At 37.0% G+C, this 144,179-nt stretch overlaps 4 protein-coding genes and 2 long non-coding RNA genes across 6 annotated transcripts in view; all 6 read right to left on the reverse strand.

Annotated features, from left to right (window-relative positions):
- Positions 1-5,650, reverse strand: part of LOC139709610 (caveolin-3-like) — a 13,422-nt gene extending 7,772 nt beyond the window's left edge. The window contains exon 1 of the mRNA XM_071621570.1: positions 5,556-5,650. Coding sequence (XP_071477671.1) covers positions 5,556-5,650 — 95 coding nt within the window. The remainder of the gene's footprint in view (positions 1-5,555) is intronic.
- Positions 5,651-33,092: 27,442 nt separating this feature from the next.
- On the reverse strand, positions 33,093-47,653 carry LOC139709601 (uncharacterized). The gene is made up of 12 exons (XM_071621561.1): positions 47,534-47,653; positions 45,887-46,097; positions 44,773-45,168; positions 43,595-43,725; positions 42,441-42,654; positions 41,212-41,295; positions 39,530-39,660; positions 38,296-38,509; positions 37,276-37,432; positions 36,134-36,326; positions 33,905-33,967; positions 33,093-33,146 (listed from the first exon to the last, which is right to left on the reverse strand). Exons 1-12 carry the CDS (start codon positions 47,618-47,620, stop codon positions 33,093-33,095), a joined length of 1,935 nt encoding a protein of 644 aa, XP_071477662.1. The 5' UTR covers positions 47,621-47,653.
- Positions 47,654-49,515: 1,862 nt separating this feature from the next.
- LOC139709602 (uncharacterized) lies at positions 49,516-98,964 on the reverse strand. Its single transcript, XM_071621562.1, has 32 exons — positions 98,571-98,964; positions 96,897-97,118; positions 94,419-94,538; positions 93,410-93,618; positions 89,637-89,721; positions 88,086-88,322; positions 87,028-87,141; positions 86,244-86,495; positions 85,004-85,192; positions 83,083-83,264; positions 81,173-81,353; positions 78,920-79,045; positions 78,213-78,344; positions 77,262-77,387; positions 74,984-75,229; positions 74,131-74,259; positions 72,524-72,640; positions 70,530-70,649; positions 67,426-67,566; positions 66,816-66,941; positions 66,079-66,210; positions 63,777-63,902; positions 61,720-61,836; positions 60,302-60,556; positions 58,928-59,056; positions 57,930-58,055; positions 56,355-56,483; positions 55,375-55,487; positions 53,224-53,442; positions 52,580-52,702; positions 50,103-50,219; positions 49,516-49,644 (listed from the first exon to the last, which is right to left on the reverse strand). Exons 1-29 carry the CDS (start codon positions 98,932-98,934, stop codon positions 53,347-53,349), a joined length of 4,641 nt encoding a protein of 1,546 aa, XP_071477663.1. The 5' UTR covers positions 98,935-98,964; the 3' UTR covers positions 49,516-49,644; positions 50,103-50,219; positions 52,580-52,702; positions 53,224-53,346.
- Positions 98,965-98,977: 13 nt separating this feature from the next.
- On the reverse strand, positions 98,978-104,500 carry LOC139709599 (uncharacterized). Its single transcript, XR_011709409.1, has 4 exons — positions 104,377-104,500; positions 103,995-104,165; positions 100,982-101,173; positions 98,978-99,008 (listed from the first exon to the last, which is right to left on the reverse strand). It is a non-coding gene; the product is annotated as an uncharacterized lncRNA (long non-coding RNA).
- Positions 104,501-107,935: 3,435 nt separating this feature from the next.
- LOC139709603 (uncharacterized) lies at positions 107,936-115,876 on the reverse strand. Its single transcript, XM_071621563.1, has 4 exons — positions 112,768-115,876; positions 112,090-112,191; positions 111,278-111,397; positions 107,936-108,195 (listed from the first exon to the last, which is right to left on the reverse strand). Exons 1-4 carry the CDS (start codon positions 115,592-115,594, stop codon positions 107,936-107,938), a joined length of 3,309 nt encoding a protein of 1,102 aa, XP_071477664.1. The 5' UTR covers positions 115,595-115,876.
- Positions 115,877-116,017: 141 nt separating this feature from the next.
- LOC139709611 (uncharacterized) lies at positions 116,018-135,887 on the reverse strand. The gene is made up of 3 exons (XR_011709410.1): positions 135,680-135,887; positions 119,092-119,226; positions 116,018-116,436 (listed from the first exon to the last, which is right to left on the reverse strand). It is a non-coding gene; the product is annotated as an uncharacterized lncRNA (long non-coding RNA).
- Positions 135,888-144,179: the final 8,292 nt, after the last annotated feature.

The following is a 144,179-nucleotide window of genomic DNA, read 5'->3' on the forward strand; positions in this document are numbered from 1 at the left end:
ACCGAATGCACATTATGTTTACCCCGACTTTGTACTTAGGCGTGGGTCTGCCGCCTTTGACGGCCCCTCTCTAGTTACTGTCTGTTCTTAAAATAAATCCGAGAAACGAGAAAGAGCTTCCGCCTCATGCCTCAACAAGGTTCTTAACCCGCAGGCATTATGCAATCAACGAGTTATTTTCATGCGTGAAAGATTGAAATACTCTCTAAATTGTTCGGGGAGGGGGGGGGGGAGGGGGGGGGGGGATGGGGCGAGGTTGGAGGATCATTCATATCAGCAAGGATAGATTGACGCTAACTTTATCTACGATATCGCGAATTGGCTGCGTATGCAGATGGCATTGTCTTTCGTCGTCAAAAATAGCAAGATCCTGAAATCTTGATGCTATTACAGCCGGGATTATAGATCCATGCGTGAGATCCTTGAATTATTTTACATAACAATCGGAAAATGGAGGGGGGGGGGGTGCATTGTAGGGGCAAGTATGTATGTATGTATGTATGTAGATATGTATGTATGTGTATTTGTGTGTGAGGATGTTCTACGTGTGTGTTATGGGAGTATGTATAGGTGTATATTAGATGTACACGTATACGCATGTACAAATTATGCGATACAGAAATAAATTCCTAGAAATTAATGACAAAAATATCAAGACTTAATACATCACTCATTTTTCTGTAAATCTAAAGCTGGTGACGCACACACAAACTTGCAATGATAATTACATGTATGTCTAAATACAATTATGCTTTTCGATACGTTTGTACAGTTCGAGCATATAATTTCCCTCTATACTGTTCAGGGATTTTGATTTTACGTACAACATTGAAAAAAAAAACCCTCCTTTATCGGTGAACAAAACAGAATATGAAGAGTTTGTTCGCAAAAACCGATAAGTCCATGTTTGCCAAATGGAGATATTTGCGATTAAAGGTCAAGAAAAATAAAGAGAATGATAAGAAATTTTGTGCTTCGTTTGATCATAACTTAAAAAATGTACCTTTATGTAGTGACCAATATGTCATTTAAAAGGTATTATTTTGTACTTTTTGACAGAGATCGTACTTCAAAATATTCAAAAATGGACTTATTGGTTTTTGCAAACAAACTCTTCATATATTTCTCCCTAATTACAAGTCTTTATGCTCTGATATTCCCCAGACTAAACATCCGCATAATAGTCGTTTCTGTCGAAACGTTGAAATTCACCCTGCTGTTCAAAAGGCAACAATAAGGGAGACAAATTGTTCTGCCAAAGGAAAAGAATAGTAAATTATAGACATTGCCGAAGACACATGAGTCTCGAACCCACAACTTTCAATCGAAATTAAACAAACATAATAAAACAAAACGACAGAAAAAACCCTTGACGCGTCACTGCCATATTTTTTAACATAAATTACGATGAATACCAAATGCCTAGTTATGAGATTAACACTGAGACCAAACATGTACTGAATAAACTAATAAAACTGATCATATTCATCTTTGTAGCTATACGCATACCAAAGACGACGTTTAATCTTTGTTTTTATCAAAAAATTATCAGTGTTTCCATGGAAACGTGCTTTTCATGAAAAAATTGACAAAGTACTAGGAAAGGGCAAAAATGATAATTTCAATGGCGCAATTAAGCTGTGTAAACGGATGTCAGTACCCACTTCTCACGCTTGTGAAATGATTAAAAGGTCAACTTTCATTTTTTTTTTCTTTTTCTTTTTTTTTGGGGGGGGGGGAGGATGGGGTGGAGGGGCAAAATTTTCTCTGTCAATTTCCACCGAATCAAGATCATCTTGATCAATTTTCATCGTAATTAAGGCTCGTATTCCCGACAGAAGGTCAAAGAAAAAGGAACACATCTGGATGGATGTGACGATTACGTAACATGGCGACTGTCTGGCACTCAAGATTTTCCAGATTAAATCTCATCTCTGCTTTGCTAATTGACGGCTTACAAAATGATTGCACATGACCTTTTCGCAATGTCATGTCTCGAAATCAATTACATGTAAGAAAAGAAATAAAATTTGCACACCCACTACTGATATGATTATTAACCTCCTTCTGCCTATGAGATCAAAATGTCATTGACAGTGTCTTCAAGCAGTTTCCCGATGGTAATGACAGTGTTAAACACCAGAAACGGATGACACCTCAGAAATGTCAACCAGGCATCGTTTCAGACACTAATCGATATTAATTCGATGTGATGTAACTCTTGATGATACATGGAGTCTGATCTACTTGAGCGATAACTTCTTCCAATGACATGTCCAGCCATCATTAGGCCTACAGTAACTATCTGACCCTTGCCAGGCAATAACTAAGAAATTAATTACGTGGGTCAAGTGGGACATTACGGGTAAAGTATCTGATTTTAGGAAGTTACGCAGCGAGAAGGGATTCGAACTGAGGTTCACCTGTTTAGAGGCGTGTCAATAATTCCAGAGAGCTGTTAGAAAACAGAAATTAAAACAGAAACAAAAATCACTACAGATACTTAATGGCGTGGGAAGTAACATAATAATAATAATAATAGTAATAATAATAATAATAATAATGATAATAATAATAATAATAATGTCAATGATGATAATGATATGAATAATGATAATAATAATAATAATAATAATGATAATGATAATACTACTACTACTACTAATAGTAGTACAGTGTAGTAGTAGTAGTAATAATGATAATAATAACAATAATAATAATGATATTAATAATTAACATTTTTACAGCGCTTAATACGAACGAGCTTATGACAAGAGAGAAAAGATATCTTGCGTATCCTTTCTGCGAAATAAAAAAGTGACAATCATATTTCTCTCATACTCAACAACTTCAATGGCTCAAAAATATATAACCAAAGCAAACATAGCAATGTACGCATTCCAGCAGCAGACTGGAAGACCAACAGAGAGACAATCACACTGATATTTTCAAAAATGCACACACACACACACACACACACACACACACACACACACACACATACACACACACACACATACACACACACACACAAAGGCAAATGCAACTTTAAGGTGATGTATATAAGGATCATGCAACTTAAAAAAGCCGATGAAACAATAGATTACATCGCATGAATTGCAAAGCCTTTCAAATAAAAGTAATGACACTGCCACGTCCTTCTGCGCACGATCCAAAGCGAAGCTTGCTCCTTATACGATGGCATTGCAGGCTAAGCGGCAGCTGTTGCTGTAAGGTTTCATCATGCTTATATATATATATCAAAAATTAATGAGTGAGAGAATGAATATGATTAGTATTTAAAAACAAATGTCATAGATATGCACTAATAAAATTAATGAGCAAGTGCACTAACTTGTCAAACCAAGAAATGGATGAATGAACGAATGGAAATAGTATAACAGTTAAAAAAGAATGCAATCGTGGCGTTTAAGAAAGTGAAAATGTACTAGGAAGTTTGAATGGGTTATAATTACCATAAGGAACATAGTTTACAAAGAAAGAAAGAAAATTACGTGTATATATATGATGTCATTTCGATGCAGTTCGATGAGGCATTTTCCACCAATCAAACCCAAAGTCATCGTGCTTAGGAGAACCAGGGAGGTGAACACCTCCCTGGGAGAACAAGACAGTGCTCTTCAGTGTTCTAGATGAATTAAATTTTATCATTCTTTTTATCAACATTATTATTATCATCATTATTATTATAATTATCAATGTAATCATTGTTATTATTATTATTATTATTATTATTATTATTATCATTATTATCATTCTTTTTATCATTACCATTCAATCCGATTGAAACACACATGGAATTCAGCAAAAAAAAAAATACCATTAGAATTACGGTATCGATGAGTCTTGAACAGACTTTCCGTCTTTCCCCAAAATTTCAGGGGGTTCATTGCAATCTTTTTGCAGTCGTCGAAAACACATGTTTCCGGACACTTTCCCTTTAAAGCAAGTGTTTTGTAACAGTAAGCGAATTTATTTACTAGTTACTCCGTCCCACTCGTACTTGCCAGGTGAACTAATTTTTAATGCTATATATACCACATGCAATATAAAGTTTGGCAACCTGGTTGCTTTTCATGAAAAAAAGGAGAGAAAATAATTATTATAAACACTGCAGGTGCTTATAAACGATGTTCTTGTGCGCTATGGAAAACGAGAACGAAGAAATAGAAAGATGGGAAGGACATTCGAGGTTTGATGTTACTGTTGGCGCAATTAACATGATTCCACTTCAGGGCAGAGGTGGAAGCACAACCTGACTAAAAATAGTGAAAGAAAAATAGACAAGAAATGGGCATATAGGTAGGTAGATAAGTAGGTAGATAGATAGACATATAGATAGATAGATAGATAGATACAGGTGTAGATAGATAGATAGATAGATAGATAGATAGATAGATAGATAGATAGATAGAAATATATGGTTGGTGGATTGAGATAGAAAGATAGCTAGCTTTTGAATGTTAATGGTTAGTAGATAAAAATAAACAGATAGATTGGGATAGATAGACGAATATAGAAAGATGGCGGAAGAACTCGAGAGCGATGGCGATGATGAAGACGTTTGATGGAAGAAAGCGCCACCACACGGGAGGATCGAAGTCTACGTACTTTCTTCTCCTCTTCCTCCTCTTCCTCTTTTCTTTGAGCCTTCCCCGTCCCACGATCACCGCGACCCTCCTCCGGGTCGGGATCGTTTCCGCCCATAGCGCGTTGTTGTTGTTGTTGTTGTTGTTGTTGTTGTTGCTGTTGTTGAAGTAGTTGTAGTTGAAGTCGCTGTTGTTGTTGTTGCTGTTGTTGCTGGTGAAGGCGGTCTTCGTTGATGGACGACGCCGACATCGTTTTTTTCATGCTGCCGAAAAATCGGGTGCCATGGCAACCATCCGCGCTGCCTCCATCCTGTGACGATTTGGAGGTTTTGGGCTTGCAAAACGTCCACACCTGGAAGGCATGATGAAGGTTAATAGGAGAAAGAGAGAGGGTAGGGGTGGGGGAAGGGAGAGGGGAGAGGGAGACTGATAACTAAAACTAGCGGACAGAGTCGGGGAGGGCGGGCGGGGATGGACGTCGGCGAGCGGCGAAATAGCTTTTTCTTCACGTGATGATGCGCCAAGTCGGTATCTCGCATAACAGGAAGCAAAAATTATTAGATCAAATCAAAATTCACAGATCAGATCCAATTCTGCTTTTAACATAAAGCAGCTGTCACCACATTGAATTTATGTTGCTGTTATGAGGTAAGCATTGCCGGATTTAAAGTCAGACACTATTGGATGAGGGATATTCATATTCTTGTCTTTTTTTCAAGTATTAAATGGTTCGTCAGCAGAGGCTGAAATCAACGAATAGTCTACCACAGAAATATTACCACACAGATTCGCTTTTTTGTTTCTATATGCAATCATTGCAATCCGCTATTCCCCCACTCGCAAACGTCTCCGTAGATACTACAAAAATAAAAGTCTGCATGCATTGTACTTACCGTTAATTCGTATGCATTCTACATATCAATTATTATGTACCCACTCACCGGGTTTCCGTTTTTGTGAAAATTCATGTAGATGTCCATTTTGTCCGGTTCGCGGTAAGGTCCAGTCGGCATAGTCCCAGGCGCTCTCTCTGCCGTCATGTTCCTTTGAGATACATAGGAGGGCGTCGACGGGGGCAAAGCGAGCACCTCTCTGTCGGCCCCCTCCTTCCAATACGGCCGATTAGTGGTAACTTTCACGCCCTCAGACAGACAACGCACTCGCTCTCACGATTAACTAAAAAACCTCTACCCCCACGAAGCCCGCGCCAATGAATGGATGAATGAGTGAATGAAGCGAGTGGTGCGGCAGTCGTATCGCTCAGTGACAGTCGCCCCCGGATCCCGTTCTCATTAGCACCGTCGACTGTGTCTAAACTCGATGGGAGGGAGCATCAGCCTGTTGGCCCAGGTGAATGAATAAGAGCAACAGCACCAACAAATATGACAAACATGAATGGGTTTCCTCTCCATGGAATGACGTCACATCTTCTCCAAGAAGTGGGCGATGGTCAGCGAGCCAAACTCGTTCATCTTCACAAAGCACTCTCCTTCTCCTCATTTCACTCGATCCTAAGTCAGCGGACTGCGTAACCTTGAGCACTTAATTCTCTATTTCTACGAATATCATGTCCCTTACAGACCCCACAGTGCATCAGGCACGAAACTATAATTTGGTTATAGCAATTGATGTTAGTCATCATTTTTATTAACAACTGACAGGCATTTCAAATATTTTTTTTTTCTATCGCACTTCCCAAACATAATACGTGCCAGCCAGAGTGTCAGTGTATTTTCATATGAATGTCGAATCGTCGTCACCTCAGATCAAAATATTTTCTTTATACTTTATTGAGGTTCATTTCGGAAATTTGATTCGTTGCCAAGCCCCCTCAAGCACCCCTATAAACATCACGAATGCTGTAATTCTTCATGGTCCCCATATTCACACAATGATGCGTTCTGGGGCCTCGACGGCACGTTTAAGTCTCACAACCCCGAGGACTCCGTCAACGAATTCCACAGAAGGTGGGAAGAAGAACGGAAAGCCTGGCAAAGGTCCTTCTGTACAGATCTTAACTGCCCTCTCTCTTTTACACGCACATAAAGCGCGCAGAAAAACAAACAACAACAATCAATGAGTCCCTAATTCCTGCTGTAAACTGAGCACATAAAAGACCTGAACCATCATTAGCTTTTATAACTCTTCTAGAAAGTCTTATTTCATGAATTGTAAGAAGTTAGGCTCTTCTAGAATGTCTTATTTCATGAATTGTATAAAGAAGTAAGATTAAATGATCTTAAATGGATATTAAGTTATAACTTGATGCCCTTATATCTAATTCTCTTTCTGTTTTAGTTATCAAACTTTACATGCTTTACAAAATAATGTGAATATTCCATTATGGATTTCTTTCAAAAACACAACAACCAAAAAACAACTTTATTCATTTGATTGAAATCGTGATTTACTATCCATTTATAGGCCTAAGGCTTGAAAATGATAAAGATACTATTTGAGCTGTTTTTGTCGATCACTTCGAATTTCCTTTTACTTCTCAACACTCTGACCCTAAACCAAAGTTTTCAAGCGCCTCTTGCATGGTCTGATTGGACCTGCTATAAAACAGGAAACAAAGAAAGACAAATCATTTTAAATCTCTGACAGTTCTTCTGTCTTTGGAGATTGCTTCCGTGTGTTTTAACACTTAACTCCTTATGAAATGCAATTCACCTTTATAGACACGTGGGTTGAGTGAATGCAGCAATATTAGTAGAACACATCAGTGAGAGTTTGAGCAAAATCGGACAATCCCTTAAAAAGTTATGAATTTTTGAAGTTTCTGCTCAGTCACGGATGAATGAAAAGACTACTATAGCTTGTGATGTCACATGAGTACAACGATATTAACAAAGACTAAAGAAAATTCAACATATTTCCATTTTTCTCGCATAACAAAAGAACACTCGACTTCTCTCTTTCAGAAGGCAGGGGGAAAATATTACCCTTAACATACGTCAGTAGCAAGTCGAAGAAATGTGCACTTTATTCAAAAAGTACAGTTTTGTGAAATTCTCTTTTTATTTTCCTGATATAGTTGTACGCATGTGACATCATACACTGTAGTAGTCTTCTCTTCCAGCGGTGACTGCGCAGATACTTAAAATATTCGTAACTTTTGAACAGATTGTCCAATTTTCCTCAAACTTTCACTGATGTGTTCCACTAATATTGCTGCATTCTCTCAAACCTTATGTATATGAAGGTGGACTTGTCCTTTAATTCCCTCATCCTTTTCTCAGAAAAGCAACTGATCACATGATTAAGAGTGTACAAGTAGGCCTACATCGACAAAATCCAGGGCATTAAATGCTCTTTCACCTCAAATCTCGCAAACAACGCACGTACATATCATGTTCAGATTAAAATAAAATACCTAATTGGGCAAGACGCTTTATAAAAGTTGAATTCGTTTTTTTTTTTGTTAAAACTTGCTGTCATCGTGAATATCTCTTTATAATCAGTATACTGGTCCCTCTTGTTAATTTCACAGTCATCAAGTATTCATGTGGAGACTTGGCTCATAAATGTGTCATGAATATCCTCCTATACATCAAACTAATTTATGCTTCTCAAGTCAGTCAATCTGACAAGAAATATGACAATAGTATCACTCAAAAAAATCCCACTTTGGCTTCTTTCATTCTTTTCCACATGGATTTTTTTTTTTTAAATAAAGGATGGAGGGGGGGGGGGGGGGAGATGGAAGTTGCCACTTAACTTAACTCCACCTGATCCCGTGGGCTCGCTATCGTGCCGCGGTACAAACGAGAGAGCTACGCAAACTCCCCCCGACTGAGAGTAGATCATGCACGTTTCCGGCTCCTCTTTCTACGGATTTCCCCTCCCCTTCCCCGCCCCCTGCCCCCCCCCCCCTCCACAATCTTCTGACATAATGGGGACGAGGTACTTAAATTCAAGTGATAATACTGAAGTCACGTGGTCACAGGAGCATTGCCATCACTAGCATACACCTTAGTATACTGTACTAATTGGGCGACGACAACCCTTTTTACTTAATTTCTTTCTAAACCTTTTTTTAACGGATTTACTTGGGGATTTACGCCAGGAGGATCAATGCTTTTCCTCACCTTTCCATTTTAGTCGGAAAATAAGGCGGTCTTTTAAAGCCAAGTTGTTTCAGCGCTAATCCCTCTACATGGGTTTGATCTCATACACCTGTCCTCCAAATAAAAACGAGTGATGATTTTCAGATATTCTATTTCTGCATTAGACAAACAAGACTTCTTTTCTAACCACATTGCGCTAGAGAAACAAGTTGTTAGCTATTAATTCCACTGATTATTCGAAGAAGACCGTTTTTCCACACGTCCATTCATTGTCATCTCTATACCATAATAATATGGGTTACTTTGTCATATCATAGGTGCTGTTATCATTACTGTGATTGTTGCAGTGATTGTAACTGTTTTCATTTCATGTTCATCATCGTTATCATCTTTAATACTATTATCATCCTTATACTTTTACTAGAGACATTTTCCATTGTCAGCGTTATTCCATTTTTCTCGTTACGATTGTAAACTACAAACAATTTTACAGCTGTTGCTTATTCCAGTTGCTCTCTCTCTCTTTTTTTTTTTGAGGGGGGGGGGAGAGGGGAAGAGAAAACCATTTCCGTCATATCTATCTTTTGTTCTTTTATTGTTTTGATCATCAGAATCAGAATGTTGTTATCATTGCTTTCTAAATCCTTATTTCTTTTTCTTGTTTTAGTGTCTACTCTCCCTACCCCTTAGTATACTCGTTGCTACAGGTTAAAGGAATATCAAAGTCTGCTGAATACTTCCACCATCATGTTGATTTTTTTTTTCGTTTTTATTCATTGACTTATAGATCATGACAGTCATGTTAGTTGATAATGAAGTAATGATCATTTGATAATGGTAATTGTATTCTGTACGGGGATTGTTCCAGCTTTTAGCTGACTATTTTGAAGAACGGAGGCTTCTAAGATAAAGATAAAATCATACCGTTTAATGATAAAGATGTCTCAATCAGGGGTACAACTAGGACGTAATGGAAGGCCGATACTATTAATCTGAAGATGATTTTAGCAAGTAGCAACTGGGGAATGGGAAGGGCTGGTGTGATGTTGCAAAACATCTCGCCACTGAAATTAAGAGACACATAAATCTGTCTCGTCTATAACAGATGACACAATTCGATAGAAAACGGAAGGCGATCATTATTCATTCCGCCTTGATGCCAAAGTTTTGACTTTTGGAACAGTGTTAAAGTTTATACTGCAGTTGCCAGAGGATTGTCTCTAGCGATCGTGAATTAAAAGAACAAAGAATATTAATGTGTTTCTCGTACGATATAGCTGAATTTATAAACATCTGGCACTGCTTTCCAAGAATGACCTTTCCATAGCCGTTGAATATAGTTGGCAGGAAAGACAACTGTTATAATCAATGCAACTTTTTTTTTTTTTTTTTTTTTTTTGCAGTTGCACTTCAAAAGAAAATGGAAGAGGATACGAAGAAGAAGAACACAAGAAGAAGTGTTGAATGTCGTAGGTCTTGATAACCAGCCAACTAATGCTCAATATCATCAGGGGGAATCCGGACTTCAGACTTGTTAAATGGTTAGTCTGGTTTGCAAGAGTGAAATTTTATAGGCACAATCAACAGTGAAAATTTGATTAAAATTAGATAGAAATTAAGGAAGTTTCGGTAATATTCACAAAATCCTTTTCTATTGGTCAATATTAATATGCAAATGAGTGAGCTGATGCTTTCATCCCCTCACAACTTGCCACGTAGTTTGTACACAAAACCTTGATAGTTCCAATTATTTTTCGCTGAAAAGCATGTATACCTCAGTCTCAAAATCCTAACATGCCTGACTGATCAACATTCTGAAGTTATTCATGCTGGAAAAAATATCATGTTTTACACTTCATTTACACGCGATGACATCATCAGCTCACTCATATGTATATTCATATATCAACTATTATGGAACGGTTTACAAAAAAAAAAGTAGCGAAATTTCATAATGTCATAACTTCCCTAGTCTGCTAGTTTTTCTCCAATTTTGATTACATTTTCACTGTGATTTTGCTTTTAAAATTTAACTTTTTTTCCCGACTAAGTTTGAACTGGTGCGGAATTCCACTTTCGTAGCCACTTATGCAAATTAGATTACGGGCGCTAATATCACCGCATTGCAATATTTATATGCAAGTGGGTTTTTTTCACATATAAATTCATGTTTTTGGTCTAACATTTCGAGATATCAGTGCCTTTAATCAGTTATACATGTAGTTGCTTATGCAGTACAACTGTACAATAACTTCATTTCGAAGAAATTAATTACTTTCTCCGATTTTAAAGGACAAGTTCACCTTCATAAACATAAGGATTGAGAAAATGCAACAATATTAGTAGAACACATCAGTGACAGTTTGAGGAAAATTGGACAATTGATGCAGAAGTTATGAATTTTTAAAATTTTTGTGTTGGAACCGCTGGATGAGGAGACTACTACAGCTTGTGAGTCATATGCGTACAACAGTATAAAGAAAATGTAAAAGAAAATTCAACATATTTTCACTTTTTTTCGCATAATAAAAGAGCACTTGACTTGCCTCTTTCTAAAGGCAGGGGGAATAATATTACCCATAACATTTGTCGGTAACGAGTCAGGGGAATGTGTACTTTTTTCAAAAGATGGAATTTTATGAAATTCTCTTTATATTTTCCTTATATTGTTGTACGCATGTGACATCTAAGTTATTCATACACTGCAGTAGTCTTCTCATCCAGCGGGTACTGCACAAAAACTTCAAAAATTCATAACTTTTGAACGGATTGTCTGATTTTCCTCAAACTTTCAATGATGTGTTCTACTAATATTGCTACATTCTCTCAATCCTTATGTTTATGAAGGTGAACTTGTCCTTTAAGAGAAAATCGTGTCAAGAGTGATGACAATTCATATAAACACAACCTTAAATTTGTACAATCTCAGTTTCTTTTCAGTCCTATCTGCGAAACGTCCACCCCTATTTTTATTCATGTATTTATTTGTTTATTTATATATTTGGATTTATTCATTTATCTATTTTTTATTCATGGTTTATTCATTTACTTATATATCTATTAATCTATTACTTAATTTTAGGGGGATAGTATATTCTCTTAAAGTGAAAGTTGAAGATGGGATGAAATATCGCTTTAAGTCCCCCGCAGGATACAGTCTCAATTTCTTTTCAGTCCTATCCGTAAACGGTCTTCCCTTATTTTTATTCATGTATTTGCCTATTTATCTATATGTTTATTTACTCAAGACATTCATTTGTTTATATATCTATCTATTTATCACTTAATTTTAGGGGGATAGCTATATTCTTAAAGTGGAGGATGAACATGGGATTGAATATCGCTTTAAACACCGTCCCCCGCAGGATGTTCTTTTAGCACACGTCTTCATGGAGTTCCGGAAAGCAGTCAAACAGGAGTTGATAGCTTCTTCTCCCTTGTGGGAGTCCTTCCTCTTTGTCATGACTTTCGCAAGTGAATTTTAAAACTTAGAAAAAATAGAGAAGATTCTTCTAAAGTCGGTAAAATTCAAGAGAGACCTGAAACATACTCTCAAGTATACGTGCATGCTCTCAAGTATATTATAAATAGCTTGATCGCAGAAAAAAAAAACAACAACAGTTAAGCGCCATTTCAAAAAAAAATTGTTAAGTACTTGCATCATCGTGAGTATACAGAGCAAACTAAAACATTTTGAGTGATACCTCACCTGTGACATAACAAAGAATGATTCCAAAATGTTATGATTGCAATGTTAATGTCCAACTTTTGTATTTTCTTTGATTTTTAGTACCTTTGTTTTTAGCCGCTGATAGCAAATACATAATTTAAAAAGAAAGGACTTTACTCGTTTTGAGATTAAACTCTTCCGATATAATGCATATACAAAATTATAAATAAACGTATATATACACACACACACTCATGTATATATATATATATATATATATATATATATACATATATATGTATATATATATATACATATATATGTATATATATATATATATATATATATTTGTGTGTGTGTGTGTGTGTGTGTGTGTGTGTGTGATATGATTATGTAAATTACAATATTACATTGTATTTGCTTCTTTGTGAACATGATATCTACATTATTGAAGAAAATTCTGAAAAAGAAGAATACGAAAAAACTGGCCAAGACTATGGGACAGGGTATTTCCATGCATCATTGCCAGTATGTGAACACAAACGGTGTAACTATTTAACGAGAAGGTAACGCAATCGAAAAAAGAATGTCATAAATCGAAAGGTGTTTCTATTTTTCTGTGGCTGCCACCGGGGTCAGGGACGCTTGATAAGAATCGGTATATTATATTTCCATCACAATTTCAATTCAGCAAGATATCAATGATATGATATTTCACATGTTTGGCAGCCGCATAGTGCATTCTTAGTGTTTCTGATTTCTTGAAGCATTTTTCATTCCTACCTGTGTTCAGAAATATTTAAGGTGAATGACCCAAGTTGGCAGAGATGCCTTTGAATACAAGTGCAGTTTTTGTGAATTTCTAAATAATACGAAGGAAACATGAACATAATATGAATGGATGATATAAAGTGGTCGAACGTGCAGTTCCGAAAACAAAACAAAACAAAGCTATATCGTAATAAAGCTTGCAATATACAAAATGATTGTAGTCACGATACCTCAGAATCAGGTATGATATTGAAATATTTTACCATGACTGAAAAAGAATAAAAAAATAATGAGATGTTGAAAAGCGTCTTTAGGAACATAGCGTTGTTTAAGGTCGCTGTTGTACAGGATTATCATCATCATTATTATGAGTAATACCATTGATTCTATTATTATTAATACGTTATTACTCTTAATAGCAATATCATTACTGTTGCTGTTGTTATAATAGTCATCATATATATCACTGGTCTTATTGATATCGTGTTTATCATCAGCAGCGTTATCATTCCTTGTCTTTAAAGATGCTCTTTAAAGCATGATAGTTCTCTCATACAGTATTAATAAAAGAAAACAACGACTACGTTAAAGTCATCCGTCTCATGTACGTTGTACTACTATCATGACAAGTTTAAAAGCACGGAGTGGGCGGAGCTATCTATATTTATCAAACGATTCAGCTGGTTAAGCAGGGAGGTGGGAAGAGACTAGATTATGACAATACTACGACATAGTGTATATACATGAAACTCTCTCCTCACATCAGAGATAGACTCAGTCGTTTTCCTCTATACTACATTAATTTCAAGATGCTAAATGGATATTGGACCGACATGTGCGTGGGGGGGGGGGGGGGCGGTTAAAGGCATTATTTACCATTAGATTTATGCAGATGAAACAAAAACCAAGCTTTATTGCTTCAAAATAATTCTAAAATGTGAGTCAGGGATAGAAACAACCAATGTTAAAATGTCAATCAGTATAATGAATGTTAAGTATTGTTGAATATAAAGAATTTGAACAATAGTTGTAATAAAATTGTTTCTTTAATAAACCCGGTACAGTTATGGTTTATTGAGAAATATAGTGATATATCCCCTAATATTTTAGGCTGTATTGCGATTTTTTTTTGATATGGTAGGATGTTTTGTTACACAACTGACCTACGCATATATGCATCAAATGGGATAACTTTAAAGGGAGGAGGACATAACATCGGACATGGTGTTTGGGACCAGCTGTAACCTATTCGTAGTTATGCCGGATGATACAGTACTCCTTCGCTCATGGGGGGAAAAACATTTAATCGTCTTCAGCTGGTGCCTTAGTTCTGCAATCGCCTCGATTAAAACCTATTTAGGGAGTCAAAATAAAGCACGCGAGTTTAGTACAGCAAATTATTACGTCACCGAAGGGAACGAGTGACTACATGTGATTTTGGAATTTCCGCAGTCAGCTCAAAGACGTATTAAATTGTCACAAGGGGGGTTTCGGCTCTTCCCTCGTGGAATATGGGCAGTGGACGTGATTAGCAGAAGGAAATCGCGGATGTCCAGATTGCCATACTCGGCCGACGAATGAAGGATTAAAGACTGCTAAAACTTGAAAGTTGTAACACCAAGGATAAATAATATGCGCACGCCCAAATCTGCCGTGCATTGCCAATCAACCGTGACGTAGGGATGACGGATAAATAGGAACACGTGACAATTTTACATGCATTTTCCACACTTTTTTTTGCCTGTTCTATATTTCAGTCTTCAGCTACAGAACTCCCAATTTGCACGAACTGACAACTCTTTTTTTCTCGAGAGTTGGAGTTTTATTTTGTTACAATTCCAAACACTCAAACATAATTATACAAGAACATGCAATCACAATGTTTAAGCCAACATTACAATTTTACTTAGGTTCTTATATTCAGGTCACTGGGCAATTAATGTATAAAGCACTCATGAAAAAAAAAAAATGTCGGGAGTCGTATGGAACGATTTCTACTTTCAGTACTTTTTGTTTGTTTGCAACAAGAAATACATTTATGTCCCATTGGCATAGCAAAATGAGTTTGATGTTGCTTTTTTATACCTTATTGACTCTTATTCATGTTTTCTATAAACAAACTGTGCAATTAGATGTAACAAATATTTCTAAAAATATATGAAATATTAATTGACATTTATCATATATAAAACATAACTTTTCTTTCAATCAACTTAGCAGTCAACTTAATATTTAGTCATCAAATCTCATTTGAGGATTTAATTTGATGAAATTATTATACACACGTTTTCTCGAAGAACATAACTTCTAAGCCTGTTCATGGTCTGATTTCAAATGGTTTCGACAGACTTCAGAACGATAACCTCCTCTTCCCTTTAAAAGAGCAACAAGCAATTCGCTTAAAGGTCACCTTTTCCCTTTTGGAAATCCAAGACGACAAAGACTGCAGCTAAAAACAATGGTAGATATTCGGGTTTTACCAGATGGACGTTAGAAACCAAATCTTGAATTTCAGCACCTGTTTCGTTGTTGTTGCTTTTGTTTGACTGTATCCAGGAAAATAAACCGGAGTATGTCAAGCGATTTCACTCTCAGGTATTTTTACACTGATCTGAAACATTCATTCAATAACGCCATCACAAAAACAAAACAAAAAAATCACACTTGCGACACGGGCAGATCCTTAAAAATGATAATGATGATGATGATGATGATGATGATAATAATGATGATGATAATCATCATCATCATGATCATCATAATCATGATCATAATCAAAATCATCATCATCATCATCATAATCATGATCATAATCAAAATCATCATGATCATCATAAATGAAAACAAGACATGTAATATTTCATTGATGATTTTATTTTTTGTTCCTCGCAGAGTCAAATGGGAAATATGTTGGCATTAATCACTTTTATGTTCTCGCTAAGTAATTTTGAAACTTGTTGTGGATTCCCACATATCAGAAATTCGGTCTTTCTGATCAGAGAAAATGCAATGTAGTTGTATAATAGCCATCATTTGTGAATACGCATAACACATTGCTCTGTAATGGATATCAATTTTGAGAATTTGATTCAGAACGCGTGAGTAAGCCATTGTTCTCTATATACAGGACTGGAAAAGAAAGGTTGGAAACTTGGCCAAAGAGCAAGTTTAGGAACGAATTGGATGTATCCCAAACATTTCTCCACGTTTAACTCTTTCACTGCCATTGCAAACTCAGACATACTTTGCGTCAGTGGGATTTCGAATTGGTCGACTTGGGAGGTTTAAGTTTTGCTGCCTTCTTGTCGCCAGCAATGAGCACGTGAGCTGCTAATAAAAGAGTTGAAGTGACCTTTAGAAAGGGCAACTTCGTGTATCACATCGGACTATCCGCAGTTGTTACTCACAAATCTTTTACAAATTATTCATTTTTTGTTAGATATCTACTTTAAATCTTGTGATAGTTACACGATGTGAAAATTACTATAATACGTACACACTAAGAAATAAAAGTTCAAATTTGCACCCTATTTGTCTCTATAGCAGCACCCTGGGGTGCACAATTGCACCTTTTATCATGCAAGTAAAAAAAAATCTTAATATTTATATTCGTACCTACAAAGGTGCAGACATATCCATCAGAGTGTAAGTTTGATCTTACGAGTAAAACCTTGGTACTCGTGGTCCAAATTTTCAATTAACAATGTATTAATGTTTATGGTGCATGTTTGCACCCTTGATTAGCACAAAACTGAGGGTGCAAATTCGCATCCCTGGACGTTCAAAATTCAGCGTATTGCACCTCTAAGGGTGCAAATTGCTTATTGGGGTACAAAGTTGCACCCTATAGGGTGGTTGTATAGCGACAATTTTGGGGTTCAAATTTGAACCCGTATTTTTTGGTGTGCGTACACACGGATGAACACGCTATGATGAAATGTATGTTTGTAATGTCAGTAATAACTGATCCTCACTTTACAATACTGGATATTGCTGGAAGGAGAGAAAATTATAAATGTAAAACTTTTTGATTGTACTCTTGAATTGTACTTGCCTTGTTAGCAGCAGTGATAGTTTATTTGTTGTTTGAATGAAAAAAAAAAGAAAATGAAAAAAATGATAACTGATCCTCACTTTACAATACTGGATATTGCTGGAATTCGAGAAAATTATAAATGTAAAACTCTTTAATTGTAATCTTGAATTGTACTTGCCTTGTTAGCAGCAGTGATAGTTTATTTGTTGTTTGAATGAATATATTGAATAATTTTATGACAATTGTTTAATTTCTATGTAATGATATGTATGCTGTGTTTCTTTTAATTACATTGACACAATTCTCGTTTATCATCATTGCATGTGCATGCATATTTATATTCCATTAGTGATAATTTGTTCCTGAACAGAATGATAAAATGGGACGAAAGAGACACCACCATGAAACGTGTCACCTGCATCCCTGGACAAATGAGCTTTACATACATGTGACCCAGAAATCCCTGACCATGTAACCTCATGCTTCTTAATTACTGGAATATAAAAGTGAGGATAAGGTCTAGATAAATTGAATAATGCAATTAGGAAATTACATCAAGCTGGTGCTAATGGACCGCTTCATTTTGTTCGTGAGATTACCTCGGAGACGGGGTGGGGAAGGGGACAGGGGAAGTAACAGAGGACTAGAAACATATGTGGGGATAGTACATGGGAGAACCTGAGATATTGGTCCATGACAAAAAAAAAATCATGACATCCAAATTACAAAAGCAGTTTTTCTCTCATTCAACAATATTCTAAGGGGAAATTCGAGCTACGGATATCAGACAAGTTTGAGTGAAATTAGACATGCACTAATCAAATTAGTTACAACAACTTCAATGTCAGCAAGTCAAACGTGAGTGATCCCCTGCGGGAAGCTAGAAATGATAGACTGACCATATTATATGTGACGTCACCATTTCTTTTTTTAACAAATGAAGATTAGGTTTACGCGGGAAACAACTATCAGCTACCGTCTAGGAGAATGCGTAATGAGCAGGTGAGAGTTTATCCTTGACACATTTCATGTTGGTATGCTATTTCGGGGAATTAAATTAATATTGTACAGTAACCCAAACAAATCAAACTGAGCTGTCACCTGACCTGTCACATGACCAAGACGATTAATGTAGGTACGTTTTCCACCTTCACCCACACAGTCAAGGCTACACCTTTCTTTTCTTTTACTTCTAATAAGAAGGGTAGATTCTCCCTAGAGGAGATTTGGAATCACGTTCCTGATATAAGACTATTTAAGCGTAACAAGGAAGCGATGTCATGAACTTTAAAGAATACCGGTTTTTCACTTTTAAGATGACCTTCAGGAAATTTTAGTGTTTATGACTATTATCATTATCATCATGGTTATCACCATTGTCGTTATTATCATTATTCATTAATTTGATCAGTATCAAGAAAATTGTAATCAAATTTGTAATTAAAACTGTCATTATTGACATTGTTGTTGTTAGCGTACCAATTTGTGTTGCAGCCAAATCTTTAGCATGGTGATATATATATGTTTTCCTACCTACTCTTAGGATGTCTTTTACTGTGTTCACACCACCTACTGCTCGGCCATATAATTTTGTTAAAATGTCTTTCCATGTCATGGATTACTATACGTTTTATTACTGTGATCATTATTATAATATTTATTAGTGATATTGCCATCATTATCATTATCAGCACATTATCAGTATTTACAAAGGCTTAATCATTACTATAATTATTATTGACACTGTTGCTGTTATGGTACCTGTGTGTAGCAGTTGCCGCCAAATTGTTATCATTAAATTATCATTTCTTCTTTCTTTTTCTTTTTTTTTGGTCTCTACTCAGATGATGTCTTCTTGTGATTTCAGTTAGGATGCATTATTTTGTTAATCATTGTCAACATGATGCATTATATAGCATATATCTATTCCCTCCCCAATTGGTTGTGTTTATAACATATTTCGAGTATTATGCAAATTATATATTTTCATATTTTTGTCTCTCTTTGTTTGTGCTATATTTTGTACACTGACACTCTTTGTTGAAAATGAAATAAATGAAATGTGTTTAAATTAGCCCCTTATATGACGTCACTAATTGGGGTATCTAATTCAGAGATTATTTAATGAGTGTCTGAACTAGCACACAGAATAATCTAATGCATGGTCGAGGTCACCCTGACACCCAATGCCCAAATCGGCTGAAATTCCATTAGAATGAGGGTATTCAAAATGGAACAAAAGTACAGAATTTAAATTGGCCTTCGTGTTTGAATGGGGGTCTCTGTCATATTCATACCTCGTCAGTTGTCTGTGGAAGTCTTCTTTCCATCAGTCAGTTTATCTTGCCACCTGTTCGATAAAGTTCCCAATTGTTGGCCGATTCAATGAATTGGACGCATCAAGGGGTGTGTGACTACGAGCCAAAACCACGCAACCCGGATCTGGGCCTCCTGTTGCCATGGTAACATCCGCTGATGGCATGCTTACTCACACTAGTAACCAGAAACGATCCAAATAGGAATCGTGTCGGAAGACGAAAGGACAGCGAGTACGAGTCGTTTATATTCGTTTGCTTTGATTCAAGATATGCTTTATGCCACTACGATGTAGTTTGAATTATTGGAGATAGAATCTTTGATTTTAATTTCAACAGTTTGATTTCTGCATCAATTTTTCATATACGAACATAACACAAAGTAAAGTGACCAAAACTACTGGGTAATATTTGAATCTAACATTTAACATGTGATACAAATCATATGATATAATACATCATACAGGTATAATGCATCTTTGCTCTAAATTATATCGCAAAATTACAACACGAAGTGGTGCGAAAAACTAGAAAATATGCTTTTGGACTTGCTCAGGAAGCAAACTCAGTGGTAACTCTCTTTCAAAAGCATTGCTCAGGTGTGGTTCAGGTATATAACTATTCCAAGAAAAACGAAACAAACAAAACAAAAATAAAATAAGATTTCGACAGTGAAATCTTACCCGTGAAAACCCACTGCAAAAAAGGATGATTGTGAATATCTACATGTCAAATTCACGCAAAAGATGTGTGAGCCGATATTTAGAACACAACACCCTGATGATCGGCAAGTGTATGATTTTCCCCTTGTTTCTCTGCACTAGAATAGACGAGATGAAGAGTGACTTACATCAGCAATTTAGGAGTGTGTGCATTAAAGTTAAAGTATGCATGTGTCCGTGTCATGCGCGCACGTATGTGTGTGATTGTGTGTGTCTGTTATGTACCACATGTTCTTATATTTGGAATATGATTTACATGATCCAACATACTCAAGAGATACATGTTTGCATAATATGTAAATATTTTCTCATGGAGAATTTATCAATGGGATTGATATATATAATAATGAGTTATTATCAATGTTGAAGAGAGAGAGAGAGAGAGAGAGAGATAGAGAGAGGGAGAAGGAGAGGGAGAGAGAGATTGCAGTATATTTTTGAAAATTGATTTGTTTTTGCTTCTGAATTGTATTTGTATTATCTTTGTTCATGTTACATCCAGAATGGGTTAATCCATGTAGGCCTATGATTTTAATGAAATCTTTACAGACCGAGGGGGGGGGGGGGGGGGGGAGTGTGTGTGACTATATGGTAGGATCATTCAGTGATCAGTTATATGCTATTTTTAGTTACGATGCTTTAAAAAGTGTGATTGGTGTTAATTACGGAAGATCGATCTTTTTTTGCCCTCTTTGTTTCAAGCTTAATGATGCTGATAATGATAATGATAATGATAATGATAATAATAATAATAATAATAATGATAATAACATTAATAATAATAATAACAATAATAATAATAATAATACTGATGATAACAACAACAATGATAATAGTAACTATTCTGATGATTACAATATCACCGACAATAGTGATAATAATGATAATAACGACAATAATGGTAGATTTATATTGCGCAGTCTCAATAGAAATATACTCAATTGCACAGAATAACATAATCAAATTAAGGATTAAACGCTATGTTTTGCGTCATAGTGAGCAAATGTGATGAGAAAGAAAAGAGGAAAACGGTATGATGATTTAGAGAAAGATGAAAGTGGTATATCCACGTCTACAAGGCCGAGCTTGCGTCGGTCAGGATCTCAAACTTTATGCATGCTGTATCTACATGCAATGTCAGTTGCAATCCACGTAGAATGTCATCTTCAAGGTAATAGAGTGTACTTGTGAAAGCTGGAACGAAGGATACAATGGGCTGCTGCTACCATAAGTGTGAAAACAAAATTGCCAATCATCCCAAAACTTTTACTCTCCATGTTATAGATACTTGTCAATGTCATATTAATGATATTGTATACACATTGATAGTCAGTCGGCAAAGGTAACCCTCTCCGTACCGCCTTCATAGAATCCTATTGACAATGTACATAAGCATGCTGCCAACGCGGGTCAAAGGGTTAAACGAATGATAGGTAACATGGGTGATTTTCTTTTTAACGCGTTCGATACATTATAATTTCTTTATTTCGTCTTTATGTGGATCAAAATCTACCACTGTTATTTTATCGAAAATATGATGGACGATTTATAACTTGGTCTGGATTGCAGGTATTCTAATGCCAGGCATGTATGATGATACACGTCATAGTCATGGTATTTACAACCTGTCACTTTTGAGACAAATCGCCGTAGGCCTATTAGGACATTATGATACACTTTTTGTGGCTGATCACAGCATAACTCCCTCTGGTTAATATCTAGGTTGAAATTGTAGTCGATTAAAAAAAAAATAATGCAACAAATTGTATATCTTGAGACTTTTTTGAACGAAAAGACTCAATAGCCACCCTTGATAGGGTTAAGATCTGCCTGAAAGCCTCGAAAGTGAGGGAAAGTTCCCACTGCACTGCGCTACGAGAAACTTTGCGACAAAGCGTTGCCATACGCAGACGTGCTGCAATCCTCGTGACATTTAGGCGGGAAACCTCGCCTCCTAAACGAGGGGCTTCAACAAGCTCATCGTGAATTGTATTGCCGAAGACGTGAGGCTCTAAAACAGGTTAGTATTGATCTCTTTGAACGCACACACACACACACACACACACATACACACACTCACTTACCTTTAATTATTCTATGATGAAGCCGATGTGATTGACACATTCGCAAATGATAATGTAGGTGAAGATTGGACGTTTCATATCAATATCGACAATCAGTCAAATTTTCACTCACCACATCCCCCGTTTCTGTGGACATGTTGTTGTCGATGTCTCCGGCCGGAGTGGCATACAGCTCGTTTGCCATATCCATTGCAGTGGCAGCCACAGGGCTCTGCGTCTGAGCGCGCCAGATGATGGACGAGTTGACTTTCTCGCGAGTCTTTTTCTCAGGGGGTCACTCTCCAATACTTCCACCTGCCTCTCAGTCGCATGGCACCATTTCCGTGTTGGCTTCAACCCCCTTTTTTTCACTTCAGGCTCAGCGTGATTAACGCATTTGATAATCCGTAATTAGTCAGAGCGAATCCCATCATAGGGCATCACCGCTGTAACGACAGGTCTTTGGTCTACTTGCCAACTTGCACGTAACCCGAGATATACGTGAACATAAGTGGTGTCAAGTAAAACAAAATGTCTGAACTAGAATATATTCATTCATCGTTTGATGTCAAATCATGCAGCATGATATGAGCGACGGAGTTGAATATTGAAATCAGCAGTTTCCGTCCGGGGATGGAACCCCGTCAGCTGTTGGTTTGTAACGGCGCCAACCCGCTGGCAGCAACCTGACTGTCGGGTCTGGAACCTTCCACTGCCCCGTCGGACACCAACCACCATAGGAGCCAAAACGGACCGGATGCAGGCAGAAGAGGGTGGGGCGGGGGATATGCGCATACAATATTGCTTGTTATATAGGACGCTAAAATTTTGAGAAGATTCCAGTCTATTGTGCAACTCTCTAAATCTGTTGAAGGACGTAAATCACAACAGCAACACACACGCACTCTCATTTTGATTTTTTTCAGTGTCGCTCTCATTTATAGTGACCATTTCCTTTTGATTGGAAACGTCGTTTCAACATTAACTGACCTCATTTGGGTCTTTATTCCATTATTTGCTTCGTTTTGTTGAAGACTGCTCATTTAAAATTTCCATTGACATATGCCAAATTCGAGGAAGCAAAGACTCTAAGCCAGAAGGCGAGGAATGAGACGCGGCCGTGATGATAACGCTGTAAGCAAATAAAGGTGATGTTCGTTATTCCAGAGGTTCGTCATTCCGAAACACACAAATTCCATAAAGCCTGTACCTAAGATGTTCATTAATCCGAAATTAGATAAGGTTCGTGAATCCGAACATTAACATGGATTATGTGTGGCGGCATTTCAAAGGTTCGTTATTCCGCAGGTTTGTTAATTCATTTTATATGAAATTAGCTTAATTTAGAGAATGGAAATTTCAATTTCGATTCTTTTTTTTTTATTTTCGGTTTTTAAGGTAAGGTTCATTATTTTGAAGGTCCTTTAATCCGACAATGCAATAAGGTTCGTTATTCCCATGGTTCTTAAAGCCGAAAATGAAAAAAAAAAAAAAAGTGCGTTCTGATGAGCCTTCGGAATTAGGAACCTTATTAAATTGATAATCAAAAATCAAATAATCGAAATTGAAATTCTCACTTTCGATTACCGAATCCTCGGAATAGCCAACTGTAATAGCAAATAATGTATCTGGCGAAGACTGCAATATTTATGCAAGGGGTTCGCCTAACATGTATTACATGTATTCTACTACAATCTGGGCCCCATTTCGTTTATGACAGCAACTCTCGCTGAAATGACAATTGTCATGGTAATGACTAATGACAAGAATCTAGCTTCCAGATTAGTTGTTGCAATGGGAAGTTGCCATTCTAGCAAGGGTTACTATCTTAACATCGTTTCTGAAATGGAGTCCAGGTGATCAGAATGGTATTTTGGATTCAGAATGCATGGATAAATCAGCACATTACTGCCCTCAGCGCAGCAGCTGCGAGAATTCAGTGTGGCTGGAGAAGAGAACTCGAGAGGGCGCTATTATCTAAATAAGTGTGTGTTTTGTTTTTTGTTTTTTGTTTTTGTTTTTGTTTTGTTTTTTAATTCCTGCTCCAAGACGAACTATACACCGAACGTCTTATTCAGGCATGTTTTTCATGTCAAGTAGAGAATTTCATCAACTTCTGCCAGCATTTATTTGTAAGGGTGTTAGCAAGCGAAATAATGAGGGAGTTTCCTGACTCAGAGCAATACGTCAGATATTCAGGGGCCCATTGCATAAAAGTTATTATATCCCTCATGTAAAGCTTCTTGCCATAGGATTGTACAGAGCACGAACATGGTGTAGTTTTACTAGCTAGCTACGAGCAGCTGGATGCGGTGCAATTCTCGCTATCGCCAATGACGTAAAAAGTACCCGGATGTGGCTTTTTCGTCAAGATTTAGTGCACTTGGTAGCAAGGGCACTTCCGGCGCGGGGCATAATTTGCACAACGCTAGCGTGCGCGTACGTGTACCTTACCTATAGCGCAGCGCCGACCACGGATAGTAGTACAGTAGCTTGTAGGCCGCTGCATGTGTACCGCCCGAGCCAGCGAGTGGCGCTGGCCAGGCCTGTCATACTCGTACACTGTAGTCCCCGCCGGTGGCCGGCCTTGCATTAGCATGCACCATAGACAGAAAGATCCGTCTGTCCGGAGGACTCTTTTATATTTTGCCAGTTGACGGAGGGGATCGGTGAAGCCAGACGCAGTCTCCGCGGAACATTCCCCGACGGACAGATACAGACCGATATTTCGGTCAACATGCACCACTGCACGCAGCGCATAAGCTAATTACATTGTACATAACACATACCGGTACGGCGTACTGCTTGATCATGCGATCGATGTGCACATCACAGATCAGTCATCTCTGCATACGCTGAAAATATGCTGGAAAATATTCACCCACCTGGATATACAGTATATCGTCATTGAATGCCCATCTTTTTTTTTTTCATTTGTTCTCTGTCGAAATGTCGCGAACACAATCGGGAACGAACAGTGATCTCGAACTTATCCTGTCTCCGAAGCAATTTCTTCCAAGTAAGTACGTACAATGAAGCGTAGGCACTAGGCCTACTACCTAGTGCTACTATAATACATGTACTACCACTACTAGTAAGTCGCGCGTGCACGTACTGCGCTGTGGAGTCACCCGCAAACTTCACCCACGCTGCCACGTCACGTCTCGCATGCCAGTAAGGGTCCTATATCTGCAGATTTTTTTCATTTATTGTCGTGCGAACAACACATGGCAGCTTCCCAGCAACAACCAATAGTCGTATTAACAGCAATTTCTTAAGAATGGAGAAATTTCAAATCATATTAAAGCTGTAATTCAAGTCGAGAAAACCGGAAGTACACGTAGAATACAGTCGGTTGTGTGTGTAAATAGCATTAGTCACGTATCACGCGCGTACGAACGGAAGTGACTTTGCTACCGGACTATCCCATAATGCACCGTAAATGACGCTTAAATCAACATCCGGGTACTTTTTACGTCATTGGCGATAGCGAGAATTGGTTACTAGCCAGCGGGATATAGTACTTTTGGGAATCCACGATCTGCACCCATCGTGATCGTGCGATCGATATCGACATTTCTCACTTAAGAATGTACGCAGTGCGCGTAGTAGCGGTACTTTTGAGCGACAGTCCTGTGCGTGGCTTGTAGCTAGCGCTAGCAGCGCTTTGGAATTGCGCGACTACAGTTGCGATGGCGTGTGTGTGTAACGTTATTTGCAATTAGTGTGATCAATGCATTAAGCTCAATTGACAAAGTGACTGGTTCAAGTAACGGAGGAATGATCGCAGGAGGACACCATATCAGGTACGAATTGGGAATAAACTAAAACCGATTTTGAAGATGATCTGGGTAACGAAGCTGCTTTAGGCCTACTTCTAACGTAGTCCTGGACCTCCTCGATCTTTCGGAGTTTTGCACGCTGTGTAGTAGTGTAGCTCGTGTGTAGGAATCAACAACAGCGCAGCGGTGTCGTTCGCTACGCGCTGCACGCACTGCTGCTGCACAGCTACGGCCTAACGGTAGATTTATCGTTCAAGAAACCTGCACATTTTTCCAAAAGGGAACCGTCATTACTCTAGTAAAATGCTCGAGAGGGATATAAAACAAATATCGACTGCTTTCTTTCGGGCCATGGTAAAACTATTTGACCTCGGTGATTTCTCAACAGTGCCATGTCCCTCGACTTCGTCTCGGGACATAAGCACTGTTGAGAAATCACCTCGGTGCAAATAGTTTTACCATCTCCCTCTGCAGCAGTCGATATTTGTATACTATTCCTCGTATTGCATGGGAAATATGCGTCATTTATCAACAAATTAACCATGTTCCATTTTGTCCAGAGTGGCCTGTTGCATTAAGGTTACTATTGTGGTAACTTTACCATCCAATGGTAACTTCCATGGAATTCTTGATTTTGATTGGCTGTTACCATTGGATGGCAAAGTTACCACAATAGTAACTTTTATGCAACAGGCCACTGGACAAAATGGAATATGGTTGATTTGTTGATGAATGACGCATATTTCCCATGCAATACGAGGAAATGATTACTTCTCTTTATTTGTCTCTGTCTTTCTCTCTTTCGATATATCGATCGATCGATCAATCAATCAATCAATCAATCAATCAATCAATCAACCAATCAATCAATCAGCAAGCAAGCAAGCAATTATATCTACCTATCTCTCTTCCATCTAGTTACTAGTATAATTGGACGCAAGTTTCTTCTGTCAACACACATGCGCTTATACTCTATCCTGTATTCTATCATTTTAATCAAGGCATTGATTCGTTTCCCCACTCTTTTGCACCTTCTCTATGCATTATTGGAAAAGTTTGATGTGAAAAAAAGAGTTAACTCCCTTCTTGTTTATCTGAGATATTAAAGCTGCTAAAACAAAGAAAATAATAAGAATATATTAGGTTTTTAATGATGATGATGACTTCAAGAATATTTCTAGTTATACGTCACAAGTGAGGTATGACTGGAAATGTTTTACTTTGCTAGATATCTGATGATGAACTTCCTTAATTGCTTGAAAAGACGCTTAACCTGTTATTGCGATCAATCTCTTCCTTAGCCATTTTGGGGTCATGCTTGTGGACCAAAGTGAAAGTATTGAAAATTGCATTGAAGCAAGTTACGGCCTACTCGCTCTCAGATTTGGTATCAGGATCTAAAACTGGAACCTCAAGCTATAAATAACTTTTCCTCCACACCACCCACACGTTGCTCTAAATCATTAATCCACCAAAATGTGTCCTCTGAAAACACAACGTGTAAAACAGATCTGGTTTGAAAACAACAATTGTTTTGTTTCGTCAGAAATTGATTTTTCTTTACATACCAGGTAAAAGCTATCTGGATATTATAACGTCCCAGAATGTTTTAGACTTAAACCTTTTCGTGTTCTGCGAAACAAGGTACACCAATAATGCTTATAATTTCGCATTTACTTCATTGCCACTTTTCTAGCATAATGAAAGAGCACTTGACGAACCGCTTTCAGAAAACAGAGGGAATAATCGCTATGCCCTTAACATACTCCTGTCAGTGTCAAGTTGATGGAATGTGTAATTTTCATGAAAAATGAATTTTGTGGAATTCCCTTTATATTTTCTTTATATGATTGTCCACACACGACGTCATAACCTCTAGTATACAGTATCCGCATCCAGCGGTTCCAACATCAAAACTTTGAAAATTAATAACTTTTGCACCTATTGTCCGATTTTTCTCAAACTTTCACTGATGTGTTTTACTAATGTTGCTACTTTTACGCAATCCACATTTCTCTTTAGGTTTGGGTTTCCTTTAAAATGTGACATATCAAGTGTCTTTAGAGAGTTCGGAGAGAACAGTAATTGTGAAGGGAATGAGGAGAAGACGATACATTACAGATGTTCCGTGTAAGTTTTGGTAAACGTAACTCAATGTGTAATTAATCATAAACACACACGTGCCCTCATTTTACCATATTTGTAGAGTTCTAACAAAACCGAAAGTCGCGAGATATTTTCAGATGAAGAAGAATGAGTGCAGACGAAAACACAGAGTATTTCTTTCTGAATATATAAAATATATTTATTTATTCCTTTTGGAACATTTCTGGTACATGATCGATTATTGTGGGGAAATCCTTTTCTCTTTAAAGATAATTTGCTATGGAAAATACCCAGACGGCAAAAAAGTCATTACGAAATGTTTTTGTTTTTTTTTTTGCAATGATTTGAAATTGTTACATTTTATGAAACGAAGAAATCTTACCATGTATTAGATACCATTACATTTCACGCAGACAGTTTCGCATCGTAACATTGAAGTCTATGAAAAAAATTTTCTCTTATATGCCTTTTTTGTTATCAGATTTAGACATACTGAGCATGGCATTGGAATGACGTGTCATTGGTGTGTAAGCAGGAAGGCCTTATGATATAATCAAGTCATTAATCATTTTGTTGCGTTGACTTGGAGCTTACTGTTTTATAGGACTTACTGTTTTGTATTTCTCAAATAGAACTATGAGAAGCAACACATCATCGAAGAAAATCTCCCTGTTTTTTCTTCTTATTTGACATTAACAAAGGAGACAAACTGTATAGTCTATACTGTGTATGGGGCGCAAGTGCGCACCATTTCGCATTAGCTTTATTTCTTTAACGAATCTAGTTGTAGGGGAGTTTGGCTGCAGCCATAATCATCTTATGATCATTAAATTGGCAACCCTTAATTTCACTGCAGACCTAACTTGTAGAAATATTAGATATAGATGTCTAGATATCTTGAATATGCACGAATTTAGGAAGAAATTTACATGGAATGCTAATATGAAGGAAAAACGGGAACTTCGTCATAACATTAAAAAAAAAACTGTTGCCAATCTTATCAACTCGAAAGTTAGTAATCACTGAGAGGCTTTTAAAAATTCTGCAACAATTCAAGGAACAAAGTACTTAAACTGGCAATGAATTACACTACCATACCATATCCTTACCTAAAACAAAACAAAGCAAAACAAAATTGAAACTCATGTTGCAAAACATAATATCGGTGGTGTGTTTGGCTAATATTGGGAGTCTTCCTCCGCAGAGAAAATTGATAAGTGCGCTAGACGGCGGTTATAATTCAAGCATTCCAGTCTACGAAAAATCAATGTAGAACTGCAGAGTGCACTTCACGAGTTCGACACCCACGAGTCATACATCCCACGAGTGGGTCATGGGTCCCTGGAATGAACAAAACCCACTCGCTCGACATCAACTAAAATAGGCACAAGAGCTATACGGTCCACGAGCTAGACACGATATAGGCAAATAATGCTCACGAGCTCGGCTCAACTTAAACAAGCACAAGAGCTATTCGAGCCACGAGTTAGCCATTAGGTAAATAAGGCCTACGAACTATACGTGACATAACGTAGCTCAATGTACAAAATATCAAGCCCGTGCATTTTTTCCCTGCCTAGTGTCGAACTTGTGGGCCATATGCGTATGACTCGTGGGTGTGGAACTCATGTGGAACGCGTGGGATAAACCATCGGTTAAAACCATGTTCGATTCTTCTTCTTTTTTTTGCGGGAAGTTGCATAAGAGACTTTGATTTTTTTTTTGTAATATGATGGTATGAAATTGATGGCAGTTCTTTAAATGATTCCAGCAAGGAAGAATCAAAACGGTTTACAGCATCAAGCAATTAAAGATAAAGAATATCGTTGTAATCCGAGTACAATACAACCTTTAAATCAAACTTATACACTGTACTACATCAAGTGTCGTGTCTAATGAATATAATTAAAATTCCTCCGTATCCCACTTGCAAGATAATGGTGAGAATATTCCGTTACAAAGCTTATCATACTATCACATCTACTTGTAATGATAACATGATTAAGAAAAAAAAATCAAGATGTAAATCACAAATTTACACAAATTGCTCTCTGGATATCAGTGATCTTATAATGTCATTGCAATTGTATTGTATGTGAAAATCCCTTGTTGAATTATCGCCGTTCAGAATTCATTGCGTAATGTTATGTAACCGACCATGACCTGTAACTGTTCACCTGTACCTCGGTGAGAAAATACTTTGCCATGCTTTACTATTCAGTGATCCAGGTGATCTCACTTTGTGTATTAGCGAAAGCAGACAGACCTCTCCTCTCTCCTTTCTCCTATCCTATCTCTATGCAAGTCATCCCTACCCTTATTTTTCTATATGTTATGTATCATGTACGAGGGCTGCATGCAAATCAAGCAATGCTTATAAGCTGTAGCCCTTCTGCGTTATTCATTGCATCACTGATAATTATGTTCTGTTGTACATTTTAAAGGCAATGAAGAAACTGTATTGCTGTACATTCTAAAGGTAATGAAGAAACTTACCTTGTTAGCAATTAATGTTTATGTATATCCATTTGTATGTATGGTACCATCAATGTATATGATATATGTGTATGTATCTGCATGAGCAATGATATAATGCAGGAACCAATAAAATCAAATCAAATCAAATCAAATCAAATGAATAAAAACATTTATGGCCATGCGAAGACTTTTATGCGTAAGTTGTTGTTTTTTTCCCCGAAACGGGTGGGGTTTGGCTTCATGTGCAATCTCTACCATGTCCTTTGTCCGGTACTTTAACCCACCTACTATAATAAGTGATTCTGGAATCCCTTTTGGGTGTATTAACGATATATTGTTCATATCGTATGAAAGTGAGTTCACTGACGCGTTTACAAATCAAGTACATTGTATATTGTAATACTCCTATGCAACATCCCATGACCATTTGCAAGACCAACAATTACAAAAACAAGAACAACAATAAATCACTAATCATTTCACTCATCTCAATGCTTTACGATAAGTTTGTTGTTGTTTTGTTTGTCGATGTCCAAAAACTATGCCCGTCATAAGGCGGGAATTATTGACAGAGCAGACTCGAGGCGCCCACCGATTGTTTTATCTTCGAATGCCATTGGCATATCATCAGAGATTGAAACCCTGCTATGTTATCTTCTTACGATATATCTTGGATCTTAGCACAACGGAGTGTCGCCTAGAAACCTAGCCCCATTACTGTCACTGACATGCTGCATGTATACCATGATCTGAGAATCAATAAATTCGTTCACAACAATATTGTTATTACTCCGGTGTCCCGCGGACCGCGGGCGTACCGCGCTGTGCTAATGCATGCACCATTGGGACACTTAACTAATGGTGGAATCCCATTTGCATGCCTTAAATGAAGAGTTGTATAAATACAGTGGTATGCTGAAGAGAGTATCATTTTAGAAACTCCCATAAAGTATTGAAAGTGGAAGGTAACCTTTAGTACACTTTTAATGACCGTTAGATTTTGAATTGAATTTTTTTTCGGGGCTCACCGTAAATTCCAGTACATTACTAGGCTACCTTTGCAGACCCATGCACTGCATATGTGTCCATCATGTTTATTTTGTGAAGAAAGTTCATCAAAACTTACAAACATTTCTATATACATTCTTGCCACACACTCTATATGTTATTACATCAGCTCTTATACTATTAGATTTGTGTTTATAGATAAAAAATACAGAAGACTGCAACAAAAAGGCTTAAGTGTGGCTGACACACAGAACTACTGAGTAGTTGAGTTTTGTGCATTATTCAAATTGTAGATAACTGTTGACTTCCGAATTTCTCAGCAGTGGCCTAAACAAGTCCCCTGAGGTTCATATTTAATGTTTTGCTGCATTTTGGGAGGTCTGTAAAAGGGAACCCCTACCTTTAACTAATGGTGAATCATGCTTGATGAGTAGGATTGGTATAGAATGCCTTGGCAATGTGGTCATAGCGCTACTAGTAGCTCCACGATCTGGTGATAGTAAAAATAGTGTGTATAGACAATAGGGTTACATGATATACATAGTATAGTTGCGCAAGTGAACTCATTCGCAGTCCGAAAGATAACTAATATGTGGAATGTGGAATAACTTTGAAATGTCTTGCTTCCATGTTGCATATCATTTTTATCAAATCGTTTCGATGTTCACACAATAGCTGGTTTCCGATGCCGAATAGAAATTATGACTTGCAGGAAATGATTGGTTCAAGGTATAACCAAAGAACAATATTAGCGCTTGAGATCAAGTGAATCATCAATACATTTTTCAAACACAGTTATATAATTATTGAAGCGTAACAATAAGTAACCATTGTAAGCAGCAAATTGTTCAACAAACTTACTCGTTTTTTTTTTACTGAAGCATGACTCTCCATAGCCTAAGCGAACAAAACTGAAAAATGATATTAAACAAACTTACTCTGATTAACACTGATCACTTTTGTTTGTTAATACTTTATAGTACTGTTTGAAGGAGAATACGTATTGTTATAACATTGAATACTGACAAATCGATACACTTAAAGCAACATAACCGACACCCTATTTCAAACCCAGTTCTCACCCTAGATAATAATAATAACTTAAACCAACATTCATCGTTATAAAGCGCCAACCGACCCCGCCCCCTCAAAAAAAAAAGAAAAATAATAGTCCACCTTTATACAGCTCATTTAGGGGTCAAGAGCCACACCTCACCCCCTTAACCCACTCTGTTTTGCAGCCAGTATGTCGTGCAGCAAAACTCACGCTGGGGAAAAAAACCAGTATAAAGCATGCAGCATAGTAGTAGGTAACCATATCATAAGTCTTCTTCTTCATTTTTTTTTTTTGAGGGAGGGGGAGGAGTATAAAATCAATAATGTGTGTGCTCCGCAAAGACTTGGTCGATTTGGTTGCCCGCCCTCAACGACAGTGCTTCACGGGGCATGGTGGAATGGGTGTCAGTAATAGTTGTACCGTCTTCCTCGAGCCATTGGGTTCCGCTCAACGCTCATCTGGGGAAACAAGAGTGATATCATGTTTATTTACCAATGTATTACCTATATCGATACTCATACCTACTTCTACCTGTATCATAGGGCCTATATCAATTTATTTTATTCGTTTACTGTATTCACCCATGTACAGGTTCTATCTATCTATATCAATCTATTTTTATCTATGTCTATCTGCCAATAAAATGTTTATCTTGGAATTTTCCACGTGTTGGACTTCGACTTTTATTATAAGTCGAAGGAGGAGTCTCGACAACGCCATTTGCAGTTCCAAAAAGGTTTTTATTAACAAAATTTTGTTCCCGCTCGGGCCTTCGTCGGTGTATATACAAAACCTTGTTGGAATTACAAATTACTCGAGACTCCTCTTTCTGTATGTCGATCTATCTAATCTGACATGTGAATTGTCACTTGTAGAAAATAATCGTAAAACATGTTAGTAAGCATGAATTTATCCATAATTTGCACGCTTTCATACTTTTATTGCAATGGAATCCTGATATCCCAACTCGTGAATTTCTTGGAAGTTTCCCTGTGGCCTATGTGATGACATTAACACATAGTATATGACATAATGTGCAGTTTTACTCATCGAACTCTAGATTCTGTTAGGAATTTTCTATACTATCATTTTACCTCTTTATCTTCTTTTGGCCGCTATGTGCAGGTGAGGACAGAAATCGAATGAATCTAAAACATGCTTGGAAACTCGGCTAGAATAATGAATTATATGACCTAATAAGCCATTTGAGACTCACTGATGAAGATTCGCTGCCATCAGCCACATACGGTGTAGAGAAGTTGTCGTCACTATGAAAGCCCTGCAGGAGAAATAAACAAACAAAAAAAAAATGTGGGGAACGCTGTGGCACAGTGAATAAGACTTTCGGCTCTCAACCGGAGGACCCGAGTTCGAATCCCGCCCAGTGCTTACGTCCTTGGACAAGGTATTTTTACCCACTATGTCCCTCTCGATCCAGTAGTATAAATGGGTACCTGGCAATGCTGGGATAATAATAATGGCAGGGCCCTCTGGTAAAGCAGTGGCAACACTGAAGAAGCTACCCTGGATAAATAAGACCTTATTATTATTATTATTATTATTATTATTATTATTATTATTATTATTCTATTATTATCATTATTATTATTATTATTATTTTCATTATTATTATTATTATTACTATTATTGTTATTATTATTATCATTATTATTATCATTATTATTATTATTATTATTATTACTATTATTATTATTAATTGCATTCATTGGTTCTACATGTTTGAGCTGATAAAACCTGTGTATAGTTAGTAGTCACTCAAGTGACGTAAGAATACACTTTTACATTACCTGTATCATAAATGGAGGCTCAAACTATACAGAGATGTATTTTGGATATACACTACGTCATTGGCATACTTTCGGAGCGATCCACGTCACACTATTACAGTGTATATCAGCTAGATGTTAGTGTTACTGTTAGATCCCCGTTAGCTTTAATGTTCCATTATAGATGTACCCCTATAGATGTACCCCGTTGATCTGATTAGAATAAGTGTGTTTGATTTGAGTTTATTTGCAAGCTATGCCCATAGGTAACTTAACTCTCTTCTATCGCTATGTTGACTTTTGTCAGCATTGTAAAGTACTCATTGTTTCTGTCATTATGTATCACTGTATTATTCATTCTTACATAATTCCGTATGATACTTTAATACTTGTGTACTTTTTACAGATTAATACACGAATATACGATATAATTTGTCAGTAGTATACTTTGTACCATGTATAGTTTTTTCGTGTTATGGTAATTAAGTATGATTAATTTGAATTGAATTGAAAAGGCGATCTTTGTAAACAGGTAGCCGGCAAAGCTGAGTTTATGACATGTTGGCTGTGTTTTTAGATAGTGAACGTCCTGTGTAACACTCGTGCCTGTCATCATGGCCATATTCAATGTAGTTACATAAACACAATACTAATTGTCATATCACAGCACAAAAGGGATGCAGTAAGATGTAAGGTGTCTTCATTAACGTTCTTGGCTATCATTAACGAGCTTTAGATCTGCGACGCGAACGTTAAGACGACGCAGAATCTCGGGTTGGACAATGGAAACAGTTGTCTCGCGTATGTGCAGAACACCACTTTTTTGGGCCTAATAGCGTCGTCTTAGCGTTCGCGTCGCAGACCTCGGGGTCGCCATTATTGTTTGGTTTACGAAGGAGACGGTTGTTAGATAATGTATGAAATGTATACGGGACGCGGGATAATATCATATGTGAATATATGTAATATTTACTTTTATATGTTTATGTATTCGGATATAATTCTGAAGCAGAGAAATATTTTCTATTTGCTGATCATTATTACTGACTCAAGATGGTTTTTATATTTTCTTTTAACTCATGAGGATGAACGTGATTGACTTAGGAAAGTCAGGAATAGCTTTGCTTGTTTGTGCAGTGATAACCATTGGTAGAATCTTGTTATCGAATGTGCTGATGTTCATGTTAATCTGTAAACTTTCACAGTTGTCGCCAGGGAGTTTCTTCGTAGTTCTTCAACTTCACAGCTTCTTTTACTGCTTTCCTAACTCTTCTTTGTTTTCCATTATTTCAGACGTCAGGTATAGCTAATTTACATCAGGGACGAATCCAGCAATTCCGTAAAGGGGAGGGTCATAACAAAATTAAAGGGGAGCATGCCCCCCAGTTTTTCTTTTTCTCTTTTATTCTTTTAACCAAAAATAAAGGGGGTGGGGGGCGGGGCGCACGCACGGTGTGCCCCTGCCTGCATCTCTGCCACTGTATAATATGAATCATAAAGCTGCAAAAACCTTGTCATTCGGATATACAAATTTACCTGAAAGCTCTTTACAACATTTTCTCTGTCTTTCTTACTATTTTCTCCCACATTTTCATGATGAAAAAAGTAAGATGAAGATGGATGATGAACGGTACCACTGAGGTTTGTAAAAGTCTCACCTCCGAGAATGGTCTGTTCCAACGCACCACGGGCGGGTAGGCTCGCAAGTGGCGGTCGCGGTCCATGTTGATCTGGTCAATGGCTCGCCGGACGGCCTCCCTTCGGTGGTCGAGAGAATACTCGGAAGACTGGTCATCGTCGTCTCCGTCCCAATATCCGTAGTTTCGCACGGGGCCGCCATCATCGCGATTGCTATATAATACGTGTCACAAAACAACGACAGCAACAAGAGAAGACATGAGCAAAACACGTACAGCAAAACGAAAGAAGAATATTGTTTTGTGAAAGCCAAGTTGCAGGCGTAGAGTCATTTTCATTGGCCCATTGTGTTTGATCCCAGGCTGCCAAATAAATTATCATTTTAGTCATTTCTGGCAGCAAAAATTAGAACATACTATTTTATCATTGTTTCTATTATTTTCTCCCACAGGAATGAGGTAAACTGTAGTACATACAAGTAGTCTCTGATTTGAAATGAAACACTTCATACTTTAAGTTTAAAAGGTGTCACGCGATGGTAACAAAAAAGTACTTCCAAGTGGTACATGAAATACCGTGCTGCCCAACCCCCAAGTTTTGTCAAATCTACTATTTCTGTCCAATCCCTTTAAAAAACTCCCAACAGGAGTGATTTTACACGATTCCGTTTTAGATTTCTTTAATGAAAAAAACAACAACATTTGATTGATGATTATGAAATCAAAAATACGTTTTTCCTACTTATTTTTTTAATTTTACAGAAGTCATTTTTATTACTATTTAACAATCGTAATCTGATTTTTTTTTCATGCAAAAAAAGAAGAAGCAAGAGACACGATGGAACCACACATTAATATTGCTCAATTTTAGTAGGCCCCTCTCCTTTTGAAAGGAATTAGATATCTATGATATCATTGTACTGCAAAAGTCTAGACTAGACATATCCACGAAATGATATTTTACTCTGCTCTGGAGTCCTACCTTCGCCATGGCCAAGAGAGTAACAGTAATGTCAGATGACCTCTGTCTTACCGCATGAATATACCTGTTCACATCGTGTTAAGATGATTAAAAGTTATAATCCTGATAAAAATCAGCAGAACCATTTCTGCATTGCTCCATGAGGATAAAAAGGAAGAAGCGTCACTCATTGTACACCAACCTCATAAGGACCTTTGCCAAGCGCGTGCGTCTGGAATACGCGACGTACATGCAGCATATACCGGCCATGGTAGCCAGGAAGAAGAACGACACGCAGCCGAGAATGATACCGACGATGACCGCCGGGTCCAAGACTCCGTCGTCGGTGGTCGGTGCACCTGCAAGTAACGAGGTTTATGGTTGTGTGTTGTGTTTGTTAATTGGGAGCTCTAAAAATGTCTAATCCTCTCAATAAACAGTGACGTGGAAAAGGCCAAAATTTAGCACAATTTTTTATTCTCCTGTTTCTATGCTCTTGGCTTTTTTTTTATATCGAAACCAATTCGAATTGTGGCATTGGCTTACCCTGTAATGATCTGTGTTCAACTGACCCGAACACAGACAAACATCATGTTTACAGAAGTTACACCGATTACTTTCGTTTTCAGGTCTTTTCGAGTTTTCGAGATCAGATTTGTCAAGAATACCACATACAGTACGTACGACATTAATTTGAGTAGGTGAGTTAAAATGCCGAAGTTTCAAGCACAAGCCAAAAATACAATATTTCTAATGACCCCTTCGTGTGGAAGATAATATTATATCATCGGTCAACAGAATTTTCACTTTGATTACCTCATTACAACGTAGCGTTACTGTATGGTCTCAATTGCTGTTTACTTTGTACAAATTCACATGCATTATCCTTGCCACCTCGTATGAGTATTGTAATAGTGAACAATTGATTGAACATACATTGTGAATGTGCTAGCCTCTATGGACCGCAAATCATACCCCTAGGTATGAGGACTTCTCTACGACACTGTTGTGACTGTATGTAAGCAATATCCGATGTGTATCCAAGATGGATATCAAGCATCATTCTATTCTTTATAATAATTATGTGATGTTATTTTTTTTTTCTTTCATCAGTTTATTGAGAAATATGAAAATACATTGAAATGCTATGAACTTTCTTTTTCCACCGGACGGAAACAAATGTGATGAAAGAAAAAGAAATAGAATAGAAATTAAAACATACCCTCAACGACGATGCTCGAGATTAAAAATGTCCCGTTGGCGGCTTCATTCACCGACTCAACGTTCAATCCCCTGATGGCTCCGATGAGATCATCGACTTGCTGCTGACTGGTCCCGTACACGTTGATGTCGAGGAAGGCGGTGACACTGCCGTTTATGAGAGCTGTGATGACAACATCCACGTTGTCATCTGTCGAATCGATAGCTTCTATGATCTGTGTGAGATAACCAGAATGTTCCAGGGACCAAAATGAAGCAATTTTTGGTATGTACGTGCTCATGGGCAAAAGGAGATCAAGAATCGATTCATGCTTCATTAAAAAAAAAAATCCTCTGCGTTGTAAATTTAACACTTAGGCCTACATCGCATCGGTATATACTTGCATTTCCGATCTTACTGAGAGCAACGTCCACATTATCACTCATTGATCTGACAGTTTGGAAAAACAATTAAGAATATGAACAGAACAAACAAAAACAACAAACAACAAAATAAACACTTTCCATCGAATTTTCCAAGTTTATCATCAACGACGAACTGAAATCAGAACATTTTCTATGTCGTAGTTTACTTCATCGCCAGCCAGATGCAGGATTACCAATATTATCATGTTTGCGCTGTTCAGGAAGATTTTGCAAATGACCTGATTTTACATTGCGGTATTCTGGTACAATGTAAAATGTTTTAGCCTTATAAAATAGCGCGTATGAAGAGTCAGTGTCGAAAGATGATGCTTAGATAAGCTATTATTCCTTTTGTTTCTTTAGATTTCACAGAAGGTTCTGTTGATATAGCAATTTAAACTTATGTTGACATTTTCATAATGACTATAATTCAAACAGTTTTACTGATATTGTTATCATGATTACTTTTATTATCAGAGTCAATTCAATTCAATTCAATTCAATTTTTGTCAAAAAACATATACGTACTGCTTTCTTTCGAATTAGAAAATAAGGTAAGCAAGGCAATGTAAAATGAAAAGTAAAAGACAGTAAAGAACCTAATTACTAGTATATATTGTGGTGAATACTGTAAATGAGAATTGGTATTGCGCTTTATGCAAAAAAAAAAACAAAAATGTTGGAAACAACCATGACCACGTGATCGATCGAGCGCTATAGCAAAGCATCTGTGGTGATATCCCAGAATCCAATTTGAAGTAATTTTCTCAGAGAGAAAAGGCAAATAAGGAGAGAAAAGAATCAAACAAACGAAGAGGAAACAAACTCACAGCCATTTCGATATTACTCTGCAAATCTAGGAAGGCGCTGCTGCTCATATTCATCAGCTCGGTGGTCACGTAAGGCAGGTCTGTACCTCTGCTTCTCTCGATAGTGATATTTGCCGACACTTGTGCAGTGTCTAAGAAGAAAGAAATCGACACGGAAGAATATGGAAACAATTGAAAATGTGTACTCCTTCATCTTTGAGTCCCCTTTGGTAGCCTTTTTTAATATCACATTAAATCTTTATTCATGTTGATATAAAATGAAACATGATACTATTTATTGCTAATTGCTGATATTTGCTTATAATCAACTATCAACTGTCATCACCAGATGGTATCATGTTTCCTTTGATGCGTATCCATGAAAATTTTTGCTTCTACGTATTATATATACATGCAATGAATGCAGTACCCGCTGAAAAAGCCCCAATAAAGTAAGAAAATAGAAAGAAGAAGTTATTTCTGGACCAGTGGAATACTATTTTTCATACCTTAAAGTATAATGCCTCCATTACCTAGGAGTTCATCAAAAGTTGGTACAATATTTCTTGCATATATTTGTCTATTTGTATATCTTTCAAAGAGATTTACAATTATTTAGTTATATATACATGTATATATATATATATATATATATATATATATATGATTTTATATATATAGATATATCTTTGTTTATGTATATGCAATGTGCAAATGAGAATAAGGTCAATGAGATTGAACGAAAAACTACAGAAAAGTGATTGAATTTGGAATAGCGTGTTTTCGCTTGTGTTTAAACAACACTGATATTTGCTAATAGGCGAGTTAACCCTTTCTGTGTGAGGGACATGGACAGAGTGTTCAACGGTTTATAGTGATTTCAGTCGCTACTCAACCGCATTGAGAGCTGACATATTTAGTGCCCGGTAACAATCATTTTTTATTGTCACTAGCTGCGGTCAGACTGGCAAAAGATCGCGATCTCAAACTTTGCGATCTTCAAGATCGCGATCTTTTGCCACTGTGGCCGCGGCTATAGTCTCGTCAAGATAAGAACAACATCAACGTTCATCTTTGTTTGTACTTTAATCGAAATAGATAATCACTATCACACACACAAAAGGGTAACGTTTTAGGGATGACATCATCGTCTTATCTAATGTCCTCATACACTTTTCACTACATCACTCATGAAAACACATGACCAAAAAGACACTCTCACAATGTGAGAGTCAGGTCATGTTGGTTAACTCAATACTTCTTGTTGCAGCGAACTTGACCCTAGAATTGCATTTGCCTTCTGTGGCATTCTTTATCATCGCGTAGATCACATGATCATAGGGCGAATGACCTCATCAGAATTTACACAGTGGTATGATGACCAAGGGAGAGTGTTAAACACTAACCAGCCAGTCATGAAGGGATAATGTGATTTCAAACACGTGACACTTTATTCAATAATTGTCATAAAAGTCTAAAGGCCTCGATGCCTCCAAAACAACAAGAAAACAAACTACTCTTTGAGCAAAACATATTGATTCCTTTTGTTTTTACGAATCTTGTGCACTTGAGAAAGGCTAAGCAGGAAAAGAACATGAAGGCCCCTAGAACATTGTTTGTGTTTGTTTTTGTTTTTGTTGTTTTTCTCTACCAAACAACCACAACAGAGATAAAGCTGGTAAGTGCAAAAGGTGGTAACTTACTGACACATGCACCAGCCCGCAATATCAGGTCACTTGAGCACACAGGTGTCGGTGTAGCAACCGGCGTCGTGAGGTCCGTCTCCACTGTAGAAACCAAAGTCATGCAATCAACACATGCACTTACATAAATTTGTACCACTGCATTGTGGATGCTTACTTGCCTTGGCGTCTACTTTTGCTAATTACAGTGACTCATTTATTCATTGATACGATGTTCTTTTTTTTAAAGGACAAGTTCACCTTCATGGGTTGAGTGAATACAGCAATATTTAGAACACATCAGTGAGAGTTTGAGGAAAATCGGACGATCCGTTCGAAAGTTATGAATTTTTGAAGTTTCTACTCAGTCATAGCTGGATGAGAAGAGTACTATAGATTGTGATGTCACATGAGTACAACGATATAAAGAAAGAATAAATAAAATTCAGCATATTTCCATTTTTCTCCCATAACAAAAACGAAAACTCGACTTCTCTCTTTCAGAAGGCAGGAGGAATAATATTACCGTAAACATACGTCAGTAGCAAGTCGAAGAAATGTGCACTTTATTCAAAAGGTAAATTTTTGTGAAATTCTCTTTTTATTTTCCTTATATTGTTGTACGCATGTGACATTACACACTGTAGTAGTCTTCTCATCCAGCAGGGACTGCACAGTTCATAACTTTTTAACGGATTGTTCGATTTCCCCCAAACTTTCCCCTATGTGTCCTTCTAATATTGTTGCCTTCACTCAATCCACATCGTATCCGGGTAATTACCCCCAGAGGGCAATTACCACCCGGCTAAATACTGGTTAGTGGTAAGGTTAGAGTTAAGATTAGGGTTAGGGTTAGGTTTAGTGTTAGGAGTTTGGGTTAGGGTTAGGATTAGATTCAGGATTAGGATTAGGATTAGGGCCAGGGGAAGGGTCCGGGGTAATTGCCCAGGGGGTAATTGCCCTAGACCCCTCAATCCACATGTATATGAAGGTGGACTTCTCCTTTAAGTTTGTATCCCTTCATACGCACAATACTTTTTTTTTGGGGGGGGGGGGGGGGGGGTTCTCCTGTAGCGATTCAAGCAATACATGTGTAGCACCTATAGGCAATTCTTCAAATCTAAGATTTCTGAGTAACTTTCTTGATTCGTTTTGCATTTTCATACTTAGTGACCAATGCTCGATCGATCATTTTTCATTGCGCGGAATTAATGTGATTAGAAGAAAATAAGATACGTAATAGTACTGACCGTCTACGATTACATTCGACACGTTCAGGGTGCCGTTGGACGCTGCAGTCACCGCGTCGCTGTCCAATCCTCGGACATCGCTGGCGAGATTATCGACTTGCTGCTGATTGTTTCCGTAAACGTCGATGTCGAGAGTGGCTATGACACTGCCGTTCCTGAGATCAACGATGACCACATCCACGTTGTCATCTATCGAATTGATAGCTGCTATGATCTGCATGAGATAACCAGAATATTCAACGAGCTGAAATATATACAAATGTAGCCAATCTCATTGTTTACACGGATTACACGGGGAAAATAATATTCACACCAAGCCTTCAAAAGTTTTCACGTATATAAGCAACTGTAAATCAAATTAATTTCCTTCTTTGTACCGGCCGTATTACAATACCAAACTATATTACCCCCTAAGTTATGTAAATAACGTCCAAAAATTATTTCAATTTTCCTCTATTTTGATCATCTAATCATCTTTTCACCCAAGTGATTTTAAGTCCAGAAATCACAGATGGAAAACTAATCTACTTACTGTAACACTTTAAATCTAGCTTATCACTGGTTGTTCTAGAAAAGAAGATTTGTAAGAATTCCTTAATTGAGAATTGACGCACCCTCCTTCCCCGCCCCCGGGCACTGCCCCCCCCCCCCCCCCCCCCCCCTTGGGCCCCTAAGTTCTGAATGGCCAGTGCTCATTTCTACAGGTATAATCTCTATCACCCTAGCGATGGTACCTGCCAGGAAATCTGACCATAAGATGAAAATTAAATTTGGGCCCCAATTTGGTCCCTTCCCCCCCCCCCCCCCCCCCCCCACCCTGGGTCCACTTTTGGATCTGTCATGAACAAACCTAAAACGACAGTCACCAATCTACCAGCTCATAGCACAACTTAGCTTATCACTTGCGGTTCTAAAGAAAAAGATTTACCAAAAAAAAAAATGAATTGGGAGCACTGTGCCAATAAACGCCCCCAATTCGGGAATGGTGGCCATTTGAATGTAACTATACATTCTATCATTCTTGCGATGACATTATCTGCCAAGTTTGGTGAAAAGTTTGGCTCATGTGAGCTTAGAGAGAGAGAGAGAGAGAGAGAGAGAGAGAGAGAAGAATCAAACAACTACAGGGCAAACAAACATGAATTTGAACTCACCGCCAATTCTATCTCATTCTGCAAATCTAGGAAGGCATGGCTGCTCCTATTCATCAGCTCGGCGGTCACATAAAGCAATGCTTGACCTCTGAATGTCTGAATGGTGATGTTTGCCGTCACTCGCTCAGTGTCTGAAAAAATAAATAGATAAATCGAAGCCACTGAAAATGTGAAGCCGTCCCCTCCATTTCCAGCAATTTTGTTTCTGCCTTTATCATAATGATATAACATTCATTTGTATCTTTGTTGATCATTTACATGTATTTTTATTACATGTTATTATGTTCATCGCATTGTTGAACTGATTTCCTGACATCTGAATATACAAACATTTTATCGTATTCCTAATCATTTGTTTGCTGGAAATGAAATAAATCAACATGAACTTGAATGTGTACGCCATTCTCTTGAGTCATTGGTTACCTTATAGTACTAGTTCCAGTCACATCATGTGTTTAAAAACCGTGCTAATTTAATAACTTGTACAATCATTTTTACTTTCAGACCGGTGACCACGAAAAGCGTGATAACATCTCCAAACAACAACATCCTGATTTCAGTATGTTTGAATTCTCTCGACTTTTTAGCATTCCAATAATCTATCAATTCTCCCAATTCATGCCATGAATCTGCCACATACATGATATTAGATTTATCTACATCCAAATGAATACATTTAAAAAAAAAATCCAAGAAACTCGATTTTACGATTAAGTGTCAATCCCCTTATCGCTCAGCAGGCAAATCATCCTGCTTTGTAATTTTCATGGCATTAACATCAGCGACATTAATGAGATGACATGCACGTTGAGGAAAATTTTTATTTTGAGTTTTTGTTTTATTTTTTTGTGTAGCCAGAGCCTTTTGAGCTGCTACTGCTTAAACACATGCTTCGATATGTCTTTCTCTCCGACACGTGTTCATAATCGCCATCATACCTGAATCAAAAAAAGTTATGAAATGTGTCTTTTGATGAATCAGAAAAAGTGAATTATAATTGAATTAGAAAGTTTTGACATGTTCTGTTTTTGTGATGTCTTTGAGAATTGCTTTTTTTTATTTTTGTCTAATAAACAGCAGCAACAACAATCAAAAACTGCAACAACTGCAACAAGAACAACAGAACATCATCATTATCAAAACGAAGAATATTATCTAGACAACAGGTAATAGCTTACTGGCGCATGAACCAGCCCGCAATACCATGCCACTTTGGCATGGTGGGGTAGCGGCTGTGGTTGCGCTCGCGTCCTCTGCAGTAGTGCGTGCTTCGTCTGTTGTTACGTCCATTGCTGCAGTCGAGTTGACCAGCGTCGTGGCTTCCTCCGTCGACGCCACCGTAGTCGCGAGGGTTGTGTCCACCGTTGTGGCTTCGACCGTCGTGTTCGCGGCCGTGGTTTCGACCGTCGTGTTCGCGGCCGTGGTTTCGACCGTCGTGGTCGCGGCCGTGGTCCTCGCCGAGGTGAGGACGGTCGTCAAATACGCAGTCGTCATGGATGGCGTAGGCGGGGATGCCGCGGAAGCTGTTGAGGTGGCTGGCGTGGCGGTTCCATCGGGAGTCGTGTCTATCACGTCTGTGGATGAAACCCCAGGCGAAGCACAAACAAACATTTGATCAATTTTGAAAACACTTTGATTCACATGCACTGTTGTATTTTTATAATGCAATTAAGTCTGCCACATATGGAAGCGCAGTATCCTCCCATGATCAATCCAATATAGTTTAAGCAATTACACTTACTTCTATCGAACAAAGAGGGTATGGCTTAACACAAAGTATATTATATACGAAACCATTTGTTTTGACAGTTTGTTTTAAATACATTCATTACATGTTGAATCACGCAATGAATGCTACTGCAAAATGATATGCACAAATAAACTGAGTAATGTAATAGATCACGGCAAGAACGACAGAAAAGTAATCCAAAAAAAAAAGTGATAAGACGCTGTGTGACAACTATAGTGACATAAGGTATATTCATTCATTCATTCCTGTTTTATTTTCATTTCCAAAACAATGTACATGGGTAACACAAACTTCAAAATTAGGGTATGTTCTTGTGACGTATAGTATCACATGATCGGTAGAAATACATCTTTTTTCATAAAGGACTTGATGGAAATGAAAATTGAGGGGATGCTAAAAAGCATAAACTGGCGTAGTGCAGTCCCCTCCCTATATATACGTCACTACAATACATTCATATAGAGCTTACAAAACTACAAAACTATACAATGCATGCTAGCACATGCTTTGTATTTTTACAGCGAACACAAAAGTTTACTGACCACCTATAACAGCGTTCGAGATGGAAAGCGTCCCATTGGATGCCGCAGTCAGCGAGTCCGCATCTACGCTCATGATGACCGCTACGAGATCGTTGACCACCTGTTCTGTTCCGGTAACGTTGATGACAAGTGAGGCAATGACGCTTCCGTTTCTGAGTTCGGTGATGACGACATTGATGTGCTCACTTGTTGAATTGACAGCTACTGTGAACTACGTGTATTGACAAGATCGTGATAGTTTCATATCAAAATACGATACGCGCCATTTTTCAAACATTTTAAAGTATGTCCATCATCATACAGAGAAGAAAAGAACAATTTCAGTGATGCTCACCTGTAATTCAAGAAGAAATGTTCTTGAAGTTATGATTAAAACATGATGCGAACTCTCCTGTCATTTTCTTTGATAATTACAGCTTGAATCACGAATATTTTCTCAACAAGAATACATTTTAAATCATCTTGCTATCAAAATATTGGTTTTATAGGAATGGGAACAATGTTGGGCTGATGGGGGTTATACCCTTTTTATATGAAACTCCATTTCATAGCCACTGTGACTCTTGGAAATTGAATGAAATAAACGGAAAGAGATAAGTAGACATTTTGGCACAGTCTGGAATAGAAAAGAAAGTAAAAAAATTGAAGGAACATCAAGGTCTCATATTTTTAATACACTGATACAAATGGTTTCAAAAGTACAAATGAAATTATGTAGGTGTAGGGGGGGGGGGTGGTTATGTAATCTATGTTATTCCGTCGTTTCTTGCCTAGAATGTAGAAATCATGCTTCGGCTATAGTATCATCAAACCTTCTACTAAACTGTTATCGTTGCTAAGATATAATGACACATCAGTAACCCGATGTCAAATAGAAAATTCATTCTGTTGGAGATCATTCTTTTTTTTTTAATTTCATAGAGGTATACTATGAATATACAACGTATGTGCATGCTAATGAGACTTTCAAGACGACGACGTCATATTCTCCTGTACTTTGCATAGATTATACAAATGCGGAGCTAAAAGTACACATTATTAATAATTCCTCTCCAGAACTATATGTGAGCTTTCAATGATTATGGTATTGACTTGACTTCATCTGTTTGCATTAACATTTCAGTAATAACAAGGCGTGTGCAGCGCATACAATGGTCTTGTATGGGCAGGAAATGTCTTGTTTGAACGTGCAAGTCTCGTCTAAGTCGAACCCATCGAGCAAATCCTTCGACTTGCCCGAACTTCGACTTATACACCACATAAATTTACACATGTTCACGTACCTATCCGCGTTACAATCTTTCTTTGATTTAGCCATATGTTTGACTTGTGCAAAGTTGACTTTAGATTGACTTTAGAAAGGCTAGGTTGATTGTGTACTTAAATCTGAATAATAAATTCAGAAGGAATACATTGTTGTGGTCATGACCACTAGCACTGAGGTATAAATTTAATCTAATTTCATTGTTATCAGCAGCAAACTCTTTGAACCGTCTTTGACACTGCGCTTTAGTGATCAAGGGAAACGTGGATAATGGAACTGAAAACACATTTCTCCTATCTTATGTTAACAATGGTGGTGTCACGGTGTTTCAGTTAGGTTTTTGTCTATGAAGTGATATTTGATGCACAAATGGATAAACTTACCGCCATTGCGACCTCATTCTGCAAATCTTGGAATTCTTCGCTGTCGGTGTCCATCAGTTCGCTGGTCACGAAATCTTGCGGTACCATTCTGAATTCCTCAATAGTGATTTCCCCGGGAACTTGCACGGAAACTATAGAAACAGAGAATTATGCTTTGTCATATATACCAGGCATAGAATCACCAATAAGATAGGGTAGTTCATACCACAAAACAACATATCGAACCCTTTAAACGCAGTCTTCCTAATTGTGAATTATGATAATTCAGAGCATATTTCAGTTGCCATTTCCTCAGTAATGTATTCAAAATGCCAACTCCAGTATGTTCTAATGAATTGTTGATAATAAGAGCACGGAGGGTTGAGAGCTAGAGGAAAGGGGTTTAATCTACGGGCGTAAGTCAATACGAGCAAAAATACTTTTTTTTACATCGTTACTATTATAAAGAGACCATAAAAACCGAAAAAATAAGCTGAAAGTCCATGTACTGATAATGATGTACTAAATCAGGAAGGTCTAAACGTTCATGCGCTGATACATACATGCAGGTAAGTCTCGCCGAGACTATAAAAAAAAAAACCACACACACACACACTTTGAGCAAGAAAATGGGTTTCCATCGGGATTCGAGACCTCCAGATTGCTAGACCGGTGCTTTACCGACTGACCTACAGTAGACCCTAGTACGGTGTTCGTCCCATAACCATTGATTCTCTTTGCTCATTTGGTCAGACGCTATAGCGTATGTGTGCCACACACACACTATTAACATGACATAAACCCGAAGGATTCACCGAAGTGAAGCAGATTTTTTTTCTTTTTTTTTCAATACAAAATGAAAACAAATAAAGGGAAACCTGACCAGAAACGAATGATAAATAGTGAAAACTTTGAACAAAGGAAATTATTTACATCCTTCATATAATTTGTTATGAGTGTAACTGATGATATTTCTATGATTTTGATAATTAGATAATAATATCATATTGCATTAATGTCGCATATAACATTGAAGTTCACTGAATATTCATATTAGAAAAATGGACATCAGAACTGGTTCGATTGGTCTAATCTCCCCACCCCCCCCCCAAAAAAAATAGAGATATAGGAAAATAATTTTCAATACAAACAAGAACAAATTTAAGAATCAGTCGGAATGTAAGTAATTAAGAGGCTCTTGAAAATTCTGCAACCAAAACAAATAATCGTTTATGAGAAAAAAGGCTTAAATGAAAGAGAATTTTAACTTCACAACCCCAAACACTTACAATGAATGGTGACATTTTTTTTTTTTTTAGAAAGGCATAGCACCAAACCACAAATATGTTTATTCTGGAATTAATTAGGATAAGGTATATATATATATATATATATATATATATATATAATATATGTCAAATGGAATCTTGATAGGCTATAACTTTCATCTCTTCTTGTAATGTCCGAATTGACATTGTGTCACGATGTGACGTTAAATTCCAACACCGCAGCTACCTTCTGTTTGGATTCACTTTTACGAAAAGACGAACATTTTCCATTCTTTTCTTCTCTTGATATAGTCTCATCCATTACGAAACATTGCTTCATATCGAGACATTAGTGCAGACATAGAGAACCACTGGCTGGCTCGTGCACGCTTTATCTTTGTCAGAAAATTCTCGAGTAATGAAATACAGCGGGGTTTTTTTTCACGTTTTGACACGTGGAAAACTTTGTTGTTTCATCAAGCATCACTATGCATGTTCATTGTGACTGTCCCTGCAACGTGAAGCATGCATGTCGTGGAAAAGAAAAAGCAACAATTTATTGCATTCGTATATCAATGATACTTTATACTAATACTTTATCCAAATCTAAGTCATTGTCTGTGTTATTGTGAAGGCGTCCTTTGTACATTTTATTCTTGATTTTTTTTTTTTTTTAATAAAGCTGCATAAAGAAACCGGAATTGAAATCGAAATCGAAAGTTGGAATCATACCAATATTTTCCGAGCACGTCCGCATGTTGTCATCAAGTGAAAAGCCAGGATTGCACAGACAGACGTAACTACCGTTGGTGTTCATACAAATGTCCTGACAATTGTGGCTATCCCCTTCACACTCGTCGACATCTATGAAGATGAATTAAATGAAATGAGTTACATCCACGTCAAATGTACAATGATTCAAGGATCGGCAATTTACGCTGTCACTTGTTAGATGAATTGATCTAGTTTCAGCATTTTACCTAGAGTAAAACAGCTTAGATTATGAAAACGTAACGTGATTAGTGGATTTCTATTTTCCACTGCCATGACTGTTATATCTATCTTCTTTTTGTCACCGTTGCAAAGCATTCTTTGTTTCTTTCATTTATTTATTCGTACATACATCTTGTATCATGCTTTGTGACTTCAAACAAATTGTTAAACGATATCATTTCTCAAATGTATACTTCATATTAAGTATAAAACGTTTGTCGGATGGAAATAATGTACAAATGAATTGAATTGAATTGGCACAATAAACCCGCAGAAATATCACGAAGCACGAAAATAAAGTCAAAGACATATTGGCCCTTGCGTCTTACCGATGCAGGTGTCTCCGTCTAACTCGTAGCCGCGAAAGCAGCCACAGCCGAAGTCCCCTTGCAAATTTATGCACACTTGGCTGCAATTGTTGACTGAAGTCTCACACTCATTGATATCTATAAATAGAAGTGATCAGAAATAAAGGAAAAAAGAAAAGATCAGCAATTCAAGTTCCACAATATTTATTTCCAGCAAACAAATATACGTAACTATAAAATAACAATGCAATAGTTTTGAATAATTATCATTAAAAGTAAAGAGCTTGTGCCAAGTGTATTAAATATATATAGATAACCAAACAAAACCAAAATACAATACATTGATTAGAATACAGAGAACATCCAACGTCTATCATCCACCATCCCCCATTCATAGCAAAATACTGAAGATTCACAATTTGTGTCTTTTTTCATTAGATAGATTTCATACATAAACGCCATTCCAGTTTATCACCGAAACACCCATCTTAAATCCAGCAAATGACTTATTTTCCAAATGTACAGAAAGCTGATTCCATTGTCTGATTCCCTTGTTAGACAAACTGTTTCTTAAAATTTGTACGTGGTCTAGATAATTCTGAATTCCTACATATATTTCTCAAACCATTATGAAATTCTTTAGATACAAAAATAGTGAGCTCACCAGGCATCATTTTGTGGACAACCTTATACATGGTATATGAAACAGAAAGAAGTGAAAGATTACCGATCTTCAAACACGTACATATTTCTCGACTAGAAAGTTTCCACTCGACATTGAGAACCACCCGGAGTGCCTTATTTTACATTTGTTGTAATTTTTCCAAACTCCCTTTCCAAGCATTCCCCCATTTTATGCTACAATACCCAAACCTGCTTTGAATTGCAAATTTCTAAGATGTTAAAGCAGTTTGTTGTGTTGTAATGCTAATTCCAGTGTATTATAGTTACTAGTTACCGTTCTCAATAGCGTATACAATAGACAAATAATGTATAGAAAGGAAGACAATTATTATCCGGCATGATATCCATCGAATAATATATTCATAGTGAATATAATTATGTATTGTGCAGCGATGGTAGAAAACATTATAATAATAGTGTATATCCATTCATGATATTTTTGTTAGTGAAGGAGTTACTTGAATATTTGGAAAAAAATGAAAAAACAAAAAAACACACAGATATTTGTTTAAATTGTCTGTACCAAAGAAATAGCTTTATATTGTGTTGAAGTAATCATTATGGCCCGAATTCACGAAGGTAGTACAAATGAAACCATGGTTTAAACCATGGACAAAAACCATGGAGCGCCAAGTGTCGCAAGGAATATTTCGTTACGAAATTGGTCATTTCGTCGACAAAATGACCGTTTCGTTACGAAATTATCATTTCGCGGACGAAATGTTCATTTAGTTACAAAATGTTGTCATTTCGTTTCAAAATAAACATTTCATCGACAAAATGACTGATTTCGTAACGAAATATTCCATGCGACACTTGGCGCTCCATTGTTTTTGTCCATGGTTTAAACCATGGTTTCATTTGTACCACCTTCGAGAATTCGGATGTGTTTCATCCATCCTCTGTATAATTATATTGGTTCGAAAAATCAATGAATTCTATCATTTGAAAAAAAGAAAATTCCCCCATTTTATGCTCCAATACTTAAACCTGCTATGAATTACAGATTTCTAAGATGTAAAAGCAGTTTGTTGTGTTGTAATGCTAATATTTCCAGTAAGGCAAATCAAAAGAAATCGACTCAAAAGACGTTCGTACAATCACGCAGCCAAACACATTTAGAAATAAGTGATCAATTATCACTCCCTTACTTTTATGTATAATGAATAATTTGACTCCGTCTTATTCAAAAGATGAATTTGAATTTGTAACTCATTCCTATCCCTCCCCTTCGGACAAAAATGAAGACTTCCCAAACCTAGAACTGAATATTTGAAGAAATCATCAAAATACAAATATGCTAAGGAATGTAATGACCTTCTTGAATATGGATATCAAGATTTCCCCCGGTGTTTATCTATTCAAATCTAGAATAACTATACGTTTTAAGGTTACTGTCCCGTTGATTCATTTTTTTCTCTTTGTTGATGAAAAAGAGTTAGTACTGAATATTTGAATTAGTACAGGTTATTATAAGTATTAATTATTATTTTCCCTTTCTTTTTCCCTTGTATCCTTTTTTGTTGTTGTTGTTATTTGCTTGTATCAGCTGTAATATGCGATGTTGTTGTTGTTGGTTTTTTCTCTGTCTCAATTTATGTATTTTAAACATCTCCATGTTTACGAGTTATGTATTTCACAATCTCATATTGTATTTGTATAACTTCCATGTTCTGGACCCCATGGAAGACCAGCGATGCCATGTTGGCATCGCTGAATATGGGCCATGTTATTTTTATACGGAATGTTGTTTTTACACAGAAAATAAAATCAATCAATCAATCAATCAATCGTGTGGCGAAACTTGTACAAACCCATGCAAATGCCTCCTACATCCATGTAGCCGTCGTCACAGGAACAGTTGTAGCCTTCAATGGTATTAATACACTGACCGTTGCTGCTGCATATGTCGGGAAATTGCAAGCATTCATTGACATCTGCGAAAAATACAGACAAAGACAACAGCAAAATTGATCAAGCAGAGAGTTTTAATTGTCAATTTTTGCATAACAAGCCTGTCATTTTGAGCGCTAGCTCTGCGCCTCCATGGAGCTACTATACATAGTTCCATGGTGTTATCAAGTGAGGACTTTATGGATGAAGCCTGATAATCTCGTAATACACTCTTTTGAAGCAGACTGTCCTCCTTGAAAAGACAGTACAATGTAAGTATTACACTGTTTGGCATAACACTTTGATCTATTTTGCAACATTTCATATTTGACCTCTCCTTATGCTCAGTCGGATTGCGCATTCCAGGAATGCATAATGTAATTAAGTGAGTTGTCCTTGCAAAAATGATTAATCAGGCTTTCTTGTGATGTTACATTCATATAAAATGATGCAAGTCTAAGAGAAATATGATGCATCAAACTGGAATTGCAGGAATTTTTTTGACGGGTAAAGTCATCTTCACACTGATATCGAATTTCAAATGTATAACATGGTATTACTGTACCTTCAATTTGGACGAGGTTGTCCGGTTCCAGAAGGTACGTGGGAGCCTCCAGACTAGCCAAAAAGATCGTCTCCAAGCTCTGGTCAGTCAGATTACTACCCTGCTCTACGTCCACTCGGAAGGTCACTTCCAAGAGCTGACCCCCAGCAGCGTGAAGTTGTAGACCGACACAGCCAGCGTGTCTTCCGTCTCTGGCTGCAGTTTCAGGTGCGCGAGAACCTGGGCATTCGAATGAGGAAAACACAGCAATGATGATTGCCCGCTATATATAATTATAAGATAGTGCTTATGATTTATAGTGTATATCACTACCGTACTGTGGTAAGGGAGAGTGTTGAAAATGAAAAAAAAAAATCAGAATTAGAAAATATTGCCCAATGGATAAAAGCAAATAAATTATCCGCCAATCTCCAAAAAAAAAAAAACAAAACAAAAAAAAAACCACACACCTAAATAAATATGCTCTTTAGCAAGTCTACTGAGGCACTACCTGTTGATATTGTTTTTGATGGTACTCCACTGGAAAATATTTCCCATGTTAAGTTTCTTGGAAAAACAGTCGATAATAAGTGTTCATTGAAATTTCATATTGATAGTATCTGTAAAATTATCTCACGAAACATTGGTGCTTTCATTATAATTTTCCATAATATTGCCATGTTTTAATTATGGTATTCTCGCGTGGAGAAATACACATCAAATACTCTGAGATAGATTATTTCTGTTACAGAAGAAATCACTCCGTGTCATGACATGTTATACTCCCATTTTTTCTCATATACTCACCTGTTATTTTTTTGAACACAAAATATTGAAAACTATAAATTTGTATTTGTTTAACCTAGGACAATTTATGTACAACTTTGTTATCTTCCAAATCTTCCAAATCTTCCAAATGTATTTGAAATAATGTTTCGAAGAAATCAATCAATTCACAACTTTCCAACATGACGATCGAATGATTTCCATTTGCCATTTTTATTTAGAACTTTGCCAGCTCAGAACACATTCATCTAATATGGGAAGAAGTATTAACTAGAATTCATAACAATATAACAACAGCTAAAACTTTGAAATCTTTCAAGAAAAAAAAATAGAAATAATTTTTAGCTTATAACACACAATTGAATTAGGTTCGTTTTTATCATCTCAACCAAGTCATCATTTTGTAAGACTTTAAACAATTATGTATCAATCATTGTTTTATTAGAGTAAAACAATCTGACAAACAAAAGTCATCCTCTGTACCGTATATACCAATGTGTATATTCTCTCCTTTTTTGTCCGCTCATTCAATCCAGGTTGTATTCTATCATGTCTACTCTTACATCAGCAGTTTGCTTATGTCCAAGATGACACGTGCTGTAGTTTCATTTCTTCTTCTTTTTGTTTTTCTTTTTTCCTTCCTAATATGATTTCATGTCAGTCGACTGAGGTTTGTCTGATTTTGTTTTATATTGGTTTGTAGCTTCGTTAATTCATCCTACGCTGTCTTACGCATCTTCTGAGAGTCCATCTAAAAATAGATGGACCCCCCCCCCATTTCCATTCTCATCCTTAATTAACTTCTTTGGTAAGCATATCTATATTTAGAAATTTATTTTTTCCATTTTTACTCATTTGAACAAGTATTTTATAAATGTACGTTTTTGCAATTATCAAAAACATATTGTGCTTAAACATTGCATATAATTTCTCTGTTTATTTGATGGAAATGAATATAAATTTGAACTTTGAACATTTGATAAAGGAAATGTACTGCATATGCTGTTGACGTTGCAGTTTGGAAAACCAAAACTCATTCATAATACATTTCAAATAGAAACATCTTGAGAAGAGCCAGTTAGTGCTTAATAGGAAAGATAATGTTCGTAATTAAATTGATAGTAATGATGATAGTCATAATTGTATTTCATATATAAAATGATATATATATATACATTATATATATATATATATACATACATCGTATATATATATACATACATATATTATATACATATAGCTTATGTATTCACTTATTTCTTTTATACATATGAATGTCCAATCATATATAATCATACGAGCAGAGGGAGAGCATATAGAGAGAGAGAGAGAAAAAAAAAGAAGGCCTCACACGCACACATGCACACATGCATACGCAATACTTACATTATTAGCTAGTCGATTCTGATTGTCGATACTCTGTATCCTCGTAGGATCAGAGGCAACCGTAAACCCCATTATAGTCGTGAACATCACCACCAGTGGGTACGTTTCGGCAGCTTAAAAGAAATAGAGAAAAAAAAGGAAAGGAAGGATGGAAGAGGGAGAATGTAAGAGAGAAGTTATCACTTTAGACCTAATTGCAATCTTCAAATGACGTCAACTTTCGAAAGCAAATCAAATGTCTACAACACTACCCTTCTTGAAAAAGCACGAAATCTATTATCATAGTTTTTCGAATATTCATCTAGCATAATGTGGCGTACTTTTCCATTCTGATTCGAGTTTACATTAGTCTTGACCCGTTGTTACCACGGAAGATTTTTCCAGCTTTCGAAACAGCTTTCGAAACAATGCAAAGGAGTGTACAGAGCAGAACTTTGGATTTTTTTTTTAAATTTTTTTCCAGAAGAACATTGAGATATTCCCCTTCCCATTTCCCCTCCCCTAGAATTCGTCGAAAGGACGACGTTCCTACGTTGAGGACCTAGACTAGGGAGTTATTATGTCTTAAGAAGTTATCTTAGTGCTGATCATGTCACGTGTATGCTTCTCAACATTTATCATTGAACATTATACTCTAACATTAAAATTTGCATTATGTTGACGAATCACTTCAAGGACGACATTGATTTTGATCCTTCCAAAATTTGTCAACTAATTGCCAATGACATGACACAAGAGATCTTGAAGATGGTGTGTTCAAACCCTACGAAAAATTCATGACGATGACGCTGGTATCGATACAACCACTGCGTACAATATTGTACAGCGATCGTGCGTATGAACGTGTCTACAAATTCTGACAATCACTGGGTAATCACCGACAGGTCCTAGTGCATTAGCTCATCCTTTCGAATTGTAGTCAGAATATTAGATGATACATTTTATGTAATAAAAGCAGAGAAAGAAATTTGACGACTTACCGACACAAGTCCCATCTCTCTCCGCAAACATTTCGGCACACACACAGGTGAAATTACCGGGTACGTTGAAGCACACACGGTTATCTGCCGCTTGGCAGTTGTGAAGGTTGTTTTGGCATTCGTCTATGTCTAGATGATAAGACAAACATCACATAATGTCACGACGTGTTAGGGATGACACTGCGATCGGGGTGATGACTTTTGGAAATGTTAAAGATTAACTGTAATGAAGCTAGAAACCTAATCAGGGAAATAAGCTAACATATTTTGTTTCTCTTTATGTCAATAATACGACCGCTCTCGTTTAACCAATCCATGCGGCTATGTTATAGTATTTGACACTTTGATGTGGCAGAAGTGAGACCAATAATTGCTAAATTTGGTGGTGAACACGCGCTGTGGTGAAAAGTATGCTTTCAGCTGCAATTTGTGGCTAACACAAAGAGGTTTATGCTTGACAAGTGTGAAACTGCGAAGCGTGGAACTGTACATCCGGGTACTTTTCCGCAGACATGTTCCCCCCCCCCCCAAATGGCGGACCTCTCTCTGCATGCCCACGAATTGTAGAGTCAGCCATCTAGTACAGTGTTGAGGATGTGCCCTCTTTGGGTTGACACAACACGCGCAGGGCGCTTTCACCTTTTCTAGTAGTTCTGTACTGTAAGATAGACTTGTTAAATAACATAACTATTCGTCGCGCTTTATGGAACGCACGCATAGGCCTAAGCCACAAAGTCTGTATAGATGATCAACATTGTTGGTCGTTGCCGTCCAATCCAACTTTATGATTAAGATGACATTAATAAACAGAGTAAAATCAATCAGCAGATAGTACACATTTCATTACAACCAAAAGGGATACAGAATATTGAAGTTTCGTACAGCATTCAATTCAATTCAAAGGTTTATTTTCACTTTTTTCAATTGTAAAGTTTCGGTTTAGATGGTGTTGATGTTTCCAATGTTTTTGTATGATGACTTTTCGAGAGAATGGGAAACCTCTTACAAAATATGAAAAAGAGCATAATTATACGGAATTCAAAGTTGATGAGCTGCAAATTGGTTTTCAATTGACTGATATCCATAACAAAGCGATCCTAGTATAGGATAGGACCCATCTTTTTATTATGGTCGCTTTGTTTTACTCTGTTTTGGATATCTCGGCCATTTCACACTGGATTTTCATCCCCCCAAAATAATGACTATTTGTTATAGAATTGTACGTTTTTTAACATTTATAAAGTGGTTTCTCAGAGTATCTCACAAAAAGTTAAACGCTGAATTTATCATCTCAACTAGTACTTTACCGTCCCTTTAACGTCTCTTTGAATATGGATTGAATTGGGCTTAATTGTTTATTAGTCCATTCTGCCCGAATGTTATTTCAATATTAATGAGATTTGTACATTTAAGTTACGCGCAATAACGACTACAATACTTTTGCGTTGAAATCTAACCACAATCTGAAGGTTACAAAGCAACCTACATCTTGGCAAGGAATGTAATACGAGCAAGAGTGAAAGCTGGTGTATTCTATTGCGTGTTTTTTCGTTGTCTCTCTATTAAGGATCTTACCCATGCATGTCTTTGGGCCCATGTTCTCGTAACCGTCGTCGCAAGTGCAATTGTAATCTCCAGGTGTGTTAACGCATGTCGAAACTTCAGGACAAAGGTCAACTCCAATCATACATTCATCAAAGTCTGTGATTCAGAGAGAGAGAGAGAGAGAGAGAGAGAGAGAGATAGAGAGGGAGGGAGGGAGGGAGAGAGCAGGAAGGAGGGAATTGATGAAGAGAGTTTATAAGATACATACTGCAGTATGTCCCCAAAAAAATTACAATTAGATTTTCGCATTGAAAACACCCAATATGATTAACTATTTTATATGCTACTTCAGGGTCTTAAAATATAACATTTTAGCTCTGTTTTGCAGAAATCCCCATTCGAGTTGGTTAAGTGGTCACAGAGAAATGTGGATTTTTGTAAAGCATGTCATGAGTCTGATTCTTCAAAGCTGGCATTTCGATCATCTTGTGTGTGAATAATAGACAGAACTTGGAGGGAAGATATTCCCGACATCCTCTACAAAATTCCGTATTTCTCTTTGACCACTGAAGCAAATCGAATGGGGTTTTCTGTAAGACGTCGGCAATGAGCTATAGTTTCATACCCTGAATTTGTATTTAGATTGATGCAATATTTTTAAAGATATCTTGTGAAGGGCACCGTTGAATTTTTTTTAACATACGGTATATCCCAATGTACGTGCATTTACAACGATAACGCAGGAGCCAATGAATCAAATCAAATCAAATCAAGTCAGATCAAATCAAATACTACTGACATCAAGATCTGATAGGATCACCACGACTACTCCGATATTAGACCATGATTCCAATTCCCGTTGTATAACTAAGCTTTCTTTTGTTGAAGCAAAATTTCATTATAGGCGAAAGTTACATTAGATAAAGCTACATTTTTACTTCGTTGTAACGAGTACTTCGTTGTAACGAGAATTTCGTTATAAACGTATTCGTTATAAGGGGAGCACACTGTACCAAGTCATATCCCACCTTGACAATTTTTCCCGTTGTCCGTCTGAGACTGGAAGCCGTCTTCACAGGTGCAAAACGCAGAACCGATCGTATCGTCGCACATAGAATTGGACCCACAGAAGTTATCATCTTCGCACTCGTTGATATCTGAAGAGTGAAATGAGTCAAGATAACATGGAGCATCTCCGGAGCTTCACGATAAATTCCGGCGAGACGTAATCGTTTGTTGTCACTTAATGATACGTTATCAGCTATCTAACGACCTCTCAAAGAGTGGCTCTACAGAAACCTATCATTCCTTACATGTTTTTTTTTTTTTAAATGACCGTTGACATTTTTTTCTGTCTTTCTATTGGTCCTTTATTTGTATCAGATCGAATTAACTATTTTGATACATCTGGGCCCCGTTTTATCAAAAGATAGAATCGATTATAAATGTCCTTATATACCACACAGGTTGCCATAGACTTATGATAGATATAAACTTCTTAATCAATTATAACTCTTCATAAAACAGGGCCCTGTAATTGCGCTTCAGGGGATCACATTAAACGATAGAGACCATCTTGATGTCCACTGATTTCCATTTGATCTTCTTTCTCGGTTTGATGTTTCAATTCATAACTTAAAGAGCAAGTTATGATGACTTGATGGTAGAAAACATTATGATTATAGTATATTCATTCATCGTATTTTTGCTAATAAGGAGTTACTTGAATATTCGAAAAAATGAAAAAAAAAACCGCAGATAAGTGTTTAAATTGTTTGTATCAAAGAAATGGCTTTATATGGTGTTCAAGTATTACTCATGTATTTCATCCATCCTCTGTATAATTATGTTGCTTCGAGAAATAAATAATAAATAAACAATAAATTCTGTCTTTTGAAAAAAAAAAAGTCATGATGACTTTGCTAACACGAGTGAAGTGAATCGAACAGAATGGTAAAAGTTCCATCGAGATCAAACATGAAATAAAGTTATGGTTATGGTATACTTTCCACTTTGAGTGTCACATGCTTTTATGAATCAGTGCTATCGGCTATTCAGTATTATGTCCTTTCCAAAATATCAACATACTGTTTGGATCTGACACGCTTGCATGGGTGACTTAAAGGTGCAATTGTAAAATAATCAAACGAAAGGCATTTTTTTTTTCAAATGAGTACCGACGTGTGATGTCATAGCTAATCATCGCAATGGCTACTGCTTCTGAACAACCTCACCTGGCCCAGTTTGCGAACACTATTGTTGCCGACCATGCTCACACCTGGTTCAAACGTAAGCCATAAAAAAAAAAAGATTGTGACGTCATCACTTCGCGACTTAATTCTTCTGTGAAACTCAAAATAGTGTGCGTTGTATATGCTGTAATGTTTTTCGTTGTATCGTACCTTCACACGACGTGCCGTCTCCTTGGTAACCATTTTCGCAGGTGCACGTGTAACTGCCATCCACATTGTCGCACACAGCGTTTGCGTGACAGATGTCCGGCTGCTCAGTACACTCGTCGATGTCGTTACAGGAATTGTTACCATACGCGTTCCCCCTAAGCCCGTCTTCGCACATGCACGTAAATGAACCAATGGTGTTTGAGCACGTAGCATTTGTGGCACACACCTCGGGCGTGCTGACACACTCGTTAACATCTACGGTGACAAAGAAGAGAGATAAGGAAAATAAAACAAAACAATAAAAAGAAAACATCCAGGAGGGGAAAGGGATATCATGACTTGTAAACCTAATGGTTAACAGGCCGATAATGAAGGTTTGATTCGTATGATTTTGCGAAATTTGTGTTATCAATAATATTACTTTGCTTATGATCACTTTACTCATGATCAGTACCTCGATGTGCAATAAAAAGGATTACGTAACGTTTTATATAATTATCATACAACTTCAAATTTCAAATTGAAGACTGTCAATATATTGTCTCTGACACTAGCTGGATGTATTAACCTTCATAGGTTGATATCTGTCTATACAACTGAGAAAAAGCGAACGGCTCGAAAATTTGTGTGCAGAAATAAACTGTTGGTGATTACACCATGAGCTTGGTTTCAGTTTTATTTTTGATGTTATTATCACACCAACACTTGGAGACCATATATATATATATATATATATATATATATATATATATATATATACATATATATATACATATATATATATATATATATATATATATTATATTGTGTATATAAATATATATGCATAGACATCATATTGTATATACAAATATATATGCATATGTATAGGCCCCTATATATACCATATGTCCCCCCCCCCCCGACCCGACTCTCCGCAACAGAAAATATCCCATCCGATTTGCTTCAGTGGTCAAAGAGAAATCAGGTACTTTGTAAAGCATATCAGGAATCCTTTCCCCTCCAGGTTCTGTCCATTGTGTTCACACATTAATATGCAGTACTGTTCCAAGAGCATCCAAGTGTTAAACTTGGAAGAAACAGACCCATGACATGGTTTACAACGATCCACATTTCTCTGTGACCACTTAACCCAATTGAATAGGGCTTTCTGCAAAATATAGGAAAGATGTTATATTTTTAGTCCCGGAAGTAGCATTCAGACAGTTTAATCATACTGAAAGTTATTAATGCCGAAATCTGATATTGTATATGTTTCTTTTTTTTTTGGGGGGGGGGGAGGGAGGACATACTGTCATAACAGGAAATACGTCTACGAAATATCGTGCAAAACGAAAAAGTATCGAAATGCAAAACGAACAAGTAGCGAAATGCATTCCAATGTATACTTTTCATGGCAGGCAAAACGTAGGCCCTACCTGTGCAATTCAAACCCGTTCCCATGTATCCGGCGCGACAGGAGCAGTTGAATGAACCGGGAGAGTTGGCACAGTCTGCATTGACATCACATTCTCCCTCAAAACACTCATCGATATCTGTAAATACCAAGATTATTTAATAATTAGCTGAATTAAATGACTAACTGAATGGGAAAATGCTAGATCGATCAGGTGTTTGACTAATTGATCGCTATATTATGATCACTACATTACGCCAAAGTCAGAGTCAGTATACACTTCGGCTCTTTCTTATTTCCTTTACAGGACAAGTTCACCCAAATATATGTGTGAATTGAGTGAATGCAGCAATATAGATTGGTAGAACACATCAGAGGAAGTTTGAGGAAATCGAACAATCCATTCAAAAGTTATGAATTTCTAAAGTTTCAGTGCCGCCATCGCTAAATGAATAGCCTGCAACAGTTTGTGACGTCACTTCAGGACAACGATATAAAGAATATATAAACAGAATTCAATACTTCTAACAAAGTTAAAGATAACTTGACCTCGTTCAGAAAGTAGGGCGGAATGATATTACCCTAAACATATAAACAAGTCGATAGAATGTGTACTTTCAAGAAAAATGAAATTTCGCTTCTTCTGACGTTTCGAAAATTCTGTCAAAGCTCCTTATATTTTCTTTATATCGTGTTCCTAAAAAATGACGTCAAGAACTCTAATAGTTTTCTGTCCAGCGATGACGGCACCGCAAATTTAAAATGTCATACCGTCTGAATCGATTGTCTGATTTTCTTCAAAATTTCACTGATGTGTTCTACTAATATTGCTGCTTTCATTTAATCCACATTCATATTTGGTTTTTGGTTTCCTACATCAGTCACATGATATTCCATATTGAAATAACAGAAAATAGTCCACGGTAGCTTGACTTTGATCTGCGCTTCAAGACAAATGCAATCTCGATGCAGTTTCCCTATGGCGTCCCTTGAGGGCATGCCATAAATTCGATCGTAGATAAGTTTTTTACGACATCACAAAGAAATAATATGTTATTAAACCCTTATCTTTTACCTATTCCACTGAATACAGAGATGATTGAAATAGTGTTCAAGCACTGGGTAACCCAGCTGCAAGGCCCCTGTACCGATAAGGTTTATTTTTGCTGTTGTTGTTGTTATCTTTTATTTCCGTATTCAAATAGAAAATAAAATATGCAAAAAAAAATACATATGCTGTAAAAAGAAATGAGGGCTGCCCATTCATCCGTATCAAAAAAAAAAAAATAAAAATACAACTGTTCTTCCATGGGGTCCCTACCTTTCAGGTTTATTCCTGCCAGTGGGTCAAGTCAAAACACCTTGGTTACATGGGGCACGGAAATCGAGAAGTCCCAATTTAAAACATACCAAGAATTTAAGTTCCAACAAGAGGCTTCTCATGTTTTTAAAACAATTTTCTGTTTAATCTTCTTAAATCCAAATTTTCTTACTTTGCAGTTTTCTCTATCCTGGTGTCTGTGACATTAGAGGGTAGATGATAGTGAAGACAAGGTTTTTTAAGATATATGCTATGATTATTATGCACTTGTGGACATACCGGATAAGTAATGAAAAATACCTGTTACGCAGAATATTACGATGAATTGAACTTACTCTATGATACATGGTGACATCGAAAACTTTTCTTTTTTCATTCATTTATTTTTCCATTTCCAACAGAACCTCCCTCATCTTTTTTTAACAGAAATTGAATGCATAAATCAAATTAGAATAAACAAGATCTATAAGTTCAAAAAATATTTTGAGTTTATGGAAATGCTGGAAATGCGGAACAATGCTTAAAAAGAGAAGAAGAAGAAGCTTGTATTAGGGGCATCCCCCACCCCATCCCACACACACACACTCACGGAATTATAACAAAATGCATGATAGATGATATCATTAAACATATAAAAAGCGGAGTTACAAAACAAACTGAGACACGGAAACCTAACTATGTCCTATATAACTTCTTTGTTATTTTTTTTCTTTGCCTCCCGCGAAGGTGAAATTCAATTCTCGTGACATGCGACTTACCCACGCACAGAGTCTGTGCGTTACCCAGATATCCATCGGGGCACGTGCAAAGATAAGACCCAATGGTGTTGTTACAAATGGCGTCAATTCCACAAACCGGCATTGTTGAGTTGCATTCATCAATATCTGCAGGAGAAAGTTGGGATGTGGACGTGAAAATGTATTCACTCATTTCATTTTGCATTCTGCATATCATATGCAGATATACTTCGATACGTTTCTACTTACAAATGCTACGTTTCACCGTTTTATATTTAGGCTTCGTCGGACTACTTTATAGTAGTCTCTATAATAGTCTCCATAAAGTTGCTCTGGGCCCTGTTTTATGAAGAGTTATAATGATTATATAGTTGATTTCTGTTATAAGTCTATGACAACCTGTGTGGTAAGGGAATTTACAATCGATTATATCTTTTGATAAAACGGGGCCCTCGTGCGTTGTCACAACATAACGTTTTGTTTGTTTCTTTGTTTCTTTTTTAACCTACGCGCGCCTGAAAATCTATCACTGCTTCACTTCTTTCTACTTTAACTGCCACTATCAGTGTTCAATTGAATTCCAATCATGCAAACTAGAGCATGAGAAAAATAACGATTGAAATTCACAAAACTGACATTAAAAGACACAAAACTGACAAATGATTGTGTTTTGCTCCTCACAATTTAACCTCACAAAACGTTTGAAGCAGAGAACGAAAAAAAAAAGAATAAAAAGACAAAACAGGTGTCGTTATAGTCCTTACAGAGTTTCTGCAGTTTTGGAAGCTGTGTTTTTAGAATGGAACTAACTGAAGAAGTAGAAAATCTAATGATAAACTAGAAATGTCGCTAAGGCGACTGGTATGCCTCCGCCATAATGCATGATTCCCCTAATAGGTCTATAGTACATGTACATGTAGACAATGTGTGATTACATTGTCACAAAATTGGCAAAATATTAAAATGACAAGTTTGTCACAAATATGTTGAATATTCACCTTCCTTGATCTACATTTGTAGGTTGAATTGGATGAATAGGAGAGCATGTATTTGGGGATTTAAGGACTTAGCTTGACTTTGACCCATTCATAAGTTTATAATGCATTGAGTAATTTTCAAGGTAAGGAGAAAAAGTGCAATTTCTGTATTGAAAAGTTCATTGTTACCATTTTCATCTGGCCTTTGACCCTAAAATTCATAGGATAATCACTGTCAGGCACAACATGCATAAATATATAGTAAGTTTCAAGATAACTTGAGCCACTTCTGAGATATGGAGGAAAAAGTTAGTTCAGCACTTTCCCTAGATCTTTGACCTTTTGACCTTTGAGGCAAACAAAAAAAAAAGAAGAAAAAAGAAAGTTTCCAGAGAATCTCTATTAGGTTATACATGCATACACCAAGTGTAAAAAAAAAATAATAATAATCCTGCTGGCATTGCATAAATATGAGGGAAATAGTAAAATTTCGAAGTGTTGCCCTTGACCTTTGACCCCTGACCTTTGACCCATGAACCCTAAATTCTCTAGATAATCACTGCCAGTCAGTACATGTATATATACTATGTTCCATGAAGATACCTTGAACAATTTCCAAGATACGGAGAAAAAAGTGAAGTTTTAATATTTTTACTTGACCTTTTGACCTTTGGCCTTTGACCTCATGACCCCAAACTTTCACCAGAGAATCTTAATTGGGTAATACATGTATACACTAAGGTTCAAGAAAATATCTTCAAGCATTGCATAGTTATGGTGGAAATAGTGACATTTTACGTATTTGACCTTGACCTTTTGACCTTTGACCTTGAGCATGTGCACCCAAAAGTTGATAGGCACAACTTCACCCCCTAATACACATACATGCCAAGTTTCATTAGGATACCTCAAAAGGTTTTTTAGTTACGCTGTTCACAAAATTCATTACGGACGGAAGGACGGACGGACGGAAAGACGGACGGACGGACGGACGGACGGACGGAAGGACGGACGGACGGACGGACAACCCGAAAACATAATGCCTCCGGCACCACTTCGTGGCGGAGGCATAAAAAGCTTATGAGGATTAAAAAGAAAGAGCATCATGTACATTCACAGAAAGAGAGAGCGATAGAGAGAGCGGGGGAGAAAGAGAGAGCGATAGAGAGAAAGAGAAAGGGAAGAGAAGCCTCCAATAGACAGGATAAAATTAACTGAGATGTGATCGATATGTTCACACTAACTTAACAAAATAATGAATGTAAAGAGTGAATGTAAGTCAAGCAACGCATCTCTACTTCGGACTTGTACACACTGGATACAGTAGCTGTACAAAGACTGCTTACCATCACACGTCTCGTTCAGATATCCGGATCCGCTGTACCCGTCTTCGCACCGACAGGTGTAGCTCCCCTCAGTGTTCGTACATACGGCGTTCTCCGCACACACTTGAGCCGCGTTTTCACATTCGTCCAAGTCTGCAAGAGGGTGCGGTACAAACAAATTATTTAGCATTAGTGCAATGTGAATTTCACACTATATAAGGGAAAAGTTACCAAGTTATGTTATTGGAATGGCGAGACGTCACCCCTTGCTAAAGTTTCCATAAAATTAGAGAGAATCGGCACGCTTTCAGGAAGTTGCAAAAGGTATAGGTCTACCAGGTCATAGTAAAGGTCGTCAAAAGTGCACATTTTAAGAACGTTGTGAAACCGGGCAATTTACACGTTTTCACAAAACAGTCACATCCTAAATATCGAAAAAACGGGAACGAAGACAGATGGAGTCCCATATCCGATCTCTCATTTTGCGTTCCATCTTAACTCTATTAATGCACTTCGTTCATTCCTTGCACCCAATGACGAATATCAGTACCACTTTTAGCTACTGAACAGATCTTTAATATCATAAACTTTCTTGACTAGCTATGCTTTATCAAAGTACCTGTAGTCCTCCGTCTGTCACTGTATGTACGGTGTTCCTTATTTGTTATTGAAACTGATGGTGACTGACTATTTGAAGAGTGAAAGTACTTTGTGTCACGTCCTTGAGGCCATAGGACCTAACTCCGAACGTGCCTTACCTTCACAATCTCGTTCATTCGCCGCGAGTACGAAACCGTCCGGGCAGCCGCATACGAAAGAGCCTTCCGTGTTGTTGCACAGTTCTCGCACCCCACAAACGTTGTTTTCCACGCATTCATTTATATCTGGAGTGGAGGGGGGGGGGGGGTGGGAGAGGAATGTAGTTCAAATATTATTGCCAGTGCACTGCAGGCTCGTGGGGAAAGATGCAGCATTTGTTTCATACATCAAGTGGAAAAAGGAGGATTCAAGCACCGTAATAATTGATCAAAACGGGGCAAGTGGAGCGTAAGTTAACTAAACTTATTTCACACTAACAATAGGATGGTGAACAATTTGACACAGTGCTCACCATGAAAACACAAATAAAGTGAATTAGAGTAAGATTAACAGTTAAAAAAAATCCTATCACGGTTACAGATATGATGAAAATCAAGAGACATGCAGTAGCACAGAGGATGAAGTTATTGGCTATCATGACAACAACTGAAACGAGTAAGTTATCAATTCCTCGGGCAGCTACTGGCAAAGCTTTCAGTTTATTGGTAAACTTTCAAACGGAACTAAATAACCATGTCATATCATATTTATCAAATACCGAGTACATACCAATACATGACGTATTTTCTGGCGTCTCGTATCCGAAACCCGCCTGATCGCAGAAACATGTGGAAACGCCGTCAATGAAGGCGCATATGGTATTATTGCCACACGGATTGGAATCGTCTGAGCACGTTGCATTCGGGTCCACTGCCAAACAGAATGGGACAAACAGTAAATGATAACATTATACATTATTTCCAGGTCGAAAAACCAGTAGAAACCAGTAAGCATTTTCAACTGGTCTTTACTGGTCTTAACTGGTCTTAACTAGTCTCAATGAACTGGTACCAGTTAAAACCAAAAGGCAACTCCAACTTTCCAGTAACAAAATAAGCAATTCTAATTGCGAAGCCAGTTGATACCAGTTGAAGTCGTACGGGTACTAGTTAATACAAATTGAAGTCGTACTGGTACTAGTTGATACCAGTTGAAGTCGTACTGGTACCAGTTGATACCAGTTTAATCATACTGGTACCAGTTTATACCAGTTGATGTTGTACTGCTTACCAGTTGAAACCAGTAAAAGTCTAGTGGTGACCAGTTGATACCAGTTCAAGTATCACTCTGTACTAGTAGGTAACAGTTCCTGCCAGTTGAAGTCTTACTGGTACCAGTTGATACCAGTTCAAGTCTCATTGTGTACCAGTTGATACCAATTGAAGTCTACTGGTTTATAAATTGATACCAGTTCAAGTCTCAATGTGTACCACGGTACCACTTGATACCAATTGCAATCTACTGGTACAAGTTGGATACCAGTTCAAGTCTCATTGTTTGCCAGTTGATACCAGTTTGAGTCTTGTACCTGGTACCAGTTGATATCAGTTTAGTCATACTGGTACCAGTACTAGTATTGCTCATGACACCAGCTGAAGTCTACTTTTTGAATTCGATCAGTTCATCAAACTGAATTAAAAAGTAAACAAAACAACATAAAACTAAACATTTGACATGATTTAACTTGGACTCTTAATGATTTCAACTAAATTCAACTGGAATCAATTTCAATCAGTTGACAATTTAACTTACAGACTGTATTTTAACAAGTTTGTGTGTGTTTGTGTGTTTGTGTGTGTGTGCGTGTGTGTATGTGTGTTGGTTTGTATGCAAACAGTTAGTTGACACAATTTGAAACCCATGTACCTGACTGGACTTGCTTACCACTTCATTCCAGATTTAAACCAGGGAGATAATTCCCACCTCCCTGTTTAAACCCAGTGACTAAAACATTGACACTCTGATACCAGTTGATTCCAGTTGATTTCTATTGGTTTCTACTGGTTCTATTGCTCATGAATATTCATAAACTATTCAAATTCTGTTTGTGAAATAGATAACAGACTGTTGAATTTCATGATTTCAATAAAGTCTGAAATTTATTAGAAAATTATCTAATATCATTGCCTTGATATTCACAATTTCAGCTTGTACCTTTGATGAGGTATTTTCATATTTTTTATAATAGAAGTGCAATCTACTTGGTAACCATGACTTAAGGGGGAGGGCTAGTAACTGATCAGTGGGAATCAGTAGGGATAGCGTGGGATGATTGTTCCAATCCTTGTGGGATTCATTCAAAAGTACATCATAATTATATCTATTGTTGTGTGAAAATTATTTACTTCAGAATGGTCTCATATTCAAGTAATGTGCAGTTCAATGTTTCCCGGTTAGCATGCCTGTACAGTGTCGGGGCGATCGTGAACAGCCCGTTTATGATCGCCCCGACACTGTACAGGCATGCTAGCCTGGAAACATTGAACTGCACATTATTTATTTATTTATTTATTTATGTATGTATTTATTTATTTATTTATTTATTTATTTATTTATTTATTTATTCTGTGTTCTTTGTACAGGGTAGACTCTCTAAAACTGCTTTACAAGAGAGCCCTGTATTACATCAAAAATTTAAAACTACAATTTATAATTTGAAACAAATAGTACAATGTTACAATCTATAACAATATATTACATAAAATACAACACAAAATACGACAAGTTAAAAAGGCAATCAAAGTATAAAATTGAATATTATATAAGTTGAATAAAATGTATAACAATGTAAAATTAAAGTACGTCTTACATACCAGTACCAGTTGCTAACTGTTTTTGTTTTTGTTTTGTCGACGTGGGTTGCGTAACTTGGGATTAAGTGGATGCCTATAATTCGAGTAGGCTAAGTTCTTTCCATGTCACTGGTTCAGCTAAGGTATAGTGTACTACATTTCTCTATTACAAATTACAAACTCGAATCAACTTGTGCGAGCTGTTCAAGAGGACCTGTTCTCGGCTACGTCAACAAAATATTGCCAACCGGGTCTAGAAATGTTTGAGTGCACGAGTATACGTACCGCAGCGTATACTGTATAACTTGTAAGCGTATAGGATAGGCTATGCGTACACTGTAGAGAACGTGGACGTGCTATAGGGAGAACACATCAAAACAAAGCTCCTATTGAACCCTACAAATCGAAGCGCAAGAAATGCACCCATGATATAGTTTTGTTGATAGATCTTCGGCAATCTTCGTATCAGATCGTCACCATTAATCTATATCTAACAGCGCCCCCTTAAACCCAGGGTCGAATTCCCTTTAAAAAAATCGTTGTAGACTTCTGATTAAATAAAGGATCATTACTGTTTATATAGACTTGAAGGATCAGGATAACAATTACCAAAAGACGCGATCAATTCCGCCGTCGACAGGGTCGCATCAGGCTTAGCGTGTACAAAGACAACTTTTAAAGTGACGAGCAAAAGTCAGTTTGTGTTTGTACAGTTACAGACCAGTTCCGTGTCCACCTGGCTAATGTCTTTTTGCACAGAGGGAATCCTTTGGTCCATACACACCTTCATTGTATATATACCGAGTCATTATTGTGATTACTTTAATAGCAATAAAGCTGCTCTCACTGATCTTTCGGCATTTAACGAGAATGACTGATCGCAAATCTCCACCTAAGCGCTCTTTTTCTTCTGGTAACATTATTCTGCTGAAACCACGCGACAAAACAACAACAACAGCAGTACTACAACAACAACAGCAGTACTACAGCAGCAGCAGCAGTCAAAAAAAGCAACATGGTTGGCAAAGAACCGAAACTCACGCTCGCATTGGGAACTGTCCACCAAAAGGAATCCATCCAGACAGCTACAATTATAGCCCGGCTCTTCGTTTGTGCATCTCTGAGAACAATCATCTAGACCTAAATTGCACTCGTCAATATCTGTGAAAGGAACAGAACAATCAATGAACTTTTCTTTACATAAAAATTCAGATAAATCGTCCCTACGTTTGATAAATCTGCCACATCCCTTTCTACGGCAGGAAATAAAAAATGATACGACACCAGTAATAGACATCCAGCAGATAAATGAAAAAAAAAGGAAGAAAATGAACAGAAATGCTTGGAGAGTTACAAATCGTTTTCAAGCTTTGCTTTATCATATTATTTTCCCTGTAGTTTCGCACCTATGTCAACAGGCGGTCCATTGAAAACGGAATCCTGCCTTGCAAATCTTTGCCTCAACATTAGCATGCCACAAATTGATTGTTTCAGCAAAATTGAAAGGGGTTGGTTAGTAAAAATTTTCGAAAGAAATTCAATCCGCTATAGACTTTCTTTGCAATGGAAATCTCTGCAATCCATCGTATTATTCATAATGAAGAAGAAGTAGAATCGAATGCAGTTAAATGAATAAGCCAGTTAAGAGTTAGCTCATGTGCACATAAGTACAAATGACCTTTCTTTTTTTTTTCTCAGTTGATAAGGAACCTCACTTGTTTTCAAAGCGGAAAAAAAATAATGTATATAGCTACTTGTAGCTGGCCCGACAAAACAATACGTGGAATTCATCAATCATGTTCGAACAAAGGATGAAATTGCGTAGACCAGGTGACTACAAAGGTCCACGATTAACGCTTGGGAAAGCATCTACTGCATTATTTTGCATTGATTGTATTAACAATCTTTTTGCATTGATATTGCCAAATACCACTTTTGCTGTCAGGTGGATGTGCTGGCAAGCACCATTTAGGATTACTTGAATAATCATTACATCACAGATGCTTATCCCAGTGAATTTCAAAACCAACTTGCCCTGTTGGTACAAATGACCCTTTTCTGCTCATGCGCAAAGTGGAACTCCGAACTGGCTTTATTGATTTAAAACAACATGACACGAAACGACATAAGATTTTTTTAAAAAAGAAGAAGAAATGAAATGACACTTTAATTAAAATTAAGAGTCGAATCATAGTAGGACAATATCATACACGCTAGCTGGAGGCCATGTGGTGGGCGTAGTTGAAAGTCTGAAGGTATTGATCATTGTCAAATAAAACCGGCATGTTTCGAAATTAACATAAACGAGGAAAATAATGTGAAAAATCTCTATTAGTGACCGTGGTAGCATCAAAATAAACAAATGAGTGCAAAATTTCGTGATCTTACATCCAGATAAACATCATTACACAATGAGCCACCACAATATCTAAACAATGTCTTTGGGTGTCAAATAACAACATGTTACCCATTAACTCTTTATGTGCCATGGTGGAAACCCCCTGTGTGCCACGTTATTCTGAGACACGAAGGTAGTCATGCTTTGAGAAGGAATTCTGTTTTTCCAATTTGCATTACTTCTACAAATTTCTGTTAAGCTGGACATAATAGTAAGCAATGTTAAAGAGGAATGCCAAACTTTGCTTCCATATACAATGTATAACAATTCTATTTTCATTTTTCCTTTTGAATTACCAGTTGCTACATTACTGTAAAGGCATGACTTTTGCACATAAAATAGTGACAGAAACTTAGAATGTACACGAAAATCTAGTTGGGAACACCGCTTAATAATCAATCACCACATAGAATGCAAGCCGTATGTGAGAGGAACAAAAGCGCGAGAAACGCTTTGATTTTTACCGCGGGATTAGCGATTTATCGAGCGGTTTTGGCGGCTTTGTTTATTGAGCAGAATATGCGAAGTTGGCAAGCCGTCGATTGAGCCGGACGTGCGAACGTGGCACATAAAGAGTTAAAAAAAAAGCCAGTTTAATGCACAGATGAGTCAAAAAAAAAGTTAGGAAGATGCTCACCCTCGCAGTTTGTTCCATCGCCCTGGTAGAATTCACGGCATTCGCAGCTGAACGAACCGATGCTGTTGGTGCAGTTCGCGTTGACGTCACAATATCCTAAGTCACACTCGTTGATATCTGTGAGGGGGGAGTAGGGGTCCTTTTCATGAAGTCATCACACAATATACAAATGATGCGCAGGACAGAGTGGGCGCGAGATTAACTTTGGAACTGTTTAAACCCACGAGCGCAGCGAATGGGTTTTAGACTGTTTCCAAGAATATTTTCGCCCTCATGGATAATTTATGTCTGACAATTTTTTTTTCTAGTTTATAATCCAGGGATGCATTCATGAAAAGGACAAGCGTTTCTTTTTTAGTCGGTTCAGTCGTAATTCACACCCCTAATTCGTTATGATCTAAGCTTTCGTCGGTGTTTGTTCCGTCATTTATTTAGATAAAAGTTATAACCATGTGTTTTTCTATCATTCTACCGTATGTCCCCCCAAAATTACAATGGTACCCTCTGCAACGATGAATTTAAAAATGGTGAATCAATCCAAGCACAATTTCAGGGTATAAAACTACAACTCATTACTCACATCTTACAGAAAACCCCATTCAATTTGCTTCAGTGGTCAAAGAGAGATGAGGATTTTTGTAGGGCATGTCAGGAATCCCTTCCCTCCAAGTTCTGTCTATTGTATTTACACATTAATATGCAGTTCCAAGGACATCCAAGTTCTAAACTTGGAAGAATCAGACTCATGACATGCTTTACAACAATCCACAGTTCTCTGTGACCACTTAACCAAATTGAATGGGGTTTTTGCAAAATAGAGCTAAGATGATATATTTTAAGACCCTGAAGTAGCATTTAGACGGGTTAATCATATTGGGCGTTATCAATGCAAAAAATCAATTATAATTGTTTTTGGGGGGACATACTGTATATAAATCATTGCATGTACTTTTGAAACTAGCTTCTACATATTTCGAATTACATTTTGATGATTTTGATATCGTTTTGTCCTGTGATATGTATACTGCATAAAAATAATGGTTGTGCCATGTTGTTGTGAAATAATAAGGTATGAAAAATAAGATTCAAATGCAAATTCAAACAGAATCATCGTTAACTATCCAGATCGTGTCATTTTGGAGCAAGTTGAAAGCAAAAAAAAAAACCGACAAAACTCACTGACAGAATTGGAAATTGGTTCCTTTTTGCTTGTTTTAGATTGTCCACAATAATGTCGCTAATATTCTAGAAATGTAACGTCGCGATGTTTGATAGATATTTCCTGGACGACACCTGTAGGGTTGTTTTGCAAAGAAACATTGATTTTTCTGCGCCGCCTCTTTAGGCACACATTCCCAGCAACATGCTATAAGATATTCACTACCTTCGGCAACAAGTTTATGTAAAATATCAATATTTTTTTTTCCTAATGTGTGGCTAATTTGGTATTCTCAAACAAATATAAACTCTAAAATAAAAATCAGTCAAGTCTCCTTACGTTGTAGTTTTCTTAGCATTAATATCTTTGGCCTCATGAAATCGCCTGTAACGACTTTTTTTTTGTGTGTGTATGACATTTGTGCCTGTGTGTATTAGATTCATTATACCTTCACAGGTTCCGTTCGCCGTTTCGTTGTACCCATTGAGGCAGGGGCACTGGAATGACCCGGCAGTATTGACGCACTCGGATCCCGCAGGACATGTGTTAAGGCTCTTATCGGCACACTCGTCAACATCTGGGAGGGGGCAGGGAAAGTGGTGGCATTATTTCATATTTTTCACGCCGACACAAAGAGAGGCTCCTCTCCTTGTCGCACATTTGCAATGGTATATAGAACAAATACAAAAATAATAAAACAATGACATGCTGACTGACAGAACAATGTTTCTTTAAATTCATGAAATTCTTCCGTCGAGATGTTTCCATTGCAACTGATTGACAAATTGTCCTCCATCGACGTAAATGTTTACGTCGATGTAGGGCAATTTGTCAATCAGTGGCAATGTTTCTTTCATTTCGACAATTTGAATGGACAAAGTTACGGGACAAGTATCACATGTTGACAGAGAAAAGAAATAATCATTAGTTTTAAATTACATTATACGAATTGGCTGAGGGGATGGTGTCATAGACAACAAGCATTGGTTTCATAAATTCCAGTACCTTTATCATACTCCGATACATGAATAAAATGTTTGATGTCATTACAGTCAACATTCCACTTCCGAGACGGATTCTATACTTCCGGTGAATTTGGATAAGAATGGATGGTGGAGTCTTATAGGAAACGATAGATAATATTCATCCTAGATTATAGTCTGTTTGTTCTTGTTCATGATTTTATTGAATTCTTAATGAATTCATTCATTTACACATTATGCATACACGCGAGCTGAAGATGCAGTAAGGACACATTAACTACTAATAAAGCATCGTAGGCTAATTGCCGTTTTGCTTACCAACACAAGTAAAGCCATTTCCCACGAAACCAGTATTACATTCACACTGGTAACTTCCGACAGTGTTGATGCAGGTTGCGTTGTGGTGACACGCGTCTGTCCCCACCTCGCACTCGTTGATGTCCTCACAGAACGTGCCGTTACCCGTCCAGCCGCTGTTACACGAACACCGGAAGTATCCAATCTCGTTGATACACGTGGCTTGTTTGTGGCAGTTGTGTACGTCGTTTCGGCATTCGTCTTCATCTATCCCACACGGAAGTAAAAACGTAGATGGATCACTGATTCAATTTGAGTAGATCATGAAGTCATGTCAAACTCAATGTACTGATGCCATCTTTAATGAATAATCATGTAGCTCGTCGCACTGAGCTATTACAAAGAGGCCTACAGCTTTTCCAAATAAGTTGTGATAAATGTACCTACAATATCTGGCTGATTGGATGTTTTTTGCTAGCTGATATACACTCAGCAAAAAAAAAGAGAGTAAACATTTTTTGGAGGTCATATTTTTCATACAAGACCTTTATGAAAATCAATGTATTATATACCATATTAAAGGTAATTTATTTATTATTAAGTTCACAGGTTAATTTAAAAGAAAACTTTAGGCATGAGTGAGCACATTCGTTTTTGTCCTTCAGGGCAGAAAATTAAAAATGGCAAAAATTGACATGTTCTCTTTCATTTGCAAATGCCTTTCACGATAACATTGACAACAAAAGACCAATTTAACACAATGAGGGGCATGAATGAAATAGGAAAAATAAGTTTTTGTTCTCTTTATCTCTTTATTACCTTTAAGAAAAACAAAGTGGGAAACTAAACTGGAAAAAATAAGAATTTTCTGTCAAGTCAAACTTCAAATGACATAGGGAATAAAAAACATAAAGATGATTAAATGAGCAGAATTTCTTTCTTTATTTCTTTTAAACTAGTGATTTAAAATCCATGTGACAATTTCAAGAACCTAACATCATGAACATTACTTACAATTTCTTCATTTGAAAAAAAAAGCTCAAATTTGTACCATTTTTGGAAATTATTACTTCTTCTCTTATTTCATTTGAATTAAGATTTGACATAAGATGCTTTATTTTCCTCCATTATTTATAGCCTTCATTGGTCTTTTAGGCTTTAAAGATATCATAGAGATCAAAGGTTTGTTTTTGCAACTTAATTCATGTTTCTTTTTGTGTGGAATCTGTTGTTTGTTCTTATTGTTCTATGGAAGAGTACATACGCATGAATGACAACTTGTTCAGTTTTGCAACTTTTACTTTTGTGCCCTGGAAGAGAAGAACAATGGTGTTCAATAAGGCATTAAGTTTCCCTTTTTGATGACCTACCAGGCTGGTAGCCAAATAAATTACCTTCAATATGGTATATAATACATTAGCTTTCAGCCAAATATTCTATGAGAAATCTAAACTTGAAAAAGCGTTTACTTTCTTTTTTTGCTGAGTGTATTATTATACTAGCTTCCAAGAAACAACCAACCATCCTTGAGAAAGCAATAACTTGTACACTTATAATTATAGTTCATCTATTCGGACCTTGCGACCTCAAAAAAAAAAAAAGGTCGCTCATGGAACATGATGGAATTTGACGGGGACACCATGTATTGTAGCTATAAAAGTGACGTTGCGTGACGTTGAAGTTCACTTGTTTCTGTCACTACCATTGGTAACTGTACGACAAAAGAATATAGATAAATTCAACATTGGTCCCGTCAAAGGTCAATTGGTCAAAGGCGAATTCAGAGCGTGAGAAGGGTCTCGCAGGAAGACTTCTGTGCACTCGCTCTATGTCGTACAGTATCAAATTAGTGGGTGCTGTTCGTTATTCCGAAAGTTCGCTATTCTGAAGGTTCGTTATTCCGAAGGTTCGTTGATCCGAAACACACAAATTCCCTTTACCTAGAGGTTCGTTGATCCGAAAATGACAAAGGGTTCGTTGATCCGAACTTATTTTGTGGCGTTATTCCGAAGGTTCGTTATTCCAATGATTCGTAAATCCGAAAATGAAATTCGGATTAACGAACCTTCGGAATAACGAATCTTCGGACTAAAGAGCCTTCGGAATAACGAACCTTCGGAATAACGAGCTTTAACCTAAATTAGTAACAGCAGTCACAAAGAGTTCACTGAAAAGCAACAACAATGCTCAAAATAAGTCTTCTGCTTAACGCGTTAATCTCCTGTCTGCAGGTGTATGTGTGAGATTTGTGCACATTTGACTCACTGGCACAGGAAAGGGTACAAAAATACAATCTAACCTGCACAGTCATTGGGAGATCCACTGCCCACATAGCCGTCGAAACAGGTACATGTGAACGAGCCGATTGTGTTGTTGCAGTCTGCGTTCGTGTCGCACTGGTCGGGATTTAGGCATTCGTTGATATCTGAAAGATATTACCATAGAAACCGTGCCTTTTCTCAAAAACAGAAAAAATAGAATTGTGTGGGAAAGGAAAGAGAGGGGAGTAATACTGCTAACAAAGTTGAAATATAATTATCTCTCATGATACATAAAGAAATATTTCGTATGGGCCTATGACGATGATTGTCGGTCCATATCTCACAAAAGCGAATATCAATGTTGTGTTGTGTCGTGTTTGTGCGTGTGTGTGTGTGTGTGCGTATGTTTGTGTGTGCGTAATACATTCATTACATGCTACATAAACCCGTCTAGGGCGCACACACACATAAATACACACACACACTTTTTTGTTTTAAGACATTCTTTATTTGAATTTCATTCGCTATCCGATCCATGTTAACAATGACACACACACACACACACACACACACACACATACTTGTCACTAAATGATTTGTAACTACAAATACCTGATAAGGTAGTCGATCTTTTCATTCATTCATTCTTTCATTCTTTTGAATCTGGCATTCCTCTTTTTTTTTTTGAATGCCAAGATTTCTAACAAATTGCACTTTTTCTTCCTGCCTTCAAGACCGCCCTACAATCACATAAGAAAGAGAAAATAACGAAACCTGGCCACAAGAGAAATATAGTTTTCAGAATATCGGTTCGAAGTTTAGATGCGGTCAAGGATTGAAGAAATCAGACAAACACGTGGTGAATTCTATACTGATGAAAACATCAACGAAAGAGGGGGGGGGGGGGGGGGCAGGTAAAAATAGTAAATATGTTTCGTTACCAATGACACCAAATCGATAATGATAAAATCAAAGTAACATCTAATTACCTTGACAAGCGAAGACATCTTGGTTGGTGTCCTGGAAACCCATGTCACAAGAGCAGTTGAAAGACCCTTCTGTGTTGGTGCAAATGCTATTTTCGGGGCAATCATCTAGACCTCGATCACACTCGTTAATATCTGAAAAAGCATTCACATAAAACAATACCTTTTTTTTATTCAATTTTCCAGTTCAAAAAGAAAGAGAGCTACGTGGTCAACCTGCTCTCAGTGCTCATGATATTGTATTTCTGAAAAAAAAAACACCGGTAGCCTACATGATTTTAGAACAGCGTACGTCTGTAAAAAAAACACAGGTAGCCTACATGATTTTAGAACAGTGTACGTCTGTCACTATATAAACAAAGTGTTTGATTAAACTGATTCGGAAACGGTTTACATACTTATATATAATATATATATGAACATTTCAAATGCCAAAGCAGATAAATGCCATTTATTTTTTTTTTCAAGGTGATAATCAACTAAAGGGAATTTGAAAGGTCTAATTGCTGCCTTACTCCTTACATTAAAGAAAAGATATTTTTGAAGATTTAAAATTTGTACGTTTTCATTATTTTCTTTATTTCTATCAGCTTTTAATTTCGAGTACCCTAGGTCGATAAGAATGAACCAGTTTATATTGATTTTGGCATTTAAAATCTTAATCCTATTATAATAAAGATCTTTTTTTTCTTCTACGCAACGTTAATTACCTGAGCAGTTGCGTTGATCTAGCTGTAGCATATAACCACCCTTACAGGAACAGATGTAGGATCCGTCAGTGTTTTCACAGTTCTGTTCGCAGGCGTTCAGTGATGAGTTAAAACATTCGTCAATGTCTGAGAACACAGGCAGAGAAACAGGAGAAACTTCAGACAATGGGGGCTAGTGATGACATTATGCTCATAGAATAGTGATCATATCAGCTTGACTGGTAAAATACGATCATTTGCATACAGTAGTGCTTCTTTATTTCACGTTTTTCATTCTCACAAAAAAAAACTAATAATATATGATTATAAACCGAGTAAGTCCCTTGCAAAAGTTACACTTAGAACTGTCCAGAACCACCGATTTGTTTGATTTTAAAGGACAAGTTCACCTTCGTAGACATGTGGGTTGAGTGAATGCAGCAATATTAGTAGAACACATCAGTGAAAGTTTAAGCAAAATCCAACAATCCGTTAGAAAGTTATGAATTTTTGAAGTTTCTGCTCTGCCACGGATGGATGAAAAGACTACCATAGCTTGTGGTGTCACATGCGTACAACGATATAAAGAAAGAATAAAGAAAATTCAACATATTTATTTATTACCCTTAACATACGTCAGTAGCAAGTCGAAGAAATGTGCACTTTATTCAAAAAGTAAAGTTTTGTGAAATTCTCTTTTTATTTTCCTTATACAGTTGTACGCATGTGACATCATACACTGTAGTAGCCTTCTCTTCCAGCAGTGACTGCGCAGATACTTAAAATATTCGTAACTTTTGAACGGATTGTCCAATTTTCCTCAAACTTTCACTGATGTGTTCTACTAATATTGCTGCATTCTCTCAATCCTTATGTATCTGAAGGTGGACTTGTCCTTTAACTTTTAGTATATTTCCCATTTCCACATACTTTGCTAATACATTCTACCAATATTTTACTCGACTGGTGTTGCCGAGTTAAAGGGAAATAAGAGAAACTTATAAACGGTATAACAACAGCTTAAAAAAAATGAGATCGTTGACAAATATACGCTTAGATTCATGTACATGATATTAGATTTGTGCTTACTTTGATGGAACCACGCAACATAAAATTATTGTCGTAATTCTTTCATTTTAGTTCTTAAAGGACAAGTTCACCTTCATAAACATAAGGACTGAGAAAATGTAGCAATATTAGCAGAACACATCATTGAAAGTTTGAGGAAAATCGGACAACCCGTTCAAAAGTTATGAATTTTTGAAGTTTTTGTGCAGTAACCGCTGGATGAGAAGACTACTGCAGTGTACGATGTCACATGCGTACAACAATATAAGGAAAATATAAAGAGAATGTCACAAATTTTCATCTTTTGAAAAAAAGTACACATTCCCTTGACTCGTTACCGACATATGTCATGGGTAATATTATTCCCCCTACCTTTAGAAAGAGGCAAGTCAAATGCTGTTTTATTATGCGAAAAAAATGAAAATATGTTGAATTTTCTTTACATTTTCTTTATACTGTTGTACTCATATGACATCACAAGCTGTAGTAGTCTCCTCGTCCAGCAGTTCCAACACAAAAATTTTAAAAATTCATAACTTTTGCATCGATTGTCCAATTTTCCTCAAACTTTCACTGATGTGTTCGACTAATATTGCTGCATTTTCTCAATCCTTATGTTTATGAAGGTGAACTTGTCCTTTAACCTTCATGAGATACTTGATCATTTGTTTCACGAGTCTTGCATCGTCTGTCCGAATTCCTTAATCTCAAACGTCAAGGATCTATTAAAGGGGGAATACAATTAAACAATATTGTCCTTATGTAGTAGTCCCCCACCTTCTTTTACTCATTGGTACCCCCAAGAGTATTGTGTAATAAATCGACCACAATATCGTCCGTTTTGCACTCATGCTCTGTAACAGGATTAAGCTGTATTGTCCTTGATATATTACCTGAATGTATCCTCATTCGAGACACGTGCATGGGTAATATATGAAATGATCATAATAATAAAACATCGTCAGGTATATGTGCATATAGATTTATTTCATTACACTTTATCTTTCCTTATCAAAAGAAATGTGACTCTGATTTCGTATAGCTTTGTACATGTATTTACCTTGAAAATTTTCCAGGTTTGTGTCTTAGTGTGTGTGTGTGTGTGTGTGTGTGTGCGCGCGTGTGTGTGTGTGTCACATTCTGTTTGTGTTAACTTGTGAGTGTGTGCGGCAGACTGCCATTGGAAAAAGGATGAAGTTCCATTACCAAAACAGTTCAATCCGTCGCCCGTCAGACTCGGCGGACATGGGCCACAGTCTGGTTCCGTACTCGGTGGCGGAAGGTCGTAGCAGATGACACCCTCGAAACATGGGTCTCCGTCACAGGAATCTTCGTCCTCCTCACAATGTGTCCCCGTCCAGCCTTCTGTGCAGTTGCACACCACCACCTGTGAGACATAATAAGGCAGTATCTTCCATTTTATGTTCGCCTGTTCATTGTGCCGTTTCTTCAACGCTGGCCACATTCAGAATCCGTAGGGCTTATACATTCGAAGTGCATCTGTTGCATTTTGTACACCATCGTCAGGGAAATTAAACATTTATTACTTTTGATAACTTGATTACTGCATTATTTGCAAGACACAGTGTACATAATTATGCATACATGTATATATATTATGTATATGTATATAAATATTGTGACAAAATCACTTTTGTGATGTGGCAGTATGTGACTGTGTGTGTACGAATGAGTCCGCGATCAGTGTCAGGATGGTCAGGATGGCCGAGTAGGTGGGCTTCGTTTTGTTGCAGTTTACAACAATCCCTTTAATTAAACTACTGTGTCTGTGCGCTAGCATGTATGTTATATTAGAAGCAGCTCACCAACACAAGCGGCACTCATACCAAGTTCACATCAGCACGGTCACTTAGATTGTGTCACCACTCGTGAATGTCCTTAAAGCGGTACACCTATTTTTACCAACTCAGTCACGCTCACGCTCACATGGTACACCTTATCTCAATCATGCAGTGGCACAAATAACATTGTTGGTGGGCAAGGGGTAGGTGCTAGAACGCACCATTTCATTTCATTTCATTTCATTCATTTTATTCAACCACGGTACTAACTTCCCCTACTTCCTCTGGAAAGTGGAACTAAGGATCATGGGCACGAGGTATATGTGACAAGTCACACTGCCAACTACCCGTAAATCCAACGTACCTCAGGAACTTATGCCACCGTTTAGGAGTTCCAAATGCAGCACACAGGAAAACACGCTGGACACATTTGCATTTTTTTTTTACCTCTGCGAGCGAGCCCCCACGACTCACTCGGAGCAAGTTTTGAGCATGCTCAAGGGCTGGCCTTGTCATACCGTATCTGGGGAAGTTTTGTGGGTTGACTTGCGGGGAAACAATATTTCCTACCAGGAGCTCTCCGCAGTTGGTCCGCACCTGATAGTATCTAGCGCATATCTCGCCCGTAGTTGCCCGGAGTCCGATTTACCCGCAGCCAAGTTTTGAGCATGACCAAAACTTTTTCCGGGTGAGTCGCGGGGATTGCCGCAGAGGTCCACTCAGAACGCCAGTAGGAGGCCCTTAGCGGCAGCACCTCGCAGGCAACTCCCATGCAGGTACTTGGCAGTTCCCGTATATGCGGCCAAGATAATGACATTCTGTGGGACTTCTGCCATTCCTTCAAAGGTATAATTCCTTCACTGTCAGCCCCCCCCCCCCCCCCCCCCCCCCGCCCACGCGCCTGGCACACAGGTCACACAGTATACTGTATACCCACACGTAAAACTTAAAAGTAGAACGCGTCAAGCAAGTAAGACACTTGCACTGACTTGCCCAAATACTTGTCCGCCCTCAGAAAATGTCCGGTATGCTGGAAAATCCCCACAGGTAACAAGCCCGCGTAGCTTGCTCGGAAAGGTGTGACAGGGCCAAAACATGGTTGCGGGTAAAAAGATTTGCATGCGCACCTCCGGGCGACTATAACGGGTCTAGAGATACGTGCTAGTACTGTCATGTGCGGATCATCGGCGGGGACCTCCGGATAGTTAAAAAAAATTGTTCTTCGCACGTCGCACGCAAGGCTTGCCCAGACAGGTGTCACACGGCCTTCAGATACGCCCCCTACAGATCAGAGGAATGACTTCGTATACTCACGGCGAACTTGTTTTCCGTGAAGTCTTCCCCCTCAGCGTCCGTGTCAAAGTCACAGGTCCCGTTGTTTTCGCACCTACAAACTTTGACCGACAAAGTTTCAGAGCTCGCTACAATACCGTCACTCGCGACGATGTCGATGGCCACCAGCGTGGTGTTCATCGGTGTCCAGGTGAATGTGCCATCTGGAAATGGTAGTCACCATGGCAATGGTACTCAGTTAGTACTGAAATTAATCATTAGGCCTCAACAACAACAACAACAACAACGACGACGACGACGACGACGACAGCAATGACGACGACCAAACAAAACACCACACCCGTCTGAGCGGGTATGCATAATTATCGTGGGAATACTAATACTGCCCTACTTTGGCAAAAGGAAGCAAGTGACATCGAGTACAAATGCTACAAATGAATAAAATATGTTTTAGGGTAGGCCCTTCAACATGGAAATTTGTAGTGAGAAATAATGTCGGTATTCGTGCAAGTCATATGGTGATGCATTTATGACAATTCGGAGAATTTTGATATTCCCATAGAAACTCATTACTATGTAACTTGCTTCCTTTTGCCAAAGTATTATAGATTTGTAGCAAACATGAAAAATCTGGCAGAAGGAAGCAAGTGACAATCATATCATGAGCATATTACTTGCTTCCTTTTGCCAAAGTATTATAGATTTGTAGCAAACATCAAAAGAATTGGCAAAAGGAAGCAAGTGACAATCATATCACAAGGATGTCACTTGCTTCCTTTTGCCGAAGTATTTTAGATTGTGGGCAAATATAGATAATTTGGCAAAAGGAAGCAAGTGACAAGGAGGTTGTAACTTCCTTTTGTCGAAGTATTTCAGAATTTTAGCAAACATGCAAAATCTGGCAAAAGGAAGCACGTGACAACCATATCATGAGAATGTTGCTTGCTTCATTTTGCCAAAATATTATAGATCCATAGCATACTTTAAAAAATGGCAAAAGGAAGCAAGTGACAGTCATATCATGAGGTTGTAACTTGCTTCCTTTTGCCAATTTTTTTCATGCAATTTTGTGCACTTGCTTCCTTTTGCCACCCGAATATCTCAGAAATGGGCCAAAATTGTAACTTTTAGCCTCACAATGCCACGTCAATAAAAAAGTCAATATCCATCAAAGTGTCACTTGCTTCCTTTTGCCAAAGTAGGGCAGAATAGTTTAAGATGACATACGCGCCAAGTAGTGGTTCCGTTGGGTAGCATAACAAACAAACAAACAAACAAACAAACAAATAAATAAATGAATAAATAAATAAATAAATGAGTACATAAATAAATAAATACATAGATAAATAAATAAATGAACAAATAAATAGATGAATAAATTAGTACACAAAAGCAAATAAACGAGTAAATAATAAAGAAAATAAGTAAACAAATACATTAATGATTATCAATACATAATTACAAGAGTAAATAGATCATTAAATTGATTGAATGATAAATTGATCAATGAGCAAAGGGTTTCCCTTCTCCATAGCAGGGCTAAGTTAGATTGCACAATGCAATGAATCCATCATGGACGTGAAAGTACTTCATCTTTTTAATCATTATTCACTGGCTTATTAATGGAGTTTACATAACAAATATATCAATTATCTCAGTTGTGTTGTCAGCTATTGGGGCTTTAGCCAATACAGGTTATTTCATTGAGCTCCTGTATAGATCAGATCACCATCTACATCAGACTGAAGATATAATACCACTTAGTGGGTATTAAGTCAAAATGAGATACATGTAATATCATATTATAATCTATCCTGATGCATTGTGGGTGCCTGTTTTGCTGTAAAGCAATAGGCAGAAATAAACAAAGAACTTTTCAATAATATTTTTACGTCTTCACAACCCCTGCCCCACTCCTCCCTCTCTCCCTGTTGGAACTTACTGTCAGTGATTTCGGCACTTCCAGGCACTGTGCCATTGAGAGAAAAGGTCACGGTGTCGTTGTTAGGGTCAGTTGCCGTGACCTGAAGCGTGTAGGTTTCACCAACGATGACGTAGAGGGTGTTGTTTTCCATTAGGGCATCCGTGTCCCCGACCTCTACAATGTCCGTGATTTCAGGAGGGAAATTTTCTATGAAGATGACAGAAAAGAACGAAGCAGCAATGATAAACCTCAAAGGCATTATTTACCATTTGCAGATGAACAAAACCCAGCCTAGGGTGCTTCAAAACAGCTCTAAAAATATGTGTTAGCGATAGAAACAACCAATGTAAAAATGTTGATAAGTGTAATCAATATTTGATATTGTTAAATATGCAAATCGTGCACAATAGTTAAGAAAGTAAAAATGTTTCTAGACTAACCCAAGCCGTCTACAGTTATGATTTACTCTGAAAATAGCGATATCTCCTTATATTTTAGGCTTTAACGCGAATTTTTTATATGTTTTGTGATAAAACTAACCTACACATATGCATCAATAATGTGATAACTCGAACATTTTTATTTGTAAATCACTGCTCCCAATGGTAAACAATACTTTAAACCATGGAGCTACAACACTCCGTATTGATTGAAAAACGGTGTTACAACGGGTGTAGTAGCTCCATCATGGTTAAACCAACCAATATACTCTTGACATAGAACTTAGCTAAGCTTATCAGAATGCTAGTGCCTTTGTAAGTAAACAACATAAATTTCCTTATCATTAAGATTGTATTTTCAAGGATACTTTTGCATCCACACGTATACGTTGTGAATTGTTTTTATATCGGTGGTTCTCGTCAGACTCTTGTCAAGTATGACGATTTGTAGCAGCCAAAAAAACACAAACAAACAAACAAACAAACCTATTTTTGCCATTACTGATAATGAGATTGCTATACTAGTAAAGGATTGCTATACTAGTAAAGGATTGATAAAGGCGCCAAAAACGATTAGAAGGTGTATGTGTAAATGTCAGGTACCATTTTACCAAATTGAACACGAAAAAATAATCTTTGAAATTCAATATAGTTGAAAAAAAAATACTGTCAGAGTTTCTCTTTGTGTCCCCGGAATCCTCCGAAAAAAAAAGACCAACAACTAGAAAGCATCAACTGACAATCAGACGAACGATTTCAAAAAGAAACATTTTGGTCTGGTGACGGGAAGAAAGAGGCGCAAGTCGTCTATAGCTCACCCAAGCCCTGCTTCTCTGATTCCCGCAGGGCGTTGGTGGCCATCGAACTCGCGCCAAGTTGCGGCCCGACCGCAAGGTAGTCGAACAGGCAGGATCTGTCACCCTGGCACGTGTTTTCCGCAGCGGTTCTTTGCTCGTCCGTGGCGTTAGCCAGCAGCTCGTCCAGGAAGAGCGGCGTGTAGTTGGGGTCGTTGTAGGTCGCCCAAGAGTCGTTGCCATAATCGAAGAGCGAGTCATTCGCACTGACCATCCCTTTAAAAAAAGAAAACAACACGATAGGTGTGTCAAACAAGTAGTTCACAATAACAACAACTACTACTACAATATTACAACAACAAAAACAACAACCAATACTACTATTACAAAACTATAACTATGACAGGAATTTTATCTAAATCGACATTGGAGTGATAAAAATCAAGCGATTATAAATCATTCAAACCCATTCTGCAAATAAGGTGATGTGACTAGCTCAAATCTTTACAATTGGTTTGTAATATCGAAGAAATTAAGTTTTCAGTAATTTTTTAACGTCCTCAAAAAAGACATCAATGTTGTAAGAGTAAAAAGAAAACTCTTTCCTTTTTCCGATAAAAAGTTATAGTTAAGCTTGGTGTGGAGGTCAGTGGAAGGCTTATGAGGGCATTGCAGGTATGAAACTAATAGTATTTCATAACTGATTTTGTCAATGTTTGATTTCTGCCGTCAAGCCATCAAATCATACAGAACGTTTTATGTATATAATATCTGACATTTTTAACATGTTTAAGGGCAATAAACTTACATGTCTGCCCAAATTCAAATATCTCCCTTTCGGTCAAGTTCTGTCCTGCTTCCGGCATAAGAGTATCGCCGTCCCTTTCCTGGAAGTCGTCCGATGGGTCGTCGTTCCAAACCCCTGGGGAGTGCAAATGAAAGTGCAAATGAAAGTGCAAACGAGTGTGTTGTCCTTGTCATATTTTCCCGGTACACGCGATTCAATGAACAGTGTCCGGGCATTAGCATTGATACTATATTATATATTTTTTCCCCAACCTGCGTATCTTAAAATAACTATATGTGTATTTCTACAGATGACTTAAACAATCTATATTAGATATACAGTGTAATAGTTATGAAGAATTTTGAATAATACATTGTTTACTTATTAATCATCTAGCGATCCACGTCCCACAAGCTTTGCTTTTTAGTGGATCGCAATTTTCCATAATCGAATTTATTTTCCGCATGCCCACGAAGTATATATGCTTTGTTTTTCCTAATTATTGTTGTTGTTATATAACTTATCTTGTATATTACATGGATCTTCTGCAAATGTTTGAACAATATCATTTCATGACTTGTATACTTTGTACTATGTCTTGATTTTCGTTGATTGAAAATAAACTATGATTGAATTGAATTGAATTGAAAAGTGCGTGACAGTGTGAGACTGGTTTCAAGACTCAAGCTTGAACAGGAACGGCAGGTACAATTGTATTTCTTCGACGTAGCAAACATCAATAGAGAGAGAGAGTTCTTACTAAAAGGGGAGCAAAATGCTTGTCTCACGGACCAACTCGTGGGAAGACGTAGCTTAGTTAACAAATCCCCAACCAACCTCAGCGTACTGTTTACGAGATCGCTGATTGGCTGGCTGGCTGGCTAGCTCACTCCTGCCCAGCATCGGGACCGAACGTTGTTTTGTGCGAGTACCGTACTCGTTTTCCCCAGGACGGGACGTTTCTCGGATTTGATCATGCGCAGATGCAAATTTTACACACTGCACGCTCAACTCCCGGCCGCGTCGGGCCTGCGAAAGCTCCCTACTCTTGCATCTGTGCGCAACTTCCATGCCCTTACCTAGTAAGCCTCTGGTCACGCCTTCTCCAGCGTAGTCGGGTGCGACGGACATGGTCACGTCGAGAACTCCCTGATTGAACGTGACCGTGAATCCCGTGGGCGTCTGACCAGCGTAGATGAAGGACGCCTCCACGCTCGTGCTGTTGTTGTTGGTGGTGGTGTCTTCAGTCGAGTTTGAGCCGTCATCGTCGCTCACGAATGAGAGCGAGAAGTCATCATCGGTGGAATTGAATCCGTCTGTTAGGAAGACCAGAGTGTGCCAGACCCAGGCGGGTGTGTTTCAAAATGTTTCAAAATGTTATTATGTTTCAAGTCGACTTCATCTTTTAAAGATCGGAGCTTTCATTTACAATAATGCAGATGAACGACCCATCTTTAGTGCAACAATGTGAAAATTTATTCAGTATAATCAATGTTAAGTATTGTTAAATAAACAAAAATAAACAATAGTTGTAATAAACTTGTTTCTACTTTATAAGGAGGGAAAAAGAGAAGCTGGTGAAGGGGAAGTTGATTTTTAGTAAGGTAATTTGTATAAAAAATAGAGACTATCTATAAAAACAAGAACAGAGGTGTTAGAATTTGTAATTGAAATATCTGTTGTTTTTTGTTTTGTTAATGGTAAAAGTTAACTTTATTGTGCAATAGTTAATATTTTTAATGTATGTTTGTATGGTATATAATTGAATGAATTTATGCTGATCCTTGTAAGATGTCAGCAATTCAGCCTACGGACTGCAAGGGATGTTATTCAATAAATACCTTTCAGTAAATAATCTACAGTTATGGTTTACTGAGGAAAATTAGTGATATCTCCTCATATTTAAAGCTTAAGTGGGAAAACTGCATTTTTTCTGACTTTACTAAAATATAAAAATCACGCTCACACTCATCACATTGATCACTTGGACATGTTAATAGTACATAATAAAACAGCAACAAAGTAGTAACACTTCAGAGTTTACGTGTACTATACCTTTTTTCCCCATCTTAAAGGACACAACGACAGCTACTAAGCAAATAATCGACGTTGGTGAAGTGATGGGACAAACTATCACTTCCGGGGCGATCTTGTTGTAGCTTTATCTATCTGTAGCGCTGCTGAGAAAAGATGGCGTACACATTCAGATCGCCGAGGAAGAGATAGTTTGTCTCACTGCCTGAAACCAAAAGTTGATTATCTGGTTTTTATTCCATATCTTTATTCCCATTTTATTCCATATCTGAAAAAAAAAAAATCTAAAAAGAAATAACTCTCGGGAACAGGACGTGGGGACGAACAACACACTGTCAGCTAGTTAGACTAAGTAAAACAAACAAACAAACAAACATGAAAACTGCAGATCTAACGTTAAGTGTAGATAGAGACAGGGAGTTAAGACCTATCCTAGGTAGGGTTATACACTATCCTAAGGGCTTCGGGTACGTTCACTTACAAATTCCAATCCTTTAACAAGATTCTAAGTATGTGGAATATGAAAGAAAATATTCTTAGAGATAAATCTATTTTTGACCTGCATTTTGTCTTAATTATTTACCAAATAAACTCACCTGCTCGTAGAGTTTCCAGATCAACAAAGGATTCGTTGACTTGTATTAGCATTTCCGTTCGCTCTGCATTCAGAGTTATGCGAAGCTGTTATGAGAGAAAGATTAAAACGAAACAGGTATGACTAGAAATGTCGCTCTGGCGACTGGTATGCCTCCGCCATAATGCATGATTTTCCCAATAGGTCTAGATAGTACATGTGGACAATGTGTGATTACATTTTCACAAAATTGGCAAAATATTGAAATGACAAGTTTGTCACAAATGTGTTGAATGTTCACCTTCCTTGACCTAGGGTACATGCAGGTAATATGAGACTGCAGGTAATATGGCACGCGTGACTTAAAAACCCTTATTACTCCACCTGAACCACTTCCAAAATGCATATAGCGCCATCTATAGTTTTATATCATCACTGTGCTTAGTTCTTGATGATTTTCCTGCTCGCTGACTGAAAGTTTGAAGAGAATATCACCAAATACTGAAAAGATATGTAAAAATTACAGTATTTTTTAGCCTTGATATAAGATTTGACATTTCAACAATTACACTGGTGTAAGTAAAGTTATTGTGTGTGAAATCAATTCTTTGCATTTTACGTTAGCTCATTGATTGGTTTAACCAAAGAAAGTGTGTTTTGGTCTATGTACTGTACTAAATATGTGTTATATGGCTTCAAAGGGGACCAACAAGACCCAACAAGCTGCAGGTAATATGAGACGTCAATATGGCGGACAGGTTTTATTGACGTCTCTGATTTCAACTGACTTGCCTAATTAGATAGAAGCCAACATCAAAATACCTCATTTTCTTCTCTGACAGTTTTTTATATTCAAAGTATATAAAAAATGTATCACAAAGTACAACACACAGCTACATGAACATGTATGTAAATTAATATTTGTGTACTTTAGATAGGGTGCTTCCAAATTAATGCCACAATTAATTTGGTGTGCTATAATCTTTAGTTTAAGTGTTATTTTATATGTGTTAGATACTGTACACGATTGCTTCAAACATTTGAATTCACAATTTTCATAGTTTTAACCATAAGAGACCGAGGTCTCAACGTTTTGTGTGATATTTCCGCGGTTTTTATTATTTTTTATTCAATTTTTTTTTTTTTGCAACTGAGCTAGGCCAGGCCTAGCTCTGTTGCAAAAAAAAAAAAGAAGAAGAATAAAATATAATAAAATGCCCATCAGGATTATCTTTTTTTCTTTGAACTTTTGTGCAACATTTGATACCTATTTTGTAAAAATAAAAGTAAAAGACCTTTCCGTAATAATCTCATGTCGGTAATGAAATCTCATGTCGGCGTCAAATTTGAGAATTTCTGAGATTTGTGTACAAACACACGGAAAATGGCGTTTCATGCTTAAAATCAATTTTTTGGCTTAAAATTGTCTTATTTGTCTCAGTTTTAGACAATATTCATATGATATCTATTAAAATTAAATAGTCAAACAACACCAATAGAAAAAAGTCATGAATTTAAGACATAAGATTGTCATTTTAACATTGACACAATGTCTGCCATGCACAGTCTCATATTACCTGCACATGCAGGTAACATGAGACTTCTGCGATGATGTCATAATTTGCATATTAACTGTCAACAAAAATATTTGATTGGTGCAAATGCTATATAAAAGGAAGGATGAATAGTTGCTAATTCCCAAAAACAAAGTTTGATGGGTTTCTCTGTATGCATCTTCATGCCATTTATGCAAATGAGCTTAATAGTCTCATATTACCTGCATGTACCCTAGGTTTAATTGGATGAATAGGAGAGCATGTATCTAGGGATTTAAGGACTTTAACTTGACTTTGACCCATTCATACATTTAGGCATTGAGTAATTTTCAAGGTACAGGTGTGGAGAAAAAGTGCAATTTCTGAATTGAATAGTAAATTGTTACCATTTTCATCTGGCCCTTGACCCTAAAATTCATAAGATAATCACTTTCAGGTAGAACATACATAATATGTACTAAGTTTCAAGATAACTTGAGCCACTTCCGAGATATGGAGGAAAAAGTTAGTTCAGCACTTTCACTTGATCTTTGACCTTTTGACCTTTGAGGCAAAAAAAGAAGAAAAAAAAAACTTCCAGAGAATTTCTATTAGGTTACACATGCATACACCAAGTGTTAAAAAAAAAAATAACCCTGCTGGCATTGCATAAATATGAAGGAAATAGTAAAATTTTGAAGTGTTGCACTTGACCTTTGACCCCTGACCTTTGACCCCATGAACTCTACATTCTCTAGATAATCACTTCCAGTCAGTACATGTATATACTATATTCCATAAAGATACCTTGAACAATTTTCCAAGGTACGGAGAAAAAAAAAGAAGTTTTAATATTCTTACTTGACCTTTTGACCTTTGACCTTTGACCTCATGACCCAAACTTTCACCAGAGAATCTTAATTGGGTAATACATGTATACACTAAGTTTCAAGAAAATATCTTCAGGCATTCAATAGATATAGTGGAAATAGTGAAATTTTATGTATTTGACCTTGACCTTTTGACCTTTGACCTTGAGCATGTGCACCCAAAAGTTGATAGGCACAACTTCACCCCCTAATACACATACATGCCAAGTTTCATTAGGATACCTCAACAGGTTTTGATAGTTACCTTGTCCACAAAATTCATTACGGACGGACGGAAGGACGGACGGACGGACAACCCGAAAACATAATGCCTCCGGCACCACTTCGTGGCGGAGGCATAAAAATGCCATGCATCATACTTTCAGCCAGTAATGTGGTCATACGCATTTCTTTATTCATTAATTTAGATTATATATATACATATATAAATGCATATATATATATACATATATATATATATATATATATATATATATATTTATTTATATATAAGGTATATCATTCTCTCTCTCTCTCTCTCTATATATATATATATATATATTCACAACAGTAGGTCAATATAAACTCCGTTGGAGACGTAAATTTGACGAATTTTCGCCCATAGGGCTTTGTCAAGGCAATACATTTGACACTTTATTTTGAAGCAGATCAAAATAAAAGATGCGTCGTCACTGTGATGGTAGCGCGTCCATAACAAGATGCGCACAAACACAAAGCCCTATGGGCGAAAATTCGTCAAATTTACGTCTCCAACGGAGTTTATATTGACCTACAGTTGTGAATCTATACTTTCTTAGGACTCCGAGCAGAAACTATTTATTGCTGTTATTCATTTATATATATATATATATATATATATATATATATATATATATATATATCAAGGCCTATATATAAATTTGAAAATGGTGAACATGCATAACAACGTTTAAAAAGTCGCACAGGTTTGTTTCCCAGAAGGCCAGAAAATGACATGCATTTTTAGGTCGGCAAGACTAGTTTAAGATTTTCTTTTTCTTTCACTTTCTTCAAGTTAAGTTTGGAAATACTCGTATGAGATTATATCATTGACCTTTAACCCAACAACGGCAACAACCCTCCCCCAAAAACTCAGAAACGTTTTGCTGCCTCTGCACTGAACCTCCACTCCCCCTTCCCCCGGTGATCCTTCTCACTTGCCCATCTCCCATTCCATTCGACCCCCAAAAATAGATAGATAAATAAATAAATAAATAAATAAATGAATAAATAAATAAGTACTTAAATAACAATAATAATAACAATAATGATAATAATAAAATGGGGGGGGGGGTAAGAGAGGAAACAGCTAAAGCATACAAACAGAAAATCAAACAAACAAACAAACGTACGGTTGTTCCCCCTTGGCCAGCGGCGAAGCCAGTGAAGACTGTACCCGTGTCTAACTCCTGGCCCTTTTCATCGAAGGCCTTCCCCATTCTTGCCTGAAGGACGAAGGGGTTACCATTGGTGTACTCGAGCATGACGTACTCGCCCAGACCGTTGAACGTGTATCCCCGGTTGTCCAGAGTGTTGATGTGGGGGTCACCGAAGAACCATGCTGTCGTTTAAATAAATAAATAAACATATTATATATATGTTTATGTACTGATTGGCAGTGATTGTTTTGGTAACTTTAGGGTCAGAGGTCCACGTCAATTCAAACTTTCATTATTTTCTTTTGTATGCAGTGTCTGAGGGTTTTCTTTTTTGTCGAATTGTTCTTGTTTTGTATGAGCCTGAGTGTTATTTTGATTTTTACATTTGTATACTTATGTAATACTGTGTATTTATATTTTCCACTTTTGTAAAGTCATTTGTAATTCAGCCTCTGGCTGCGATCAATGATTTGTTGGATAAAGATACCATTTATAATAACAACGATAATACTACTACTACTACTACTACTACTAATAATAATAATAATAATAATGATGATAATAATAATTATATATATATATATTTTTTTTTTAATAGATGATGAGAACAATGAGGACATTATTTTTCTTCAGCCATAGGTGAGAGAATGTTTTCCTCCTAAACTATATTCTTTGGACTTCTTCTTTGATTGCAAACTGGATAGACGTCACTATCCCAAAAGAGAGCCAAGCCTCCCAAGGGTCAGGATGTTGTATAACTCCATCCCATGAGCGCTTGGATATCTCCATTAGATGTTTGTTTACACCCGACTACTCAGAGCGGCCCCTAAAACAAATGAAATTCAACACATTACATCTTTATACCACTCTACACAACATCTTTTATCTATAAATCATTGGGCTATTTGCCATCACTTAAAAGCATTTTCGTTGAGAAATCGAGGGGGTGCTCTCAATGTGACCAATATGGTCTTGAACTCACCGATGAATGGATTTCTGTAGAATCGGCACGTAGAGGGCGGCCTTAGGCTCTCGTACATTCTGCAGAAGCGCTGGTTTCCCGAGCGACTGCAGCAGAAATACTGCGGGAGCACATCGTTCTCTGTGCAGAAGAAAGATTTAAAGTGACAGAGATACGACATGCACCAAAGTGTGATGTCGATTCGACCTTGCTCAAATGTTTATGCCCGCACCTGGTCCCAACCCACGGTAACGAAAAGACTTGGACATCATCAATACATCATCAATACATCGTCGATGTATCATCACAGCCATTAACTTCGGTACCGATACTCTATCACATCAAGTTCAAGTTCAATTTATCCACCCCCCCCCCAAAAAAAAGGAAAAACAAGCACACAAACAAACAAGCAAACAAGCAAACAAATGAATAAACAGACAAACAAACAAAAAACAAAACAAAACAAAGCAAAACACACACAAAAAATACTTATGTGATGACATTATAAAGCGAAACAGCAATACAGTAGCCCCTATTTTTGATTAGAGGTTCGAACCCAGGGCCTGGAAGCAGCGATTGTGGATGGGCCCCTTTGAGTACGTAAGCTTTATAATAAATATGGCAAGAAAACAAAAATTTTGAACGATGAATTTAATGTGTTAACAAACGTATAGATAAAACACACACATGCATCCAGTGCACGGTGAGACCACAGCGACATACCAGCAGATGGAAATGTGTTGTCTGTGTGAAAGTATGAGTGTAGATTATAGTAGATGAGACTGATTTTCCTTGTATGAGTTGTAATCTGCTATAAGGGTGACCTTAAGATGATGCATAAGCCTTTTCACGTGAATGTAGAAAATATAAAACGTTAAAGGAGCGCTTCAATCGTCTAAAAAAAATAATAACCAGGCCTACAGGGAAGTAATAATTATTGATAATGATCTTTTTAAATGCTCGCAAGCTCGGCCCTAGTCGCGCTAAAATTTCAAGCCAAATCGCTCAATGTATTGTGCGCTCACCCCAAATGCTATTCGAGGGTAGCGTATAGGGCTCACATGGATATTCCCCATAGAGACGTGTGTTAAAGTTCAAAATTCAAAAAAATCTTTTAAATAGCTGGCAGAAATAAGGTGTTTCATCTTCACTATCCTGAAAAAGTAAGATATACCCTTTCATTCATCAAATTTCCAAGGGGGTGGGGGTGGGGTCAGCTCAAACCCTGTCCACGGGTTCGCAAAGCCAGACTACGAGTTCTTTTTACTAAAAAAAGAAAATCACATATTTTCTGTACATGCACCCAATCACATTTTAGTCCCTTCAAATTCCGCGAGAAAAACTTTCATCTTCCAACCAAAATGCAGTTTGAAGAGGAATTCATACTCAGTATAATAATGCAGCTATTCAGTTTTGGCCCAATTGCATTTCTGATTTTTTTTTTTTTTTTTTGTTGGGGGGGGGGGGGGGGAAACTAATGTACAGTCACCTAGTTTTGCCTGTATGCTTTACATTAGGGCCTAAACAGAATCCTAGTACAAAGCAAATACACTAAACCCCTTGTAGAATGTGCTCAACTCACCGCGTAAGCCGGCAGACCAAAACATGCAATCACGACCAGGCTGTTAGCTCGCCTAGCACCTCCTTGGTTTACCCTATACATGTGCTCATAAACGTTCGGCTCACCTGTCTCGCAGCACAGCCGATCGTTAGCTTGCTCGAGCGAGCTCCCCGTTATTGAAGTGCATGTAATCAATGTGACTCTGTGACGTCACCGCTTCCAATAGCTCACCAAGCATGCCAAGCAATTTAAAAAATTAGGGTTTAATTTGCGTAATGTGTGTGGGGGGGTGGGGAAGGGGGTTACAAAAAACGACACTGTTTTGAGAAGGCATTGGTAGTCCTGCGATCTGATAAAATCGCATTTCCAACCAATTTTCCCGAAAATCATTTGATATTGCTATTTAATTGTCTCTTTCTCAAATGACAACAGCAACAACGAATCCTCTGGTTAAAGGGAAAAAGGGATCTTATAGTTTTGGTTGAGACCTAATTTCAGGTTTCTAACATTTTTGGGTGAGATAATGGGAAACCTCCCATGAAATATGAGAGAGTATGTAATTCCATGAGGAATTCAACGTTTATTTGATGAAAATTGGTTTTGAAATGGCTGCGATATCTAAAACAGTGATTCTAGTAAAGTGGGGACCCACACTTTATTACGATTGCTTAGTTTTACTTTGTTTTTGGATGTTTCAGTTATTCCAAACTCGAATTTCATCAAATAAACTTTGAATTTCTCTTAAAATGGTATGCTCTGTACTATTTCGTAAGTGCTTCTTTTTTTTGGTATCTCGCAAAAAGTTAAAAGCCCAATTCTCATTTCCACCAATACTGTACTATCCCTTTAAGCTAATAATTGTATGAATGAATAAACATAGTAGCAAGTACACACAGCAATGTGGTCATTCATTGATTTTCCCTGTAGTGAGTTCTTACCAATCCATCTCAAGAAGTCGCTGTATAGTCGGAAGCGTCCGTTGAATGGTAAGACCGACTGAAAGTGACTGGACCGCCAGAAGCCGCTATATCCTCTCCGGAGCCACCAGCTGTAGGTACATCGATACCCCTGTCCGAGAAGGGGCCACCGCGGTTGGAAGCAGCCATTGAAAGGTATGAACCCAAAGAAGGAGAAACTCCTCAGGAATAGGTAGAACGGTGCTGGAATTGAAATATATTATATATACAGTGCGTATCAAAAAAAGAAAGAAAGGTAATCCAACTTTGTAGGGCTACCACTTCTTAATTATCAGCTATGGAGAGCACAATGTTGGTTGTGAGCAAAGAGGAACTCTTCATCAATATTGAGACGGAACATGTCGTACGATGCCGGCTAGTGGTATAAACTTTCTGCTAAAACTCATGCTGAAGCTGTACCCAATGTATAATGTTCATTACATATTCTCCATATGATTTGTTATGCTCAAGACCTCTATTCCATTTCGTGTAAACAGACATTGTTAGAGCTGACGTAGACCCGAGGTGAAAAGCTTCAACCACTAGCCGGCATCGTGCAACTTTTTCTGTCTTTATTATTTTCTCGATTATTATCATTCATCCTATAAGATGACAAAAGCGTTCGGTAAAAATATCAGCATCATCCCACCACACACACACACATATACACACACATATATATATATATATATATATATATATATATATATATATTATATATATATATATATATAATAATAATGATAATCATATATATATACATTACATGCAATCACATAAAAATGAAAAACATAGTTCGTGGTTTATAATGCTGTTGTATCGCGAAAAAAATAATAAATGAATATAATGATTACAAATAATCAAACCCCCCCCAAAAAAAAACAAAAAACCACACACACACACACACACACACACACATACACAAATAAGTGTCTTTCGAAGACATTGAAAGAAGTATACTAGCGGAATTTTTCCCTTTCGGCATGAGAAAATAAATCAACATGTCATAGTAATGTTAAGGTTTAGGAGGCCTAGGTGAACAGGAAATCGCCTGTGCTGTTCAAACTGTCAGTGCAACTTTTCAAATTGCAAGATCGCAAAGAGCTGCAAACACGATACATTATTATAATCTGTCGCTTATTTTATCGATGAAAAATGAAATAATGCAGAATTTCAACGGGCACAACTACAACTTAAAAGGAGATAATTATTGCAAAATGTAAATTTCTGAAAAGCATTTCAGGCTAATTGAGTCAAATATCCACTTCCGTTTATAGTATTAAAGTAAACTGACGTCACGTTTTATCGTCAAAATATTTCCGTTTTGTCTTTTTAAATCTATGTTCACGTATGCCAATCATGGTCTAGACAGTATTGTTTTCCACTCTGATTCTTCTTTCACTGACCACCCAAAGACGATTGAAGAATGAGAGCTTAGGTCAACAGTGTGTTCATTCAAAGAGTACATCGACAATTGCGTGAATGGAGGATAAGGCTTAGTAATCGTGTTTGGGACACAACTGTTTGTGGTATGCTATTTGCAGCTGGTATACAGTAAGGAGACACATTGTCAGTGTTTTTAGAGTGTACAAAAGCTCGATTCAGAGATGTGATTACAGATGCATTGGTTTACTACGTTTATACATGGTTACTTACGATTGAAGTTAGTTAGCTGGGAAGTCGACACGCCTGTCTGAAAACTGTAGGCGTAATTGCAAGAAGTAAAACGGAAGTCGAAAATAGCCTGAAATACCGAACACGGACATGGCTGGTGGAAAAACTGGTGAATGAGTGGCCCTCGAGCTTTGTTGTACCAGTTCAGACAGTAGGCTCGTGGATTAATGTAGTCCGAGGGATTAGCGTCTAAGTCGAACAATTGTACACCTTTTAAACCGATGCTTCCGTCAAGTAGGTCGGGACGGTAACTTGCAGAACGGGACAGAAACAAGTTAAACCTTGAGATTCTGATGTTGTAACCGAATCGTGCAGGCACTGGCTTTGATTGAGCACGCCAATTCATACTTCCCTCTTCGTAGATCGCTAAGGCTGCAGTGTGGACGCCGTTGTGAAGATGATAGCCTGATACGTGGCAGTCTGAAAAAGAGAAAAGATAATAATAATAATAATAATAATAATAATAATAATAATAATAACAACAACAATAATAATAATAATAATAATAATATAATAATAATAATAATAATAATAATAATAATAATCAATAATAATAATAATAATAATAATAATGTCTTATTTACCCAAGGTAGCCTCTTCAGGGTTACCACTGCTCTACCAGAGGGCCCTGCAATCATCATTACTCTAGCGCTGCCAGGAGTGGCAGGTACCCATTTATACACCTGGGTCGAGAGGGACATGGCGGGTAAAAGCATCTTGTCCAAGGACGTAAGCACTGGGCGGGATTCGAACTCCGGTCCTCCGATCGGGAGTCGGAGTCTTATCCACCATGCCACAGTGCCCCCACTTAGATAATAGATATGGTTACGCAAGCGCGTACGCTGATCTGTAATACATTAAAGTAAGTCGTCACTCTGTGGTGCAGTGAGCACGCACGGCTCAAGACTGCTAAACATGTGATCACGAATTCGAAGCCTGTCTTTTGAAAAAAAAAATCGTGGCGGAGAATGACGGTGCTTGAAAGTATTAATTGTCTTGCGGTAGTTTCATCACCATGTCTGTCTGGTTTCTTTGTTTTATTTTGTTTTTGCTTGAGTTTTGTTTTTTTATTTCCCTTACTTATTTATTCATTTATTTATTCATTTTATATATTTTCAACATATTTTGACAGGATAACAAGATCAGCAGGCGAGTGCTGCTTTACATCAATGTCCTATACAATCCAAATATATAAATACATAAAATCATCATGCACAAATATAGTTATAAAAAAAATACAAACATATTTACAGTCAGAGTTAAAAGGAGCAAAACGTCCTGATAAAATCAGTAATAACTCGATCAATGTACGATATTAAAAACACAATGTAATGAAAAAAGGACAATATATCAAACCAGTGACTGAAATGGGGTAAGACAGTCAAACCACTTATGTACAAAATGAGTTTAAAAACCCTTTCAGCAGGAACTTCAATTCACTAGTCCACAATCATAAAAAAGCAGAAAAGATGTCTATGTAAAAGTCTATGATAAACAAACTACATACAATCTGACAGTACTGCTCATTAAACTGATTTCTGACATATGTATGTTGTGTTTGATCCGAAGAACAGTCTCCGGACTGAATTACGTGCCGTGCTTAATGAAATGAAATGAGATCTCCGTTCTATTCATGTTGCGCCTATTTTGATGACAGCTCGCTGGATTTTTTTTTACAACTTTCTTGTATACTTTGCAAAATGGAAGATGTAATGAACTGGCATGTTACAAAAATCACTAAGAATTTAGCCCACGAAGTTACGAATCATAAGTTCAGATAATCATTGCTTTGTATTCGTGTGTATGTGTGTGTCATTTCGCTGTTATATTTGTCTTCCAGAAATAACATACTCTTCATCCATTTTGTCGAAGCACAGTGACAAAATTATGCTGGAATGCCATCAATTTCACTTCAAGGGATGGTAGTTTTAGTTGAGATTAAATTGCAGATCTTTATCTTTTAACGAGGAAAGTAGAAAACACAATACAGAATATACAATACTAGGACTAATTTACAGTTTGTTGGATGAAAATCGGTTTTGACATGGATGAAATCAAAAGTAAGAAAAATGATCCAAAGAAAAGAAGTGAAATCATTTTCTTAGGACCTATTTGGTTCTGCATGGATATCTAGAATACGGAGGGGGAACATGAGAATGTCCCAACTACCTAACGGCGCTATACGTTTCTGGCAGACGAGAATGCCATGGCCGCCGGGAAGAAGGTGTAAACGAAGCATAACGTCATCATTACTTTTTTTTTTTTCACGTGTAGTCTTCACAGACTATTTGTATCTAAGCATCTGAATCCATATAATTGTTTTTTTTTTTCTATTGTCAGAGATACGGGGGAGACAGAAAGAGAAACTTATCACAAAACACCAGAAATGTTACCTCGTCGCTTGAAGCAGATCCAAAGGGCCGGATATCCTCCCATGTTATTTGGATTATGTAATCAATTCCATCCGAGAAAGCACTTGATGAAAATTTTGCTGGCGGACTGATTGTGGCTCGACCAAGCAAATCATTGATCCGCTCTCGAATATTGATGAATGCCGATGACTGCACAGTTCTGCCATCATAAACCTTTTGATTCGTGGAAAAGTGAATATAAAAGCAGATCGACCTACGGATGATTTTTTACTTTAAATTTTAAACAACTATAAACTGGCTAGAGTATAATTAGAGTTTCAGAACTTAGAGTTATTGGGAAAAGGAATTATAATATTTTCAACTTTATAACAAATCACAATGAACGAGGATGATGACATTGAAGCCTCACCTTAAGAATGCATGAGAGGAGGCTCAATAAGAAAGAAGAGCAAAAGACTAAAGCATACCTACATTCTATACATGTGAACTTGCTCGTCTCAGCAAGTGGTATTGTACACCTATAAGACCACTGCCACATTTCTGCAATATGTCAACCTCCTTTGTCCTCATCCTTGTTCAGTGTAATTACTGTTTCGGGTTGTTGTTTTTTTCTTCAGATTATTGGTTTATCTCTTTAAATACCACAATAAATTCTACAAACAAACATGGAGCTGTCGATTTAAAATGTGAAAATATGACAACTCGCATTATCGATCTTCATTAATGTTGTTATTATTACTACTATATTATTATTATTATCATTATTACTGTTATTGTTGTTATTGTTATCATCATCATCATTGTTATTATTACTATCGTCATAATCATTATTCTACCAGGCAAAGAATACTAGTATGGGATACATATCACCAACATAAACATGAAACAATGAGCAGAATAAACATTACAAAGGGATACATTGTACTGTAAATGTTACTCAAAATGAAAATGAAATTAATGGAGACAACATGAGGGTCAGGGCACACAAAAGTAAAGACATTTTTATTGCCCGTATGCATGTGAGCCCCCACAGGTTGCCCTAAGAAACAATATTTTAACAATCATTCAAAACTAAAAGAATATCACTCGACCCCTGACCCCCACCATTTGACTCCATGGCCCACATCAATCTTCAACAATTCATTATAATAACATTCAATTTACAAAACATAATGGGCGTGTTGGAACACATCTGTCATTTGACAGAGGCACGTACGTATACTGCATCTATCCAGAAATATGTATGTTCCACCCGTCGTCATGCAGGCTATGCGTACTTCTTCATGTCAAGTTCATTTCAAGTTCAATTTCAATTTCAATTCAATTCAATTCAATTCAATTCAATTCAATTCAATTCAATTCAATTCAATTCAATCTATTCATTTCATAAAGAAGGAAATTGAAAAGAAAAACCTAGGGCTTGAAAATTGAGATTTCCTTAACAATAAAGTTTAAAATCACAGTTTTGAATGAAACATATAGGTCAAAATGTACTTAAAAATAGAACTAAAATTAAAGACCGTTACAATTTTACAATACATTGATATAGAACAGAAAACACGAAACAAAACAACGACTGAACTAATACAGTACACTAAAAAACAAACATGCAGGATAATTGTAAAAGGTTTGTGTCATAATCGCACAATTTCCATCATTCATTCATATATGATAAGCATTAAATAATACAGATTAATGATAAGCTGCGTGTATTGAGTCATAAAAAGATTCAATGTGATAACGGTTTTCAGTTTCGTGCTTAACAAGTTCTACAATTTAACCCTTTTGTACTTTATTGAGTTGGACTGTCTGATTTTCAGTCGATGATATGGTAAAATATAACATTGTTTATTTCTAATATTAAGAGAATGTTTCATGGCATGTGGAGAAAAATAATTATTGAATATATCAGGCAAGACTGAGCGAACATATTTATACATGAAAATACCAAGTTTAAATGAAATTCTGTCTCAAAAATTGAACGTTTACAAGTCCTTCAATAATGGAGGAGTGTGGGCAAGATTTAGGGAATTTGTACAGAGGCAAATTACTTTCTTTTGGAGGATCATTAATTGTCGCTGCTAGTCCCTGACCAGACGAGATTTAATAGTCTAAGCACGGCAAGATAAAAGCATTGCAAAACATCACTCTAAAAACATCCGGGTCAGAAGTGACCCGGAAAAGGATCCGTTGGGGTCACACTCCGTTCCAGGTCAAAACTAACTTGGAATTTGGTCATGAAGACCCGGAATGGGGTCACCCTGACCCAATCCATGACTCTGAATGTCATTGTCATTGTCATTTCTGACCCGGAACGGAGTGTGGCCCCAACAGACCCAACTGACCCGGATGTTTTTAGAGCGATGAACAGTGTATTTTTCGAGATTAACGAGCGAAGCTTGAACATCATACCAAGTGCGACACTAATTTTTCCATGGACATAATTTATCTGGTTATTCCAGGATAAGTTTTCGTCAATATACACCCCTAAAAAGTTTATTGAGGCAACCTTTTCAACCTTATCATTATCAATTTTTATAGAAAAGTTTCGATGAAATTGTATCTGTCTTCTGGGGGATTCGAAAATCATACACTTCGTTTTATTAAATAATATTCATTTGTATCCAATTGCACGAAGATTGCACTTTTTCATTAATAATTTGGTTATGCATTTTCTGATCTGAATGTGAATTTATAATATCAATATCGTCAATATCGTCAGCGTACATTACAAAACGAAAAAATTAAGATGAATTGATAACATTGATGACATAAATCAAAAAGAGAAGAGGGCCAAGGATACTACCTTGGCTCTAGTAAGGAATGTATGGCCATCCGTACTCCTTCAAACTAAAAATTCAATATTTTACGCAGATCTTATGCAGAGTACACATGACGTCCAGCTTCGCATTAAACTTTAATGACAAAAGTATTTGTTTGAACCGCTGCGCTGCCAAAAGACATCACAGTGGGTAAAATGCTATATGAGTCAGTCCATTATACACCCATCAAGGACTTTAATGTCAAAACATACCTGAAAGTTTATTCTTGGCGTGCCCAGTCTGACGTCAGCTATGGCTCCGAACACAGTTACGGACGGATTGAAAAAGATTTGGTCTGTGTAAGTATAGATCGATGGGTTAAAGAACTGAAATATGCGTGGCGAAGAGTTTTCCCAGAACTGAATTGCTCCGGTTGAGAAAAACTAGGCATTGGAAAGAAAAGGAAACAGAAAATAAGTCGATCAATATTATGGCAAATTAGTATTTAACGAAATGCACAGTGGTAAGCTTGCATAGTAGCCTCAGAGGAATTCATTACAAACACTATTTCAAATACATTCTTTCGAAAAGAAATAGCAAAATGTTGTCCTATTAAAGTGTTCACGAAAAAGAACCGAAGCCTCCTTTGCCTACCGTTATGCGAGAGTAAGTAGTTGCATATCCAATTGGTATTCCAGTGTCAATGGTCACGGTCCACCAGGTAAACCCGAAAAATCTCGAGAAAAATCTCGAGAAGAAGGAGGTGAGAATGTCAAAGTCTCCTTGTTGAACGCCATACGGAAAGTAGCGATTCTCTGAAAAAAAAAAACAAACATTGCAAATAGGAGAGGTTAAAGGTCATTTTCCCCATCCGAAGAAGAAGACAGGGAAAGTAGCAAATTTCTGTAAGAGCAAGACAAATGAGAGGTTAGTCATTTTTCAATCAGGGGAACAAGATTAATGATTTCGCAGGTTGTTAACTCATGACTATGGATACCTCTTATCAAGTAAAAACAAACAAACAAACATTGAAATTTTCATTGAAACTTGCGAACAAAGTGTTTCAAAGGGAAACTCAAGACCATTTAAAATTTTGTCTGGAGAGAAAGACCAAATATTTACTATCGCAACAGTGAAAATTTGGCCAAAATCGGATAAAAGTTATCGGAAAGTTATGAAATTGCTTCTCTGGATTTCAGGAGAACAGTTTTTGAATAGTCAATATATGGCAATCGTGACTTGATGATGTCGTCGACCCAGAACTTACACAAAATGTTGATTTATTGTTTTAAAACGCGGTTATGCCATGTCTCAAGCCAAAAGATTTGACCGATCACAGCTAAGAATAACGTATTCTTATAAAGCAAAAAAAAAAAAGAATAGAAAAAAAGAAGAGTTTTGGTACTTTTTGAACATAATCAATTGAAATTTTCTAAGGTGATAACATCTTGAGCTCAGTTGCAATAAATTACGTACTTGCATATTATCTATATCAATTGTTCGAGAACTGTTATGCCAAAAATAAGCGAATCTTTAGAAAATCATCCCATCCTTGTCCGATCTTGATCATTCTGTAATTATCAAATCTTTACCTGGAACACCTTTATTTATCAAATGAGCTTGCAACTGGTTTGGAATTTCCATTAAAGGGGGAGGATTTCTAGCAACAAAACGTCCGTACAATAAAATGAACCTGACAGCTAATTCAAGAACCTGTATATATATATATAAATATATATATGTATATATATATATATATATATACATTTATAAATATATATATATATATATATATATATATATATATATAGATCTTTTTTCCTTTTTTTTGTGGGACCATACTGTATGCGAAACGACTTGCTCTACTTCGTCTTTTGGGTTCGGAGAAGGTTTTTAGGAATTGACGTACTTCTTGCATCTTCGGCTCTACACCACCCCTGGGGCTCCAATAAAGGAACCAGATCCATCAACAACATTTTGAATTCTCTAAATCCCCCTTGGATCCATGGTTGTTTTGATGAAGATCACATCATAGGTTTAACAGAAGAAATGCAAATGTAAAATGTGTCCGTGACGCAGGAAAATGAAAGCTCATCCCCCTCGTCTTTCAGTGACAGTCAAGTTAAAGACCAATAAAGTAATTTCATATTGTTAATTATTCCAACTATTGTAACATCTTGCGTAGTTGAATGACCTGAACTCAGAGAGGGCAACACAATTACTCTATACGACATTACATTAGAGAATTGCGTTGTAAGAATACTCGTCAGGAATTTGAAGAATTTACATCTATGTTTGACGAAACTTGACCTTCTAGCAGGTACATGTATAATACCAACATGCTGTTTACTTCACTCTTTAAGTAAATTTTCTTCATCTCGTCCAGCTACAAAGCAATGGTTTAATGATGAAATGATTCAGTTTTCGATTAAATATTGGTGCTGTTATTCAATTTATGTAATTAACAATGAAACGCATATAATAAAAAATATATTAAATTCATGACATAACACTGCAATATGGACAATCTGCAACATTTACTATAACAGCAATGATGTGAATGTATCATGTGGTGCTAAGATGTCACATTCGCAACGTAATTGGTAACTGAAGAACTAAAATAATCACGAAAGTAATTAGCACAACATATTCCATCGCTAATGTGCTCTTCCGACAAGATTTTGCCAACGAGATGAATTCCTAAAGAAAAAAAAAACTGTTTCTTTTTTCTACGACTTACCAACGCATTCCCCGCCAACAAGTTTGTAACCATCGACGCACAAACACTGAAAAGCGCCTTCAGTATTACTGCAAAATTCATTTTCCATGCAATTGTCAGTCTGTCTGGTACATTCGTCAATATCTTGTAAAATGGAAGAAAACAAACATTTGCAAATGACTCGAATAACTTGCAGAAACACACACACACATACACAAACACACACATACACACACACATACACAAACAAGCAAACACAAACAAACAGTGTCGGACGTAGTGATCGCAAAATTGATTTCATTCCCAAGAGCAGAAATGTTCCGTCACCAGTTGAACGGAACAACGAAATGCAGAGGTAAATCACTTGTTTGGTTTGGTGCAACTCGATCGTACTAGCTAGATGATTATTGAAAAAAAAAATATGAAAATCACATGCGTCATGCGCATGCGCTGTGGCTGGAAAATCATAGGGAAACATTTCGTTTAATACCAGCAAGCTTGTTGGGTTGGCAATTCATCCTACGGCATTAAAGTCTGTTTTTTTGTCATCTGATCGCACTGACACTGAATCAAGTCAAAGTTATTTGAATAATAGATTATGCGTAGCTATATGTGGCTATAGTTCAATATAGTAATGTACCCGCGTTACACGCCAAAACGATAGATGGGCAACCACAAGAATGAGACATGCAGCGTACTTAAGGCAGTTAACAGTTTTTTTAATATATATCTGCCTTAAGGAATGTTCTGCGTCGGTAAAACATATCCCTGCCGACATTTCGGGAAACAAAATCTTTGAAAAGAATGACAAGTACGGAAAATTATTATTGATGTTGTCAGCATGCAATATTCTTACCTTGGCAATCTCTATTGTTGTTCCCGAGCTCATATCCCATAGGGCAGTCACATGTGAATGAACCGGCATTGTTGTTGCATGTAGCCTGGTAGCCACACAATATGCTGTTCTCTTCACATTCGTCTATGTCTGCACGGAAGGTATATGGAGATTCGTTACTGTCAAAGTAGGGCCAAAAGAGCAGATTTCTCATATCTTTCTGCAAGAGATTATTTTGTGACATTATGTCAATAACAAAAAGCATTTTTTTTTTATTGTAAGTCATCGGATCCCATTCTATCTAATGAAGAAAGAGTTAGCAACAAAAAAAAAAACGAATTGTAAACTTGTGAGTCATTTTGTTTGTGACTTCGCAAGCATTGAATAAATCCTTTGAAATCATAGTTTTCAAGTAATCTAACCACAAAGAGAGAGAGAGAGAGGATCGTTGCCTAAATCAGACCTTCAACAGAAAGACACAAATGTTTTTTTTTTTTTTTTTTTTGGGGGGGGGGGGGGGATTGGAAAACGCCAGGAACCTCCAAAACCTGATCATCGGGAAGATATTTATTACGCAAGGTTTTTATAATCAATGTATAATTGTATGTGTAAAATTATCTACAAGTAACTAATGATCTATTTTCTGGGCAACAAGGGGCTTAACGAACATCGGATAGAGCAAGACCAACTACATCGAAAACAAGGGTCTTACCGCTGCATGATGGAGTAGCCAGTCGTTCGATTTGTTTCTGAAACAGATCATAGTCATAGATGGCGCCATCCTCGCAAATAACATCAAAGAGTCTGTATCCCGTTGCGCAATCACATATTTCTCCGAAACGCTGGAGGTTGTCGAACTGAATAGTACCGCAGTTAACCCTCCGCGTGGATCTAGATCGGGTTAGCCAAACACAACCCTCTGCAGATATCATGATAATGATAGTAATAACAATGAATATAATAATGATATATATTATAATATATAAGAATTATATATATAAGAATTATATATATAATAATTATATAGTAATAATGATAATGATAATAATAATATAAAGCTAATCAGCCATCATTCTAATGTCGCTAATCAAAAGGGGCACATGACACAATAAACTAACACAAATTAAAAGGATGGCATAGTTCTGGTTCAGATGGGACTTAAGGTTTCCAACATTTAGTGAGATAAAGAAAAATATCTTATGAGATATGAAAGAGAAGACAATTCGAAGAAAAAAAATCAAAGTTTACTTGATGAAAATTGGTTTTGAAATGGCTGAGATATTCGATAACAAAGAGGCCCTAATAACAGATGGAACCCACATTCTATTAGGCAAGTTGTTAGGACCGCTTTGTTTTACTCTGTTTTGGATATCTCAGCTATTTCAAAACCGATTTTCATCAGATAGAGGTTGAACTCCTCTTTAAACATTGTATGCTCTTTATTATTTTCAGAGGTAGTTTCTTATTATCTCGGAAAAAAACTAAAATCTTAATCTCCAATCTCAACCAAATCTGCATCATCCCTTTAATACATGATATTTCGCAGAGTAATCGTATGCACAAGAAAACAAAGTGTTCAAGCAATCTCAAATGTAGCCTTGTGCAAAAACGACTCTCATGCGGCGAGCGGTGGACTCGCGCGCACATGGCGATCGGAAGGGGGCGAGCTTGCTACTTTCGCAGTTCGCCGCTCGTGCGCTGTGTGTGCGAGTCCATTGCTCTGTGTTTGTGCGGTGCTGCAGTTATTACGAGCTACCATTGCAAAAGGCTATCTTATTTTAAAAAATGCGTCATAATATGAGCCTAATTAATTACGACCTCTCGATGGCGGCGAATTCCACAATACAGGAGTGGATGCTGCACAAAATATACTATCTCTTCATCTCAAGATTGAATCATGTATGTGGGTCTAACATACCACTCCTCTGATGAGATCGGAGATTTCTAGTGGGTACTTATTCAGGAATTCAATCAAGTAAACACTGAGGATCACAGCAATTAACGGCTTTCCAGGTCACTTACAGAATCTTGAATCTAACTTTTTCTCATTCTGGTTTTTTATAGCCAATGCAATTATGTTTAAAAAATGGAGTGATGTGTGAGAACTTGGATTTTCTACGTAAAGGAAACCAAATCCCAAAGAGCAATGTGGATTGAGTATAAGCAGCAACATTATTTAAACACATCAGTAAAAGTTAGAGGAAAAATCGGACAATCGATGCAAAAGTTAAGAATGTTTAAAGTTTTGGTGTTGCAATGACTGGATAAGGAGACTACTTTTGTTTATGACATCATTTGTGGACAACAATATAAAGAAAATATAAAGAAAATTAAACATACTTTCACTTTTGTAGCATAATGAAAGAGCACTTAACTAACCTCGTTCAGAAAGCAGGGGGAATGATGTTACGCTGAACATGTGTCAGTAACAAGTTGATGGAATGTGTAATTTTCATGAAAAATGAATTTTTGTGGAATTCTACTTTTATTTCCTGTTTTGTTGTCCACATATATAATACTGCTAATATCACTCAATCCACATTGCTCTTTATGTTTGGGTTCCTTTAACACACGAGCAGCAGCAGCAGCATCCCGTGCTCTTGGCAACTTCGCAAGTTGATTGGATGTGACATTTATTAATACAGCATTACCATACTCAAGACGAGACCGTGGGCTTACATGAGAGTGAACGATATACGCTATAACTTTGTTTGGCAAATATTTCCTTATGTTATTGATATTACGAATACATATTTGTGTAAAGTTCTACAAGTGACAGGAACGCCAAGAAGCTAGTACAATACTTTGTATAAACCTTTAGTGAAAGCGGACAGACCTCTCCTTTCCCAAGTATCCTATCTCTATGCAAGTCATCCCTCCCTCCATTTCCCCTTCCGATGTATATCATAATAATATGTTATGTACGGAGGCTGCACGCAAATCAAGCCACGCTTATGCTGTAGCCCCTCTGTATTATTCGTTGTTGTATGTTTTGTTGTACGTTTTGCTGTACATTGTGCAAAGACAATGAAGAAAAAAAATACTCTGTGAACAACTTATATTTATGTTTGTACATGAATGTGTATGTACAATGACGATACAGAAACCAATAAATCAAATCAAATCAAATCAATACAGTTACATCGGAAATTGTCCATTTCGGATATGATAAAATAACTATTATGCTTCTGCTCTCGTGGCTGGCATCACCTTCAAGCACTTGCTTAAGATGGCAGGCTCCTGACAGGCTCCTGCCGTTACATACATTTTTTTTTCTTTCTCTTTACCTGAAACAAGGGTATTGCCGATTCCTTTGATCTCATTGTCATTATGTTTAAACTTTAAAAAATTCTTGTGATTAGTACATTATGAATGTAATAGTATTTTTCCTATTTTGCAGTCAGAGACACGTATTGTCACTTTCACGTGTGATTATCTTGATAATATGCAGAATTGAAATCAAACTGAAGCTGAACTGAATATTGTATATGCGCAGACACTGACTTATAGGAATCAAACCGAACAACTAAATTCCACGCGTTTGACATTACATTAGAGATCGACATCACCAGTACGTAGCGAATGACTTTGAATTCTACTGACAATAACAAATTGACCATATCAACAAAGAAGAGTCTCCGAAAAAACTTTGGAAAGTGGTATTGCCTCTGCAATAAATTATGTTGCAATGCATTCAAAGACAATGCAAACTGACATTTCACGTAACTATGCTTTAACACAGAGTGCTGTGACATGATCGTTTCTTTGGCACACCATTATTTGATCAAATACGTTAAACGTTGAAGGATTTTGTGTGTTTACTCGTTTAATTAGCAACCTCGTATTTATAAGAGATTCCTCTTGACGTGTTAACTTGAATATGCAAAATCATTAGCCATAATCTTTGTGACTGTCTCTCCTGGCCCAGGGTCACAGTCTTAATCGCATTTACGAGCTAGCAAGGGAAGGAGTAAGAGAAAGAAATTAAAATCAGAACATACCTTTACGAGTCTCACATCTGTCGCCCTTGTAATCGCCTGTACAATTGCAGGAGTATTGAGTAATTTCGTCGACACACGCTCCCCCATTCATGCATGGATTATCGTCGCAGACTCCTGCCTCTGTAAAACAGCAAAATGGTGATTTCTGGTAAACTTACATGGGACACGAGGAAAATGGTATTTGCTTGACAAGGAATATTCCAAACACAATTTTGATGTCTAGCTCCACACTACATTTTACCATAAGGGAATGGTATAGTATTGGTGGAGATGATGTTTAGGCTTTTAACTCTTTGCAAGATATCAAGAAACCACCTATGAAATGATACAAGGAGCACATCAATCTAAGAGGATTTCAAAATTTGTTAGATCAAAATTGTCTCTGGCATGGCTAAAACATCCAAAAACAAAGCAAAACAAAGCAATCCTAATAAAAGGTTGGACTAGGATTGCTCTGTTTTGGATATCTCTGCCATTTCAAAACTAATTTTCAGCAAATAAACGTTGAATCCCTGTTAGAATGACATGCTCTTTCATATTTCGTAAGAGGTTTCATGAAGAAATGTTAGGAACCTGAAATTATAAGGTCTCAACCAAAACTATACGATCCCTTTAACTCAGTGGCCTATTCGATGCATTTATAGCACACACACACGCACACACACACACACAAATGTTACCATTATCAATCGTATTCATCGCTTCTTATGGACCCCATTTACGTGATTCATCACGAACAATGAAAGGAGCCTACATTGTTGCGTTCAAAGAAGTAGTTCCAACTTGTACACGTATCTATAATTGTTTGTCACCTGTTGTAGTCTCCATAGAAGTCGTAGCTGGTTGTGTTGTGGATTCAGTTGTTACCTCCGTTGTAGCACGAACTGTCGTTGTTCCCTCAGTGGTTATAGCAACTATTAAGTAAAACACGGATCAAGCGTGTAATGTATGTGGGAAATAATGGTACACACGATTTTGACAACAGTTTTCAATTGTCAATTGTCAATTTTCATCTCTCAAGATAATCATCTTTTCAACGTCACTTGTTCAAGTCTTGGCTGGGTATGTCAAGACAACGGTTCCATGACATTTGCTCCTGCAAAAATTGTTCCCTTGAGAAATCTACAAGCTACCCCAAATATAACACCTACCCACAAACATAACCCTAACCCTAATACTAAACTTCAAAACCTACCACTACCGAATCCTTATCCTAGGTTCTTGGATAATATAAGACCGGAGCAATTGTCTCATAAGTAAATGTTGTGTCCATCTGGATACTTGACCAGGAAGAGATACTGAAATTAATCGTCTGGTTTTTGTTTCCTCTACTGCCAAGGTTACGTATCATTCTCCCTCACTTTCGTAGCCATGAATTAATAAGGAAAATAAAGTCAAGTGAGAGAGAGGATCCTGTTCCATATCAGTTGGTGATTTTGGTTTGCTCTTAAGATTATACCGAAGATGAATGAGTAGAAAACAAAACTTACCTGTTGTCTTGTCTGTGGTCAAATCTTCTGGTGTTGTAGCAGTGGAAAACTGACCGGGCTCTGTAGTAGAAGGGAATTCTGAAGTAGACATAGTTGACGTTTCCGTAGTGAAAGCTGTGCTTGGCTCCTCAGTAGAAGTGGGAAGGTCATCGGTAACTTCAGTTGTCGCGTACACAAAAGTTGCTAACGGTTCCGTAGTTGGAGTAGTCATATCCTCAGTAGAAACGACAGGTTCATCGGTTGACATTGCTATTTCTGTAGAAAAGCCAGGTTCCAACGTAGAAATTACATCTTCCTCAGTAACCGCGGTAGAATCTGAAACCTCCTCAGTAACGTCCGTGGTCTCGTACACTAACGTTGCTAACGGTTCCGTAGTTGGAGTAGTCATATCCTCAGTAGAAACGACAGGTTCATCGGTTGACATTGCTATTTCTGTAGAAAAGCCAGGTTCCAACGTAGAAATTACATCTTCCTCAGTAACCGCGGTAGAATCTGAAACCTCCTCAGTAACGTCCGTGGTCTCGTACACTAACGTTGCTAACGGTTCCGTAGTTGGAGTAGTCATATCCTCAGTAGAAACGACAGGTTCATCGGTTGACATTGCTATTTCTGTAGAAAAGCCAGGTTCCAACGTAGAAATTACATCTTCCTCAGTAACCGCGGTAGAATCTGAAACCTCCTCAGTAACGTCCGTGGTCTCGTACACTAACGTTGTTAACGGTTCCATACTTGGAGTAGTCAGATCCTCAGTAGAAACGACGGGTTCATCGGTTGAAATGGCTGTTTCTGTCGAAAAGTCAGGTTCTACCGTAGAAATTACAATTTCCTCAGTAACTTCGATAGAATCGGAAACCTCCTCAGAAACCTCTGTAGTCCTGTACACAAAAGTTGTAGATGGTTCCATACTTGGAGTTGTCAGATCATCTGTAGAAAAGTCGGGTTCATTGGTTGAAATTGCTATTTCTGTAGAAAAATCAGGTTCCTCCGTAGAAATTTCAACAACATTAGTTACCTCGGTAGAATCGACAACCTCAGTAACGTCTGTGGTCTCGTACACAAAAGTTGTAAACGGTTCCATTGTTGGAGTTGTCAGATCATCTGTAGAAAAGTCGGGTTCATCGGTTGAAATTTCTATTTCTGTAGAAAAATCAGGTTCCTCCGTAGAAATTTCAACAACATCAGTTACCTCGGTAGAATCGAAAACCTTAGTAACGTCTGTGGTCTCGTACACAAAAGTTGTAAGCGGTTCCATTGTTGGAGTTGTCAGATCATCTGTAGAAAAGTCGGATTCATCGGTTGAAATTGCTATTTCTGTAGAAAAGTCAGGTTCCTCCGTAGAAATTTCACCAACATCAGTTACCTCGGTAGAATCGAAAACCTTAGTAACGTCTGTGGTCTCGTACACAAAAGTTGTAAGCGGTTCCATTGTTGGAGTTGTCAGATCATCTGTAGAAAAGTCGGATTCATCGGTTGAAATTGCTATTTCTGTAGAAAAGTCAGGTTCCTCCGTAGAAATTTCAACAACATCAGTTACCTCGGTAGAATCGAAAACCTTTGTAACGTCTGTGGTCTCGTACACAAAAGTTGTAAACGGTTCCATTGTTGGAGTTGTCAGATCATCTGTAGAAAAGTCGGATTCATCGGTTGAAATTGCTATTTCTGTAGAAAAGTCAGGTTCCTCCGTAGAAATTTCAACAACATCAGTTACCTCGGTAGAATCGAAAACCTTAGTAACGTCTGTGGTCTCGTACACAACAGTTGTAAACGGTTCCATTGTTGGAGTTGTCAGATCATCTGTAGAAAAGTGGGATTCATCGGTTGAAATTGCTATTTCTGTAGAAAAGTCAGGTTCCTCCGTAGAAATTTCAACAACATCAGTTACCTCGGTAGAATCGAAAACCTTAGTAACGTCTGTGGTCTCGTACACAAAAGTTGTAAACGGTTCCATTGTTGGAGTTGTCAGATCATCTGTAGAAAAGTCGGGTTCATCGGTTGAAATTTCTATTTCTGTAGAAAAATCAGGTTCCTCCGTAGAAATTTCAACAACATCAGTTACCTCGGTAGAATCGAAAACCTTAGTAACGTCTGTGGTCTCGTACACAAAAGTTGTAAACGGTTCCATTGTTGGAGTTGTCAGATCATCTGTAGAAAAGTCGGATTCATCGGTTGAAATTGCTATTTCTGTAGAAAAGTCAGGTTCCTCCGTAGAAATTTCAACAACATCAGTTACCTCGGTAGAATCGAAAACCTTAGTAACGTCTGTGGTCTCGTACACAAAAGTTGTAAACGGTTCCATTGTTGGAGTTGTCAGATCATCTGTAGAAAAGTCGGATTCATCGGTTGAAATTGCTATTTCTGTAGAAAAGTCAGGTTCCTCCGTAGAAATTTCAACAACATCAGTTACCTCGGTAGAATCGAAAACTTCAGTAACGTCTGTGGTCTCGTACACAAAGGTTGTAAACGGTTCCATTGTTGGAGTTGTCAGATCATCTGTAGAAAAGTCGGATTCATCGGTTGAAATTGCTATTTCTGTAGAAAAATCAGGTTCCTCCGTAGAAATTTCAACAACATCAGTTACCTCGGTAGAATCGAAAACCTCAGTAACGTCTGTGGTCTCGTACACAAAAGTTGTAAACGGTTCCATTGTTGGAGTTGTCAAATCATCTGTAGAAAAGTCGGGTTCATCGGTTGAAATTGCTATTTCTGTAGAAAAGTCAGGTTCCTCCGTAGAAATTTCAACAACATCAGTTACCTCGGTAGAATCGAAGACCTCCTCAGTAACGTCTGTGGTCTCGTAGTCGTACACAAAAGTTGTAAACGGTTCCATTGTTGGAGTTGTCAGATCATCTGTAGGAAAGGCGGATTCATCGGTTTGAAATTGCTATTTCTGTAGAAAAGTCAGGTTCCTCCGTAGAAATTTCAACAACATCAGTTACCTCGGTAGAATCGAAAACCTCCTCAGTAACGTCTGTGGTCTCGTAGTCGTACACAAATGTTGTAAACGGTTCCATTGTTGGAGTTGTCAGATCATCTGTAGAAAAGTCGGATTCATCGGTTGAAATTGCTATTTCTGTAGAAAAGTCAGGTTCCTCCGTAGAAATTTCAACAACATCAGTTACGCTCGGTAGAATCGAAAACCTCCTCAGTAATGTCTGTGGTCTCATACACAATAGTTATTAACGGTTCCATTGTTGGGGGTAGTCAGATCATCTGTAGCAAAGTTGGGTTCATCGGTGTTGAAATTCCAATTTCCTCGATTATTTCTGTAGAAAAGCCCGGCTCCTCCGTAGAAATGACTTTTTCGTCGGTTACCTCGGTAGGAACATAAACATCCTCAGTAACTTCTTCGGTCCCGTAAATCAAAGTTGTAATTGGTTCCATAGTTGGAGTAGTCAGCTCATCAGAAAATATAGGTTCCTCGGTGGAAATGCCACTCCCGAATATTTTCCTCGAATACTTCAGTGGTCCCATATTCCCCACTTGACTTTGGTTCCATGGTTGCATTTGTTGTTGTTTCGTCGGTAGAAACATTGCGTACATCGGTCGAACTGTCGGGCTCCTCGCTAATTATTTCCGTTGGTTCTTCGGTCGGAATTGAGGTTACTTCGGCTGTTTCTTCAATTTCTGTTACAACCTCAGTGTAAACCTCAGTGTAAACCTCAGTTGTTGCTGAAGGTTGATGTGATAAGAGAAGGGGATAGAAAAACGATAATGAAAGGAATCTGACAAAAAAAAAATTCCTGGAAAGATTGAATTACTTTACTCATATCATTCTCAGCTTTTTGTCGTAATCCACGGAAGCTAGAAAGAGAGATTTTTTTTTTTAATCACAAAACACATTTACTCAATTGATCAGGGATATTTTAATACAGCTTTAAGCACGTTGAATCATATAATGTCTTGTTTAGTATGAATCTAATATCACAAACCAGTAGGAACCTGAATGGAAAACTGGTTATTTTCAATTTATCAATAAAGAAAGAGAGAGGGAAATAAATGAAGGTGATAAGAATAATGTCAATTACTTGTAATACTGTAGGTTAACAAAGAAATATTTGTATACACATATATGTGAGTGTTTGAAGAGTTCCATTCCAAAGCGTTCTCAATGCATTTTCAATGGCGATGAGAAAAAAAAAAGTTTTATTCTTTATGCTTTTAGGGGTCTTCATGCAATGACTTTCATGTTCCATAATAAGACCCCAAAATGAGACCAAAAAAATGTGGTTCCATAAAAAAAAAAAAATCAACGTGAATATGAAATATGTTTGGATTTTTTTTTCAGTGAGGCTTATTTTTCTATGATGCAGACAAAGCGGCCACCGAAGGGAAAAGACAGAAGTGAGCACATGATAGGAGGCCTATATAGACAGGTCGGTGTCCATTTTGAATTTCAACAATTGCATTGCATAATAGCATACAATACCTCATGTTTCTCTATTGTTAGAAGACAACAAATAAGTTTGAATGAACAATTATAATATGGGGATTCTGTTTAACATTTTATTTCAGTGTAAATGTCTTTTAAGCCTACTTCTGTTCTTTTGATTTTGTTTTATTAGCTGAAGATCAAATTACGGGTTAGGGCGTTACTAAATGAAAATATAATTATTTACTCATAACATATTTCAAAGCGATTATTATTGCCTTAATTCTTTCTTGAATTTCTATAAGTCTTTAGAATTACATTTCAAGGCTAAGAAACTGGTTCGAGACTTGTTTTGCATGAATGGGGTTGGCATGAGCGAGTTGCAGCAATTTGTTCAGAGGACCGATAATTTGCCATTTTTTAAAAATGAAATACACATATATACATTTTTTTTTCCAGTCAGCACCTCTTGGAACAAAAATCACTTTTCATTGCCTAATCATCTCATTTTCTCACAAGAATTTAAATTCTTTGAAGAGTTTGTAGAGGATCCCCCAAAATGAATCTATATTTTGTCAAACAGTCCAATTTGATGGAAAAAAATCGATTTAGCACATTTGGGAAAAGAACTCTTCATGTTTGTGTATATTATATGCGTGTCAGCGTCAGTGAGGGGATTAGATACAAACATGCAATGTGCAACATACAAGCTGCAATGCCCATATGAAAAGACTAATGTGCTTGCTATGAATTTTGCTGGTTTTGATGTAAAGGACACTTCTATGAGTATATCATTAGCACATTGGGTCTTTTAGTCTACTTTGAAATATCTTTCTAATCTTTATGCTCTTTATCTGATCCTTTGTTTCGTTTTTTTATTTTTTATTTTAGAATGAGAGGGAAATGAACAATAGATAATAGAACACAACCATAATGCGAAATATCTCTTGACTTATAAGTGCTACACGACTTCAGACGATCTCCGCAATATCATACCTTCGGATTTGTGAAAGTGAAAGAAACTCAAATGGCCTGCATTTTCCAAGGATTCCCCCCCCCCCCAAAAAAAAAAAAAAAAAAAAAAAAAAAACCACACAAAACAAAAACAAAAACAAACAAAAAAAAAGATGTCGATATAACTAAGCACGGTGAGAAAAAGCAACAACAAACATGCTGTCCTATTTAAACTGGCTTTCAGCAAGGCCACGAGATGGTCACATATACCACACAAATGCAAAATAATGAATATGACATGATTTTACAAGTCAATGGAGAAACAACCTTAAAAAAACAACTAATCAATATGAATGAAAAGCACAATGGGACAGAAACAAAAATTACTTATATAGGTTCCTTATTTCAACACTTTTCAAACATTTAATTCATTTCAAACTTGGCAGAAACTGGTAGCAAAGATCATGTGCTGCCGAAGCTATCATTTTAGGGCTTGAAAATTGTGGAATTAAAATGTTACCCCCCCCCCCCACAAAAAAAAAAAGTATAGAAGCAGCGCTAAGTCTCCAAAAAAAATCATATACTGTATCAAGGAGCGTCATTTGACTTTAAGACTACTATAATAGTAGATATAAATCAGGGCCCCGTTTGATAAAAGATGTAAGGATGTCAACTCTTGCTGGTATGACAACTTCCCATAGCAACAGCCAATCAGGAAGCTCCATTCTTGTCGTTACCATGAAAATTGTCATTTCATCAAGAGTTGCTATCATATCAGCTTTTTATGAAATGGGGCCAAGAACGATGGAATATACAATTTAAGTCAATTAATAATTACAATAACAATGTAATCACGAAATGTGACAAACTTTTCCGTAACCCGATCCACCACCTACAGTTCGCAGACATTGTTTAATGATACTTTATAGCAAGAGAGAGAGAGAGAGAGATCTATATATATATATTTCTGAAATAATATGTCAAAAGCAAGCTAGTCTTACCGGCAAGCACAACATGTTGATGTAATCCACTGAAGATTTGAAGCAAGATGATGCCGACAGTCAGTGCCTTCTGAACTGGTCCCATCGCACCCATTCTGTCCGCAGGACAGGGATACGTAACGCGTGTCACCAACTCTGATTCACAAGTTAAAAGAGGATACAAGCCGTTTTTAACTTTGATCAAAAACTGTATGCCACTATGAATATGAATACAGTCAGTGGTGGATCTATCTCACTGTATCATCTAACTATTGTTAAAACAAAAGTGTGCCCCACCCTTTATTTGCATTCTTGTAAAGGCGCCTCCCCTTTACGGAATTCCTAGATCTGCCCCCGTGAATAGATGATATGAAATGGGGTGATCCTTCCGTTTATTATTTCATCTTTTTTTTCAATTTCAATTTCAATTTATTTTCGTATTTCTCGATGGAAAATACAGGGTATATAACAAAATATAATACAGAATGTCCAGCTTGGATTATATACATGAATAAATAGGAATACAAAAATAATACATAGATGTCGATGTGTCATTTTCAATCAAAGTAAAGGATGCGAAGAGATGATGGAACCTACTAAAAAACAAAGCTTGTTGAGCGTAGGTCCCAACAAAAGCCTAGTGAGGGGAACAGGATGAGGAGCACGGGTACAATTAAGACCAAAAGTAAGGATAAACAAAAGAGAATGACTGTTAATACTCGTTAATACACAGAAGACTCTTCTCACATGTATTTATGTGTGTGATAAAATGAGAACAAGTATAAAAAACCATATGCTGCACACTATAACAGTTGCTCTAAAAGCAATTTTGACATGGGAGTGATAATGACGTGAATACTTAAGTACTATATAATTTTAGGGTTTAAACATTCCGGCTTCCATACGGACACGGGGAAAGATTTGAAAAATGGAAAACATGAATCAATTGCAATTCCTATGTGTGATATACCAGCCAGCTGCAATGACGCATAAAAGAAAGGAAAGAAAGAAAGGAGGGGAAACTATGCGACACGACGCAGGTCTTACTAGAAGTGGAAGGAAAAACACCGATGGGCAGGAATTTGAGAGAGCATGCAACTAAAATGCATATGCATGAGTCTGTTCTCATGGAAACAACCGAGTAGTATAACAGAGCATTATGGGAGATCCAAGGAAAATGATTCTTGGTAAAAAGTGATGGATTTGTTATTTCTCCTCATACATAACATCTGCGTATTGAGCTGTTAGTTTCTGTCTAAATACCTTCTCCGCGCTTTTTGATATCAACTGCCTTGTATCCTTCAGAATAGTGTTCCAGCCCAGACTTCTTCATATTTCAGATACTTTGTCATTTGCAATTTAGAGGAAGGATATATCATTTCTAATCAGATTTATACCGATGTTAATGCAACTTTCCAGAAAAATTTTCAGCCAAAAAAAAAAAAAAAAAAAAAAAAGAAATCAACTAGCAAGTTAGCAACAGAAATTAGTGTCACTGTAAGATGCTGTGGTCTTGTGGGGAAATATTATACACTTGACGGCACAATTTACCATTTGCAGATGAATAAAAAACCCAGCATTATAGTGCTTCAAAATAGCACCGGTGGCAGATATATTATCGCCGACCGTATATAACATATACGATTTTTCGTAACATTTGAGTTCACGTGCGGATGCCGCTATTGTTTGGAAGCGCGCAGTTTAGACCAGGTGACCTAAGATTCGCGCCGTTTTCGATCCCGCGGTCAAGTTTACACACCACACTTCTAAAATGTGAGTTAGGGATAGAAACAACCAAAGTAAAAATTTGAACTAGTGTAATGCATTTTGAGTATTGTCAAATATACAAAATGTGAACAATAGTTACAATAGAATTTTTTCCAGACTAAACCGTCTACAGTTATGGCTTAATGAGAAAAATAGTGATATCTCTTTATATTTTAGGCTTTATTGCAAAAGTTTTACATAGTAGATGTTTCGTGATACAACTTACCTACACATATCTATGCATCAAAAGTGATATCTTGAACATTTTTCAAATCACTGCTCCCAGATGTTAACAGAACCTTTAAGCAGTATTCAAGGGGGGGGGGGGGTTATACCTATTATGAGATAATTCTAACCTTCTGATTGGCATCATAAAGACAGCAGCAAAGAACGCAATTATATTCTCAAAAGACATACAAATTCCAAAACGCCAAAGCGCTTTCAAAACAAATATATATGTTAACACGCACATACACACACACACACACACACACACACACACACACACACACACACACACACACAGATATATACATACTGTATATATGTATTTATATATAGCATATATATTTCGTTTCGTTTACTTCATTTCCAATAAAGTATTCAACATAACATTTGCATAAAAACACGAAATAAATGAGGCTTATTTACTTTGATACCGTCAAATCTGTCTACAGCGGTCTCCCAAAGGAAACGAAAAAAGTTGCCAGTATAGACAGGTGGCCACTGTATACAGGTCGGTTGCCATTTTGAATTTCAACACTTGCCTTGCATAACTGGATAAAATATCGCATGTTTCTCTGTTGATAAAAAGCAGCAGCAAACAAGTTTGCGTGAGCAGCTGTAGGAGGATTCTTTCTTACATTTTACTTCAATTTAATATTTTCTTTCAATAGCCTACTACTGTTCTTTTAATTTCATTGGTTGAAGATTTCATAACGTGTACTACAAAGGAATAAGGATAAATTTCCTCATTAGATATTTTTAAAGAAACTATTTATGCCTTTCCTATTTTTGTAAGTATTCAAAAATAACATTTCGAGCCTGAGGAACTGGTTTGTGCCGGTTTTGCATGAATGATGTTTGCATGAGCGAATTTTCGGGGAACGATAAGCGGACGTAAAAACAAACATACAAACAATACCCAGAGATGTATACCATTGTCCCTATTCAAATGTATTGTAAACTACAATTAGTCGACACTTTTGGTAAAATTCTAAAATGTTACTAGGAACTGTCTTTGCCTTCGTAGCATCTATTCAGGGCGACATTACTGAAGTCTAGATCTAGTCAAGATTATGGTAGGACGGCTTTTCACGGAGAAGAGCTGTGTTTGTCAATCATATCTGAGTGATTGTGGCTGAGCGAGGACGCGGTAGAATCTACGCAATGAATATAAAAAACAAACAATGTATTTAGGGCTGATTTAACGGTTCGACTATTTTTATTCTATTTATTTTCTTTTTTGTGGATGCTATACAGGCACATTGTGCCATACACCAGAAACGCAAGTGGAGGGACTGCTTAAATATGTGTGCGTGTGTGTGTGTGTGTGTGTGTGTGTGTGTGTGTGCGTGTGCGTGCGTGTGTGTGTGTGTGTGTATGTGTGTGTGTGTGTGTTTGTGTGTGTGAGTCTTAAAAGAGAGAGTGATAAAAGGGGGTAGAAATGCATCATCTAATAATTTGTACTATGTACGGAGAGAAAGAGGTTGTTTTCTGTCTTTGAGGGAGGAATGGAGCTTGATGAAGGGAGGTGGGATATGTTATTATTATCATTTTCATTATTATTATTATTTCGTTTTACTTATGTTGGACGTGGAGTACGTGTGGTGTAAAACGTATATACATGTATCGCATGTTTTAGTCCTCAATGCAAATCACATACTCGCTAGATGGTTGGCCTTGAGAAGTAGACTTTGATATCCACTATCCAGTCGATAATGGCCATGGATAATCACTATGTTTCTTTCAAAGATGATACATGACTTTTAAAAACAAAATGTAATCACACATCTTCATGGCATTGCGCTGTACAGACATAGGCGTCATCAATCATAGAAGTGATGATTTATTATAATGTCATTTTTTTTGTAGATATAAATGTCCTTGATCTTAAGCTTTGTTACAAGGATGATAATCTAAAAAATAATTGAAAGTTTAGAAAATTTTACTCGGACTGGAAGGGTAAACTACGCTTTTTTTCCAATATAACTTTGCGTATTACAAGAACTACGATCTTATTAAATTGAAAAAAAAACCATTAATTGTCTTCTGTAATTTTCAACAAGTGCATTTCATCATGTATTTCATACACATGAAAAATGGACACCGTAAAAGAAAGGAGAACGTTATTGATATATTTCTTTGTATTTATAGCCTAATTGGAATAAGTAGTAACATGTTCCACACTTCATATCTGTTCCCTTGTAATATGACATACATCATACTTCACCTACTCCAATGTACTCCATGTAGATTTTATTGTGAGATTTCCTATCTCATGAAAGAAAACAAGTTAGTCTTGTTAAAAGCTATAGGTGGCGAAAGATCAAAAAGTTCTCTTTCCATAGTAATGTGAGTCTTGAAGCGCGGTCATACTTGGAAAAGATCGAGAAGTTTAACATCGCGATCTTTAAGATATCGAAGTTTTGCCAGTGTGACTGCAAACTTCACGCGAAACTTCCTCGTCAAGCTTCTCGATCTGTTTGCGGGCGGTGTCTCCGAAGCGTGAGGCCACTGTCATGTACAGATGTTGAACGGCGGGCTCTTTCTTCTTCTTCTTCTTCTTCTTCTTCTTTTTCTTCTTCTTCTTCTTCTTCTTCTTTGGCGCACACGTTCCAAGGACCCAAACTTCGCGATCTTAAGCCCGCCGCACACTATACGACTCACGACTATACGATCTTAAAGGACAAGTTCACCTTCATAAACATAAGGATTGAGAGAATGTAGCAATATTAGTAGAACACATCATTGAAAGTTTGAGGAAAATCAGACAATCCGTTCAAAAGTTATGAATTTTTGAAGTTTTTGTGCAGTACCCGCTGGATGAGAAGACTACTGCAGTGTATGAATAACTGAGATGTCACATGCGTACAACAATATAAGGAAAATATAAAGAGAATTTCACAAAATTCCATCTTTTGAAAAAAGTACACATTCCCCTGACTCGTTACCGACAAATGTTATGGATAATATTATTCCCCCTGCCTTTAGAAAGAGGCAAGTCAAGTGCTCTATTATTATGCGAAAAAAGTGAAAATATGTTGAATTTTCTTTTACATTTTCTTTATACTGTTGTACGCATATGACTCACAAGCTGTAGTAGTCTCCTCATTCAGCGGTTCCAACACAAAAATTTAAAAAATTCATAACTTTTGCATCGATTGTCCAATTTTCCTCAAACTTTCACTAATGTGTTCTACTAATATTGTTGCATTTTCTCAATCCTTATGTTTATGAAGGTGAACTTGTCCTTTAAGACCATAAGGCCCAGTCGTACGACCTGCCAACGCTTATGAGTAGGCTTACGATGTCACTGTTCTGTCTTCAATACATTTTACCAATTAGTGTTAAGGCTCAAGCAGTGCGCACTGCGTACCCTTCCATTTTACTGCATTGTAAATGGCTGAAAGCCCACGACCGGTCGTAGAAATTCAACATGTCAAATCTGTACGACTGGCGCTATAATTATGACCCAGTCGTACGACTGGAAACTGCATGCAAGACTGATGACGCCACAGTTCCAGTCTTGAGGTCGTACGACTGGTCGGATCGGCGGTCGATTTTTTGCCAGTCTGACCGGTATCTCGGTATAATCTCACTTGGTATCTCACAGCAAGTTAAAAGTCCAATCCTTATGTCTATGTCATCCCTTTCATTATCGAAGGCTAGACCCTGACTTTAGCAAGTGAACAGAAAGTAGATTACATGAAATAAGAAGAAGCAAGGGTACATGGTATCACGTACTCCGTCATTCGTATTAACAAGATATTCATTGCTTCCCTTTGTGTGTGTGTGTGTGTATGTGGTTTTTTTTAATAGAAGGGGGGTGGATACTGCCTCTGTGTCTTCACGTATATCACAAACTGTAAACCCCCCCCCCCCTTTCAAGGTCCCCTCTGTCATGTCTGTTTAAGAATAAAATCCTGGGCACGCCTATGGTTGCAACTGACAATTCTATCTGGTTTAAAAAGAAAAAGAAAATGAAGGCAACAACTTTCTCATTCTGTACTCGGCTTGATGGAATTAATATTTTTTTACGTTTCCTATTTATCAAAGCCTACTTAAAATGGGGTCGGATGTTAGGACAGACAAGGTATGGCCCTTGTTTGCGTCAGTACCGCTTGCGGCGAGTGCACCCTATGATAGTGCACCATCCAACAATGTCTAAAGATATGGACTGTTCACTGCATTCACACACGGACGCACAACAGGGTCAAGTGCGTGATTTCTTGTATGAAATAGTGACGAAGCGAACTAAATTAAAAAACGCCCTTGCGACTTACCCAAAAGTTCACGGGATGCCATCTTTAAAAGCTAGAGTAAAATCAACACTTCCGAAAACTCACTAAAATCAGACAGGTGAATATCTGTCGTTAGATACAAAGCAGGCCAAATTCAATTCCAAAAGCAAACAGAAAACATTTATAGTGGGATCTGATGCAAAAATTGATTATAAATTTTAGTGTTGCATCCACTAGAATGGAATTGTTTATGGCTGCTTTGCTGTTGATGAATTCGCTGCGAGCTGAGGCTGGAAAAATGGACCAGAACATCGCCCCATTTAAAGCCGTCGTTTCTGCCGTACAACGCAATAACAAAGATATATAATTTAGGCCTACTATATTAAGCAAGCCGGGTGCCTCCTTTATTGTCCTGATAATTGCTAAAACTGCCATGACTATCCTAGTGCTGGTCACTATTTTAGTGAATGTCACAGACCACTTTTAGAACTTGAGCTTGAAGTAGCAGTCAAAGTATGAGCTTTCACAGTGGAGGTGTTGGGCAAGAATGCAGCTCATTTCTCTTGCTCCTCTTTTTTGTTCACTCATCCTGCGGCCACTAACGCTCATCATATCCCTTGATTGCCACCCTGCACTGTCCAGTGTATCCATAGATATCGCGACTGATAATTGTAAACTTGGCTACACACCCAACATATTTAGGCCTCACCACATAATCTTATATCATTGACTTGAGCTTGTTTCGGATGATATTTGCTCCAAGTGGGGTATTCAAGTTTAAGAAAAGCTACGCTTAAGAGATGTTGCTTAGAACAGTGTTCCTGTGCCAGAGCCAGGTACAATTTTGGTTTTTAAAACAGTCTTCTGACGCAAAACTGGAGGGTGGGACGTGAATTGCTGTTTAGAATCTTATACATCCGGCCACTGTTTGGCACTTCACACTGACCTTCTCTCCTGTATACATGAAAGGCTACTGTGGACGTCTATCTATACTGTAAAATCGCCTACCATCGTCCAAATCTCCCTAATACTATATACAACGGTTGCAAAAAAAAAAGGGTCATGATATCGACAAAAAAAAAATCATTTTGCAACCATTTTTCGTGCCCGACTGATCCCAAGAGCTTCATATTGTTTGCATGTCCGTTGAACTGATTGTGGGTTTGAGCTGAACACGTCCTTCTTCATTTTTTTTTCCAAACTCACCAATAATCATGACCTCAAACGTGCGATTCGAGTGGAAATTCCAGACCAGAGTGTCAGTTGTATCATTCCTCTTTTCGCAGACTCTCTAAATTTTGGTTCGAATACTTATTTTTCTCTTACGACATTTGCGGACGTCTTTGTGTTTTCACTATCCGTTTTGCCCACCACATCAGTTAATTCTTCGGTCGCGGGACACTGACTTTAAATAATATTCATTATTTTGGTTATTTCAGCTGCAGCTCTGACTTGCAAACATTTCCCTTTCAATATTTTCAACGCGTTCAGATTTATGAAAAGTTGTCTTCTCCCGCTCTACGCTGGCACCTTGTGCGTACAAAATCAATTTTTGTTGCTCATCTTTAGGGCTCACACGGGTAAATAAATCCCCATTGAGACGTGTGTTAAAATTCAAATTTCAAAAAAATTCTGTACAGTAGCTGGGAGAAATGAGGTGTTTCATCTTCACTAACCATATACTATACCCTGTCATCCATCAAATTTCCAAGGCAGGTTCTTCTGCTCAAACTCTGTCCAAGGGTCCGAAAAGTCAGACTACGAGTTCTTGTCACTCAAAAAAATCACCTATTTTCCGTATACGCACCCAATGAAATATAGTCCCTTCAAATTCCATGAGGAAAGCGTTCATCTTCATACCAAAATGCAGGCTGTAGGGGAATTCATACTCAATATTTGCAGTTATACAGTTTTATGCCAAACTGCATTAATAATTTTAATTGATTTTTTTTCATTTGTTTTGGTATCTTTGGTACGAATTTGTGAAGGGGTCTGGGACATTCCATTTTATTTACAGGTGTGAGCTCTATAGCAGAGGTCATATTTCTTATTTGAGTTTTTAACATCATAAATGTGTTTTTGATAATATTTACCCCTAAATCATATGGGAAATTGCACATTAAAGGATTATAACGCTTCTTAAAGAGACACTTTTGAAAATGATGCCCTTTGGGTTTTTTCAAAAACAAATCTTGCAGTTTTGATTAGTTTTTCATAAGATGAATACAAATGATACGCATTCCATTTTATTTACAGGTGTGAGCCCTTGAACACATTTGCGCCAGTTGCACATCATGTGACGTGTTTTGACCAATCACGCTGTAAATAAATCAGATATTTTACCAAACTTTAAGAAGCAAGCAAAGCCCGCTTATCATAGAATCACCAAATCTTTCGTTTTAAGTCCCATGATTCCACGGTTACGTGTTGACCCACCATCCTCTAGTTTCATCGTATAATTTAGAGTAGCTTATCAATCACATCACCAACAGCTATAGATATGAAGTCAACTAGATGACAAGTGTTCAGGTCATTCACTGCCTATAAGATAGGACGTTATCCCCACTTAATACAGCGGGATCGAAGACTGTTTTACTGTTTGAGATTGAATTAATGTTTTTTTAATATCTTTACGTAATTATATGAAAAAGAAAGCAGTTGAATTTGATTGAATTGAGTAACTAAAAATGCACAGGTCTTACACTGGATACACAATGAACAGTTCCAGCACGTTTATTTTCATATTTAACTTGACATCTATACATATGCTAAGTAAAAACAAAAACGAATACAAACAAGCAAAATACAGAATATGATATAAAGCGGGTCATGAATAGAAAGTGTGTCAGCATACATACGTACATAAGGCAATTTTCTATAACATGGAACCTCAAAAACAAAGCTTGTAAACGCAAGATCCAGGTGAAAAATATCAATGTAAATTTGTTATGCAATAGGGATAGGACACAAAGTAATAATGACGAAACTACATGAAACCTAAAATAGCGAGGTTCAATGGGAAGATGAAGTTAAAGAAAAGAAAAGAAAAAAAGTCGAAAACAAGGACCCATAGAATACCATACAATAAGCTGACTAGATGGCGCTGATTTTTCTTAGACGCGTAGGACTACACAGCTAGGAAAAAAGAAACAGCGTTGATAATGTATGCACTGCGCAGGGCAAGGGACAATCGTCTGGCTATCGAAAAAGCTCTTGAACTGTTTGCTGACAATAAATAGGCATTTTAAAGTGGAGTTCTGATATACCGCTCAACGAACCATACACCCCCTCTCTCATATCCCCCTAATTTTTTTTTTCTTTCTCGCTTTTTCTTTTGCCCTCCTTGGTTGGAGCGTGCCTGCAGGTGAGTTGCATACATTGTGATAGAATATTGGCCCTGTTTTTGTTTTGTTTTGTTTTTTCTGCCTGCGTTACTGGCGATTGTCCTGCAGTGCGTCACAGGGAAGGCGTCACCTCATGGGCTTAGCGCGAATTAAATACAGGAGCAGAAAAAAATCATTCTGGATGGAATTGAAACACACACCTAAAAACAAACACAGGGGGAAAAACCTGCTGGAGTATGAAGATCTGGGCATAGCCGTGTCGGCAGCTTACAACGCAGATGATGTACATTGTAAACACTTCGGATGAATTGCAAAGAAGAATGAATTAGTGGGCAAATTTGAAGAGAGTATTGTGAGTCTGCATTTCTCGATACAAAGTTGGCATTGTGCAAACATGCTCGCGGTCACGTTCAAACTCTGATTGCGGAAGGCTATATGCAGAATATCTGGTAGAATGCAATGTGTAAATTGCAATTTTCCAGATTTGAGACTATCATCTAGATTGACGTTAAAATGGAACTGTGATAACAGACGATGTCACTGAAATGTTCAATTTAGATTGTGTCTAATTTCAAGGTTTTAATGACGTGATATAGGGCCTACTACAGGTTCGACAGTGGTTTACTGTTTACTGTTCAAGTGGTAAGCCCAGAATCGCATCTATAAAGTTCGGGAAAGGGTGCTAACGAGATTGTAAGGCAAAAATCAAGTTTAGAATCATTCTAAAGAACAAAATAAAACAAAGTGGTATTAATCAAAGGTGGGCCCCATTTTTTATTAAGACTTCTTTGATTTTGTATGTCTCAGCCATCTATAAAACCTTTTATTGCATCAGAATTGATAAGCTTTATATTCCTCTCAGAAATGTATGCTTTTAATATTTTATAAGTGGTTTCTAATCATCTCGCAAAAATCTATATTTGCCATAAAGGACTTCAAGTTGACACTTAAGGCCAATGGGAAACTTGTTACTTCGATCATAATTATCCTTACCTCACCAATTTTTTTCTCGCTGTTTCGTGTAATATCACTGTTTCCTACCATGATATGAAAATGGAACATCTTGTAACGGTCTTAACAAATAGCCAAACCTACTGAAATCTGAGGAGCGCTTTAATTCACTTTATTTCTTAAAGTAAACTTGAATAAGAAGTGGAGTAGAACCTGAATCGTCCCTGAATTTTTTGTTGTTGGTATAATGGGCAGCACCATTGCTTCGCGACGCGTTATAATAAAAATAAAACAACCCAGCAGAGATTGCAGATATCTATCTTTTGGAGGAAGAGGAAGAAAAAGAAGAAAACAACCCTTCGTCACATTTATGTCTTGTTTGTCCCGTTTAAAAGAAAAAATAAGCTAACATACAAGAAAAATTGCCTTAAAGACAAGGCTGCCGTAGTAAAGCACCGCAATATATATACTTATATAAAGACAGAGAGAGAAAGAGAGAGAGAGCGCGAGAGAGTCTTGTTTGTTTCATTTAAACAGAAAAAAAAGTTTCATGGAAATGCGACGAATCAAGTAATGATAAAGAATACTTGAACGACAGTGCTGCACATTTTTTCACGTCTTCTTATGTATCTCTTTGTCAGCTAAAATGAGGAATATCAAGAACTAGATTATTTCTGATCTATTGAATTTCGTCCGATATACAGGCATGGTGCATATGATATTATTATATGAAAGTAGTCTGCACAAAAAATCACGGGTGAGTCAAACCCACTATCTCGGCGAAAATTTTAATTTTATGAATTAAACACTGCATCACATGATTACTCCAACTCATCGTTTCGGTCCTATGTGCTTTTGAATTTGAAAGCATAGTCAATTCAAAAGTCTTTTTTTTTTTTTACTTCTTTCAACAAAACGTACAAAAAGTAAAAATTCGACATGCATTTGAAGGAATGATACATAGGTAGCAAAGAATAACATGTACATGTCAGTAGTCATTACAAAGTGAGACATTTTTCATACAAACATATTTATACATTCTGTGAAAAACTCACAGCCGAAATTATTGCCAACTGAGTGAGGGAAATCTACATGGAAAAATCCTTGTCTGTAGGAAAAAAAAAATCTGGTTATTGCGGATATGAAAGACAGATTTCCTTGTCCGTAATTTGAAAGCTGTTTTTCAATATTCGCTACCTGCCAAAAAATGTTCTGTTATCATACGTTACCATGTTTTAAGGTAATATATTGATCTCACGAAAGTTCACATATTTTGTTTGATTAGCCACGTTTTATTTAACAGTAGTCATCATGAAACTACAACCGATTGCATCATCACTCATAAACAAAAACATTTTCCTTCACGTACTGAAATTATTTGATTTTAGAGTCATCTATTAGTTTGACAGTTTAACAAGTATGTATGTATATATATATATATATATATATATATATATATATATATATATATATAAACCATGTAACATTCATCATCGCGGTTTGCGTTTTCTTTCCCCTCCCCCCCCCCCCCCCCAGAAGCAAGTACATTGGGCCTCTAACATTCAATAAACATAATTGTAACGTATATACGGGGCATAAGTCTCGTAACAACAGTTACCAATTTATTCATTCTTTCCAGGAGTTAGCATGGTTAAGGTTGCTGTTATGACAAAAGATTTCACGAACAAAATGAGAAACGGAAAAATACATATCTTTGGAACCTTTACAATCTATACATTAAATTAACGAGATTTTTGATATATTATACATATAAAATTTTGTTTGTTCACTTTATCATATCCCTCACTCTGACACCACTATATAATCTTTTAGCTTTAAGTCCCTATAAATCAGTTTTAACTTCCATAGCACTGGCCACTGAATAGATGAGATGCAAGAATTATATTCCTCAATGTCTAATTTCTTTCAAAATGTAGGTAGTTAATAGTCAAAATTGCACCGTTATAGTGGGTTTGACCCAACTGAAAATGATTCTTTTTTTTCCAAGCCGGAAGTAGAAAATGATCCTATAACTCCTGTAAAACTACATAAATGAAACTAAGTTGTATAAATAAAACCATTACAAAAACATTTCATATTGTCGTGTTATCCCTACTAGAAATAACACAGTGTCCCATGTGTTTTCACTGTTCCCATAGTCGACTATGTGAAAACGTTCCAATTTAACGTTCGAATTTAATATGTGAATATCAAATCACAATGTAGTGTGTTTTTACAGGGTGTTAACAAATTGATAATTCACAATGTGTTCGCAGTGTTAAAACGCTCGAATTTAAAGGGGCTGTACAGTACTGGTTGAGGTGGGGATTCGTGGTTTTAACATTCCTAAGTGAGATAATGAAAAACCTTTTATGAAATATGAAGGAGCATGTGATTTTAAGAAGGATTCAACGTTTATTTGATGAAAATTGGTTTTCAAATGGCTGATATATCCAAAAAAGTGATAATAATAAAAGACTACATGCCCCAACTTTATTAGGATCTCTTTGTTTCACCTTGTTTTTGGATATCTCGGCCACTTCAAAACCGATTTTCATCAAATAAACTTTTGATACCCCTTAAAATTGCATGCTCTGTGACATCTCATATGAGTGGTTTCTGAATATCTCGCAAAAAGTTAAAAGCTAAATCCTCACCTCGACCAGAACTGTACACACCTTTTAACAGTGTGAAAAAATTTCACACTGTCTTCATGTGTGTACACTGTGTTTCACACTGTGTTTCACACTGTGTTTCACATTGTGTTTCACACTGTGTTTCACACTGTGTTTCACATTGTGTTTCACACTGTGTTTCACACTGTGTTTCACACTGTGTTTCACATTGTGTTTCACACTGTGTTTCACACTGTGTTTCACACTGTGTTTCACACTGTGTTCACATTGTGTTTCACACTATGTTTCACACTGTGTTTCACACTGGGAAACATTGTGTTCTTTCCAGCAGGGATAGTCATCCACTTTTTTTAGCTCTTCATCGCGTGATAAGTACTCCCCCCCCCCCCCCCCCTCTCTCTCTCTCACTCTCTTTCCTTTTCCTCGACATGACAGCGACTTACCGTCGGGATTTGACCAGAACGTTTGTTTAGGGTTAGTTAGGATTTTTATGTCTTGGTTTGCATAACATCACTATACGTCAAAAAAATAGTCAATTATTTTGTGCATGATAAGATGGACTGCACCCAACAAGCGTTGCCTTTTTCTTCTTTTTTTTAAGACTTCCTCCCCATTTCCAGCATTTTCATACAAGATGTCATAATCATAGTCAGAATGTTTGCAAACTAAACAAATGACATTTACTGTACACTGAATTTCCGTACACAAACTATAATTTTTTGTTAAAAATGGAAAACAATGATACATAAAATCATCTAAAGACTCAGAGCGCTTTTTCTTTCTTATCAAGTTATAATGAAACAAACGCCACTACAATTTCATATTGCCTCTGAGGAATATGATACCATAGTATCGCTCATAATCTGATTAGTTCAATCAAAATTTGATTCGATTTTGTTTAGGAGGAAAGACGGGGAATTTCACAATACTCAACGTAAAGATCTGCATCCTTTATCTAATCTTAAATGGCTCGATTAATTTTCGTTACAGAATGACAACTCACTTGTTTATATCATGCATTTCTGGAATGCATGGTATGACTGAGTATCAAAGAAGGTCAATAAAGTGAAATGTTGCAAAATGCCGCAAACGTGTTACACCAAACAATGTAATTCCCATTTGTTTCGTCTTTTCATGACGGTCATGTGCTTCAAAAAAGTGCACTGTGAGATATTTATTAAATTCTAGGCTTCATCCATGAATTGAAAAATGGAGTAGTATCTGCAGATTAAAACTAAATATAAATGTTGCCCAAACAATCATCTATAATGTTTCGGAAATAAGAGTTTTTGAAAGTGCTCACAATTCAGCATTACTTATTCCAGTGGCCTTTTTAATGGAAACAATGCATCATCAATATAATAGCAGAGCATTATTGTTGCGACTTTTCACTTTGATCTGTCCCCATACTCAGCTGTTTTGCACATTCCAGGAACATCCAGTCATAGGAAGTGAATAACTTTTTTAAACATAATTAATCAGGCTTTCCTACATTATGTCATTTTTTATTTATTGAAGTTAATGTCGATTTAAGAAAGATATGTCACATCAAACATTGTAGTTGCAGAACTTATCTTAGAGGCTTTATTATTCATTGGTGGGATGAGGATTGAGCTGGTAACTTTTAGCGAGATGCTAAGAAACCACTTATGAAATGTTCCAGACGATACCATTCTATGGGGAATTCAATGTTTATTTGATGAAAACCACTTTTGAAATGGCTGTGATATCCGAAAATAAAGTAAAACAAAGTGCTCTGATAAAGATTGGGTCCCAACTTTTATTAGGATTGCTTTGTTTTGGATATCTCAACCATTTTCAAGCTGATCTCCATAAGATAAACGTTGAATTCCTCTTTGAATTACATGCTCTTTCATACTTCATACGAGGTTTCTCATTATTTCACAAAAAACGTTAGAAACCTGAAGCCAGGTCTCGACCAAAACTTTGTCATCTCTTTGAGGCATTTAGAGCTAATTCGTCTTGATTACAATCTTCATCTTGTTTAAAAACAGGACTATAAAGGCAATTTTGAAGGCAAGTTTGGAAGGTGACGTCATCTTTTTATGGGTTCAATGTCACTGTTTCAGGAAATTATGTCGCTGTGACCATAAATTTCTTTTTTCATTATGTCAGATCGTGAAGAAAGACGTATACTTTGGTGTTGTTGATGTGGATTGGTTTTAGTCAATTCCAAGTCACTATTGAATAGAATCGAATGCCATTTCGTTTAACGTACGATCACAGGGGAAGGATATAACAACAACACGTTACCACAAAATCTTAAATCTTAAAGTAAAATCTTAAAATATGTGAAATCTTAAAATAAGTAAAATCCTAAAAGTAAAATCTTAAAATAAGTAAAATCCTAAAAGTAAAATCTTAAAAGTTAAATCTTCAAATAAATCTTAAAGTTAATGCCTTGTAACCAAGTCGGTGGAATTCATATCGAATGTTAAACGAATGACAATACATGCATGGGGTTGTTGGCTGAATGAATGAGTTTACCAATCAATTTGAGCAACTTTCTGATAAAATTTGATGTTTTTCAAACCCAAATAACATATAAAACACAAATTACGTGTCTTTTAACTTTTAAAACTCTTGGCAGTGTAAAGCGTAAAGACCAGCTTTTTCATATAATTATACGGATGGAAAGTTAATATTTAGTTGAATTCAAAGTGAGTGTATATACATACAACACTAATGTATGTATAACTGTATGTATGAAAAATTAAATATGATGAACTGAACTTCAGTCTACGTTTCGGTTCTGGTACACAAAAGATGAAACGAAGAAATTAATGCAGTATCACCGTCCAACAACTTTTTATCGTTGCACCAAATTTTCAACGCATCATACGCCTTTTTGAGGGTTTTTTCCGGAACCCTGAGAAAGACGCGTGATGCGTCGAAAATCTGGTGCAACAATATAAACTTCTTGGACGGTAATAATACACTAATATCTCTCTCTCTCTCTCTCTCTCTTTCTCTCTCTTTCTCTCTCCCTCTCTCTCTCTCAGACATGGATATACTATATATATATATATTTGTGTGTGTGTGTGTGTGTGTGTGTGTGTGTTTGCATTTGTGTGTTTGTGTGTGTTGTAGAGAGAGTTTCGTATGAATCAATAAATCAGTTATATACACGTGGCTGCAAAGGACAGTCATGACAAAAATGCAAAGAACATGATAGCTGAATACATGAGAAACACAAAAGAGATAATGACCCTATATCAAAAAACAAATGAAACACAATAACTGCGTTATTGATCTAATACAACTAAAACTAAATCTACACGAAAGTATGAAACTTATTACAGCATCTGAAATGTGTGGGGGAGAAATGGCAGTCAGTACTAATCCTTCCGTACGTATCTAGGTAAATCCTAGTACGACTGCAACAAAAACAAGTATTTACATTAATTTGATAATACTATCAGCTTACCAGACGATAAGGTTTCGAGCCCAAATTTCTTCGTTCAAATGGAAGATGAACACCTGACTCCACAACGAGGACTCTGCGTTTTAAGTTGCTCGCTATACCAATGATTTACAGGGCGCAACATGCCTCAGTACGTATTGCTGTTAGCAATGCGGCTTTGAAGTGTACAAAATGGAACATCCTGGTTCACGATTCCATGTACACAGTGAAGGATAAGCCCAACAAATACTCCAGTTGAAATCAGCCCACAGTACCGTTACCTGTGCTCCTCCAATTCCACCCCCCCCCCCACACACACACACACTCATACACCCACAATTGTGTTCAAAACTCGTACACACCCAATTCTTTTGGTGCAATTACCCATGGCGGACGTCGGGAAGTTTCGACTGAGTTATCATACTTAGTAGTACCTTATCGCATGACTGAAAATATGCTGGGATATTGTGATCTGAAACCACAATGGCAGCAATTAAAAGAACAATTTCAAATCACGTTTATGAGATTCGAACTTATGCAAATACCAAAAAAAAAAAAACCCACACAATACTATTTCTCATGATTCTCAGACATGCAGGTTACATGAAGTGATACCAACATCACCTTGCAAGTCTCCCACGGACCATTGCCATTCTTATTATTGACTATTGATGATCTCTTATAAAATTAGTTCCGAAACAAGACAGGGCAAAGAGAAACTTGCATCTCTCACAACAAACATATATCTTGTGTATCTCATTTACATAGAATGGTTGACATTTCGATAGGGTCTTAAGTTAGGCTTGTATTTGCTGCTTCACCAACGAAAATATGTGACATTCATTAGATTTTTTATGCACAAATCAATAAGAGATATGGTTTGGAATGACATATTCAACTGTTCTCATATTCACTGTAACTAATACTTCCATTGTTTCATGCAGATTTTAAAAGTATGAGCTAAACAAGGAGTTAACTTCTTTCACATTAATCTGATATGTTCATGATTAAAGCCGCTTGAAAAAACACAGAAATAGATAAGGCAATGTATGTTTTTTTAATCATCTTAACTTCAAGAATATTCCTTGTTTTTTATAACAAGTGCAGTATCAATGGAAAGATTTTATGTACTCTCACTGATGACGGACTTACTTTAAATTCTTGATAATGGTGCGTAACAAATTTTACAGTGAATCGCTTCACTTGTTTTCATGTCCTACTCTGCTAAACCTCGACTTGTGTACAATGTTGCCATTGTACTTCATGAAAGGATTACACATTCCCTTGTGTACTTTCTCAGATAAAAACTAACAAACTATAAATGACTCTCAATCCACAAGAGTACTCAGATTCTTTCAAGAAGAATACATTGTAGATGACTGGCATTGATTACTTGTAATCAACAGCTTCTAATGCCTTTTATTCCGATGTGATTACGACAGTCTGAAGCATGCAGGAAACAAAAATGACAACAGCCTATGATTCTATTTCCGCCTTTTTTTCATGCGTTTTTTTCCTTCTATTTTTCACATGACCCGAATCCAGCCAATCCAAAAGAACCACACCCATGCCCCTATTTCTATCATTCAACAATAAAGCTGAGTGGGAGTTAGCGCACGCATTGACACGTTCAAAGTTCAACGGCATTTTCTATAATTGCCGTAGACTAGTACGTTTCGGAAGGTTAGTTTTGAGAGGGGTTTGTGCTTGCATTCATGTTAACAAAAGATGCCAACTCAAAGGGTATTTATTGTGTCATGTCGCATAGCATAATTCAGTCGAATCTTCTCTCCTCGTTCATCTTTTTTTTTATTCATGGACGGGTCGCACAGTAAAGAGGATACGATAGCTGACCGAATTTGTGTATTTGAACTTGGTTTGATATCATTTTGTTTACAGCAAAACTTCTCTCAACTTTACCTAGCTAGCTACTCCAATAGTCATAATTCTATCCTTTACAAACAAATGAATAATGTCCATATATATGATATATATATATATATATATATATATATATATATATGCATATACATATAAATATATGCCTTTATTAGGGCCTACGCTTAGGAACACTTTACCGTCATGGCAGCTATTCTGTGATTAATTTCCCATGTGCAGTACAGTAATATACACGATGTTTGGTCTTGTGGAGTTATGTCAATCTCTCAAATCCATGCACACACGAAATGAGTTAAAGGTTGCTTGACTTTTCAAAAGGAAATATACATTATAATTGATGACAGGTTAGAGCATCCCCTTTATGCTCTTTTTCCCGGAGGTTCATCTGTTCCAAATGAAATAAAGCACGCTAGTCCAAAGGTTCTTTAATTCCAAAATAAAATGAGGTTTGTTATTCCAAAATGTGCTTATTACAATTGTTCGTTAAAAAAACCGATAATTCCAAACGTGCAATATTCTAAAATTTGATAATTCCAAAGGTTCGTTGTTGCGAAACACACAAAGCTTATAAACCTAGAAGTTCGTCACGAATATTTTTGGTGTTAATCCGAAGGTTTGTTAACGCGGAAATATAGGGTCCGTTATTGCGTGGGTCCATTAATTTAAAATGAAATGAGATTCGTTTTCCCAAAGGGTTATTTACCCAAAAAATGAAACAAGGTTCGTTTTCTTTCTTTCATCCAAGGATAAATAAGGTCGATTAATATGACAATTTCAAGAATAAAAAGTGTCATTTCAAAACTGAGTTTCATCAATTTTAATGAAATTTTGTGCTCTTTCATATTTCATATATATTAGTTTATATCAAAAAAAGATTGCTGGCCATCTCAAGCAAACCTTTACTATCACTTTGATATTTATCGTCCATGCACACAGGCACAGGCACACACACACGCACACACACACACGCACACACACACACACACTCACACAAACCTACTTGCCTAACCCTATGTAAGTATTGATTACCTAAATGGCCCTGTTTATAGTGGCCACCTGACTACAAAGGCCATTTTTTTTTCGTCTCCCTTGCGTTGCCGCTGTATAGATGGGTTTTGGTATGAAGATGGACCAGGACAGTGACCACTCCTAAAAAGGTTGGGAATGGTATTGGCAACGGCTGATATGGGTGGGATAGGGCCAACAACACAAGATTGGTCGGACATTAGTTGTTGATTTTCACATGACTCTCAGCGCTGACCGCCATCAGATATAGTGGATCATCATAGGTTCTCCGTATGCTGTTAATGGGGGAATCAATTTAGCATGGTTCTGCTGTTGTCACAAAGATTTCCATATCTTGGATTTAACGTGATCTATGCTATCTCAGGTCATTTTTTTTTTTAATCAGAGGTGACAACAGAGGAGACAATGGGAACACTTGAGAAGTTGGTGACTCCATTGGCAGGATTGGGTTCACCTCGGGAGCGCTATTTTGGGGCCCGACAGTGCTAACTGAATCTGTGCAGCACCTATCACAGTTTTTTTTTTCTTTGTCGATTCATGCTCCTTGTACATCCAGCAAGGTTAGCTATTTGCAAATTGGCATACAGGTCATTCACATGCATTCCGGTAAATCACAAGCAACTCGGTTGAATGTGTGGGGGAGAAAAAGAATGAAAGAGAGGAACAAAGGAAACAAACGAAGGGTGTGGAAAGCAGGAGCCACCTTTCGGGCAGACCGCATACTATTATCTTCCCCGAGGCAGCAGGTGAATCGGCATTCAACAGCATAATATACCCACTCACCTGCAACTCAAAAAACCTGCCTTGGCCAAGTCCTCTTTTCTGTATGTATCTGCCATTGATACATGCAGGGAAATACTTCTAGTCTTGCACGATTTAGGCCCTATGTAATTTTTCTTTGCATTATGATGAGGCACGCTTTGCCCTTCCACACGTGATATTGGCATTAAATGTGTATGTGAGAGTGGATGTTCGTAACCAGGACTTGGGAGGGGGTGTCAAAATTTGAAACAGGGGAGCTTCCTGGGGAAGTAAAGTGACAGAGCGGGACAGGGTTTAGGAGGGGCATGGAAACAGGCCGGAATTTTTTTTCTTTCTAGGGAGAAAAGGCAAGTATGATAATCATGCTCAGAACGTCTTTGGGAAAACAACATATGATGGAACGTTGGATATTTTTCTTTTGAAATTGGAACAGAAAAACCCAAAGCAAACTTGATTTTTCCATTTACCGACACCAAGGAGGGGGCGGGAGTGGAAGAAAGGTGTATTACTTTCCAAAAAATATGGAACATTTGCATTTTCATATTTTGGAGTAAAGGGATCGGAACCCATTACTTCCCCAATTACGGAGCAATTGCATTTTTAACATTAAAATTCAGTGATGGTACGCAAATTTGGGATGGAATATTTGAAAAGTTACTAATATTAATCAAAATAAAAAAGAGACTTTGGTCGTTGATCGACAATGCAAAGAAACAACCAACTACAACACAATCTTTCAAAATATTAGATTTTTTTTTCATTTGCTGATCTAATTTTTTGAAAATCTTAGATCCGGCAAACCAGCAGGGAGGGTGTGTGAGGGTCGATTCTCCTCTCACTAGAGGGGGGGGGGGGGGTTGCATTTTCAGCTTTGAAAATGAGCCGTCTGGTGCATGCTTTTTGGATGGAATATTTGAAAATTATTCATTCAGGAAAGAAAGATGATGCGTTCGTTATTCATATCATCAGAAAATTACTAGAAATTTAGTTATTAGAAAATATTACTGAGGGAGTGTTCAAATTAATCTGCGTGTATGCATGCGACAATGAGGAGAGGTACATGTTTTGATCGTTGAAATTAATTTTGTTCAAGCGGACCCTGCTCGTCAGCGATGGGTACAGTAATTCAGAAGGCTTGCATTCGTGTTCGCTCAGCAATTTACTCTTAAACTAATTTTCTTTTTTATTGTGTCGTATTGAAGAGGCCCTATCATGCATGAAGCTTTTGTACCGCCTGTAGTAGATGTGGCATTCGTGTATACCACGATAAGTTCAGCGTAGGCACATTATAGGTCGCAGGCGCGGAGGAGAAGGAAGAGACAAACTACCACCACATTTTTACCTTAAAAAAACCCCAAGCAATCTCATTACCTTGATAAAACAAAATTATCGTGGATTCTGTTCCAGATTCTGCAGGGAGGGGGGGGGGTGGGGCGGAGAGGTTAGACAGAACCGTCCCCACTTAAAGGGATCGTACAGTTTCGATTGTGATGTGGTTTGAGGTTTCCAACATTTTTTTAATGATTTTTTTAGATAATGACAAAATTATAAGAAGGGTCTATTTGATGAAAACTGGTTTTGAAGTGGCTGAGATACCCATAACAAAGCGATTCTGACAAAAGGTGGGACCCACCATTTACTAGGATTGCTTTATTTCATTTTTGTTTTATATCTCAGCCATTTTAAATCCGACTCTCATCTAATAAAATCTAAATTGATCTAAGTTTTGCATGCTTTTTAACATTTCATAAGTGGTTTCTAAGTATCTCGCAAAACGTTAAGAACTGAATTCTCATCTCAACCAATACATGTACTATAGTACTATCCTTTTAAAGCAGTCATTATCCCAAATTCCCCACAACCACCACCCATGAAAACTGTTCCACAGTCCCTATACTGACAAACAAAGCAGGCACGTAAGTGCACAAGTGCAAACAAGATCACATATTGCACATTCTATGTGTCTGCATGTTGAAGGAAGCGCTGACAAATTGTGTCCGTCAGTTTTTGACAGTCATTATCTTTTTGAACAAGATCTTCCAGTAACTAGTCGGGATATAGTCTAAATTGGACTGAAATATCCACTAGTTTAAATACGGAGCACACGAAATCATAAGCAATCTTTAAGAGACAATGTAAGACAAATTGTGAAATAGGTTGCATACTTTGATCATGAAACATTGTACGGTTACTGAGCAGTTTTTTTTTTTCTTTTTCAGAACATGTGTAATTTGATAAAGTTGTTAGTTGTTGAATTGTATCTTGATAATAATGTTTGAGGGATGTGCATAAATATCTATAGTTTACGGTAATGAATTTTGAGCCAAATGATATAAAAACGTAGCAATTACTCGATAGGTAAGTGTTACCTGCAATAACCATCTAATAACAACGTTGTCGAAACATGGAATACTTTTGCTCATTATCATAATTTTCTTCTGTAGTAAACAAAACTTATCTCTATACGAATTTTAGACAGCTCCCCACGTTTCTAGTCCATAAAGAATTTTTTGTCAGTGTAGTCAGTTGATAGTGTTCGATTCTACATATTTGCCCAGCAAGCTTACATGCTGTATACGATGTACTGGTATGTTCTAAGTATGATATTCCATGAGATTATTGTCCATGATTATCCTAACAGTGGACATTTACTTTGTTCTGTACTAACCATACTTCTTCCTGGTGTGTTTCCCTTATATGACACGCACGTTACATCTATAACAGTAGGGTTATTAATAGCATATAACACTTTCGTGAATGACATGTTTCGAATGTCCGTTTATTTCAAGCAGTATTCTCGTATGTATTAAGAGCATAATACTCATTCAGGGAGAGTTGATTGTTCATCACAACTAATTATAGATGTGACATCATTTCACAAATGGTGTACTACATGTACTAGTATTTGGGAAGATTTTCAAGCATTTGAAAAGGATGGTATAGTATTCAGCTTTTAAAGAACATACAGTTCTTAGAATGCAAAGTTTGTTTGATAAGAATTGGTTTATAGCATAACGCCATCATCAAGCTGAGATATCCAAAAACAAAGTAAGGCTAATAAATCCTAATAAAACGTGGGTCCCACACCTTTTATTAGGATCGCTTTTTCAAAACTAATCTTAACGGAATTAACTTTGAAAATCTCTTAAGAATATATGCTCTTTCATATTTCATAACAAGGTTTCTTACTATTATGAAAAATATAAAGATCATCATCAAAACACGTTTGAAATCTGAAGCCTCATCTCAACCGAAACTTATATCTCACAGCAGTTGCGATCTTACAAATTCCAGTTGTACAGAGGAAGATAAATTGAAGAAAACTCATCCCTGATTTCTCACTTCAATTGTTGCATGAAAAGAAATTTTCTGGAAGTTATGACCAAAAACATCGTATATATATATACAATTGTATACTCAGCATAAAATGCAAAATAGCCTGTATGTAAAATTGTAAATATATATATATATATATATATATATATATATACATAATTGTAAATATATATAATTATATATATATACTTATATATATACATATAATTATATATATATAAATATAATTTTGTATATGTGACCCTGCACCTCAAAACAAACAAAGAGTCGCCAGACATGAATTTTCAGTTAAGACCACATTCTGAAAGAGCAGACTTTAAGCTTTAAAATGATGTATAACTCAAATCAAATGAACTCTCCTAATCTATCTAAATATTGGAAAGAAAGCACAAATTCAGGAAAAGTGTGAACTGAGAAAAGAGGCTCTGAATTACAGTGTCTATTCAAGCGCTTAATCTTTACCAAACCGTGCTGGCTGTGCGATGAATGGGACTAAAAACAGGAAGTAAACCACAAGAGTAACAACAATGAAGGGATCATCAGATTAAACTGAAATTAAGCATGCCTCATTAAAACATTCTGTCCATAATTAATGCCAACTTTCAAAGCAGTAGCACTATCTTTTCAAAAGTTATTAGAGTTGAAAGTGAAGAGTGTGGACAAGGTTTTTTCAGAAACGAAAAAGGGATTCTAAAGACACACCTAATCACACTATTCTACCAAAAATGTTCGAGATAAACTGCTAAAAAAACACTTTCCTGCCCGTTTTATGATACCAAATTTTAGCATAATGTAAAAGAAGACCTGCTCTTTCAGAAAATATGAAAAAGTCAAGTGCGGCTAGGTTGACCCATTTCACTTATTTTCAGTCCTCACGCAAAATCAGTGTGTGCGACTTTATGTTCGTTTTGAGGTGCACGGTCACATATATATGTATATAATTATATATACATAATTATATCTCAAATATACATTGATATATACTTTTCCGTTATCACCTTCTTTTCATTGGTACTTATATTGAAGATTGTCTTTCCTATCAATCGTTCATGGTGTTAACCACTTCACTCGCATAAGAGATGACAGATCAACAGAGTACTGTATAATTATTTACGAGTTTCACTGCAATCTTCTTGGAAACAGCATATAGATTGTATATGCCGCACTATTTCCAGTAACATAGGTGTAATTAATAAAGTAAAATTTTGTTTTTCTGTTAAAAAGTTGTTAATGTTACATTCAACATTAATTTTACCTTATCTAACGTATGGAATTATAGTATGGGGAAATACACATTCAACTTATTTGGATAGATTATTTTTGTTATAAAAAAAAGCACTTCGAGTACATGTAATACCTCCAAATATTCCCATACTGACGGATTATTTGTGGAGAATAAGGTTTTGAAAGTAAGGGATTTGTATTATTATTACCTTGGTCAATTCATGTACAGTTTGTATAATAATTCACTTCCTTTAGTTTTTGAAAATATGTTTAATAA

Source organism: Diadema antillarum, unplaced genomic scaffold, assembly GCF_040938485.1.
Source record: "Diadema antillarum isolate AM-2024a unplaced genomic scaffold, OU_Dant_1.0 seq00001454_RagTag, whole genome shotgun sequence".
Taxonomy (NCBI): domain Eukaryota; kingdom Metazoa; phylum Echinodermata; class Echinoidea; order Diadematoida; family Diadematidae; genus Diadema; species Diadema antillarum.

Coding starts and splice junctions, on each gene's coding strand:
- LOC139709601 (XM_071621561.1), bottom strand. CDS start 47,620: ATGGTACCGCAAGATTTCGTGACCAGCGAACTGATGGACACCGACAGC. Junction 41,296..42,440: donor GTCGAATGTAATCGTAGACG/GTCAGTACTATT, acceptor TGGTTTCTACAG/TGGAGACGGACCTCACGACG. Junction 36,327..37,275: donor TTGGCAAAGGTCCTTATGAG/GTTGGTGTACAA, acceptor CGTATTATATAG/CAATCGCGATGATGGCGGCC.
- LOC139709602 (XM_071621562.1), bottom strand. CDS start 98,934: ATGAATTGGCGTGCTCAATCAAAGCCAGTGCCTGCACGATTCGGTTAC. Junction 63,903..66,078: donor TCTGAACGAGACGTGTGATG/GTAAGCAGTCTT, acceptor TTTCTCCTGCAG/ATATTGATGAATGCAACTCA. Junction 58,056..58,927: donor CAACGGGAAAAATTGTCAAG/GTGGGATATGAC, acceptor TCTGAATCACAG/ACTTTGATGAATGTATGATT.
- LOC139709603 (XM_071621563.1), bottom strand. CDS start 115,594: ATGGAACCGTTTACAACTTTTGTGTACGACTACGAGACCACAGACGTT. Junction 111,398..112,089: donor TTCTATGGAGACTACAACAG/GTGACAAACAAT, acceptor GCTGTTTTACAG/AGGCAGGAGTCTGCGACGAT. Junction 108,196..111,277: donor CAGATGTGAGACTCGTAAAG/GTATGTTCTGAT, acceptor TGATATCTGCAG/AGGGTTGTGTTTGGCTAACC.